We start from the raw sequence: 144,179 nt of genomic DNA on the forward strand, positions 1-144,179 counted from the left end.
TCAATTGTATGTTACTTTAAATGTATGTGCATGTATTTTATAACTTAATCAACGTCTGATCAGAATAAGAATGCTGATTATTTATTAACCGACGACCTGGTTTATTATGAGGCTAAAATTTCGGGGGTCACGAGAATTGACGGGAACTCGCGATTATACCAATCTTTGTTTATTGATAGATTATAAATTTATTGATAGATTTTAAATACATAACTCAATAACGAAATCATATTCGATCAATGAAGTAACACTCAACATACAATATTAAAATATTGTTTATTTTATTCATAATCCTAAATCGACTTTTAAACAGGTATAATTGAATGTTTTAAACTTTTTTCTTTTAAACAATAGCTTATGCATGCATAATAAGCTGGCGTTGTATCATTTTGAGTTTTAAAGCTGAAAGTATCAGATGTATTGTCTTTGATATAGTCCCAAAAATCCTTGTTCAAATCCCGGCAAACTTTTGTTTTATTCATATTTTAAAATACGATATATAATAAAAATACAATGAATTTAATAGTAAATAAATTAAACGAGATTTTAAAAATATATGTAACTTAGAAATTCTGTGAAGAAGCTCTTTATGTGACTGTAAAATATAAATAAATAAATGATCAAATAAGGGAATACAGTTCCTTATTAAGATTGTGCATGTGTAAACAGCAATTTATTGAGAAACACATCAGCAATTCGCTTTCATCGAAAAGCAATAATCAGCTTCAGTGGAAATTAGTACACATAACTACACTGAGCTGTATACTGTTGATTTTTTGTGATAATTAAGCCTGTAGAGCTTCACCCCCTAATGCGGGTCCTTATATCATCTGCCAATATACGTGATATTATGAGCTTTCCGGCTCATTACTTGACAACAACATTTTTCAAGACTTCCATTTTGATTTAACAGCAACGTTTGAGGCACATGGTGGTTGAACTGGGATTAAGCCTCCATTTTTCCGTGAGTTTTACCAATGTCTGTCTCTCACTTGTCGTGAGCTCGCTAGAGGCATGCCGGTTTTCTATGTATCGTTTTGCAAAGAACTTCTTTGCAGAAACATAATGCAACTTGCTCATAAAATCCTTTAATGACATCGTTTTCGAATTATAAGTAAATGGTTTCATTACATTATAAAGGCTGGGACAGTTTCCCTTCTACGGCGTTACAAGCTCGGAACAGTTAAATTCATTTGGGTCTAAGGTGAGCGCCTTAGGGACTTTGACATTGGTGTCTATACAATATTTAATTTACGGTACTTCAGTTTTAAGGCTATTTTTAATGACGTATATATGTGGTTTACTATTATCGCATTATGCACGTTTCAAATATTATCAATTATGGAAGTAATCTCCAATAAATTAATGGTCCTGGTGTCCAAACAATCAATTCCCGTTAATAGCTTGGGATGCGAGACGTCGTGATATATGTGTACATCAGTAGTACATTTAAGACAAACATGACATATTAAATAATTTCAACGTAAATTGTTAGTGAGTAATAAAATCATAATAAAATGTTTTCTATTGGTTATTAAATAAACAATAAACATAAATGTAGCATCGCCGATTTACAATTTGTCGTGTCAAATAGTAAAGAAAATCAAACGAAAAATATATATTTGACTCACTGAATATGGGGTCGTCATGGCTGGTGGCCCCGTTGTTGTTGACTCGACAGTTGATGTAAGAGTCCTTGTTGTCATCATACCACTGTTTGTTGTCTGGTTTTGTGCTTTACACAGCACCACCAGGCACACCGCAAGTAACACTTGCATTCTATCTGATAGAAGTAAATATACAAATTCACTTTATACCTTCAAAATATGCCTAATTTTAGTCTGATTATGAGAACAATGTTATGCGTTAGCACGGACATAGAACTTACGTAAAGCTAAATTATGTTAAATAAAAAACACAAAACTGAATATCTTTAAAACTTATTTTAGGCAATTAAAGAAAATGTGTTCAGCTTTAATATTTCATCACCTTAAATTGCAAAGTTTAGAGACAGTGGAAAATATGCACACCGCTAGGAATGAATTATTGATTAGATTTTCATCTACATTTACACGCGAAAAAAGTAAAACATTGTTTTGTTATATGAATGTTGTTGCTTTTAGACAATTCCACAAAGCATATACGTTTAGTAAAAATTGAACTTCACCCTTTTATTCGAATCTCACACACCTCTAAAGGCTCATGAAGAATTGAATTATTCTCTACTTTGTATTCTTCAAATTTATACCTTTCTCTATATATAATCACTTTGATAAATCTTCATTTACATAGCCTAAAACGATGCTAACGAATGCAAAGTGCACAATTATTGTTTTTCAATTAAGAACTGTTTTAAGCATCTTTTGAAGTTGCCGAATAGGATGAAGCCGCAATTACAGACACTATTATGTAAAATAGAGTGTTTGCAAGATAGATGTTGTGATTTCCCGTTTATTCTGAACTGTTAAAAGGCGTGCTGATTTGAATGGTAAAATATCTTAAAGATGATGACTCAATTAAATGGAAATTTAATGATGTGCAACACCCTCTGTGTTACATGTGCGAACCCAAGCAAACGTTAACGTTGTTTACAATATGAGAGTGGCAACACAGCATGCAGCTAATTGTATTCAATATTAAGAACATAACAGAGACTTTGTTTGCGACTTTAGCATACACAGCTCATCGTCCAAAAAATATACAAAAAAACAATAATCAAGCAATAATAAATACGCAATACACCTGCGTCGAAATAACAACAACAACAACATGTTAATGCATATTTTAAAAATATACCAATTGTTGTGAGAATGTATGATAACAGAGAAGGTTCTGGTTGTTTAAAAAAAATACAGTTGGGCAATTTTTCATTGAACAATGTTAAACTATTTAATTACTTGTTTATATCGACACATACATGTATACATCGGGTATTTACATACTTTGGCATAAAATGCATTTGCGTTTATAGAAGCGTTCACATTTAAAAGCAGTAAACATATTTTGCGTTGGACTTGCTCATTATTATCATTTTAAGTAAATCCCCATACCTCGCTTCCATGATTAAGAATCGAGTCAATATATGCAGATTAAACTTGATTTTCACAGGTAAATTCATAGACTCATAACATTAAATAATGAATTCAACACTCTAAGCGGTTTGGCTGATAAAAGTATTTGCGACTTGTATAAATGCGACGCTGCTTGACTTAACTATTTAACGAGATGATTGAAATTGTTCATGATTTCAATACGATTAATGTTATATACCCCTCTTTTTAATCTGCTTTTATGAAAGATAACAATTTTCTTGTCGATATTGACCGTTATCTTCCTCATAGTGCAATACTCTAACAAATTGTTCAGGGTAGATTGTAATCAATCTGCGGAATCTGAATTCCACTGCCGATTGTCTACGATATGACAGTAAAAGTGGCAAGATAGCTTTGTACACAATATGGCCGTGACAGTAGCAGCACAGCTAATTGTACGGAATACGACAGCGAGAGTCGCAACACAGCTTATTGTATATAATATCAGAGTGAGAATGGCAACATATAGAACATGACACTAAGAGTGGCGACACAACTTATTGTTTACTATATGATAGTGAGAATGTCAACACAGCTGATTGTATCAAACATGAACGTGAGAGTGACAACACAGTTTATTGTGACATTTTGAGTCCCATCATAGCCTATTGTATACAATATGTTAGTGAGAGTGGCAACACATCCAATTGTATACAATACGACAGTAAGTTTGGAAACACAGCTAATTGTATGCAGTATGACGGTGAGAGTGTTAAGAGAGTGGCAACTGTATACCATACGACAGTAATAGCGGCAACACAGCTCACTGTATACAATATGACAGCAACCGTTAAACACAGGTTATTGTATGCCATATGATAGTGAGAGTGGCAACACAGTTTATTGTTTAAAATATGACACTGAGAGTGGCAGCAAAGTTTCTTGTAAACAGTATGATAGTGAGAGTGTTAACAGGTTGTTGAATACAATATGACCGTAAGAGTGGCAACACAGCTTATTGTAAACAGTATGATAGTGAGAGTGTTAACAGGTTGTTGAATACAATATGACCGTAAGAGTGGCAACACAGCTTATTGTAAATAGTATGATAGTGAGAGTGTTAACAGGTTGTTGAATACAATATGACCGTAAGAGTGGCATCACAGCTTATTGTAAATAGTATGATAGTGAGGGTATTAACAGGTTGTTGAATACAATATGACCGTAAGAGTGGCATCACAGCTTATTGTAAACATTATGATAGTGAGAGTGTTATAACAGGTTGTTGAATACAATATGACCGTAAGAGTGGCAACACACCTTATTGTAAATAGTATGATAGTGAGAGTGTTAACAGGTTGTTGAATACAATATGACCGTAAGAGTGGCATCACAGCTTATTGTAAATAGTATGATAGTGAGAGTGTTAACAGGTTGTTGAATACAATATGACCGTAAGAGTGGCATCACAGCTTATTGTAAACAGTATGATAGTGAGAGTGTTAACAGGTTGTTGAATACAATATGACCGTAAGAGTGGCAACACAGCTTATTGTAAATAGTATGATAGTGAGAGTGTTAACAGGTTGTTGAATACAATATGACCGTAAGAGTGGCATCACAGCTTATTGTAAATAGTATGATAGTGAGAGTGTTAACAGGTTGTTGAATACAATATGACCGTAAGAGTGGCATCACAGCTTATTGTAAACATTATGATAGTGAGGGTATTAACAGGTTGTTGAGTACAATTTGACTGTAAGAGTGGCAACACAGCTTATTGTAAACAGTATGATAGTGAGAGTGTTAACAGGTTGTTGAATACAATATGACCGTAAGAGTGGCAACACAGCTTATTGTAAACAGTATGATAGTGAGAGTGTTAACAGGTTGTTGAGTACAATATGACTGTAAGAGTGGCATCACAGCTTATTGTAAACAGTATGATAGTGAGAGTGTTAACAGGTTGTTGAATACAATATGACCGTAAGAGAGGCAACACAGCTTATTGTATACAATATGACAGGGAACATTGACACACATGTAAAATACTGACATCAAGTCTGAAACAATTAACACAATATTCATGTATTGGTATATCGTAAGGTAGTGCTTTTTTATAATTTTATTATGAACTATCATATATTTTGAATTTGGACCTTTATATGCGTTTTGTGATACATAAAATTGTGTAAATGCTTTTTTGAGTATTTTGGTACAGGTCTTGCGTTAGAGTCATGGTGTAAATGTTGAGAATAATATATATTATTATGTGTATATTACTGTTCATTGAAGAACCAATAAATACCTCTTGTGCATCTTGATATCTTCATGACTTTGTGTTATCTTAATCCATCAAGTGAACACAAACGATTTTGAGTATGCAAATATTTATTTCAGACATATAAGGGCTGAGCTGAGACACAAAAGTTTCAGTTTTGAAACAATGAGGGCATACGTTGCAGTAGTAACAGAGCGCACTATGTTGGTGACTGAAAACGTCTTATGAATCTATTTGTACTAATTTTACTAGAGTATTAATTATAAAGAAGATTTTTATTAGTAATTTTGTTGGAAAAAGAAAATGTGTCCATGTATGCATACACACGCATTGTAAGTGTTATTTTCAGATGGTGTTTTGGAGATACATGTATTTCGTTACTACAAACAGTCCTAAGAAATCGCAAATCTTAATGATCTGGTTCTGGAGTTGGTCATATCAAACATCTTTTCAGTTGCCATGCAATTTTTTAAGAAGCATTATCTCTAAACAAGTTAAATAAATTAATTGATCCTCGCTCTGTAAAAACGGGGCTTAATGCATGTGCGTAAAGTGTCGTCCCAGATTAGCATGTGCTGTTATTTTTCGTTTAAAGGAAGTCAATTCTCAGTGAAAATCCAATTAAGGTGGACAGTGCTGTTCCTCATTAGCCCATGCGAACTGCACAGGCAAATCTGGGACGACACCTCACACGCATGCATTCACCCCGTTCTTCACAGAGCGAGTCTCGATTATATTCATCTCCGTTAACTCGTTCACATGCCATTTAATTATGCATAGTAAGACAAGGCCTTTGTGTAGTTCTTATCCCCAATAGTACGGGTAGAAGTATGGCCACCCGTATCCCGAGATGCTGATCCGAGTCCAGCACCATCGCCAGTTCCGCCATTGGCGGCCACAGTATCTGCAGTGATGCGTGTACGCATACAGGCAATTTGGCCGACGGCAGGGCCAGCACGGGTACCGTATCCAACGACAATACGTCGAATAGCGGGGATAGTAGTAGTAGTTTGGGAATATGCCTTAAACAAGACAAACACACGTCAAGATCATGATCTTCAAAACGCATGTTGTTTAAACGTTAAATTTGAACGTTTCTTTAAATCCATGTTCTCTGATATTTGTTCATATATACACGAATATATACTCGTTTTAGGTAAACGTTCAAACAAGACGCGATATCTCGAAACATTTATGAGTTTCGCTATCTCGCATCGTGAATTTGCGATATTTAAAGGTATGTTTGCAAGTGCGATATAACGGTGAGAGATTGTAAGGATATCATGTGCGGGAGCGAGATCACGATGCGAAAAGGAAAGATTAATTTCGCAATATTGTATTCTGTTTACGCATCAATGACATTTGTATTAACAATTGAGAGAACGCGGAAAGATCATGCAATGGCACTTTATTAACGATCCATAAATCATATATCGTGATTTTAATTTTGCGATCCTTTGTATCGTTAAATAAATTGCCGCGCTTGTAATAGATGCTGAGATTGAAAATCAACATGTCTACTTACGGAACGAGACCGCTATACATTTAACATATACCTTGATAACGTTAAAGTTTGCATCATATATACGTTCTATACCGTGATAAAAACTGTCGTGTTATTTACGGAATTATGAAAACTTCTTGTCACTAGTTGGGCACATGAACAGTATAAAACGTAAAATCATTACCTCTTTTGACTCTGGTGCCTGCCACTTCTTTATCGCATTCTTTATCGCATTCCCTTGCTTGCTGTCGCACCACATACTTCCCCCTGCACGCCACCTGCACGGCATACGGCAAGGTGCCAGTGTTTGGCATCTCATTAAAGCATTCACCTACTGCGTTCGGCTGCAAGCATTTCCAGGCACATTCTAAGGAAAGTCAAATTTGATCCCAGGGACATGAACTCAAAACACGTTTTAGAGTACAGCTATCTGATGTTAAGTAGACATTACCAAAGCAGCGCGGAACTTTTAAGCTCAAAAAGGTGTTTTATTGACAAAAATGCAAATTACTGTAAACAGTTGTACACACAGGCTTGGCTAAGGTTTACCTAATGGCATGAATTATGCATGAACTATGTTATTGGAGGACCACTAAGCAATGTTTCAAACATTATATTGCAACTGTTGGCCGCATCGTTTCAGGGAAGAAATAACATGTGAAGTCTAGGTATTACAAATTGTACCCTTGGGGCGTGGTCCGGTTTTAAAGCAACAATATGATTAGCTCCAATGTGTACAGGACCTCTATATTATTTCAAACCCCAAATATCCAACTTTTTGCGTCGTTTTAACTGTTTCTATATACATGTTTGGGTCACGTTGATAAGGGATGCTTCACTGTGACCATAGTGGGGTGCCAGTACACAGGGATATTATACATGGAATGTTTTTAAAATAAAGATATCATTATATTATAGCTAATGCGCACAGGTTAGCAGAAAAGAACAAACAAAACACCAAGACGAAAAGGTGATCCGCTTACATCTCTGATGATGCTATTCCCTCCCGGTCGGTATCTCGATCATCAGACCCTACAAAACAAAAAAACAACGATGTTGATAACATGAACAAATGTGTCCTACAAGCATACTTCTTCCACAGAAACACAACACTACTATAAATGTTCATTTATTGATAGAATAGTCAAATCCTAAAATTGAAATTTGCCGAGACGTTATCCGAAAAAAATACGACCATTAGAGGTATTATATATTTTTTTACTAGCATCAGGCTCAATTACAAATAGATAAACACATAACTTGATCTTTTACTTTCCAAAGATCAAACTGGTTTCATAAAAAGTAGACTTATTGATGAAAATACTAACTATTTTACGATTTCTTGTAATATGCTGAAGATAATAATTTACCTATAATCGATTAACAATCGATTTCGAAAAAGCATTTGATACTTTGTCTTTAAAGTTTTCAGAAAAAACTACCGGTATTAGTTTGTTATATTTTGGACTATTTCAGAATTAGAAGCATCCCTTAATTGTGCGTTAGATATGCTTCATGAATTTTCGAGATACTCTGTACTAAACACTCACTATGAAAAAAACTAAAACAAGGATTTGATTTTGATAGGATCAATGAAGTATTGTACTAGATTAATAACAACTAAATTTAAACTACTAAATACGAAAACTAAATACAAATACACTTGGAAAATGAAGTTTGGATTCATATCTTGAAAAAACAATATATTGTATATCGAAAATCTGCCTATAATAAATGTTAATGATATTGGCGATATGCTCCTATGTTAAAGTTAACAAGCGCCTTATTTATATTAAAAGTCTATGTGAAAGATTAATGTATTTCAAAAAAATCTTTGGACAAACAGGTCGGAACAAAGATACATTTTCTAATGTACAAAAGACATATAGTAAGAAAATATATAGAAGATTTATGTATATATGTGTTATGCATGTGTTATGTTACTGCCCATACTCCCAAGAATTTGTTAAAATTTGTTGTTGAGCAAATCAATAGAAGAAGACCAAACCTACCTATTCAGATTAAATGTCAGGATCTAATATTTGGAATAACGACCCCATACACGTATTTTTAAATGTTAGGAGAAAAAAGAATCCGTTCAATGTTTGGACTTGTAAATAGTATGAAACGCACCTTAAATATGTATATCTATCAAACGTTAAAACAGGTGAAGATTTAAGAGTCTGTTCCCTTGTTAACTATATAAAGATATCTCTTTTAACGAAACCTGTCATCATAAAACATTATATAAATACTTTTTATCGCAAAAGTCAATTTTTCATTATTATTGTATTTTAAGAGAAGAAATTCAGCAATTAAGTAACCTTCTTTATGTGGAATATTTGATAGATAAAATATATACATAAAACTGTAAAGTATGCTTGGGCATATTCGTTGTGTGGGTATAGCTCTAAAAATATATAACTCTATACATTGTATAGGAATGTTTGTTTTCAAATTTATATATTATGCTGAAAAATAACATAAAGGCTCTGCTAGACAAAAAATGAGATACTTTTTATTATGTGAGGGTAATGTCAGGATTATTTTCGATTCGTACACATTTTCGTCTTAAACTTTCCAGTACTTATAGTATAACCTGCATGGTTTCAAATTTATTTAAACTATTGTAGATCGCTCAAATTGCTATAACAAAGTTATGTAGTTTTAAAGGAGCACTCACGCCAGCATTGACAACAGATAGCACCAGTTCGCTGTAATTGTTGTAAATCTTTATATCTATTCCAAGACTGGTTACCATGGAGACAACCCTATACTTGTTTCCTTCGTCATCCGAAACTTCATCCGGTGGGAGCGAAGTTTCTGGCGTGGTCTGAAAATACAATCGTGATTCTATAGTTAATTATATGGTTACCCTGAGTAACAATCATTATTGTGAAATTAAAGATAAAAGGTGACCAGGATGGTGCTTATTCATTAAAAACATGTTATGAACGTTTGAATTAGTGCCGCAAAATAAAATGAACAATAAGGCTGGACAACTATCGTATATCCACAAAACTTCAGTCGGGATTCAGGTAGAATAAGTGAAGTATTAATAATATTTGTGTTTTACATAGTGATATTAATATCAAATTCATGTTCAAAAGCTATTGAATTATTGATTGTAGATTTTATTTATAGATTTTTTTTTATTCTTTGATATAATAGTATTAATATAAATTGGTAGATAAAGGAAATGCAATATTCAATAATAAAAAAAAATCGCATGTACGTTTTTTGCATAAAAGACATACTGGTCATGTACGTAATTCCGGCATGTACGTAAAAAATCGGCCACCTGTGTAAAATCATTTTCATGATCTTAACGCACATGTTTTGTTTTTATTCAGAAAAATCAACATGAAAACCATCCCTACTCTCAGTATTTTGCAAATGTAAGAACCATATCACTGTAAACTTTTGTGTTAAAATGTCACAAATATAGCAGGAAATATTTGGCTCGTGGGGAAAGTGATGTCATCATTAGTTGCAACAATTATATTCATATAAGAAACAAATATATTTGATAAAATTATTTTTATTTTATCTAATAAACTTTAATTAAAGTTTTACCAATTAATTGTACAAAAAATTATATTCAAAACATATAAATCAGGACCTAAATATAAATTTTTAATATATGAATTACCTCCCTTGATAAGAATATTACTAGGTTACATGTTTTAATATTATATATAAGCGTTTACTAATAATCAACACTGAAGTAAACTTTTTAGACAAAATGTTTTACTTTTTTTAGCTTTGTTTGAAAAAATTGATTAAACCCTTAAAAAAACAAATATTTTTTTATGAATTAGCAGTTTCCCATTGTTTATATTTATTAAAATAGGTAGGGGGAGAAACTGGTTTAATAATTTTGCATTTATTTTAAATTTCAAGTCAAAAATTTTAATATTATGAACATTGATTAATACTCTGAAATTGAGGACATTTGTTTAAAGATATTGCTTTGTAATTTTATCTGCAGATCAAACTGAAAAGTGGCCGATTTTTTAGGTGCATTTAACCTACGAAAATGGATAGTTTACATGTCATCATTTTCTGTTCATTAAGTAACATTCACCGATATAATTCTATTTAAATTTTCATGCTAGGTGAGTTTTGAACCCAGGATTGTATATGTGAAGTTTAGTTTCAACCAGTTGCCTAACACTAAAGATTTTTCTTAAATAGTCCCAAAAGTGGCCGGAATTACGTACATGACCAGTATGTTCAAAGATTATCAAAAATACAAATTTCATTAAAATTGTTACAAACCCCAAATGAATGTTAACAATATAATGGAACAAATGAAATAACACAGTAATTTAGAAGGCACTGAATATGTAATATGTGATATATACAAATTCACTTTTGAATAATAGGTATACCCAACACGCATTTTTATAACCATGCAATCATGCATACAATGAAACGTTTGTTGCAATATTTGAATATCAATAAAATATTATATAACCAACGGGTAAAGGTGAAGAAACTGATTTCTTTTCAACAGTAAACTCGAGAATTACCAACTGATATAAACGAAATTCGATGATAAGATTTCCCAAATGCATTACAAACAAACATTAACAATATGTTCATGTACATAAATGTGTAGATTTGGACTTTGATAATGAAATAAAGCGTGTCTTGCCCTCATAGGAATCAGGTAGATGACATAAACATGAACCTACAGCGTTAAGAAAGAACTATTCGATTATAAGTGTTCTTTAAGTTTACTTTCCCTTTGTATTATAATGTCACTAAAACTAATACTGTATTATGCAGTATTAATGGGAACGATCAAATGTACCAAGATACATTTACTCAATGCATGCAGACAGTACAATTATAAATATATATGTAAACAATCTATGGCAACAAATAAGTGAGTTGTTTTATAAGATCTTATTTACTGTTTGGCATATGTGTATTAACTTATCAATTAACTTTATCACTTTTGCGTTCTGCAAATGTTAAATCCATATATTTGCATTTATAACAAATAGGAAGGTAAAAAGCAAAGAAAAACCAAAAGCATTGCTTATGTACTATGTGTCTCGTCAAATGACAAGTAAAAAAAGCAACACGATTTGACTGACCGTCTAGTCGAAGAGGGGAGTCGTGGTAGGAGGCTCGGTTAACGTTGAAATCAAGGTAGTTGATGGAACCACGGTAGTTGTTGGAACATTGGTTGACGTTGAAACCACGGTTGTTGTTGGAACCACGGTAGTTGTTGGAACTTTGGTTGACGTTGAAACCAATGTTGTTGTTGGAACCACGGTAGTTGTTGGAACTTTGGTTGACGTTGAAACCACGGTTGTTGTTGGAACCACGGTAGTTGTTGGAACTTATGTTGACGTTGAAACCACGGTTGTTGGTTGAACCACGGTAGTTGTTTGAGCTTTGGTTGACGTTGAAACCACGGTTGTTGTTGGAACCACGGTAGTTGTTTGAACTTTGGTTGACGTTGAAACCACGGTTGTTGTTGGAACCACGGTAGTTGTTTGAACTTTGGTTGACGTTGAAACCAATGTTGTTGTTGGAACCACGGTAGTTGTTGGAACTTTGGTTGACGTTGAAAACACGGTTGTTGTTGGAAACACGGTAGTTATTTGAACTTTGGTTGACGTTGAAGCCAAGGTTGTTGTTGGAACCACGGTAGTTGTTGGAACTTTGGTTGACGTTGAAACCAAGGTTGTTGTTGGAACCACGGTAGTTGTTGAAAGTTTGGTTGACGTTGAAACCAATGTTGTTGTTGGAACCAAGGTAGTTGTTGGAACTTTTGCTGACGTTGAAACCACGGTTGTTGTTGGAACCACGGTAGTTGTTGGAACTTTTGTTGACGTTAAAACCAAGGTTGTTGTTGGAACCACGGTAGTTGTTGGAACTTTGGATGATGTTGAAACCACGGTGGTTGTTGGAACCACGGTAGTTGTTTGAACTTTGTTTGACGTTGAAACCAGGGTTGCTGTTGGAACCACGACAGTTGTTGGAACTTTGGTTGACGTTGAAACCACGGTTGCTGTTGGAACCACGGTAGTTGTTGGAACTTTGGATGTCGTTGAAACCAAGGTTGCTGTTGGAGACACGGTAGTTTTTGTGAACTTTGGTTGACATTGAAACCACGGTTGTTGTTGGAACCACGGTAGTCGTTGGAACCTTCGTTAACGTTGTTACTATGGTTGTTGCTAGAACCATTGTCGTTGGTGGAACCTTGATTTACGTTGGAACTACGGTTGTTGTTGAAACCTTGGAATAACTTGGAAATATGGTGGTCGTTGGAACCATGGTTGTTGTTGTAATCATGGTTGACGTTTTATCTTTGGTTGTCGTTGGAACCATGGTTGTTGTTGTAACCATGGTTGACGTTTCATCTTCGCTTGTCGTTGGAACCATGGTTGTTGTTGTAACCATGGTTGACGTTTCATCTTCGGTTGTCGTTGGAACCGTGGTTGTTGTTGTAACCATGGTTGAGGTTTCATCTTCGGTTGTCGATGGAACCATTGTTGACGTTGGAAAACTGGTTGTTATTGCATCTCTCATCGTCGAAGCAGGTGCTCGACAAATCACCACCAGGAACAACGGTAGCACGAGAGAGACTCGCATTGTTTCTGATATAAAACATCACCGTATAATTGCAATATTTTGGACTTATATTTAGCATAATAAGGGAAACACGCGTGTATTTATCACTTAAACATTTAAAAAACAGCGATATTTTTTCTTATGGTAAAGAAAAGCAATGCACAAGGAATCGATTCACGTTTTTTTAATGTTTATCATTTTGAATAAAACAGAATTATGTTCTTCAAAACGTGTGCACAAAACATATGCGTTTATCAAAATTATCAATATTAAACTGCAACTTTTAATCAGAATCTCCAACACCTCTGAAGGCACATAAAGTATTGAAATCCTCTCTTGCTTATATTCTACAGTTTTAAACCTCTATTTTATGCCTATAATAACCATGTTGACAAATCTTATATAAAATAACCTTAAACGAATATAACCAATGAAAATGGTACAATTTATATTGTTATTTAATATGACCTGTTTTTAGTATCTTTTTATGGATGCCAACCAGAATGTAGATTTAGATACACCCATTTTTTATGTTGTTTATAATATGGATAAAGTGATAACACGGTAACTCTAAACCGTTAAAATGCGCGCTGAAACACATTGGATATTTTGAAGACGAAATATTACATAAAATATACATTTAATGGAGTACCACCCTCTGTTCGACATGTTCTAAATATAGCAAATGTAAATGACAGGTGAGAGTGGCATAACAGCTTATGTTTATACATTATGCAGACAACTGTACCTTGTTATGATAAACAGTACCTTGTCGTGGTCAACTTAACCTTTTAGTTGTAAATATGACCTGTAATGGTCAACTTTACATAGGGGTGGAACAATTGTAAGCGTCAACTGTTCCTTGTTATAGTCCACAGCACGGTGTAATGGTCAACTTTAACTTGTGATGGTCAACTGTAGATTGTAAGTGTCATTTGTTCCTTGTTATAGTCCACTGCTACTTGTTATGGTCAACAGTACCTTGTTATGGCAAACAGTGCCAAGAAATGGTCGAAATTTCCTTGTGATGGTCAACTGTACATTACTTGTCAACTGTACCTTGTTATGGCCAACAGTACGGTGTAATGATCAACTGTTCCTTGTTATGGCCAACAGTGCCAAGAAATGGTCGAAATTTCCTTGTGATGGTCAACTGCACATTACTTGTCAACTGTACCTTGTTATGGCCAACAGTACCTTGTTATGACCAACAGTACGGTGTAATGGTAAACTGCTCCCTGTTATGATCAACTGTACTTTGTTATGGCCAACAGTACGGTGTAATGGTCAACTATACCTTGTTATGGTCAACAGTACCTTGTTATGGCCAACAGTACGGTGTAATGGTCAACTGTTCCTTGTTATGGTCAACAGTGCCAAGAAATGGTCGAAATTTCCTTGTGATGGTCAACTGTACATTACTTGTCAACTGTACCTTGTTATAGTCCACAGCACGGTGTAATGGTCAACTTTACCTTGTGATGGTCAACTGTAGATAGTAAGTGTCAACTGTTCCTTGTTATAGTCCACAGCACGGTGTAATGGTCAACTTTACCTTGTGATGGTCAACTGTAGATTGTAAGTGTCTACTGTTCTTTGTTATAGTCCACAGCACGGTGTAATGGTCAACTTTACCTTGTGATGGTCAACTGTAGATTGTAAGTGTCAACTGTTCCTTGTTATAGTCCACAGCACGGTGTAATGGTCAACTTTACCTTGTGATGGTCAACTGTAGATTGTGTCAACTGTTCCTTGTTATAGTTAACTGCTACTTGTTATGGTCAACAGTACCTTTTTATGGCTAACAGTACGGTGTAATGGACACCCGTACCTTGTTATGGTCACCAGCAGCAAGTAATGGTCGAAATTTCCTTGTGATGGTCAACTGTACATTACTTGTCAACTGTACCTTGTAATGGTCTACAGTACCTTGTGATGGTCAACTGTAACCTGTGCTGGTTAAATGCAGGCATTATGTGTTGTAAATATATTTTTACCGTTCCATCCTAGACAATAACTGTGTTGAATTTGCTCTTAACATTTCTTAAGGATTACTGATGGTTGCCTATACATTTAAATTCAAACAATTCCTTGTTGCTTTTGCTTTTAAGCAGATTCGTTTTCATAATGCAAATATATTTCAATATCATATTACAGCGTTATTAATCTCATATTATTTAGGATATGGTAGCGAATATTTATTTAAAAGTATATAATGTTTATCAATTTTGGGTACATAGATGTATATAACAAGTCATAATTTGTTGTATTTATTCAAACAATATGTTTTCAATAAAAAAAATTTTGCTAAAATAATATACTGCGTTTGTAGATCTATACAGTGCAGTACCACACACTGTACATCCAAGTCATCATACACATTATTTAAACTAAAAAAACGCTTATTATTTTTTAATGCATGTTATCAATTATTGTTGAATCAATTATTAAATACTTTTATTGAATGAAAATTAATATCCATCTCACAAGTAAATAACTACTTGCGTGTTTATTGAATCGTAATAATGTGTTTTCGCACGGAGTATTGAAGCATAACAGACAACTAACTGACATGTCAATGGGTTCTATATACTCTTTGCATTCAATGTTATAGAAGGCTCTCATATCAGATGCCTTAAAAAAACTTGTTAACTTCAAACTCAAATAAATACGACTTCACCAAGAAAGTCATATTTCACGTATATTTATAACTCTCTTCTTCAATACAAATTCAAATATACATGCTCTGTGAAAATGGGGTTTAATGCATGTGCGTAAAGTGTTGTCCCAGATTAGCCTGTGAAGTCCGCACAGGCTAATCAGGGACGACACTTTCCGCTTTTATGATTTTTTTTCGTTTAAAAAAAGTCTCTTTAGCAAAAATCCACTTAAGGCAGAAAGTGTCGTCCCTGATTAGCCTGCATGGACTGCACAGGCTAATCTGGGACGACACTTTACGCACATGCATTAAACCCCTTTTTCACAGAACGCGGCTCATATGTTTTATCACTGTGGTAATGATCCAAATTCACAAGTATTGTAAGATGCACAATAATGTGTTTTTTTCACTTCTGAATAATGGTTGTATTGGCGTGTTCCATATTATATCATCCTCCTCCAGATGATCTCAATACCCAGTTTTGCAGCTGCTAAAAATGAGAAACAGTGACATGTATTTTTATTGACAATAACAGAAATACAAATATTAATATCAGATCGCACAGGAAAGGAATGCGGGTCATAAAGAAGTTTCGGTATATTTACATTCTATACGGTTTTGACTGTTAAACATTTTAGAAACATAATATGCATTATTATTTTTTCTACATTTTAATGACGATGGCTTACAACATTTTAATTATTAAACACAACATAAAATACAAATCGTATATATATTTACATTATATTAAACGGTAAGTTGTATTTATATCTATTTCAGTTTGAAATTGTACATTTGATTTTAGAATTTATTTTTATACGAGCCCGAGTTTGTATCGAACACAAGTATAAAATACATTATCGTTTCGAATTATTCATGACCAAGTTAGACAATTCAAATAATCAATACATCAACTGGACGTCTGCTGTCAGAACGTTAGCATCGCATATCTCCACTTAACTGTAAATCTGGGATTATTACGCGCAAGTAATTTTTTAGTTTGCGGTCATCAATTCTCCAAACACATCGTGGTCATTTAAAGAAAAATATTTGTTTCTATTTACGTTTTATTTTAGTCTTAAAAATGTGAATTGCGTCTTAAAGATAAAATAAATATAGGTGCATGCTATGATAAAGTCTTCTCACAAAATAATGAGAATGGGATTTGTTCTTAAAACAACGTGACCTTTACGTTTAAACTTCTTTACCTGAAGACAATAGAGACCAGATAATAAGATTGCGGTAACCACCATATAAAATGCGAAAGCTATTTATATTCAACAGATACCAATGCCCGGACATAGCGAAATAATATGTCTCAACATTTAAGGGAATTACCAATACATGTATCATAATTTCCTCTTGCTACTTTATGACTATTAAGCGTTCCTTACTTAATGCATAGCAAGCACTGAAGGCAGCCAATAGGTAGACCTTCTGACCACAGGTGCAAGGCGACCAGAAACTCTCCAGTGACGATGAACGGTAACGTTGGCAGTTTCGGTTTTGCGGTGCCTTTATAGTGTGCCTATCATAATCATGCACTCAAAATGCTCAATGTAAAAGATAACGCGTGTATAAAAAAGAATACAAAACAAAATACATACTAAAATTATATAGTAATAATTTTCAGTGCGCGACGCTGAGCACACACAAATAACCAATACGAAACTGTCTTATCTTAAATGAAAATTGAAATCCTTAAAATATCAATAAATTTAAATAAACAATTTAAATTATGAAATATGATAACAAAATAACAAAACTCGTTTAGAATACTGATTACAAAAAGTAATATCGATGTTATATTTACATATTCACCTTTGGAATCGGACAGCGAAAGCCCCCCTGTGACAGCTTCTCACAAACATCCTGGACGTAGCAGCGGTCCCCCAACACATAGCAAAGCTCCGTATAGCCATCATCGGAGATCACCTGAACGTTGAGACTTGCCTGCACATTGAAGGAACACGCTATAGCAGGAGTTTTAAAATCATTCCGAATGAACAAGAGTGATAACGTCATATCTCACCTCCTACAAAAATGACCTAATCCGATTGGCTAAGAGCGGTCACGTGCCCATGGAGTATTTTCCATACACCCCGAGTAATTTCCATACCCACCGAGTAATCTAGTAGTCGGACGCTCTCGAATGGTATGAAATTACTGAGGGTGTATATCCCATACACCATCAGTTACTAACGGTGTAACAAATATTATTTTGAAAAATGTATATATCCGACACCTGTTTAAAATTTGCTAAAAGTCTAATAGCAGAATACAAACTAAAAATAAGAAAAAAGTTCATTCCAATACGGGTATAATGAAACAATCGAATAAGTATACCTATAACATTGTATATGTATGCTTGATAAAAAACGGTTATTTCACAAGGCAACTAATGCAGGGGAAACTCAGATCTTAAATGGCATATAAATGAATATAAGAAATACATTTTTGTAATATGTTCACTAATGTACACTTAAAGAAAAAATCACTTCGCGTTGGGCGTCTTGGTAAAAGCTTCACACCTCTAGGCGATTCAAGTTCGTGAGCACCTCAAAATCGTACGTTATATCGAGATGCCATGTGTCCTGATAAATCGGTATTAGCACCGGTTGCGGCAGAACAAAGTCTTTAAAAAAGACTGGAACTTCTGTATTGTTGCAGTTCCAGCATCTGTAGACTTGTTCATTGGCAATGTTGGTGTCCAGCTGAAATGTATAGACATTGTTGTGAAATTCATATAAGCATTCGTAAAGTCAGTAAAAGAGCGAGGGCGATTAAGCGTGCAACATCATCATTTTCCCGATCTTGATTGACCATCGTGGATAGATTTGATCTTTTATTCAAAAAAATAAAACATATTTGCAAATAAGTACAAAGAAGAAACGTGTTTTTAAGTCGCAATTACAACATATTACAGACGTAAAAAGTATTTATCAATCAAACCATGGAACGTACCGACCGAACTTCAATTAAGTAAAGAAAAAAAGAAACCGTTTTAAATCTAGATATATCAATTGGGCGGCTTAAAACTTGATGTATCAGATGTAGGACTTGGAACAATAATTGGTTATCCATGTACTTGATCAGCTTTATCCTTAATGAAACATTTTCAACGGAAAGCAGGAAGTAAAGTCAAGAAATGTTATTGTTTTATCAACTCGAGATAATGAGGATTGTTAATTTAATATAAGAACTTGACAACTGTTACACATGAGCACAGACATTGCGTGTTTTGATAATTTTTATTTTAATAGTGTATTTTCGTTCAACTATTATTCACCTTGAAACATAGCATTAGTTATATTGTCCAGTACGAGTAGTAAAAGCTTGTTTTACATAAAGCAATTCCGCGCAATAATTTATGAAGTGATGACACTTTGTTTTCAATTCGGTACCATGTTCTTTTTTGCGCAGTTATTATACAATGCAATTTGAAGATAACTGTGCGTTTGCACAAATCCTTCTCCTCCGGCTGTGGTTTCGTATGACTTGGTACATTTTAAAATGTTACATTTTTTAATGGTACACGATTTGTCCGTCGACAATAAAGTCGATAATATTATACTTTTTTGTAACTATCCGCGAGAATGCATTTAATTGCTTCATAAAACAATTACTTGATAAATAGGTGAACACATAATGGACTTCCAATTGATCAGTACACTTTTTATTAAAGCCAATTAACAAGGCCACTCAGTGATATGATGATGAACTGATCACGTGTTTTAAAGTTACGTTTCATTAAAATTACATAAGCATATTTTCAAAAGAAAATAAATATTGAAACAATACCTTATTTGCAAAGGCTTGACTGTTGGTGCTGAACCCATGCGATGAACACACTGACCCAGTTAAGTTAGATGAAAATGGTAGTAGCCAGAGCAGCGATAGCATATTGGTCGCCATTTTGAGTAGGAAATTATTGGTATCTTCAACGGGAAGAAAGTAATTGTGACGAGTGCTTTAATTGTTTTAATTCATTTATAGAAGTGTCATATATGGATCTTAAATCTGTTTTCAACCGTTAAAACTTTAAATTGTTATCAATGTTATATTAATGAATATATTATTTAAAATTAAACGCTTTATCGTTTATATGGCCAATTAAAAATTAACGTAAACAGAATGTTTGGACAAGGTTTCAAGCGTTGCTTGAACAATTCATTTTACAACCACTCAAATAAAAATATATAAAATCTTAAATAAACAATCCGTGTTAAATAGTTATTGAGCGCATTATGATTATAATTTAAATACTAACTAACTCTCTTATTTAACGTTTTGTTTCGAATCCTTTTTTGATTTGCCTGTTCGTTAATATTCCATGATGTTTATTTGTGTTTTACGAACCACGTTACTCTACGAGTTCAAAGAGACCTGATAATGATATAAAGAAAACCTGCTTAGTCAGATGAGATGTTTCTGTCAGTTAGAGGATGCGATTTACATTTTCGCTAAGGAATATGACTAAAAAAAACAACAAAGATGATCTAAATCAATTGTATTTCAATCATATAAACAGTACCTATACCTGTTCTGATATTCGGCTATAAAATAAAAACAAAAGATTGATAATAGTTTATATAGGATCTAAAGTAAACGTTCTGTATGAATCTTTCTGGGATTGTCACAAGTTTTTATCCGTTTAGTTGCAAATCTATGTGACTGACAATTTTCTTGCAATTTCAAAAATCGCCGTTTTCCCCCAATTAGAGTACGACATATCGTACCCGGAGATGCAGAGTATAGTTTAGTATCATCTCCAGGTTAACCAGTAGAAACCTCTCTATCCTCAGTGACACTGGTACTGAGAGAGACATAGGGCCCGGCGGCAGGGCAAACACGTGTAACGTATCCAATGTCAATATGTAAAATTGCGAGGCCTGGGAAAGATTATACCAGCCTCCACAACTTAAGATGAAATTTAATGTTATCAATCACTTTACGATTGGAACAAAGTCATAAAGTATGTTAATCTTACACATTGTATGATTTATATGTTATAACATCTATACGCCTCAATTATGGTTGTGAATTTTAACATAATTCTTATCGAAAAATGATATATCGTTATAATCAAGTGCCGCACCTTTAATATTTAAAAGCGATTTTTTTGCATTGTATGTACGCCGTATTTAATTAATTAAAATATACCCATGCAATTATATCATTAATTATTGTTGAATTAATTCATAGGCATGAATACATCCTATATCGTTTTTCCCTGGGCGCTGGTCTCGTAGCCTCACAATCAACGGGAACTTACTTGACAAACCTCTAATTGATCGCAACAGTCACTGTCTTATAAAGGCACCTCTTTGAAACAATCGCATATTGGGCGAAACGAACCCGTTTTGTACCGAGTTATTTGCAGTTTCATTGTTAACTTTATTGTTAACTAGATGCCCACTGAACATAGTTTCATTCATGTGCAGTAAGAACTTTGTTTTATAATAAAAGTATTCACCTTGGCAGCAATTAAAATAAGAACAATTAGTCTTTTAAATAAAAATTACACAAAGTCTAAATGCATATACCGTACGAAACAATTCTAATGTCGCTGTCGTCAATTATTAAAGAAAACATATTAAAAAAACACCACATTTCATATACTGTCTGACGATTACAAAATAAGACATTTCTCACATCTCTGATAATACACAATCTTCAATCGGTATCACGATCATCAAACCTGGAATGTACAAGTCACTATTTGGCCCTCGATTTGGAGAACATTATAAAAGAGATCAGGAACATGGCTTTTTAAAAAGCATACCACACATTTAAGTGATGATGAAATATTTGAAGAGGTGTATTTGTTTAGTGTCAAACACTGCGATTAATTTCTGCCAATAAGTATAGTCCTAAACTTTCAATCTTTTAAATGCCCTTTATTTGAAGTAACGTATTGCTGATAAATGTCTATTTGTTGTCAGATTATCAAACATTAAGACGTTGCTTAGATAAGTCGATAAACTCTTGATAAAAAAAATCAAATATTATTATTCTCCTCACGAATTTTCCGGCATAATGCCGCCATTGCTGCAGTCGTTGTGGAAAAGGCCTTGAGCATCTTATTCTCTTCAAAGCTCGCCTGACATAGTGCCGTTTGCACGTTTGCAGCACTGAACATCAAAGATGGTGATATCGACAACACCTGCAACATCAATGAAGTCATGCTGTCATCGACCGAGGAAGGTCTAGGGAGAGATCTAAGGAAGAATAAGCTATTGGTGAAGACCGAGATCATGGATATATGCGTCAAAAAAGAAGCTTATGCATGGGAAGTACATCAGCTTGGACTCTATGACAGAATACCAGAAATCGAACCGGGAGTGGAGGAATGAGATGAAAGAGGCTAAGTGGGCATTCTAAAGATCATTAAGAAGGCAAAGCAGCCACATGCCTGTGTTTTAGCGACGCTGACGGAAACCTCCTGACTGCAAGTGCACAGTCCTGAACAGTTGGACCGAATACTGCAGCTACCTCTTCAACCACGCGTTTCGACCGAACCGCAGTCTCGTTCAGAACGATTTCAGACTAGAAGCGGACAGCTAAAGTCCGTCCATACTAAGGCAGAGGTGGATGATGCGGTGAGCAGTCTGAAGGAAATAAAATCTCCGGGAGTGGAAAACCTCCCCTCCGAGCTTAATGAGCACATTTAAGAGGCAACGACTGCAGCAATGAAGGCACTGTGCCAGTAAGGCCGAAGAACTACTGGCAGAAGATCATACTGGGTTCAGCGCTGGTCGCTGCGCAGTGAAACAAAACATCAACTGCAGAGTCATGATTCAGGATCGCCTGCCATACCAACGTGTGCTTTTCCACAAATTCATCGAGTTTCAGAAACTGTCGAACGCGTGTGGCATTATGGCCTATGGTAAGCGCTGAGAGGATTCAATATTAACGAAGCGCTGATGCACACATTATCCAAGACCTCTAGGAAACGCCAGCAGCGAAGTCCTTCTCAACAGAGAGATGGGTAACTTCTTCAAGTCATCAGTGGGCGTCCGTCAGGGATGTCGACCTTCCCCCGTCGTTTCAAAACTTTTCCTCTAGAAGATTACACAAGAGGCCTCCAAGACCATCAGAAATCCAACTCCATCTGTTTAAGACCGATGAGCTTTCTGGTCTGTTTTACATGCAGTTGGATAAATAAATCATGGACTATGACTGAGTTTTTCCTCCCGTTAGGGTAGCGAGTCAAGTGTGTGAAACTGCTGGACTCTGTTTAAGTTCGCTGGACTCTGTTTAAGTTCGCGTGTGATTGATTGTGAGTTATGTGTTGGACGTTCGCAAGTGCAGAGTGTGATTAAACGTATGCATACAATAATGGAGCAGTATGGGTTGAATGGGAATGTGAGTTTGAAACATGTTTTAGCGTAGCGTGTTATGATGAGAGAGTTGTTAATTAGAATTAGTGTATGTGATTGAAGGTTTTTAAGCGTGAAGTTATAATTTTGAAATTGTTTTAATGCGAACAATTGTACGTGGTTTTAAGTTATTTTTGCGTGATGTGATATGCTGTTTAGATTCAGAATGATTGAATGCGGTTTTAAACATATAAATTTACGGTATTAAACAAATAACTGATTAAGATAAATTGTACTTAGCTTTTTTGTTTGTTTGAATGAACATGCTGATAGAGTAACTGCCAACAACAGCCACTTCGGCCACTGCAATTGACAGACCGCTGTTAAAAGGTTGGGCTGTACATCTTGACGAATTTGATGGGAATATATATATATATATATATATATATGGAGTTCATGTTTACGCATAAAATCTTGTTGACTGAAAAAAAACACAACTTATTTTACAATACGTTTTTCACTTTATGATAAGCAAAGGCATTAAGCCATTTATACTATTCACCTACTCATAATAATTCTCCTACAACAGTCGCACATATATGTCGTTTTATCATGGACGTGTAATATGAAGTTTTGACAATTTATGTAACACGACTTATTGAAAGCTTCGAAGAAGTTCATGAAGTGTCAAACCAATTTAACAGTACATTTTGATTAAAAAACACGATGCAATATGTCAGCATATCAACGAAGAGTTATGCAGACTCATCTTTTTATAATATGACTTGCAAATATCAGTATAGCTGTGACTATAGTCTGTTCCAAAAAATTAATCTTAACTGTTGTCATGGACGTTTAATATGAAGTTTTGACAATTTATGTAACACGACATATTGAAAGCTTCGAAGACGTTCATGAAGTGTCAAACCAATTCAACAGTACATTTTAATTACAAAACACGATGCAATATGTCAGTATATCAACGAAGAGTTATACAGACTCCTCTTATTTTAATATGGCTTGCAAATATTAGTATAGTTGTGACTAAAGTCTGTTCCAAAAAATAAATCTTAACTGTTTCTTGAAAAATCTAGCGTGTTTTTCTGTTTTCAATGCTGATTGCCATTACAACAAATTCGGCCTTCAATGGATGTATCGAAACTCAACGCTTATAACAGTAATCATGTTCTAATCTATTGTGGAAAAACGCACACAAATAATTGGCACCATGACAAATAAATTGATCCAACCTCGAACTAGAGTGAAATGATAAGGTCGTCCTTCTCGTGTATGCTTAAATCAATACAATCAATGCATCTTCTAAAAGCTTTCTACATTTCAATATCAGAACATTTCACAGGAACGTGAAAGTTATTAATTGTACATTTGCATTTTTACTTTTGCGTCTTCTTGTCGTTCATCTTCAAATGTGTTGGTAATCGACATTTCTCTTTGTAAATTAACTATGGTTTCAAGGGACCGTCAACCAGATTGACGAAAGAAAGAAAAGTTAAAAAAAACCTTATTTTTTTACAATTACGAGTTTATATTGATTACAATTTTACTTGGTACGTGTACCAGGTAACTACCGGTTCACTATTAATAACGCAAGTAGATTGATCACCATCGTCACGTGGTAAACCCAGGAATCCAAATTGTGCATGCCTAGTCAATTGTATATATTTTATATACAGTGTATAAAATGATCAATCTACTTGTTTTATAGTGTGAATATCGTTATGTCACCTATTTTCGCGATGTACTTTCGATTTCACATCGCGAAATTTTATAACCGAATATACTGAAAATATGAACTGTTTTCAAGTAATGTAATATACCAGTCGTGATATTTTAATAAATATAAACTAATAATTGTAAAAACATACGGTATTTTCGAACTTCTCTTTTTTTCGTCAATCTGGTTGCCGGTCCCTTTAAATATCACATTCGGCTTTTATGGATGTAGTATTTTGCATTAGCCGAATTCGAATACGCCCGTTATAAACTAATGTAAAAAACAGTTTATACATTTTGCCTGGATAGCTTTGAAATGATGAGAACATCCAGGTAAATTAGATCATCAAAGCTAGCAAAAATGCAAACCTTTCAAACGGCTGTCGCTGTAAGTGCTTTTAATTAAAGGGGCCTTTTCACGTTTGGGTAAATTGACAAAATTGAAAAAAAAATTGTTTCAGATTCGCAAATTTTCGTTTTAGCTATGATATTTGTGAGGATACAGTAAAACTGAACATTTACCATGCTCTAAAATAGCCATGATATGCATATTTTGACAATTAAAAAACCCGAAAATTATTAGCGTTGCAACGCGAAACCAATTAATAATTTGGAGAGTTCTGTTGTTGTCGTTATGTTTTGGGAAACTACGAGGATTGCTTATATAAAGTATAAAATACGCCTAATATTCCATACGGAAGGATGGTCGAGTGGTCTAAGTCGCAGGCTTTTTACTCCAGGACTCCAGGGTCAGTGGTTCGTGTCCCGCTGAGGGTAACCTTTTTTTCTTTTTTTTTTCAATTTTATTCCTGATTTTTTACTGGAGCTTTTTATATCCAATGTTTATATTTATCAATATAAAGTATTTGATGACAAACTTCAAAACAAGCCAAAATCTGTGAAAAGTCCCCTATTAACACTTATTTGTAACGTTTAATCTTCGATATTCACATGTATCATTTGTGTAAATGTGCAAGTCCATTTTGCAAATTGGTCTTTAAGACGCTTGCCTTTTAAATTAAAATGCCTTGTATTTACTTGAAATACAACGACATCAAAGCGAATGAAACTGCACCTGTTATTATTAAAGTTTTTTGCATTGAAACGGCGTATTTATACGTACTTAAAAACAGTTGCTTATTTATACAGACGATTTACAGTATGTACAAGAACAAACGATCGCTGTAAGCAGCAGAGATTTTTTGTAATGAGGATGAAACATATTCAATCGCATCGTATTTTATGGCATACAGGAAATCTTACATTTGCAGGATGTACTGTTATTGATTATTACATGTTTGTTGATCGACGTTTTTGGTTTTCTTTTGCATTGTTGAATTATTCCTTTTGAAACTTCATAATATTTTAATAAGGTATGTCGGCTTTTTAAGAACAGTAAATTTAAGTGTATGCCAGTAACTCGTTGCATAATATCCATTTGATCAAATCCTTCTAAAAGTGTATATGTTGTTATAGATAAATCATTTGGCATTATGCATTTGTGCAAATTGCATACAGTCATGTCAATGATTTATTACATTAAATTTCAATAATTGATAATGGGGACATATTTAGCCAACTCTCAAATCTCCCTGGACTGATAACTGGAATACAAGTCCTCCGTTTACACTCTGAGCAATATGAAGCCGCGCCCATTGTTTTATTGTCCTCACAAGAACCCATTGATACACCTGGCTTGAGAGAGGCACGCGTGGCATGTTGACAGAGGGAGGCAATCCAGAATTAGGACAATATAGTTAAGTGGGAACGAAAATAAATACCGTAACATCCCAAAGTGTTGCTGGCTAGTTCTTTGATAAAGTTTCAATTTCTTCCTGGGGTCTGCGAACACAGATTTCGGATTGAAAGCTTGTTGACAATGACTCATTCTATGATTTTTTAAACGATTTTCAAAAATAGCTGTTTAAGGGGCCTTTTTACGTTTTGGAAAATTTAAAAAAATTAAAAAAGTTGTTTCATAATCGCAAAATTTTCGTTTTAGTTACGATATGTGTGATGAAACAGTAATACCGAACATTTACCATGCTATAAAATAGCCATTATATGCATCTTTTGACGATTTTAAAACTTGAGAATTATATAGCGTTGCAACGCGAAACGATTGAATACTTTTGAGAGTTCTGTTGTTGTCGTTATATTTTGTGAAGGATTGCTTATATTAAGTTTAAAATACATCTTTCACTTTATGAGCAAGGATGGCCGATTGGTCTAAGTGGTAGATTTTTACTCCAGGACTCCAGGGGTCAGTTGTTCGAGCCCTGTTGAGGATTACTTTTTTTCTTCTTTTTTTAAACTTGTATTCTTGATTTTTTTACTGGAGCTTTTTAGATCCAATGTTTACATTTATCAATATAAAGCATTTAATGACCAACTTCAATACATGCCAAAATCTGTGAAAAAGCCGCTTTAATTGAACAACATTTTCTTCTGCCATTCTGTTTTATAGGCTTAAATTTTCGCTCGTTATAGATAAAGGACATTGAAAATAAAACGCACCATTTGAAACGTTCAACACGATATTATTTAACAAGCGGTTCTATTCCCACAAAAATAGGACCATCAAAGTACCATTCTAGCATCTTTTTACCACGATTCAAAACAGAACCAAAGATAATTATGCGTCAACGTTTAATATTTAACATGTCATACCTTGATAATTGAGAATAATACGCGTTGTAAAGTTAGTTAACGGCTGAAAATGTGTGGTTAACGTAAAATACAAACAACACAATATTCTGCCAATGGACTTTGCGTATATAATATAGTCACACATTACACGAACATTAAATCACATTTTCAAAATACGTGTACATTGGACTCGTTTCGACAAATAAACATCTTTTGACACAATCCTAATCAAAAGGTGCTGTAAATTGACTATTTTGGGCTCTTGCTTGCGAAATGAGCTTTGATATTTGTAGCGGAAACAACACTTTTAATAATACTTTTGATAATTTTGCTTCATGAAAATTCAATAAAATAAAATATTTTAGTTTAAAGTCACTGTTGTAATTTGTGAATTAACAAATTATGTTGTATATCAAACTGGAATCGATTGTAGCATTTGGTTTCGAATGAGACATTAATATTTATTGTATATAGATACTATTGAAGGCAAATAATAAAACATTTATTATATTTGTTATAGTCAAAACACAATTATATATGAAGCAAACTATGATGTGATGTTATTTAAGTATACTATTTGAAATTAGACTGATTTCAACTGAACTCAATTCAAACAATTTTATTTAAGTAAATAAATGCCACCGGCCCAATAGAATTACAGAACAACAATAACAAAACAAACACAAAACATTGTTTTTAAGGAGCACATATCCCCCTTGAAAAGTTTTGTGAGCGTTCACTATTAGTACATGTGGTTATGAAATCTTGCTAACAAAGTAACAGTTCAATTACTTAAGTGTTTCAGTTTATGGTACTTAGATTTGATTGTAAAAGCACAATTCACATATCTGTTTAACAGACTACAAAAACAGAGAGCGGACCTTTTGAGCTGTGCTTTGGGGTTAATCGGGCTTACTGCAGGCTAATCAGGAACTACACTATGATCGATGATAGCATTGTTCGTTTATAGAGGTTTCTTCTTAACGAAAATCTTTTAAAAGCTGAAAGTGTTGTCCCTGATAAGCGTCTCTGGAATGCACATGCAATAAAAACGATACTTTACTCACATGCATCAATACCCGTTTTCTCATAGGCAATTAAGTCAATGACCATCTACTGATTAGCTTATTTTAACTCAAATACATTAAAAATGAATATTCAGGCGTAATAAAAACGGATAAAAACTTAAGTCAGATTATCGTTCAACAAGTTACACCAGTAAACAGCGGGCCCATTAGTTGGTCAAAGGACGTGCGCTTACTGATTAGATAACAAAATAAAAATTGAATTAATTTTATTTATTTTCAATATCATTATAGTAAACAAAAGTATTACTAAGAAAAATCTACATTCAATTAAGTATATCGTTGTAATTCTTAACAAGCAAGTGACAAACTGTCAAAGTGATATTATGGGCATTTTTCACTGTTGAATTGAGCTGAAAAGAATTAACAGGTTAAAAGAGTTAGTTAAAATGTGGTTACTTACCAATTATCTGCACCTTTCTACCAGTTGTTTATCAAAAATATATTTTATATACGATATTTTACAAGACTCACCCAGTCCTCTAAGCAAAAATGATCCGTAAAACAAAATTGTGTCTTTGTGTCGTATGAACGAATCTGCACTAAAACTAAATTAAGGTTCACATCGTACATGCATGTTCAGTTGTCAAACGAAAGTACAGTTGATATTCAAATGCATTTTATTTTTCTTTCCGGGATATTGATTTAGATTGTTGATGCTGCATTAACAAATATAAGTGTATATGAAGTGGAATCACCAAAAATAAACAACGGTTGCGAAAGCCACCTATAAACTATTAGATGCCCATAATAACACTTTAATAAAAGGTTATAAAAGGATAAAAGCGGTGATTAAAGGAAAATGTATTCTGGATAACCAACATCAATTTCGATTTTTCATTAAAACGAACATCACTTATTATGTTTTATTGTCTTTATAAATGAAAATGTATTTATGGTTTGATGCATGTTGTTGGAACAGAAATACATATGAAAACAATACTTAGAAAAACACTATGAATCTGTGAGACCATGTATAATGTTATATGTTTATTCAACATATTAGAAAATTACACATTTGGAGTAAAGACAACCTCAGTTTTGTGATTAAAACAATTCAAATCAGAAATAAACATTATTGTTCGATAAAATCGACTTCTAAGTCCTGATAAATCTTTTCACGAACCCCTTTACATCCAGTTTTAGAGAACTTTTTTATTGGCTCGGGGAAGTAGGTCATCTTATCCGCTACCTTGGTAACCAGAGCTTCTGTCTCGCGCTCGCTTGTCGAGTACCGAGCCTCATGCAGGACTTCCCGGATACATTGCTGCACGTGGCTCTTTTCCAGGGGCAAAAAGGGCACGTGCGCGGATATCAGGGCATTCGACACAAGCTGGCGGCGCCAAACATCGCCTGATATGTATAATTTATTATATATGTATCAAAGATTTAAAAACACCTATGCCCCTCCATTGACCTTGAGGAAAATCGTCAATGTGACACCAGCTCTAAATGCACACATTGTTCTTGTGACACACATGGGACTATGTTAAAATATGTATGTGCATTACGTGTGTACACTATTGAAACTTCTTATGACAAATCCGGAGTATACAGTTTTTTTATGAGGTCTGATAAGTTACAAAGCCGATTATCTCAGTACTGTTTTTTATTTTTGGCATGCCATCTGAAAATTAATCAAAGGTCATTTGCCCCTTTAAAGGCATTTCTCGCAAACATCATTAAGATTTTGCTTTATTTTGCTTAATAGTCCAATGCTAAGAAGCAATACTTCCAACGTCTGATTGTAAAGAGGAAAATGTTATCTCATTATAAACCTAACACTGAATATGATTACCATACTGTTAATTTGATTCGTTTTTAATATTTGGCCTATTTTAGCCTCAGTGTTTTGAGTGTAAAACATGTTATGATATCAATGCAATCGATTTTCATTCACATTCAATTTTAATAACCTGACACGACATTACCTGTCACAAAGAGTTATACAAGGCAGTTTTTAGAAAACATATTATGTTGATCATAAATTTATAATGCCAATACGAAGTATCATAAACCTGTCAAACCATTCTGAAATATCCTTTTGATAGTTTGTATACAAACTTAAGAGTATGTAAGGAACTATTTCAATATCAATCCAGTTGCATTTTTATCGGAACCATTGCACGTAAAGCTAACTAGGGAAGGACAATTTCAAGTTCATGTTGAGCTATTGACATTTCATGAGTCGATTAAAGCTTATAGTTCAAACATCATAATTGGACCATAGAATAGTTTGAGGTTCGTTATCTCGCTAAACTTGAGCAAATAATGCTATCAAGTCAATGGACCGAAGCAGATAAACCAATCTCTTCTTGAAATACATAAAATCAATATGTAAATGGAGATATTATCTTGTTATTTTCTCTTTTAAAATTGATTTCAGTAACGTAAATGAGGTAAGAAACTGGATATATAAACTGTACTAGAAAATGTAAAAAGTCATGCTAGGTAAAGATTTGCACTTACTCGAATCCTCACGGCGTTCAGGTAGTGTCATTACTTCCTCGAGTTGTTCGATTGTAATCGACTCCCGTTTTTTATTCTGCAAGTTCTCTAATGTCTTACTGGCAATTTGTTCAGCCGCGTTATTACTGCGAAAGGACATATGCGTTTAAATTTATCTGCAATTGTTTATAAATACGATTCCTCAAATGTTATTATAAGGACTACATTTACCATAAAGTGATCTATTAAAAATTATCAAAAACGGACGATACTATCACTTGAGTTATTTGCGTTATTGTTATTGGATAGTATGCTTTGTGGACCACGATTATACAAGACTGGCAATTCTGACATCATAGCTATATCACAACCAATATTAAGATAATGGCCCCAAATGCTCACGTGAGCACTTACAAAGATGAAGGCATTATTGTTGTGATTGGCCTGTGCAAGTGCGGTTATGTCTAACGTCCTCAAAGTGTTGTCTAACTTACTTATTTAAATGCTTTTATTTTGCTCCTTTGATAATAATTGCTGTCAAAAGAACCCTGATAACCAACATTCTTCCATTATGACAGTTTAAAAAATTGATCGCTTTGTGTCCGTTTTCATATGAATACAGATTTAAGTTATATACATGCCTTAAGAAAATGAATACAGCCTGCCTATAGTCCACGCCGTCGACATTGTCATGGTAGTCAAGGAATGGTTTGATGGTGTCCATTACAACGTCAGACATTTGGTCAATGTCATCAATGATGAACAAGGACCTTGGACACATCCGCACAGCTTGCTTAATCCTCTCGCGAAGGTTCATCTGAAATACCACACACGCATTGTAGTTTCGATACTCAAGCATAAAATCAAACACTTATTCGAAATCAAATTTTTGCAGTAAAACAAGTCTGATATATTGCTAGATGTTTCAAATGGAGCAGAATTATTGAAGGAAATACAGTCCAAACATTCATTTTCACAAGTCTGATATATAGCGTAATTGTTTCCAAAAGGAGCAGAACTGTCGAAGGAAATACAACCCAAAAACAGATACGTATGCAACTATACATGCATTATGTAAACGTTTACCTTGTTGGTGGGTACAATGCCATCGGACAAATCTGTGATTGTTGATATGAAATGGACATATTTACTCTGCATGCCCAGCGCAAACAGTTGCTCAGCAACGATTTTGCTCACATATGTCTTTCCGGTTCCATGTCCTCCATGAAAAGAAAGTACGAGAGCCTTTCTCGGCTGGTATCGAAAGTGACCATGTAACTGCTTCACCACCGTCTCTGTGACAAGATGCTGTCCATAGATCTTGGATCGCAGAGTTAGTGACAATTCTAAAATAAAGTGTTTTATTACAGTGTGTTTTAACTGTGCTTACATATAAACCAAAAAAATGCTTACAAAGCATTTTGATATAATACCAAAATCGCCCTAGTCGCGTTATTGTATGTTTCTTTTTTAGCTTTTAAGCATTGACATAATGACGCTAAATGATCTACAGACTATAATAACATAGATAGAAAGAGCATCGCGTCATGAACTCCAACTCTGTTAAAAATGCAAGAAAAATACTCACGAGTTACGTTAGTGGAGAGCCAGTGATCATAGCAGCACTCGAAACATCGACAGTACAACCAGGTGTAACTCGCAGCAGCAACAGCTACAATACCGACAACACCGGACACAACAACGCAACTCGACACCGCGCATACTTGAAACGAAATTAGACAAATCCTAACAAGAAGTTGTGTGCGCATTTCTACAAAAAACTGTTGAATTTCATACAATTTCTAAAGATAAGTCTCGTGCACCAGTACGTTTTTAAAAAACGGTTTTCTAAAAAAATAAGCTGGTATATGAATCCACATTTACTACTTCCTTTATGATCTTATCTCGGCTTACATGCACTCATTCAACGTGAGCTATTGATTTTTAAACAGAATACACATGTTTGCAAAGAAAATTGAAAGACGAGCAGTATCTCGTTACAACAGATATATTGTCAAAATCAACGTGCAGTGTACGTCACTGAAGCATGTTAGTAATACATGTACAACTTTCTTTAATGCATAAAAAAAACATTTTAATTTACAACGTACGTAGAGTTAGTTTGTATGCAACTTACAATGTATTTAGAATGCATATCTCTTGTCTTTAAGGTTTGTTGAGCTCATGAATCGAAAGTAAGCTTTATCTAATCTAAATTGTTGACAGAGACAGTTAGGGGGGTGGGATGATTGAATCTTATTGTTTCGATAAAGTTTAAAATAAAGATGATATAAGCCCATCATTTCTGCTATTAATTGATTCCAAAATTCCTTTATGCGTGACCTTTATACGCTTTAAGCACATCATTTACATTGGCCCTGTAAAAGTGACGCATAGACTGCATGGATGCTGTGTAACACATCTTACTGGTAGGAATTAATGTCATCTGATGATTCAAACAGCCACACATATTCGAACTTAATTAACGACTTCAATCTTGATTTAAGGATACATTGTTATGCGCGACATGTCGAGATGTTTGTATTTGTTTTTGCCTGAAAATTGATATATACCGGACAAAATAATGCTCAGACGAGCGTGTAGACTTTTCTTTTACTATCGCGTAAAAATTTCTATTAGTGATTAGCATTTTCTTATGCTATCGCGGTATTGTCTAGTGATGATTAGCTTTATTCAACGTGTTGATTTCAATCTAAAACATCCTTAATAGGAGTACATACCGGGTTTACATATAACCTTAACTTTGACAAAGGACCTGTTTTGCACGTGGCACACTGTCACATTAAGCATTCAATTCTGAGATGGTATGTGAAAATCGATCCCTGCTGGGCAATGATATGCTCCGCACTTAGTGTTCTTAGATTTGTTATCTGAACTTGAATTGCGACCTTGTACATATGGCACTGTGTCCATTACTTCAATGCCATTTAATTTTAAAACCCACACATGCTTGACAAAGTTATCGTCCTTCGAGTAACTAGATTTATTTGTCTATCTTCAATTGTGCAGGTTGCCTAACTGCGCCACTCTCTAGTTTTTTCGCGAGCCTATAATTTTCTAATGCATTTGAAAATTCAGTCGAAATGGTCGAAGTTATGCCCGGTACAAAGTATGTTAAGGGCTGGATTCCAAGATATTAATCGCAGATATTGCTTTTTTAAATCATTATTTCCCACATATTTATGTCCCCCAGTCTATACTGAGGGACATATTGTTTTTGCCCTGTCTGTTTGTTGGTTTGTTTGCGTCAAACTTTAACATTGGCCATAACTTATGCAATATTGAACATAGCAACTATATATTTGGCATGCATGTGTATCTCATAGAGCTGCACATTTTGAGTGTTGAAATGTCAAGGTCTTCCTTTAAGGTCAAATATATGGGGGGACATAGTGTTTCACACACACAACTTGTTTTATTTTAAAATAAGTGCGACTATACTATACCATATCATAGCAACATTTTATCACAATTTGTTTCAGAACACATAAGCGTACAACTAAATATTAATAGTATTGTTTGCAAACATAATTTGAACGGGGTAGTGTATGTTACGTCTTTAGTAAAAAAAAAGTTCTGTTGTGTTCTCTATATTAAGTTGTTTCATGTGATTGTTTTGGTAAATTCATTATTATAAATTGACTATACTTGTCCCATACTAAATTCGATACTACTCAAACTTCTGTTACATTTGAGCTATCTCACCGTAATGATTTAAAAATATTTTGTGTATATTTCATTTACAAATTAAATAATTTAAAAGTATACTGACTAAACACATACACGTGTTTTTGTTCGCTGTTCATTGTTTAAATGCAGTTTGTTTATTTATTTAACGGGATATTTCTTAAACATGAACTTTTTGTAATCCCGTCCATGTTTCTGATGCATGCTATCATTTCGAAATCAAATTGGCGAAGACTATATATAATATTGATCAAAATCATGAAATGTATTTGTTAAATGCCATTTCAATTAATGATAATGAATCTGTAGGAACGATTCTAATAATAAACTAGCATTGAAAGTAAAACAATGTCATGCCCAAAGTTGAGCGATATGTTTCTACTATACCTTGGAAGTAATTTAAATGTGTTTCCATATTTATGTTACCTTCCTTTTTAACTGGTTGTGTGAAGTGTTGTTTTGTATTTCATATCGCATTTGACAAAGTTACCCTTTGTTAATTACTATTTATCTCTTCGTTGCTTTAATAAATTGTTTCAGTTAGAATGAGTGTTATCAATGACGTCATTGCTCTTAATTCAATTAATTATAGGTATTCAACACCCTTTTTAATGTTAATAATACATGTTTATATTATGTATAACATTGCCATAACAATTGCCTTGAAATGTTTCACTACTCGCAGTTATTGGTTTAATTGATTCATGTTCAGCGATTGTTTCGAGATATCAATATCATTTATATTAGACATCATAAAATAAGTTAACACCTTGTAGAAACAATTTTCTCTACTTATTTGCCTTACTATGTTTTTATTGAGTTAACTGTCAAAAGCAAATTTATTTGAAAAATGTTTATATTTTTTTATCACACAATATAATGAGCTTAGCGGACACGGACAAGTGCTTTACCAACTCACAAACACAGACACAAATAAGCACAGGAGTCTAAATATAAGGAAACGGTATCTTTTTAACTTTTTATTTAGAAAAAAATGTATCCCACTATGTCAGATAAAAAGAACTTTACTTAAACATAAGCAGTAATAAATGATAGGACAAATAATAATTGCAACGCAATACTTACGTAAATGGCTGCAAATTATGTTCAGGGCCAAAAATGGAAAATAAAGGCATTTATCCAACTGTAAATACTGTATTTTGGGCAAGTTTTTTTTGTCAAATATACCTTGTTTATAATAGTAAAAATAGTATATAGATTCATTTTACCAGTTGACCTTACTGTTTCATGAATTGTGTAATATGTATATTTAATTTGAATTATTTATACTACCTATACAATTATAGTTTTGAAATAAATACATCTATGCGAGTTTAAACAGATAAATTAATATATATATACATCATACTAATGTATGCATTATGCAACAAAAAAGAAACATATTTAGCAAAAAGAAACGCAACACAAATACAAATGAACATTTAAAACTCTAAACAGTTTCCATAACAAAATCAATCTTTTGGTGTATTCTCTTGCAGCCAGTCGTAGAGAAAAGCTTGACATCTTTTGGGTAGTACTCCAATTCATCTGCAATCTCCTGCACTACAGCGTCAGGGATCCCAGATTCAGACTTTAAGATTTTCTTTTCCAGTAAGCAGTCCTTAATGCACTGCTTAACATGTTTTAAACATGCTTTGTGAAGCGAAAATGGAGATTTTTGAACGACCGAACGAATCTCACAAAATTCTCGGAGATTGAACAAATATTGAAAAACATATTTAAATTGGAAAGGGAAGAAACAACAGTGGAAATAAATGATAAAACGATACCACTTTTTGAATGGGTACGGAAGATCGACTGTCTTGGTAAGGCTATTCCATGTGAAAAAAATCTTGAGCAACGGATCCCGTCGTAAATTGTCGTTAGTTGAACACTCTAAAATTGTTAACTTTTTTTTCGAATTTTAAGACATTGATCTCAAATATAAGATTGCCGACATAGTTCACAGTGATCGGAACACGCATTGATTTGATCACAATCACTACTGGTGACTGCATAATATGTTTAATGTGAACTTAAAAAGGCTTTCATAAATAAATATTGCTAATAAGTTTAAGATGGTGTTTATTTAACTGTCTGTTTGAAGGTTTGTCATTACGTTATGCACGCGATTAAGGTAGTCAAATCAGTCTGCAGAATTTTCCTATCCTTAGACTTCACCTCAATCACACCCTGATATAGACCGATCAGATATTTATTGTTTGCAGTGTTCAATTTCTTCTCACAAATATAGTAGAGTATGAAATAACACAATATTCATGTATTGGTACATCGTAAGGTAGTACTTTTTTATTATTTTATTATGAAATGTCATATACTTTGAATTTGGACCTTTTTAGGCGTTTTGTGATACATAAAATTGTAGAAATGCTTTTTTGTTGAGTATTTTGGTGGTACACGTCTTGAAATTTTGTGTTAGAGTCATTGTGCAAATGTGCAGAACGATTTATACTATTATGTGTATATTGCTGTTCATTGAAAAAACAATAAATACCACTTGTGCATCTTGATATCTTCATGCCTTTGTGGTATCTTAATCCAGCAACACCAACGATTTGAGGGCGAAACTGTTTTATTTCAGACATATAAAGATTGAGCTGAGATAGAAAAAGTTTCATTTTTCAAACAAGGCATACGTTGCAGTAGTAACGGGTCGCAGTATGCTTGTGTCTTAAAACGTCCTTTGAATCTATATTTTACCAATTTCACTAGAGATTTACAAACGCATTGTAAGTGTTATTTTCATATGGTGTTTTGGAGATACATATTTCGTTATGACAAAAAGTCCTAAAATGCAAATTTAAATGATCTGGTTCTGGAGCTGGTCATATCAAACATCTTTTCAGTTGCCATGCAATGTTTGAAAAGTAAAATACAATAATTTATCATCGCTCTGTGAAAACGGGGCTTAATGCATGTATGTAAAGTGTCGCCCCAGATTAGCATGTGCTGTCCATTTATTTTATTTTTCGTTTAAAGGAAGTCCCTTCTTAGCGAAAATCCAGTTAAGGTGGATGGTAATATCACTAATTAGCCCATGCAAACTGCACAGGCAAATCGAGGAAGACACTTAACACACATGCATGCACACCGTTTTGTATAGGGAGAGTGTCAATTATATTCATCTCCTTTAACTCTTTCACATGTTATGTAATTTAGGAATATATTGATAATTTTATATTTGCTGTGATCTAAAATGCACCGGTAAAACTTAAATTTGTCGTAAGATGTATGCATGGTAAGACAAGGCCTTGGTTTAGTCCTTATCACCAATAGTACGGGTAGAAGTATGGCCACCCGTATCCCGAGATGCTGATCCGAGTCCAGCACCATCTCCAGGTCCACCAATGGCAGCCCCAGTATCTGCAGTGCTGCGTGTACGGAAACAGGCAGTTTGGCCGGCGGCAGGGCCAGCAAGGGTACCGTATCCAACGGGAACACGTCGAATAGCGGGGATAGTAGTAGTAGTTTGGAAATATGCCTTAAACAAGACAAACACACGTCAAGATCATGGTCTTAAAAATATGTGTTGTTTTAATACTAAATTTGAACGTATTTTTTAATCCATATTCTATTATATTTGTTCTGACATATTTGAATATATACTCGTATAAGGTGAACGTGCAAACACGACGGGAAATCTCGAATTTGCGATATTCTAAGTATGCTTGCAAGTTCGGTATAACGATGCGAGGATATCGTGCGCAGAAAAGAGATCATGATGCGGAAAGCCAAGATTAATTTTGCAATATCGCAGTATTGTGTTTACGCATGGATGACCTTTGAATTTACAATTGCGAGAACGCTAAAGATGATGTATGGACACCTCAATCACGATCCATAAATCATATATCGTGATTTTATTTTTGCAATCCTTTGTATCCTTAAATAAATTGCCGCTCTTGCAATTCACGCTGAGATTGAAAATCAACATGTCTACTTACGGAACGAGACTGTTATATAAATATAACGTATACATTGTTGACGTTAAAGTGTGCGTCATATATACGTTCTATCCCATAATAAAAAGGTCGAGTTATTTACGGAATTATGCAAAATGCTTGTCACTTGTTGGGTACATTAAAGGGGCCTTTTCACAGATTTTGGCATGTTTTGAAGTTTGTCATTAAATGCTTTATATTGATAAAAGTAAACATTAAATTTTAAAAGCTCCAGTAAAAAATAAAAAAAAATAAATAGATAAAAAAGGAAAAAAAGTAGCCCGCAGCAGGGCTCAAACCAGTGACCCCCGGAATCCTGAAGTAAAAACGCATTAGCCAACTGAGCTATCCTGCAAAGCATACATAATATGCGTATTTTATACGTTATATAAGCAATCTTCGTAGTTTCACAAATTTAAACGACAACAACAGAACTCTCCAAATTATTCAATCGTTTCGCGTTGCAACGCTTTATAATTTTTAGGTTTTTAAATCGTCAACAGATGCATTTTATGGCCATATTGGACCATGGCAAATGTTCAGTAATACTGTTTCCTCACAAATATCATAACTAAATCGAAAATTTGCGAATCTGAAACAACTTTTATCAATTTTGTCAATTTACCAAACCGTGAAAAGATCCCTTTAATATTATAAAATGTATAATAATTACCTCTTTTGACTCTGGTGCCTGCCACTTCTTTATCGCTTTCTTTATCGCATTCCGTTGCTTGCTGTCGCACCACATACTTCCCCCTGCACGCCACTTGCACGGCGTACGGCAGCGTGCCAGTGTTCGGCATCTCATCAAAGCATTCACTCACAGCGTTCGGCTACAATTATTGTCAAGTACATTCAAAGGTAGGTCAAAATTGATCCAAAGGGCACGATTTAAATGCACGTTTTAGAGTATCGCTATCTGCACCCGATTGTATAAACAGTTAAACCGGCGGTTAACCACATACCGGCGGTTAAAAGTCGGTAACATGTTGGTTACTGGTCGGTAAGCGTTTGTATAAAATTTGGTTAGTTATACCGATCGGTTAAAACCCAGTTAAAACATACCCTGCTTCCCTAGGTGGGTAAGTACAAGTAACCGAGAGGTAACTTACACAAAATGGCCGCGGCGCGCGACATTATAAAAGCTAACCATCGACGACCTTCACAATTTCGACGAGTAAACAACAAATTGCAGCGACTGACATTTTATTTGACTTAATGTACAGGGCAATACGATTTCCGACTTCGGACGACGAATTTAAGGACGCACAGAACGTGTTTCTTATATTCTGTTATGGGTATCACAGGTGGTTAGCGTGTGGCTATGATATTAATTAGTGAAAACATCATTTTGAATGATAAATAATCATATTATAACGAAAAATTAACTTTTCTGAAAAAAAAAATCACTATCAATAATATATATAACAAGGTATGCAACTCAAAATCAGCCCAAAACGGTGTACATCGCTTTGAACAACCATATCTTCATCAATTGTGCAGCGATTTTCACGATCTTGGTCTTATTCAACGCAGAAATGAATTTCCTTTCTGGAAATGTATATGACTTGCAATATTTTTACAAATGCTGGGTCAACTTTTAAGAAATAACACGATACACAACGCGCATGACCCAGTTGACAGCGATCATGCAGTCTTTATGAATGAAATCTCCAGTTGTAAAGACACACCTCCGCATTGGACCAATGAAATCACTCGTATGTTTAAGATGTTAGTTAGTTGAAATGTATGTAAACAAAGGTTTCAAACGGCGCTGGACAGTTAGTCTTGATGCATAATGTAACGACAAGAACGGTAATAATGTTTTTTTATACGTTTTATTGAATTATGGTATCGAACTACATGAAATTTGTAGGGAAGTTGCCCTTTACTCCGTGAAGATTTCAGTCTTAAAGACTGCATGTCAGCATGATCACTGTCAACTGGGTCATGCGAGTTGTGTATCGTGTTATTTCTTAAAAGTTGACCCAGCATTTGTAAAAATTTGCAAGACATATACATTTCCAGAAAGGAAATTCATTTCTGCGTTGAATAAGACCAAGATCGTGAAAATCGCTGCACAATTGATGAAGATATGGCTGTTCAAAGCGATGCACCCCGTTTTGGGCAGATTTTGAGTTGCATACCTTGTTATATATATATTTGATAGTGAATTTTTTTTTTCAGAAAAGTTAATTTTTCGTTATAATATGATTATTTATCATTCAAAATGATGTTTTCACTAATTAATATCATAGCCACACGCTAACCACCTGTGATGGGTATGCCGTGTGTGATCCGATGCAGCAATGGCGCCCATGTATAAATCATGTCTCCGAGAACAGGAAACAACAAAAGTACAAACAAAAAACAAAACACGTTCACACTAGTATCTTACCTTTAATAATCCTTTAAAATCCATAAATAATCCATTTAATTCAATAATTGACGAGTTTGCATCTAGGGTCTTTGATAATTATTGTAGCATAGTTAAATAAAGACCCTTATGCCATCATATCATTATATTTAAATGAGATCTCAATAAACTTTCTTCTTCGTCACACGCTACGTCATGTACTCTATGTACTTTACTGCTGTTAAAATGAACCGGAGCAGTTGTGTCGTGTTCTAAGAAAAATGGGCATAATGCATGTGCTTAAAGTGTCGTCCCATATTAGCCTGTGCAGTTCGCACAGGATAATCAGGGACGACACTTTCCGCTTTTATGACATTTTTTGTTAAAATGAAGTCCCTTCTTAGCAAAAATCAATTTTTGGCGGAAAGCGTCGTCCCTGATTACCCTGTGCGAACTTAACAAGCTAATCTGGGACGACACTTTACGCACATGCATTATGTCCAGTTTTCTCAGAACACGACACAAATAATAGCCGTTGGTGAACTCGGTTGCATTTGCAGATTTCTGCATACAAAGATATATTTAAACTTGAACAATGTTTTATTTGTCTATGGTAAATTCCCTAATTGTACAAGGAAGTAAGTAAGTTTATTGTAAACATAAGCCAAATTCGAAGCATAGTCTAGCATGTTACGACGACCATGTATAATTTTTATGTTACATCTAGAACAACTAGAAGAATAGACGTCTTTGTAAGCACTCTCTTGCAGTTTGGAAGCACCAGGGATTCCGCTAAATGATGCAAATCCCGACATCATTATCAATTTGTCCTTGGTCATTTTGATGAACTCATAGTTAAAATTTACACTTTATTTTATTGTGAATTCATTTGTAAATGAATTTGATAAAAAAATACATGTCGCTGTTTATAAGCGTGACACTTCGCGCGAAAATTACGTCATTAAAAAAAGCATTGTGGGAATGTTTTGGTTAAAGTTACCGGTGGTTAAATTCCACCATGCGCGGTTAGGTTACTTTGCGGTATATCGTGTTTATACAATCGAGTTACCTTGAAGGTTACTATTCCTGAATAACCGCAAACTTACCAAGGTTTGAATGTTACCGAGCGGTAACTTTTACCAGCGTTTATACAATCGGGTGCTGATGTTAACTAGACATTACCAAAGCAGCAATGGGCATTGAGGCTCAGAGATGCTTTATTTCAAAAACAAAACAAATTAATGTAAACAATTTTACACCACAGGCTTAGTCAACTTTGACCCAAGGGCATGAATTTAACTCTGTTATCGGAGGATAAATAACCGATAATACAAACATAATATTGCACCTGTGTCCCGTATCTTTTAAGGGGAGAACTAACATGTGAAGTCTTGGTATTAAGAATTGTATCCCTGGCACATTGTCCGGTTTTTAAGCAGCGATATGATTAGCTCCCATTTGTACAGGACCTCTATATTATTTCAAACCCCAAATATCCAAGTTTTTTTGCGCTGTTTCCTCTGTTTCTATATACATGTTTGGGTCACGTTGATTAGGGATGCTGCACTGTGACCACAGTGGGGTGCCAGTACACAGGAATATTATACACAACATGTTTTTAAAATAAAGATATCATTATATTATTTATAATGTGCACAGGTTAGCAGAAAGGAACAAACAAAACACCAAGACGAAAAGGTTATCCCCTTACATCTCTGATGATGCACACCTCCCTCCCGGTTGGTATCTCGATCATCAGACCCTACAAAACAAAGAACGAGGTTTATAACACGAACAAATGTGTCCTACACGCATACTTCTTCCACAGAAACACAACACAAACTATAAACATTCACTTATCGATCGAATAGTCAAAGCCTTAAATTGAAATTGGCCGAGATGTTATCCGAAAAAACTACGACCATTAGAGTTAATATATATTTTGTACTAGCATCAGGCTCAAATGCAAATAGATAAACACGGAACTTGATTTTTTACCCTCAAACGATCAAACTGGTTTAATAAAAAGTCGACTTATTGATGAAAATACTAACTATTTTACGATTTCTTGTAATATGCCAAAGATAATAATTTACCTATACTCGATTAACAATCGATTTCGAAAAAGAATTTGATACTTTGCCTTTCAAGTTTTCAGAAAAAATACCGGTATTAGTTTGTTATATTTTGGACTATTTCAGAATTAGAAGCATCCCTTAATTGTGCGTTAGATATGCTTCATGAATTTTCGAGATACTCTGTACTAAACACTCACTATGAAAAAAACTAAAAAAAAAGTAATTGATTTGGATAGGATCATGAAGTATTGTACTAGATTAATAACAACTAAATACAAACTACTAAATACAAAAACTAAATACAAGTACACTTGGAAAATGATTTTTTGGTTGATATCTTGAAAAAACAATATATTGTGTCTTTCAAGTTTTCAGAAAAAAACTACCGGTATTAGTTTGTTATATTTTATTATTTTGGACAATTTCAGAATTAGAAGCATTCCGTAATTGTTCATGAATTTTCGAGATACTCTGTACTAAACACTCACTATAAAAAAAAACTAAAAAAGTAAATGATTTGGATAGGATCTAAGAAGTAAATTACTAGATTAATAACAACTTAATACAAACTAAATACACTTGGAAAATAAACTTTTGGTTGATATCTTGAAAAACAATACATTGTAAATCCAAAATCTGCCTATAATAAATGTTAATGATTATGATATTGGCGATATGCTCCTATTTAAAAATTAACAAGAGACTTATTTATATTAAAAGTCTATGTGAAAGATTAATGTATTTCAAAAGAATCTTTGGACAAAAAGGTCGGAACCAAGATACATTTTATAATGTACAAAAGATTAATTAAAATATAGTAAGAAAATATATAGAAGATTTATGTATATATGTGTTATGCATTTGATATGTTACTGTGCATACTCCGAAGAAATTGTTAAAATTTGTTGTTGAGCATATCAATTGAAGAAGACCAAGCATACCTATTCAGATTATGTCAAGATTTGATACTTGGAATAACGACCCCCAAAACATGTGTTTTATTGTTAGGAGAAAAAAGAATCCGTTCATTGTTAGGACTTGTAAATAGTTTGAAACGCACCTTAAAAAATATATCAAACGTTAAAACAGATAAAAAATTGAAGGGGCCTTCCAACAGATAAAGCGTCGTGCGACGCGAAACGATATTTTGGGAAACTACGAGGATTGCTTATATAGCTAAAACATATATCTGCTGTAAGCATGAGCGTGGATGGTTGAGTGGTCTAGGCGAGAGACTTTTTACCCCAGGACTCCAGGGGTCAGTGGTTCGAGCCCTGTTGAGGGTTACCTTTTTCCTTTTTTTTTAAATTGTATTCTTGTGGTTTTACTGGAGATTTTTAGTTCAAATGTTTAAATTTATCAATATAAAGCATTTAATGAGAAGCCTCAATACATGCCAAAATCTGTTGGACGGCCCCTTTAAGAGTCTGTTCCCTTGTAAGCTATATAAAAGACATCTCTTGTAACGACACCTGTCATCATAACATATTATATACATATTTTTCATCGCAGAAGTAATTTTTTCATTATCATTGTATTAAAGAAAAAAAATTCAGCAATTAAGTAACCTTCTTTATGTAGAATATTTGATAGATAAAATATATACATAAAACTGTATAGTATGCATGGCAATATTCGTTGTGAGGGTATAGTTCTAAAAATATATAACTCTATACATTGTAAATGAATGTTTGTTTTCAAATTTATATATTATGCGGAAAAATAACATAAAGGCTCTGATTGAAAAAAGAGAGATACTTTTTATAATGTGAGGGTAATGTCAGGATTATTTTCGATTCGTACACATTTTCGTCTTAAACTTTCCAGTACTTATAGTATAGCCTGCATGGTTTCAAATTTATTTAAACTATTGTAGATCGCTCAAATTGCTATAAGAAAGTTATGTAATTTTAAAGGAGCACTCACGCCAGCATTGACAACAGATAGCTCCAGTTCACTGTAATTGTTGTAAAGCTTCATATCTATTCCAAGACTGGTTACCATGGATACAACCCTATACTTGTTTCCTTCGTCATCCGAAACTTCATCCGGGGGGAGCGAAGTTTGGGACGTGGTCTGAAAATACAACCGTGATTCTATAGTTAATAATATGATTGCCCTAAGTAACAATCATGATTGTTCAAATAAATATAAAAGGTGACCGGGATGGTGCATATTAATTTTCAAAAAATATTATGAACGTTTGAGTACGTGCCGCAAAATAAAATGAACAATTATGCTGGACAACTATCGTATATCCACAAAGCTTCAGTCGGTTTTCAGGAAGAACAGGAAAACTATTAATAATATCTGTGTATTACAAAGCGATATTAAATGAACAGAGATATATTTACTCAATGCATGCAGACAGTACAATTATAAATAAATAAATAAATAATATATGACAACAAATAAATGGCTTGTTTTGTAAGATCTTATTTACTGTTTGTTATTTGTGTATTAAATAAGCAATAAACTGTATCACTTTTGCGTTCTGCAAATGTTGAAGCCATAGCTTTACATTTATAACAAATAGGAAGGTATAAAGCAAAGCAAAACCGAAAGAATTGCTAATGAACAATGTATCTTGTCAAATGACAAGTAAAAAAAGCAATACGATTTGACTGACCGTCCAGTCGAAGGGGGGAGTCGTAATAGGAGACTCGGTTGACATTGAAACCAAGGTTGTTGTTGGAACCACGGTAGTTGTTGAAACTTTGGTTGACGTTGAAACCACGGTTGTTGTTGGAACCACGGTAGTTGTTGGAACTTTGGTTGACGTTGAAACCACGGTTGTTGTTTGAACCACGGTAGTTGTTGGAACTTTGGTTGACGTTGAAACCACGTTTGTTGTTTCATCTTCGGTTGTTGTTGTAACCATGGTTGACGTTTAATCTTCGGTTGTCGTTGGAACCATGGTTGACGTTTCATCTTCGGTTGTTGTTGTGACCATGGTTGACGTTTCATCTTCGGTTGTCGTTGGAAAACTGGTTGTTATCGAATCACTTATCGTCGTAGCAGGTGCTCGACAAACACCACCAGGAACAATGGTAGAACGAGGGAGACTCGCATTGTTTCAGATATAAAACTTCACCGTATAATTGCAATGTTTTGGACTTATATTTAGCTTAATAAGGGAAACACACGTGCGTATGTATCGATTTAAGTCCCTATGCAGATAAAAAAGTACAAAATAATAAATTACATTACTAAATATATCTTTAAAATGTGTATACACTAAATTAAGTGACATTCTTCTGTACTTGTGATATGATAACGTTTCATAATTACAATATTTAGAAACGCCGGTAAATATTCATCATTTAAACATTTAACAAACAGCAATATTTTTTCTTATGGTAAAAAAAGCAATGCACAATGAATCGATTCACGTTTTGTTTTAATTTTATCTACATTAACACGCAAAGATGTATATCATTTTGGATCAATCAGAATTATGTCCTTTCACACATTTGCACACAACATATACGTTTATCGAAAATATCACAATTGAACTGCACCTATGAAGGCCCATAAAGTATTGAAATCCTCTCTGGCGCATTTTCTTCCGTTTTATACCTTTATTTTATACCTATAATAATCATGTTGACAAATCTTCAATAAAATAACCTAAAACGAATATAACCAATGAAAATGGTACAATTTTTTTTATATTAAATATGACATGTTTTCAGCAACTTTGTAAGGCAGCCAATTATGATGTAGATAAAGATACACCCATTTTAATGTTGTTTACAAGATGGATACAGTGAATACCCGGTAACTATTAACCGTTAAAATGCGTGTTGTAACACTTTGGATATTTTGCAGACGAAATATTACATTAAATATACATTTAATGGAGTGCCACACCCTCTGTTCGACATGTTCCAAATATAGCAAACGTTAATGACAGGTGAGAGTGGCATAACAGCTTATTTTTATACATTATGCAGACAACTGTACCTTGTTGTGATAAACAGTACTTTGCCATGGTCATCTTAACCTTTTAATTGTTAATATGACCTGTAATGGTCAACTTTACATTCTGGTGGTAAACTATAAATTGTAAGCGTCAATTTTTACTTTTTTTAGTCCACAGCACAGTGTTATGGTCAACTTTACCTTGTGATGGTCAACTGTACGTTGTAAGTGTCACTTGTTCCTTGTTATGGTCAACTGCTCCTTGTTATGGTCAACAGTACCTTGCTATGGCCAACAGTACGGTGTTATGGTCAACAGTACCTTGTTATGGCCAACAGTACGGTGTAATTGTCAACTGTACCTTGTTATGATCACCAGTATCTTGTTATGGTCACCAGTACCTTGTTATGGTCATCAGTACCTTGTTATGGTCACCAGTACCTTGCTATGGTCAACAGTACCTTGTTATGGTCACCAGCGCCATGTAATGGTCAACTGTACCTTGTTATAGTCACCAGCGCCATGTAATGATACACTTTTCCTTGTGAAGGTCAACTGTACATTTATTGTCAACTGCACCTTGTAATGGCCCACAGAACCTTGTGATGGTCAATTGAAACTTGTCATGTTGAAATGCAGGACAGTATGTGTTGTTAATATAGTTTTATCGTTCCATCTTAGGCATTCACTGTGTTGCATTTGCTCTGAACATTTTTGAAGGATTACTGATGTTTGACTATACATTTAAAATCAAACGATTAACGATCATATGTTGCTATTGCATTTAAGCAGATTCATTTTCTTAATGCAAATATATGTCAATGTCATATTTCAGCGTTATTTATCTCACAGCATTTGGTAACGATTATTTATTTAAAAGTCTATGATGTTTATCCATTATGGACACAGATGTTTATAGCAAGTCACAATGTGTTGCATTTATTAAAACAATATGTTTTTGATAAAAAACACGAATTCATTTGCTAAAATAATATACTGCGCGTTTTGTAGATCTATACAGTGTAGTACCACACACTATACATTCAAGTCATCATACACATTATTTAAACTAAAAAAACACTTATTATTTATGAACGCATGTTATCAGTTATTGTTGAATTATTTATTAAATACTATAATTAAATGTAAATTAATATCTATCTCACAAGTAAATAACTGCTTGCGTGTTTATTGAATCGTAATAATGTGTTTTCGCACGGGGTATTGAAGCATAACGCCTAACTGACATGTCAATGGGTTCTATATACGCTTTGCATTCAATGTTATAGAAGGCTCTCATATCAGATATCTTGAAAAATACAGTTTTAACTTCAAACTCTAATTAATACAACCTCAACAAGAAAGTCATATTTCACGTATATTTAAATCTCTCTACTTCAATACACATGTAAATATGAACGAGTCGTGCTCTGTGAAAAGGGGGTTAAATGCATGTGCGTAAAGTGGCGTCCCAGATTAGCCTGTGCAGTCCGCACAGGCTAATCAGAGACGACACTTTCCGCTTTATGATTTTTTTCCTTTTAAGCAGAAATCCAGTTTAGGCGGAAAGTGTCGTCCCTGATAAGCCTGCGCGGACTGCATAGGCTAATCTGGAACAACACTTTACGCACATGCATTTAACCCCTTTTTCACAGAGCGCGGCTCATATGTTTTATCACTGTGGTAGTCATCCAAATTCACTAGTATTGTAAGATGCGCAATAATGTGTTTTTCCTTCAGAATAATGGCTGTATTGGCGTGTTCCATATTATATTATCCTCCTCCAGATGTTCTCAATACCCAGTTTTGCAGCTGCTTAAAATGAGAAACAGTGACATGTATTTTATTGACAATAATAGAAATACAAATATTAATATCAGTTCGCAAAGGAAAGGAATGCGAATCATAAAGTAGATTCGGTATATTTATATTATATACGGTTTTGGCTGATAAAAATTAAAGAAACATAATATAGTTTTAGTTTCAGTTCATTGGCAATCAGCAAATGCATTTGCCATTGGCCATTTACAAACACAAACAACAAAAAACTTATGGCAAAGACCATCACAAACATCAAATAAGCATCAAATAAGCATAGACAGATATTGCAGAACATTACATAGATATACATACATATATATATATATATATTATATATATATAAGCGATCAGAAGACAGGTAAACTATCAAGCGTATTTTGTCGTATGCATAATGCTTCTTTAACATATTTTGCAAGATTATACATACATTTTTTACTTGAAGTTGACCTTAACGAATTAAATTTTTGTACTGTAGGCCATGAACATTGGCCAAGGAATTTTGATCTTATACAACTGTATCGTGAATAACATAACCTAAAGTGATATTCAGACTCTACTGCATTTTGGTTACATAATTTACACATTCTATTATTTCTGTCTGTATTGTTATACCTTCCTAGTTCGATCTCTAAACTATGAGAACATAACCTTAAACAAGTTAATTGATGTCTAAGTTTATCATTTGATATAACATCCAAATACTTTTCAAAGCAAAATTCAGTTTTATATTTACAATAACTATCTAACTTTGACATTGAATTAACATTATTACTCCACTCTTGAACAAATTGATCTCTAGTTCTCGATTTTAATGAATTATAATAATTTACACTGGGATCAAAAAACAATCTAATATCCCGTAAACCTAAATGGTCTATGATAGAATTTATTATACTACCCCAACAAGAAGTAGTTACATTGCTACAGAGGTCATTATACATTATATATATAGGTGATTCATTATTGTTCATGATTTTCAACCAAAATTTCATTGCTCTTTCCTTACAAATAACAGACAAAGGTACTCGACCGAGTTCACCTTATACACCATATGTAGAAGTTTGTTTCTCAACAAGTATATACTTACAAAACTCAACATGTTTATAATTATACACACCCCATACTTCACAACCATATGTCAGTATAGGTACAATCATAGAATCAAATAGGAATAGCTTCGTCTCAATATCTAGGCTAACTTTATCAACCACATTTAAAAGATTAGTGTACGCCCTAAGGGCTTGATCATGCAGTGCTTTTACTGCATTGACCATGTTACCAGTATAAGTAAATTCTATTCCAAGATATACAAAGTTGTTAACAATGTCAATTTTTTCATTATCTATATAGAAGTCAGGATACACAGTTTGCTTTCTTTTTTCAAATACACACATTTTAGTTTTATTCACATTTATTTTTAAACCCCATTTCATAGAATAATGATGCACAGCACCTATTTGCGACTGTACACTGTTTGGATCTGTTGTGAATAATACAATATCATCGGCAAATAAAATCATATAAATGGACACAAGTTCGTAATCTTTTTCAGTTAACTCATTAAAATTAATGTTTTCAGTGATATCATTAATGAACAATATAAAAAGAAGAGGAGATAAAGGCTCCCCTTGTTTTAATCCAATCAATACATTGAAATATACATTATTATTTTATCTTTGTTAATGGCAGTGGCTTACAGCATTTGCATTATTAAACACAACCTAAAACACAAATCGTGGCACACACACACATATTTACAAAATATCAAACGGTAAGTTGTATTATATATTAATTTCAGTTTAAAAATTGTACATTTGATTTTTGTATTTATGTTAATACGAGTTAGTATCGAACACAAGTAATAAAATACAAAATCGTTTTGTATTATTTATGAGCTAGAAAAGTCAAATCATCAATAAAACAACTGGACGTTTGCTGTCAGAACGTTAGCATCGTATATCTCCACCTAACTGTAAATCTGGGATTATTACACGCAAGGTTGCGGCCATCAATTGTTCAAAGTTATATTCAAAGCCACCTTGACCGTGGTCATACAGAGAGAAATATTTGTTTGTATTACGTTTTATTTTAGTCTTAAAAACGGCTTAAAGAAAAAATAAATATAGATGCATGCTATGATGAAAGTCTGCTTAAAAAATAATGGGATTGGGATTTGTTCTTTAAACAACGTGACCTTGGCGTGAAAACTTCTTTACCAATGGAGACCAAACAATAAGATTAAAGGGGCCTTTTCACAGATTTTGGCATTTTTTAACTTATTCATTAAATGCTTTATATTGATAAATGTAAACATTAGATCGTAAAAGCTCCAGTAAAAAATCAAGAATAAAATTAAAAAAAGGAAAAGAACATTGCCCGGAGCAGGTTTCGAACCAGTAAACCCTGGAGTCCTGCCAGAGTCCTGAAGTAAAAACGCTCTAGCCTACTGAGCTATTCCGCCGAGTACACATACGTGACGCATTTTATACCTTATATAAGCAATCTTCGTAGTAATACACAATTTAACGACAAAAACAGAACTCTCCAAATTATTCAATCGTTTCGCGTTGCAACGCTTTATAATTTTTAGGTTTTATAATCGTCAAAAGATGCATATAATGGCTATATTAGAGCATGGTAAATGTTCAGTATTACTGTTTCCTCACAAATATCATAACTTAAACGAAAATTTGCGAATCTGAAACAACTTTTTTCAATTTTGTCAATTTACCAAAGCGTGAAAAGATCCCTTTAAGGTAACCACCATGTAAAATACGAAAGCTATTTATATTAAACGGATACCAATGCCCGGAAATAGCGAAAAAATATGTCTCAACATTTTAGGGAGTTAACCAATATCATAATTTCCTCTTGCTTCTTCATGACTGTTAAGCATTCCTTACTTAATGCACAGCAAGCACTGAAGGCAGCCAATAGGTAGACCTTCTGACCACAGGTGCAAGGCGACCAGAAACTCTCCAGTGACGATGAACGGTAACGTTGGCAGTTTCGTTTTTGTGGTGCCATTATAGTGTGCCTGTCATAATCATACACTCAAAAGACTCAATGTAAACGATTACGCGTGTATAAAAAAGAATACAAAACAAAATACATAATAAAATTATATTAAAATAATTTTTAGTACGAGACGCTGAGCACTCAAAAAATAACCAATACGAAACTGTCTTATCTGAAATGAAATTGAAAACCTTAAAATATCAATTAATTTAATAAACAATTTTAATTATAAAATATGATAACAAAATAACAAAACAAACTGAGAATACTGATTATAAAAAAGTAATATCGATGTTATATTTACATATTCACGTTTGGAATCGGACAGCGGAAGCCCCCCTGTGACAGCTTCTCACATACATCCTGGACGTAGCAGCGGTCCCCCAACACATAGCACAGCTCAGTATAGCCATCATCGGAGATCACCTGAACGTTGAAACTTGCCTGCACATTGAAGGAACACGCTATAGCAGGAGTTTTAAAATCATTGCGAATAACGCGATTGATAACGTCTTATTTTGAAAAAAATGTCTATATCCGACAACTGTTTGCTAAAAGTCTATTAGAAGAACACAAACTAAATAAGAAAGTTCATTACAATACGGGTATAATGAAACGATCGAATAAGTATACCTCATACCATTGAATATGTATGCTTGATACAAAAAAACGTTTATTTCACAAGGCAATGTGTGCAGAGGAAACTTAGGTCCAAGAGGGCATATAAATGAATATAAGAAATAACACGTTCACTAATGAGCACTAAAAGAAAAAAATCACTTCGCGTTGGGCGTCTTGATAAAAAGTACCTCTTGGCGATTCAAGCTCGTGAGCACCTCAAAATCGTACGTTATATCGAGATGCCACGTGTCCTGATAAATAGGTATTAGCACCGGTTGCGGCAGACCAAAGTCTTTTTAAAAAGACTGGATTTTCTGTATTGTTGCAGTTCCAGCATCTGTATTCTTGTTCATAGGCAATGTTGGTGTCCAGCTGAAATGTATAGACATTGTTGTGAAATTCATACAAGCATTCGTAAAGTCAGTGAAAGAGCGAGGGCGATGAAGGGTGCAACATCATCATTTTCCCGATCTTGATTGACCAACGTGGAAATCTTCGATATTAAAAAAAAAACAATTAATACATACTTGCACAAAAGTACAAAAGAAGAAACGTGTTTTGAAGTCGCAATTACAAAATATTACAGACGTAAAACGTATTTAACAATCAAACAATGGAACGTACCGACCGAACTTCAATTAAGTAAAGAAAACAAGAGATGTGTTTGTCAGAAACGCAATGACCCCTAATGCGCCGCTTATTTTTACCTTTGACCTTGAAGGAATACCTTGACCTTAACCTTTCACCACTCAAAATGTACAGCTCCATGAGATACACATGCATGCCAAATATCAAGTTGCTATGTTCAATATTTCAAAAGTTATTGCAAAACTTAACTGTAAGGTTAAAGTTTTGGGACATAATGACAGAATGACAGACAGACAGGCCAAAAACAATATGCCCCCGATCATTCGATCCGGGGGCATAAAAAGTTATGAAAATTTATGCTTTTTATTTTTTTACCTTTGACCTTGAAGGTTGACCTTGACCTTTCACCACTCAAAATGTGCAGCTCCACGAGAAGTAAGAGATTGAATGGAGAAATGAATTTTTTATTTTTTATTTTTGACCTTTGACACTGAAGGATGACCTTGATCTTGATCATTCACCCTTCAAAATGTGCAGCTCCACGAGATACACATGCATGCCAAATATAAAGTTGCTGTGTTCAATATTAAAAAAGTTATACAAATTTATGTTTTTTATATTTTGACCTTTGACCTTGAAGGTTGACCTTGACCTTTCACCACTCAAAATGTTCAGCTCCACGAGAAGTAAGTAAGAGATTGAATGGAGAAATGTTTTTTTTTCAATTGTTGACCTTTCACTAGAATGATGACCTTGACCTTGACCTTGCATCACTCAAAATGTGCAGCTCCACGAGATACACATGCATGCCAAATATAAAGTTGCTGTGTTCAATATTAAAAAAGTTATGAAAAAACTTTAACGAAGATAAAGTTTCAGGAAATAAGAATACAATGATATTTTACCGTTGACCTTGAATGATGACCTTGACCTTGACTTTTCACCACTCAAAATGAGCAGCTATATGAGACAGACAGACATACAGATTTGACCTTTGACCTTGAATGATGGCCTTGACCTTGACTTTTCACCACTCAAAATGAGCAGCTATATGAGACAGACGGACAGACAGACAGACAGACAGACAGACAGACAGACAGACAGACAGACAGACAGACAGACAGACAGACAGACAGACAGACAGACAGACAGACAGACAGACAGACAGACAGACAGACAGACAGACAGACAGACAGACAGACAGACAGACAGACAGACAGACAGACAGACAGACAGACAGACAGACAGAAAAGACAAATACAATATACCCCCGATGTATCGATCCGGGAGCATAAAAAAGAAACCTTTCCAAACCTAGATATATCAATTGGACGGCTTAAAACTTGATGTATCAATAGGTCTTGGAACAATATTTGGTTATCCATGTTCTTAATCAGCTTCATCCTTAATGAAACGAAGAGCAGGAAGTAAATTAAAATAAGTTATTGTTTTATCAACTCATGATGATGAGGATTGTTAATTTAATATAAGAACATGACAACTTTTACAAATGAGAACAAAACATTGCATGTTTTAATAATCTTTATTTTTTTTATTGTGTATTTTGGTTCAACTATTCCCCTTGAAAAATAGCATTAGTTATATTGTCCAGTACGAATTGTAGAAGCTTATATTACAGAAACCAATTTCGCGCAATAATTTATGAAGTGATGACACTATGTATTCAATACGGTACCATGTTCTTTTTTGCGCAGTTATTATACCATGCAATTTGAAGATAACTGTTTTTTGCACAAATCATCCTCCTCCGGCTGTGATTTCGCATTACTTGCTACATTTAAACATGTTACCTTTTTAAATTGTACACGATTTGCCCGTAGACTATAAAGTCAATAATATACTTTATTATGAATATCCACGGGAATTCATTAAATTGCTACATATTTAAAAGCAGTTACTGTATAAATAGTTAAACGCATATTGGACTTCCAATTGATCACTACACTTATATTAACACCAATTTGCAAGACCCACACAGTGATATTAATATGAATTCACATGTTTTAAAGTTATGTTTTACTAATACAATATAAGCATATTTTAAAAAGAAAATATATATTACAACAATACCTTGTTTGCTAAGGATTGACTGTTGATGCCGAACCCATGCGATGAACACACTGACCGAGTTAAGTTAGATGCAAATGGTAGTAGCAAAAGCAGCGATATCACTTTTGTCGCCATTTTGATGAGGAAATTATTGGTATCTTCGACGGGAAGAAAGCAATTGTGACGACTGCTTGAATTGTTTTAATTAATTTATCGAAGTGTCATTTATGGATCTTAAATCTGTTTTCAACCGTTAAAACTTTAAATCGTTTTTATCCAATATAATATTAATGTACATATGATTCAAAAACTAAACGCTTTATCGTTTATACGGCGAAAAAAAAATTCACTTAAACATAATGTTTCGACAAGGTTTCAAGCGTTGCTTGAACAATAAATTTAAAAACCACTCAGACATAAAGATATACAATCTTATATATAAACAATCAGTCTTAAATAGTAAATGAGCGCATTATGATCATCATTTGTATACAAACTAATTCATAATTAACTTGTTTCGATTCGCTTGATCTTGTTTTGAATTTTCTGTTCGTTGGTATTACATGTTGTACATTTGTGTTTTGCGAACCACGCTTCTCTACCAGTTCAAAGGGACCTAATAATAAAATGAAGAAAACTTGCTTAGTCAGATGAGATGTTTCTGTCAGTTAGAAGACGCGATTTACATTTTTGCTGAGGAATAGGACTCAAAAGAAAAAAACAAACAAAGCTGATCCGTTTTAGAACGCGATATAGACAAAATTGCAAAATGGGCCGATATGTGGTTGGTAAAATTCAATCCATTGATGTCAGAATCACTTGTTATATCGCGTAAGAGGGACAAACCCTATCATACTCCTATCCATATGTACGACACTCCGATTCCCGCAGTGAATAGTCACACACATTTAGGCGTTATTCTGTCAAATGATGGAAGTTTGCATCAACACATGGAGTGTATTAAATTAAAGGCCTGGTCACGAGTCAACCTTTTAAAAAAGCTTCGTTTTCTCCTCGACCGAAGATCACTTGAAATAACTTACTTCACGTTTATTCGACCTCTTCTAGAATTTGCAGATGTTGTATGGGACAATTGATCGATGTATGAAAAAAATGAGTTAGATAAAATTCAGACTGAAGCTGCCCGCATTGTTTCCGGCTGTACCCGACTTGTGTCCTTAAGATTACTTTCTAACGAAATTGGCTGAGAAACTCTTGGCACAAGAAGGTCCAAACACAAACTCATTCTTTTCTTTAAAATGGTCAAAGGTCTTAGTCCAGCATATTTGTCCTCACTGTCCCCACAATCAGTTGGCGAGCGATCTGCAAGATCATTACGTAATTCATCCCACTTAGATGGTGCTCGGACTAGGAGTTCTCTGTACAAACATTCCTTCTTGCCCTCAATAATTGCTGCTTGGAACTCACTTCCAGACGAAGCAAAGCTTGTTGTAACATATCTGATTTTAAAAAGGCCCTAGATCTTGACAAACCTCGTAGTAATCGATTGTTCAATTATGGAGAGCGAAGACAGAAAGTGCTGCACACTCGTCTATGAACTAACTGTAGTTCTCTTAATAAACAATTATTTGATAGAAATATGGTTCCATCGCATCTTTGCCAATGCGGGAAAATAGAGAACATTACTCACTTTTTACTGATCTGTCCATTATATGCAACTTTAAGATTAACTCTAGTAAGAACTATAGAACAATATACGGATATATCACACCGCACATTACTGTATGGGGATGATAATCTTTCCATCAGAGATAATTTTGCAATGTTTGATGCAGTTCATAGTTTCATTGAAGGTTCAGGAAGGTTCAGAGTGGTATAACTATCGGTCCTCTTATGTTTTTCTATCATTTAAAAAATATTTTTTATTTGATTATAATTTCACCAGCAATATGTTTTTCTTCATACGTTGTTTCAACATTTTTAAACAACTATGATTTCAATCTTACTCACAAACTTGTTTAAACTCGAATGATTATTCAAATGTTTTGTGCTTAAAATGCAAATACCGCCACTATGTTTGTAAATATATTACTGAGGAAAGGAACCCTACTAGCCTAGCTATCGTTCAAATCCTATAAAATTTAGATGCGTGCATTTATGTTGTAAAATACTTTGTTGAATAAATATGTTTAAACCAAAGCTGATCTAAGTAAATTGTATTGCAAGCACATACACAGTACCTATACCTCCTCTGATATAAAATTAAAACGAAAGATTGATAATATTTCATATATGATCTAAAGTAAAAGTTATGTATGAATTTATATTTTGTGTTATTGAATAAATATATCGCTTGCATCTTTTGCTGTCAAAAGAATCACTCTTTGATCGTCACAAGTTTAGATCCGTTTAGTTGCATATCTTTGTGACTGAAAATTTTCTTGCGACTTCAAAAATCGCCGTTTTCCCCCAAATTACAGTACGACATATCGTATCCGGAGATGCATATTAGAGTTAAGTATTATCTCCAGGTTAACTAGTAGAAACCTCACTATCCTCAGTGACACTGGTATTGATAGAGGCATAGGATCCAGCGGCAGGGCCAACACGGGTAACGTATCGAACGTCAACATGTCAAATAGCGAGGCCTGTGTTAGATTGTACCAGTTGGTCCATCCACAGCTTTAGCTGAAATATAATGTTATTAATCAATTAACGATTGGAAAAACATAATTGCAGTGTGTTATTTTTATAAAGTGTATGCTGTTTATTCAATACCATCAATACGACAATATTATGATTTTCGTGCCTTTACAAAAAAGTTCTTATCGAAAAATAATATATCTCGATAGTAAAGTGCCACACCTGTAATATTTAAAAGCGAAATGCATCGTATGTACGCAGTATTTAAACAAGTTAAATATACCAATGCAATTATATCATTAATGATTGGTAAATAAATGCATAGGAATGAAAATATCCTTCTCGTATTTCCTTGGGCGCTGGTCCCGTAGCCTAACAATCAATGGAACATTACTTGACCATCTTCTTTCCTTCACACTTCTCATTGATCGCATCGGTCACTGAGTCTAATAAAGACACATCTTTGAAACAATCGCGGATTGGGCTAAAATGAACCCCTTTTTTTACCGAGTTATTTTCAGTTTAATTGTATACTATATTGTTAACTAGATGCCCACCGAACATTCATTTCATTCAATTACAGTAAGAACATGGTAACCCGTTATGTACCGAGTTAGTTTCAGTTTCATTGTACACTATATTGTTAACTAGATACTCACTGAACGCAGTTTCATTGAATTGCAGTTAAAAACATGGTATAATAATAAAAATATTCACAATGTACATGTAAGAAATTAAAATAAGAACAATTCGACACCTTGCCGTAAGAACTCAGTCAGTGCACATATATATATATATATATATATATATATATATATATATATATATATATATATATATATATATATATATATATATATTATATGCACTTACTGAGTTCTTGCGCCAAGGTGACAATTTTATCTTTGAAATAGCACTAAGTTAAAAAGCATATACCGTATAAAAAAACATTCTAATGTGGCTAAAGTCAATTATTCAAGAAAACATATTAAAAAACACCACATTTCATACTGGCTGATGATTTAAAAATATGACATTACGCACATCTCTGATAAAACACAATATTCAATCGGTATCACGATCACCAAACCTGAAATGCACGAGACGCTATTTGGTCCTCGATTTGGAGAACCTTATAAAATAGATCAGGAGCTTGGCTTTTAAAAAAGCATACGACGCATTAAAGTGATGATGAAATATTTGAAAAAGTGTACTTGTGTAGTGTCAAACACTGCGATTAATTTCTGTCAATAAGTATATTCCTGAATTTTCAATCTTTGAAATGTCCTTTATTTGAAGGAACATCTTGGTGATAAATGTCTATTTGTTGTCAGATTATCAAACATTTAGACGTTGCTTAAATTACTTGATAAATAAGGATCAAATAGTATTATTCTTATCTCGGATTTTCTGGCATAATTCCGCCATTGCTGCAGTCGTTGTGGTAAAAGCCTTGATCAACTTATTCTCCTCCAATCTCTTCGGACGCAAGTTTGCAGCACTGAACATTAAATATAGTGATATCGACAACACCAGCAACATCAATCAAATCATGTTGTCATAGGCTGAAGAAGGTCTTGGGAGAGATCTAAGGAAGAACAAGCTATTGGTGAAGACCGAGATCATGGACATATGCGACAAAACGAAGAAGCTTATTTGTGGGAAGTACATCAGCCTGGACTCTATGACAGAATAACAAAAATCGAACCGGGAATAGAGAAAGGAGATGAAAGAGGCAAAGTGGGAGTGGATTGAGAGGCAATTTATCAATATTGACAAAAAGGATTACCATAGGATGCAGTAAGAAGGCATTGAGCATTCTTAAGATCATAAAGAAGGCAACGCAGCCGAAGGCCTGTGTTTTAGCGACGCTGACAGGAACCTTCTGACTGCAAGTGCCGCAGCCCTGAACAATTGGACCGAATACTGCAGCGACCTCTTCAACTACGCGCTTCGAACGGACCGCAGTCTAGTTCAGAACGATTCAAGACTAGAAGCGGAAGCTAAAGCCCGTCCATGCTAAGGAAGAGGTGGATGATGCAGTGTGCAGTCTGAAGGAAAGAAAATCTCCGGGAGTGGAAAACCTCCTTTCCGAGCTTATTAAGCAGAGGCAACGACTGCAGCTATGAAAACGCTATGCCAGTAAGGCCGAAGAAATACTGGCGTAAGAACACACTGGGTTCAGAGCTAGGCGGAGGGCAGTGGAACAAAACATCAACTGCAGAGTCATGATTAAGGATCGCCTGCAAGACCAACGCGAGCTTTTCCACAAATTCATCGAATTTCAGAAACTGTCGAACGCGTGTGGCATTATGGCCTATGGTAAGCTCTGAGAGGATTCAACATTCACGAAGCGCTGATGCACAAATGATCCAAGACCTCTCCGGAAACGCCAGCAGCGATGTCCTTCTTAAGTTAACGGAGAGATGGGTAACTTCTTTAAGACATCAGTGGGCGTCCGTCGGGGATGTCGGCCTTACCCCGTCGTGTCAAACCTTTTCCCTCAGACGATTATGCAAGAGGCCTCCAAGACCACCAAAAAAAAATCAATTTCCATCGCTGGACGACCGATGAGCCTTCTAGTCATTTTAACATGCAGTCTGATTATTAAATCATGGATTATTTTTCCACCCGTTAGGGTAGCAAGTCAAGTGTGCGAAACTGCTCTAATCTGTTAATGTTTGTGTGTACTTGATTGTGAGTTATGTGTTGGACGTTTGCAAGTGCAGAGTGTGATTAAACGTAAGCATAAAATAATAGAGCAGTATGGGTTGAATGGGAATGTGAGTTTGAAGGATATTTTAGCGTAGCGTGTTATGATGGGAGTGTTGTGATTTAGTGTATGTGGTTTGAAGATTTTTAAGCGTGAAATGTTGAGATTGTTTTTAATGCAAACTATTGCACGTGGTTTAAAGTTATGTTTGCGTGATGTGATTTGCTGTTTTGATTCAGAATGATTGAATATGGTTTAAAATCTACATCGACGGTATTAAACAAATTATTAATTAAGATAGGTTGTACTAAGCTTTTGTGGTTGTTTGAATGAACATGCTGATTGTGTGATGTATGTTTGCACAAAATATTCATAAGCTTTCAGTGTCGTTGTATCTGAATAAAAATGATAATAGCATATGGTCACCTGAGTTTATCCCCCACCCGTCTACAACAACCACTTCAGCCACTGTAATGGACTGACCGCTGTAAAATGTCGGGCTGTACATCTTGATGAATTTGATGGAAATATATATATGGAGTTTATGTTTACACATAACAACTTGTTGACTGAAAAAAACTTATTTTACAATACTTGTTTCACTTTATAATGAGCAAACGCATTCAGCCATTTATACTCTTCACCTACTCATAACAATTCTCGTATTACAGTCGCGCAGATATATGTCGGTGTTTTTTATGGACGTTTACTATTAAGTTTTGACAATTTATATACACGACTCATTGAAAGCTTCAAAGAAGTTAATGAAGTGTCAAACCAATTCAACAGTACATTTTGATTACAATACACGATGCAATATGTCCTCTTATTTTAAAATTGTTTGCAAAAATTAGTATAGTTGTAACTATAGTCTGTTCCAAAAACAATACATCTAAACTGCTTCGTGAAATATATAGCGTGTTTTCTGTTTTTAATGCTGATTGTCAGTACAACAAATTTGGCCTTCAAACGAGGTATCCAAATTAAACGCTTATAACAGTTATTATGTTCTGATCTATTGTGGAAAAACGCACACAAATAATTAGCACCATGATAAATGAAATGATCCAACCTCGAACTAGAGTGAAATGATAAGGTCGTCCTTCTCGCGTATGCTTTAATCAATACAATCAATGCATCTGCTAAACATTTCGTATTATTATGAGCATCTTCATAAAAGCTTCCTACATTACAATGGAACATTTCATTGGAACGTGAAAGTCCATAATTGTATTTTTAATTTTGCGTCTTCTTGTCGTTCATCTTCAAATGTTTTTGTAACCGAAATTACTCTTTGTAATTAATTATTATTTAAATAATTCGAATACGCCCGTAATTAACTAATGTAAAAAACAGTTTATATGTTTTGCCTAGATAGCTTTGAAATGATGAGAACATCAAGCTAAATTAGATCAACAAAGATAGCACAACTGCAAACCTTTCAACGGCTGTCGCTGTAAGTGCTTAAAAACACTTATTTGTAACGTTTAATCTTTGATATTCAAATGTATCATGTGATTTGCAAGTTCATTTTGCAAATTGGTCTTTAAGACTGTTGCCTTTTAAGTTACAATTCCGTGTATTTACTTAAAATACCACGACATCAAAGCGAATGTAGACTGCCCCTGTTAATATTAAAGTTGTTTGCATGGAAACGGCGTATTTATACGTACTTAAAAACAGTTGCTTATTCATACAGACGATTTACAGAGAACAAACAAACGATCGCTGTAAGCAATAGAGCTTTTTTGTAATGAGAATGAAACATATTCATGATATTTCATGCACCTACCTTATTTGCCTATTTTCTATAGATACATTGTTAACGTGTTAGTTTAATATAAGTTAATATATTTTAGAGACAGGCCATATTTCTTTGCAAACAAAGAAACTGATTGGGTATGTGATTAATTTTAAAGTAAGGAAGGTTCGTCAAACCACTTTACCCCCCCCCCCTTTCCAACGCTAAGCGTTGACCGTTCCATTGTGGTGATCCCAATTTTAATTATGTTAGGTTTATATTGGATATTCTGTAATAAATGAAATGGATAAGAACAAAAATGTGTTTCCTGATAAAGTTGCAGTTTCCTTGTGCGCTATATTGTTAACTTGATGTCTGCTGAAAGTAATTTCATTTAAATACTGTAGGTTTATTGTAATATTATAGCATGCTTATGGCATGTAATACGTCAATATGGCGAATTAAATCTTTTAAGTAACACTAAGTGAAAAAAAATCACAAACCATATGCAAAAGAAACAACACACGCTTTATTTAATCATTAAATAAAAATATTACGAAATATAGGATTTCAAACTGTCCAATTATTAAAACGTTTCTATACTATGCAATCTCGGATGATATTCACACATCTTTTTCAGTCGAGATCTCAATCGTCGAACCCGGGAATGAAACTGGTTGGTTCTCGATTTGCAGAACACGTAAAATATATCAGGACATTCAGGAGCATGTATTTTAAACAATCGGCCGACGCATTAAATTATAAAACAATGTTTGAAGAAGTATACCTGTATAGAATCAACTTCTGCGATTTATTGCTTTAAATAATTATAATCATCATCGTTCAATCTTGTAAATTCCCTTAAATTTAAGTAGCATATTGATGATACTATCTTTTGTTGCAATATTATGAAATATTCGGTCTAATCTTTAATTAGTTGGTACACTCGTGATAGAACAGGCTGAAGGACTTCAATACAATCTATAACTAAACTTAAAAGTCCGATTTGGAAGTGTGGATTTGGATTGGATTGGTCGGATGGATTGGTATATTTCTTGTTTTCCAAAGGGCGACAACAAAACTTATCTTTTCTTTATTTCACTTATAACACATAATTAACTATTTTAAAGGATATGTAATGCATTTGCATATACCAAATAGGTCTTGATTTATCAAAATTTATGTTAATAAGTATGAATTTAGTTAAAAAAAAAGTTTTAGGAGAAAATGGGGAAAAATATTAAGGGTTGTCAACTTTGAATGTCTAAGAGTCCTTACTTGGTAGGTAAATTGTTATTTGTGTAGACAGAATACCGGAAGTTTGAAGCTTACTCATTCGTTTAATTTTAACTTGATTTGTCAGTAAGTGACTAATCAAATATCAGTAATTTCGGGCTTCTAACATCACATTGCTTTAAGGGCGGAGTACTGATTGTATCAGTCACATTTAATTAACAGGGCGTATTTATTTACTCCCTTTACTAGACAGCTGCCTACCGGTTTATTACTTCCAAAAATAATAAGTCGTTTAAAAGCAATATTTGAAGATTATATATCAACATTTGATCAGTTATTTGTTATTTCTTTTTCGTCGCGCAAATATATTTTAGCACGTTAAGTGTTAATTTGGATGGATGAATTTAGAGCTTTATTTATTTGTTTATGAATCGTACAATTATTGAGTTGAATCAATGTACAGAAACTTTCCTAAAAATTACTTGGATTTCTTCCGAATTATAGATGATGTGTTTTAATGTTCGATAATACACATGTTGTTGCAGTGTTATAGGAAACAAAATAATTATACTGATTACATTAGTTGTAAAAGTATACAATTTCTATGAGTAAAATTTCAAAATAACATACGCAAAGATATTTCTATTACATAAAACCGGACGATGTTCTAGTACCCGGCCTTACGTTTCAAAACTTTGTTGACAGAGGGAGGCAATCTAGAATAAGGACAATATAGTTAAGTGGAACGAAAATAAATACCGTAACATCCCAAAGTGTTGCTGGCTAGTTCTTTTTATAAAGTTTTAATTTCTTCCTGGGGTCTTCGAAAACAGTTTTCGGATTGAAAGCTTGTTGACAATGACTCCTTCTGTAAGAGTTGTTTTATAAACGATTTTCAAAAATAGCTGTCAATTGAACGACCTTTTCTACTGCCATTCTGTTTTATAGGTTTAAATATTCGTTCGTTACAGATAATGGACATTAAAAATAAAACGCAGAAAGTACCATTCTAGCATCTTTTTGCCACTATTCAAAAAAGAACAAAAGAAATTTATGTGTCAGCATTTAATCTTCAGCATGTTATACCTTGATACTTGATAATAATACGCGTTGTTAGTTCACGGCTGAAAATGTATGGTAAACGTTAAAAAAAACTACACAATCTTTGTTAGTAGACATTGCGTATATAATATAGTCACACATTGCACCAATATTAAATCACATTTAAAATATGTGTACATTGGACGCGTTTTGACAAATAAACAACTTTTGACACAATCCTAATAAAAAGGTGCTCTAAATTGACTACTTTTGCTCTTGCTGGCGGATACTGGAGTTGTAATTAGCATTGATATTTGTAGCGGAATCAACACTTAATTTTGATAATGTTGCTTCATGAACATTCAATTAAATGAATTATTTTAAACTCACTGTTCTAAATTGTGAATTAACAAATTATTTAGTACATTAAACTGGAATCGATTGTAGCATTTGGGTTCGAATGTATTGTATATAGATACCATTGAAGGCAAATAAAAAAACATTTATTATATTTGTTATAGCTAAAACACACACTTTTATATGAAGCAAACTATAATGTGTTGTAATTTAAGTTTACTAACTGAAATAAGACTGTTTTCAACTCAACTCAATTCAAATAATTTTATTGAAGTAAATATAGGCCAACGGCCCAAGAAAATTACAGTTACAACAATAACAAAACAAACGCAAAACATTGTTTTTATTGAGCACATATCTCCCCTTTAAAAGTTTTGTGAGCGTTCACTATGTGTACATTTGTTTATGAAATCTTACTAACAAAGTAACAGTTCAATAACTTAAGTGTTTCAGTTTGTGGTACTTAGATTTGATTGTAAAAGCACAATTCACATATCTGTTAAACAGACTACAAAAACAGAGAGCAGACCTTTTGAGCTGTGCTTTTGGGAAACCTGGCTTACTGCAGCCTTATCAGAACAACACTATGATCGATGATAGCATTGTTCGTTTAAAGAGTTTTCTTCGTCACAAAAATCCTGTTAAAGCTGAAAGTGTTGTCCCTGGTAGACCACTGTAGACTGCACAATCAAATAACAAGAGGGCCATGATGGCCCTATATTGCTCCACTGTTTTTTTATGCGCAAACAAACGTGCAATACGCATGGGTTGACATGTACTCAAGCATGTGACTTTGTATTTCTATCCCTCGTCCCACTGGGCGCTTAATGTTGGAAGGACGAGCATTTTTATATATGGAAAAAGTTACTACCGTGTTAACTAAATAGACTAAAAAGCCTGGGAATTGTTGCACAGGTCCTTTGCTTATAACGTAGGTACATTTATCTCTCTAAAAGATATTGTCGTTCTTTCTATTTCACATATTTTTAGATGCTGAAGATCAAATCCACGCATTTGATTTGAAACAGATTCACAAGACCCATATGAATCAAAATGCCTTAACCCTTCACCAAACGACACATTTTGGACATTCCCAATTTGAAAGAGGTTGCAGACGACAATTCAATTGTAATGGAATCTGAAGGAAATTATCAGGTAGGGAAGAAATAATTGTGATAAAAGGAGAAATTGCTCATCTTGAGCAATTTCTCTTTTTATCACAATTATTTATAAAGTCGTCAGCTGCAAACCTGTAAAATCCTGTTAGTGTTTGATAAAGGGTTTATAATCTCTGGTTCCTTCTTAAGAGCCTTTCACACATTTATAACAAATACAATAGTAGCATCTTTTTTGTAAAGAATCATCTCAAAATATAACAAGGGCTGTATGTAAAACATGCATGCCCCCCATATGGGCTGTCAGTTGTAGTGGCAGCCATTGTGTGAATACGTTATTTGGCACTGTGACCTTGACCTTTGACCAAGTGACCTAAAAATCAATAGGGGTCATCTGCGAGTCATGATCAATGTACCTATGAGGTTTCATGATCCTAGGCGTATTAGCTTTCTTGAGTTATCGTCCAGAAACCATTTTACTGTGTAAAGTCACCGTGACCTTGACCTTTGACCTAGTGACCTGAAAGTTAATAGGGGTCATCTGCGAGTCATGATCAATGTACCTATTTAGTTTCATGATCCTAGGTGTAAGCCTTCTTGAGTTATCATCCGGAAACCAATTTTCTAAGTTGAGTCACCGTGACCTTGACCTTTGACCTAGTGACCTGAAAATCAATAGGGGTCATCTGCGAGTCATGATCAATGCACCTATGAAGTTTCATGATCCTAGGCATAAGCATTCTTGAGTTATCATCCATAAACCATTTTACTATTTCGGGTCACCGTGACCTTGATCTTTTACCTAGTGACCTAAAAATCAATAGGGGTCATCTGCGAGATATGATCAATGTACCTATGAAAATTCATGATCCTAGGCATAAGCGTTCTTGAGTTAACATCCGGAAACCATTTTACAATTAGGGTCACCGTGACCTTGACCTTTGACCTAGTGACCTGAAACTCAAAAGGGTGTAATCTGCGAGTCATGAACAAATTTGGTAGAGGACTATTAGATATCACTACATACTAAATTTAGTAGCCCTAGGCTTTATAATTATGACCAAGAAGATTTTTAAAGTTTGCACAAAATAGGCCTTAGTTAAGCATATGTTCATTTTTGTGACCTTTAGGGCAGGGTCAAATTTGTCCCCAGGGGCATAATTTGAACAAACTAAGTAGAGACCTATAAGATGTCTCTACATACCAAATTTGGTAGAAATAGGCCAAATAGTTATGGACAAGAAGATTTTTAAAGTTTGCACAAAATGGGCCCAGTATAAGTATATGTTCAATGTTGTGACCCCTGGGGAACGGTCAAATTTGATCCCAGGGGCTTTATTTGAACAAACTTGGTAGAGGACTATTAGATGTCATTACATACCAAATTTGGTAGCCCTATGCCATACGGTTATGGACAAGAAGATTTTTAAAATTTGCACAAAACAGGCCTTATATAAGCAAATTTTCAATTTTTTGACTCCCCCGGGGCAGGGTCAAATTTGACCCCAGGGGCATAATTTGAAGAAACTTGGTCGAAGACTATAATATGTCACTACATACTAAATTTGGTAGCCCTAGGCCCAATGGTTATGGACGAGAAGATTTTTTAAAAGTTTTCACAAAATTGGCCTTATATAAGCAAATTTTCAACTTTTTGACCCCCAGGGCAGGGTCAAATTTGACCCCAGGGGCATAATTTGAAGAAACTTGGTAGAGGACTATAAGATGTCACTACATACCAGATTTGGTAGCCCTAGGCCCTATGGTTATGGACAAGAAGATTTCTAAAGTTTTCACAAAATAGGCCTTATATAAGCAAATTTTCAATTTTTTGACCCCCGGGGCAGAGTCAAATTTAACCCCAGGGGCATAATTTTAAGAAACTTAGTAGAGGACTATAAGATGTCACTACATACCATATTTGGTAGCCCTAGGCCCAATGGTGATGGACGAGAAGATTTTTAAAGTTTTCACAAAATAGGCCTTATATAAGCAAATTTTTAATTTTTTGACCCCCGGAGCAGTGTCTAATTTGACCCCAGGGGCATAATTTGAAGAAACTTGGTAGAGGACTATAAGATGTCACTACATACCAAATTTGGTAGCCCTAGGCCCAATGGTTATGGACAAGAAGATTTTTAAAGTTTTCACAAAATAGGCCTTATATAAGCAAATTTTCATTATTTTTACCCCCGGGGCAGGATCAAATTAGACCCCAGGGGCATAATTTGAAGAAACTTGGTAGAGGACTATAAGATGTCACTACATACCAAATTTGGTAGCCCTAGGCCCAATGGTTATGGACGAGAAGATTTTTAAAGTTTTCACAAAATAGGCAATATATAAGGAAATTTTCAATTTTTGACCCCCCAGGGCAGGGTCAAATTTGACCCAAGGAGCATAATTTGAATAAATCTGGAAGAAGTTCACCACAGGAACATTCCTGAGAAATTTCATCAGAATTGGACCAGTAGTTTAGGAGAAGAAGAGGTTAAAAAAAAAGTTAACGCACGGACGGACGCACGCACGCACGACGGACACAGGACCATGACATAAGCCCCGCTAGCCTCTGGCCAGTGGAGCTAGAAACGACACTTTACGCACACGCATCAATCCCCGTTTTCTCATAGACGGGCTAATTAAGTGAATGACCTAATAAAAAAGGAAAACAACAAATAAGTCAGATTATCGTTCAAAAAGTTACACCAGTAAACAGCGGGCCCATTAGTTGGTCAAAGGACGTGCGCTTACTGATTAAATAACAAAATAAAAATTGAATTAATGTTATTTATTTTCAATATCATTATAGTGAAACTAGTATTAAGACGGAGAAAAACATAATATAACCAAGTATATCGTTGCTATTGAAAAACTGTTAATAACAGGTAATAAAAAGATAAAAGCGGTGATAAAAGGAAAATGTGTTCTCGATAACCAACATCAATTTTGATTTTCCATTACAACGAACAACACTAATATTATGTTATTGTCTTTATATTAAATGAAAATGTATTTAGGATCGATGCATGTTGTTGGAACAGAAATACATATGAAAACAATACTTAGAAGAACCCTATGAATCTTTGAAACCATGTACTGTATAATGTTATATGTTTGTTCAATTTAATAAAAAATTATACATTTAGAGACTAAAGACAACCTTAGTTTTGTGATTTAAACAATTCAAATGAGAAATAAACATTATTGTTCCATAAAATCGACTTCCAATTCCTGATGAATCTTTTCACGAACCCCTTTACAGCCAGTTTTAGAGAACATTTTTATTGGCTAAGGAAAGTAGGTCATCTTATCCGCTACCTTGGTAACCAGAGCTTCCGTCTCGCGATCGCTCGTCGAATACCGAGCCTCATGCAGGACTTCCCGGATACATTGCTGCACGTGGCTCTTTTCCAGTGGCAGAAAGGGCTGGTGCGCGGGTATCAGGGCACTCGACGCAAGCTGCCGGCGCCAAACATCGCCTGATATGTATAATTTATTGTACCATATATGTATCAGATTAAAAAAACACGTTTGTCCACTACCCTGACTTTCAGGAAAATCGTCAATGTGACACAAGCTCTAAATGCATCGATTGTTAGTGTGACACACCTGGCACTCATGCATTACGTGTGTACATTATTTGAACTACTAATGACAAACCCAAAATAAAGAGTATGTTACGAGGTCTGATAAGTTACTTTATTTTTGGCATGCCATCTGAAAATTTATCAAAGGCCATTGGCCCTTTTAAAGGCATTTCTCGCAAACATCATTTAGATTTTGATTTAACTTGCTTAATATTTTCCAATGCTAAGAAGCAATTCTTCCAAAATCTAATTGCAAAGAAAGAAAATATTAACTTAATATAAACTAAAGACTGAATATGATTACCATACTGTTAATTTGATTCGTTTTTTTTTAAATAATTGGACTATTTTGCCTGAGTGTTTTGAGTGTTTTGAGTGTAAAGCATGTTTTTTAGTTGTTTATAGCTTATAGTTCAAACATTATAATTGGACCATAGAATAGTTTGAAGTTCGTTGTTTATACTAAACATTAGTAAATAATGTTATCAACTCAATGACGTTAACCAATTTCTTCTAATATCATACGTACTAGAAAGGAATATATAAATGGAGATATTATCTTGTTATTTTCCCTTTAAAAATCATTTCAGTAACGTAAATGAGGTAAGAAACACACCTTCCCAGGGGTCTCTTCAATCGATAGATGGCGTTTTATATACACAGGTGTGATGTCAATACGTAGCATAACTTGGTCATTATCATGGCACTCGTGATACATATAATTGACGTCGACTCACTTGTCAGGATTTGCAGGATCAAAATGACGCCAGGTAGAAAATTATCTCCGGCCCAAAAAAAAAACATTTTCAATTTACTTGCGTCAAAATGGAGTAATCTGACCTGGTAGCAATATAACCCTACTGTTTCCAAGTGCGCATTGATGCGAGTCAGTAATGTAAGCAATTTATGTCACTTTTAAAACCTTTTAAACTGAATATATAAATTGCACTAGAAAATGTAAAAAGTCATGCTAGGTAAAGATTTGCACTTACTCGAATCCTTACGGCGTTCAGGTAGTGTCATTACTTCCTCGAGTTGCTCGATTGTGATCAATTCCCGTTTTTATTCTGCAAGTTCTTTAATGTCTAACTGGCAATTTCTTCAGCCGCGTTATTACTGCGAAAGGACATATGCGTTAAAATTTATCTGCAATTGTTTATAAATACGATTCCTCAAAGGTTATTAAAAGGACTACATTTACCATAAAGTGATATATTAAAATTATCAAGAACGGACGATACTATCACTCGAGTTATTTGCGTTATTGTTATTGGATAGTATGCTTTGTGGACCAAGATTATACAAGACTGGCTATTCTGACTATTCTGCTCACCTGAGCACTGACAAAGATGAAGGCCTTGTGATTGTCCTGTGCAAGTGCGGTTATGTCTAACGTCCTCAAAGTGTTGTCTAACTAACTTACTTAAATACTTTTAGATGCTCCTTTAATAATAATTGCTCGCCAAAGAACCCTGAAAACCAACATATTTCCATTTTGACAGTTAAAAAAGTGATCGCCTTGCGTCCGTTTTCATATAACAGATTTGAATTATGTACATGCCTTAAGAAAATAAATACAGCCTGCCTATAGTCCACGCCGTCGACATTGTCATGGTAGTCAAGGAATGGTTTGATCGTGTCCATGACAACGGCATACATGTGGTCAATCTCGTCAATGATGAACAAGAACCTTGGACACATACGCAAGGCTTTTTCAGTCCTCTCGCGAAGTTTCATCTGAAATACCACACATGCATTGTAGTTTTGATACTGACGCATAAAATCAAACACTTATTCAAAATCAAATTGTTGCAGTAAAACAAGTCTGATACATTGCTAGATGTTTCAAAATGGAGCAGAATTATTGTAGGAAATAAATCCCAAACATTCATTTTTACAAGTCTGATATATAGCGTAGATGTTTCATAAGGAGCAGACCTGTCTAAGGAAATACAACCCAAAGCATATACGTATGCAACTATACATACATTATGAAAACGTTTACCTTGTTGGTGGATACAATGCCATCTGACAAATCTGTGGATGTTGATATGAAATGGACATATTTACTCTGCATGTCCAGCGCAAACAGGTGCTCAGCAACGATTTTGCTCACATATGTCTTTCCGGTTCCATGTCCTCCATGAAAAGAAAGTACTAAAGCCTTTCTCGGCTGGTATCGAAAGTGACCATGTAACTGCTTCACCACCATTTATGTGACAAGATGCTGTCCAGGGTCCGTATTCACCAAACCCATTCTTAGACTTAAGAATAAAGAAAAGACTAAGAACCAACAAAAATGCGTTCAGTGTTTGAATATATACAAGCTACCACTGGTGATTATGTCATTCACAAAATGTTCTACAAGAATAATGATGTAGATAGAGGTGGTTAATACGACGTTTGACTCAAAATTAAATAAATTATTGAATATTCTAATTTAAAGAATTTTCTTTATTGTTAGACTTAAGTCTAAGAATTGTTTGGTGAATACGGGCCCATAGATCTTGGATCGCAGAGTTAGTGACAATTCTAAAATAAAGTGTTTTATTACAGTGTGTTTTACTGTGCTTACATATAAACCAAAAAATGCTTACAAAGCATTTTGATATAATACCAAAATCGCCCTAGTCGCGTTATTGAATGTTTCATTTTTAGCTTTTAAGCATTGACATAAATTACGCTACAGACTATAATAACATTGATAGAAAGAGCACCGCGTCATGAACTCCAACTCTGTATAAAATGCAAGAAAAATACTCACGAGTTACGTTAGTGGAGAGCCAGTGATCATCGCAGCACTCGAAACATCGACAGTACAACCAGCACCCGATTGTATAAACAGTTAAACCGCCGGTTAACCACATACCGGCGGTTAAAAGTCGGTAACATGTTGGTTACTGGTGGGTAAGCGTTTGTATTAAAATTTGGTTAGTTATACCGATCGGTTGAAACCCAGTTAAAACATACCCTGCTTCCCTAGGTGGGTAAGTACAGGTAACCGAGAGGTAACTTACATAAAATGGCCGCGGCGCGCGACATTATAAAAGCTAACCATCGACGACCTTCACAATTTCGACGAGTAAACAACAAATTGCAGCGACTGACACTTTATTTGACTTAATTTACAGGGCAATACGATTTCCGACTTCGGACGACGAATTTAAGGACGCACAGAACGTGTTTCTTATATTCTATTATGGGTATGCCGTGTGTGATCCGATGCATCAATGGCGCCCATGTTAAAATCATTTCTCCGAGAACAGGGAACAATAAAAGTACAAACAAAAAAAACAAAACACGTTCGAACTAGAATCTAACCTTTAATAATCCTTTAAAATCAATAAATAATCCATTTAATTCAATAATTGACGAGTTTGCATCTAGGGTCTTTGATAATTATTTTAGCATAGTAAAATAAAGACCCTCATGCCATCATATCATTATATTCAAATGAGAACTCAATAAACTTTCTTCTTCGTCACACGCTACGTCATGTACTCTATGTACATTACTGCTGTTAAAATGAACCGGAGCAGTTTATCAAATGTGTCGTGTTCTAAGAAAAATGGGCATAATGCATGTGCTTAAAGTGTCGTCCCGTATTAGCATGTGCAGTTCACACAGGCTAATCAGGGACGACACTTTCCGCTTTTATGACATTTTTTGTTAAAATGAAGTCCCTTCTTAGCAAAAATCAATTTTTGGCGGAAAGTGTCGTCCCTGATTAGCCTGTGCGAACATAACAAGCTAATCTGGGACGACACTTTACGCACATGCATTATGCCCAGTTTTCTCAGAACACGACACAAATAATAGCCGTTGGTGAACTCGGTGGCATTTGCAGATTTCTGCATACAAAGATATATTTAAACTTGAACAATGTTTTATTTGTCTATGGTAAATTCCCTTATTGTACAAGAAAGTAAGTAAGTTTATTGTAAACATAAGCCAAATTAGAAGAATAGTCTTGCATGTTACGACGACCATGTATAATTTTTATGTTACATCTAGAACAACTAGAAGAATAGACTTCTTTGTAAGCACTCTCTTGCAGTTTGGAAGCACCAGGGATTCCGCTAAATGATGCAAATCCCGACATCATTATCAATTTGTCCCTGGTCATTTTGATGAACTCATAGTTAAAATTTACACTTTATTTTATTGTGAATTCATTTGTAAATGAATTTGATAAAAAATACATGACGCTGTTTATAAGCGTGACACTTCGCGCGAAAATTACGTCATTAGAAAATGCATTGTGGGAATGTTTTGGTTAAAGTTACCGGTGGTTAAATTCCACTATGCGCGGTTAGGTTACTTTGCGGTTTATCGTGTTTATACAATCGAGTTACCTTGAAGGTTACCATACCTGAATAACCGCAAACTTACCAAGATTTGAATGTTACCGAGCGGTAACTTTAACCAGCGTTTATACAATCGGGTGCAGGTGTAACTCGCAGCAGCAACAGCTACAATACCGGCAACACCGGACACAACAACGCAACTCGACACCGCGCATATTTGAAACGAAATTAGACAAATCCAAACAAGAAGTTGTGTGCGCATTTCTACAAAAAACTGTTGAATTTCATACAATGTCTAAAGATAAGTCTCGTGCACCAGTACGTTTTTAAAAAACGGTTTTCTTAAAAAATAATCTGGTATGTAAGTCTCTTTTACTTTCACTTTCGCTTTTGAACTTCCGGGTATATCAGCTATATCATTGAACTGGTGTATTGCGTTGCCATTCATTGTGTGAACAGGACTGGGGGCAATGGAGCCTGTAGTCTGTTCAGGTTCCCCATAAACCCAAAGGAGAAGAAGAAATGGGTTGATAGATGCAGGTATAGTGATTTTGTTTGCACACTCACAAACCAGTTTGTTTACCCTTGACGAGTGTGAACGCTTTCGGATATGATACGTTTCGGATTGTTAACGCCAACTTTTTTGTTTATATACATTAAACATTTATATTTGTAGAGTAAGTATCAAGTTTAAAGCATATGTTTTTAATCAAAGACGTCTAAGTTTATTTAATGTATCGATTGGTATAACATGTATCTATTAACAAGAAAACACATTTTATGACAGTATAATTTGTTTAATGATTATATGAAATGGAATGTTGCAGATATTATTTACACCAATATCATACGTAATGAATTTTTTTAAATTTATTTCCAGACGAGCGGACGGAGATGTTAACGGGAATGACCGGATATGTAGCTGTCTTTTTGTAGATGGCAAGAAAGAAAATGAACCAACTATTTTTGATTACCAGAAGAAAGATCTACATTTCCCAGAAATGAACACACCTAAAAGGAAAATTACTAAAATTATATACGGAACAAAATTTTGTTTAAGTTAACTTTCTGTTGTTTTTTTTAAATATCATAGTATTATATAGTAGTATAATATTTATTATAGCATGTTATATTTTGTTTGTTGTTTTTTAACATAAGCAAATACAATTTTCATTTAACAGTTTAAATGTGAGTACAGAATGTGTAGTAGAATGTACTAAGTATATGATGTTTCGGAATGACCATTCAATGGTGCTGATACCAGATGTCCTCATTTTATGTTTATAGTTGGTATTCTGTTATAAAAGAAGTGGATAATAACAATAATTTCTCTTCTGATAAAGTTTTTTCAGTTTCCGTTTTTGCTATATTTTTTATTTTCTTACAACAGATGCAAAAGGCCGAATGTGAAGGAAAGGGAAGATGTGAAAGAAAGCATACATGTAGTTGTTACTACAATTTCCCAGGACCATAATTATTACATGCATGACTACAGGGCTTATGATGACATTGATGCTGAACTACCAACAAAATCTAGTATGTTACAGAATTTTTTCAATTATGCTTACTTTAATACTCACACGTTACAAGTGATTTTTTTAACAAATTTTCTAATCTGAGTCCTGGGACTCAATAACTGGCAAATCTATGATCCCCAGAAATGAAAGAATGAGTCCAATTATTAAACGATATTATTTTTTGAGGAATTTCAATGCATTTTTGGGACTCACATAATTCGAAACTTTGCATACCTAGAGGTTTTTGTGAGTACAGGATGCAGGACTTGCATGTAAAAAATCACTGATTGACATTCAATATACAGCAACATTTTAATAATAAAAGTTTTCATTATTTTCCATTTGCAGTTCAAGAGTTAAAAAGGGAGATAGCCCGTCTAGAGGGTGAACTTGGCCGCATGAAAGTGCGCCCATCCAAAATGTCGGTTCAGGACATTATTGGTGACCATGATAAGGTATTTGTTTTTATACTTGTTAAATGTACTCAATGAAAAAATACATAACAAAATATATCATTCATTCTGGTTATAATACAAGTTTCTTTTTTCGTAATAGTTGTTCCATATGAAATTCGGCACGATCCATCATTTCGATACTGTGCACATGTATATAAATGACTTTTATTTTGCCCCCGGTAGGGTGGCATACAGCAGTTGAACTGTCCGTCAGTCAGTATGTCAGTCTGTCCGTCCGTCCGAAAAAAACACTTTAACGTTGGCCATAACTTTTACAATATTGAAGATAGCAACTTGATATTTGGTATGCATGTGTATCTCATGAAGCTGCACATTTTGAGTAGTGGAAGTTCAAGGTCAAGGTCATCCTTCAAGGTCAAAGGTAAAAAATAAATAAAATATTTCAAAGCGGCACAGTCGGGGCATTGTGTTTCTGACGAACACATCGCTTGAATACTTATAAGTGGCTAATTACTTTTCTTTTTAAGTTGGAATATATAGAATAATTATATCACTGAATCCGAATGATTTTTTGTTACACAAATTATGGAGTAGTCAGTGGAGTACAAATGTAATGTTGATTGTATTAAAAAGCTTTATTTTGTATATAATTTCTAATCCTTTTTATTTCCTACCGCAGTTAAAACATTGCTCACTCACAACTCAATATGTTCATGTCACACTTTTTTATTTCAGATGCTGCTCTACACATCTTTTCCTGTCGATGTCTTCCAAGTCCTGGTGTGTGTTCTGAATTGGTTAGCTCCTTTCAACTACTATGCTGGCTGGATTGTAGCCTGCTTCAGCCTAGAGGATCAACTATTAATCACCCTTATGAAATTACGTCTGAATTGTAAGGACTAAGATTTGGCAGTTAGAATCGATACAAGCAGAGGAACTGTTTCGAACATTATAAATACATATATTTCTGTGCTTCATGAAATATTGTTTGAAGGAATTTTACTTAAAGTAGGAATTCCAAGCCAACTCAAATGCAAGGGATCCATGCCCAAGTAATTTGAAGACTTTAGTTCTGCAAGAATTGCAATGGATGCTACAGAAATTGTGCAGGATGTTCCTTGTAACATGAACAATCAAACACTTTCTTATAGTAATTATAAAAGTAGACACACTGTAAAAGCTGTTACATGTGTTGCTCCAAATGGTGCATTAGTTTTTTGTTCAGATCTTTATCCAGGGTCTACATAATCTATTGTTGATCACTCGAAAATATTAGAGCAACTTAAACCAGGTGACTTGATTTTGGCTGATAAGGGCTTCAATATTTTAGATAAACTTCCTGCTGGGGTTTCTTCAAACATTCCTCCTTTTCTTTCTAGTAAAGGTCATTTCACAAAAGAGGAAGCTTTACTTTGCTTGAAAATTGGAAGGAGCCGAATTCATGTAGAAAGGGCAAATGAAAGGATAAAAAATTATGATATTTCAGATCATATTCCTGCACAATACAGACATTTAGCGACAAAAAATTTACAATTGTGTTGTTGTCTTGTTAATCTTCAGGCTCCATTGTTAAAGGAAATAGCAGATAAATATGAAATTGATTCAAACTAGAGCTTTGCCACAGACGTGACGAATACCCCCACATGCCGCATTGACACATAATATTTTGCATGTTGTCTTAACAAAAAATAGCCGACAACATGCTCAATGTTTAAAACGCACAAAGTGACCCAATGACCTAGTTTTTGACCCGACATGGCCTATGTTCGAACTTGACCTACACATCATCTAGAAAAAACTTCTGACCAAGTATGATGAAGATCGGATGAAAACTACTTGAATAAGAGAGCGGACATCATGCTTAATGTTAAATAATGCACTAAGTGACCCTGTGACCTAGTTTTTGGCTCAGCATGGCCCATATTCAAACTTGGAGATCATAAAACTTCTGACCAAGTTTGGTAAAGATATTGGATGAAAACTACTTGAATTAGAGAGCAGACAACATGCTGAATGTTTAAAACGCACTAAATGGCCCAATGACCTAGTTTTTGATCCGGCATAGCCCATATTCAAACTTGATCTAGACATCATTTAGATACAAATTCTGACCAAGTTTGGTGAAGATTGGATGAAAACTACGGTACTTTGTGTACCTGTAAGATTCTTTCAAACAATATTTCGTGTATATGATGCTGTATTCCTAAATCTTTTTGTAAAAATAATGGATTTAGTTGTGACTTGTATGTACCATAAAGAGTTGATCCTCTATGCTGAGGCAATTTTCAGTCTAGCTAGCATAGTAGTTGAAAGGAGCGAACCTCTTCAGACACTCTGAAGACAGTGCAGAGGAATGGTTATTACATTTTAGTTGGCAATTTGTATTTCTAATTTTAGCATATGCTTATGCCAATTTTATATGGAATGCTTGTATGCTTGTGAATTTGTGTGTGTATTGTTTTAAATAACAAAGCATGCACATTTGGTTGTTGTTCTGTATTTTTATTTCATAAACATCTAACAGATGGAAAGTATGATTGGTATATTCAACCCTATCGGGGGGGGGGGGGCATAAAACACAAAGAACCAAATAAAAACAATTACATTTTATTGATTATGGCAACTCTGTTGACAATGATAAAGCTGCTGTTGAAAGGCATGCATTAATTACAACATGAACAAATTTAAACTTATAAAAACAAGCGATGTGTTTGTCCCCATTTATTTGACCTTGAAGGATGACCTTGACCTTTCACCACTCAAAATGTGCAGCTCCATGAGATAAACATGCATGCCAAATATGAAGTTGCTATCTTCAATATTGCAAAAGTTATGGCAAATGTTAAAGTTTGCACAAACAAACCAACCAACCAACCAACAGACAGGGCAAAAACAATATGTCCCCCAATATAGTGGTGGGGGACATAAAAACAACATTCTGCTGAAAATGTAGAATTAAAGAATATCTGTACTGTCACAAAATGCTGCATTTATCTTTATATAAACAATATATAAATAATCAACTCATCGGTAGTACATGTATTAACATATTTCTTCGAAGGGGCCTTTTCACAGATTTTGGCACGTGTTGAAGACCACTCGGCAATTTTTTTTTTACCTTTGACCTTGAAGGATGACCATGACCTTGAAGAATGACCTTGACCTTGAACTTCCACCACTCAAAATGTGCAGCTTCGTGAGAACACTGCTTTGAAAAAAAAGAAAGACCTTTGACCTTGAAGGATGACCTTGACCTTGAACTTCCACCACTCAAAATGTGCAGCTTCATGAGAATGTAGCATTGAATTTTTATATTTTTTTTTACCTTGACCTTCACTTTTCACCACTCAAAATGTTTAGCTCCATGAGATAAACATGCATGCCAAATATCAAGTTGCTATCTTCAATATTGAAAAAGTAATGGCCAATGTTAAAGTTTTCGGACGGACAGACGCCATAAATTTGACATTTGACCTTGAAAGATGACCTTGACCTTTCACCACTCAAAATGTGCAGCTCCATGAGATAAACATGCATGCCAAATATCAAGTTGCTATCGTCAATAGTGAAAAAATTATGGCCAATGTTAAAGTTTTTTTCGGACGGACGGACAAACTGACTGACATACTGACGGACAGTTCAACTGCTATATGCCACCCTACCAGGGGAATAAAAATTATTTTTTTGGGGTGGGGGTGGGGTCGGGTATAGTGTGAGGGTGTGGTGGTCATTTGTTAGATGATCTTTTAATAAAAAAATGGGGGGGGGTGGATTGAGGGAGAGATTCGGGGGGAGTGGGCGATGGTTTGGGTGGAGTCTATTGTGGTATGTCAGGTAAGAGTTGTTTTGTCAAAGTATCAATCAAATCAAATCATAAATAAAGAAGTTATGGCAATTTTAGCAAAATTTAATATTTTGACATTGAGAGTCAAGGTCATTCAAAGGTCAAGCTTGTTATGCCCGCTAGCCCGCCGACATTCGCCAATCTAATACCCAGTTTTCTTTGAAAACCTGGTTAAAAATCTCAAATAGCTGTTCTGCTTACTCACACCAGATAGTGACTACTTAAATTAGTTTTCATTATCAAAGTTTTACACATGTAAGAAACTCAGCTTTCCGTCAATGATGGTTAAATAACATGAAACTATTAATAATACATTAAATTTTAACATTAAACATAAGCAGTGATTTTTCTTCACATTATATTTTACAGCCTATGCCTTTTTGATTCGGGAAAAAGTGCGATAAACCATAGGGAAAATTTAAACATTATAACAATTATAAATAACAGTTATAAGTATACCAATTGTTAATAAGTGCATATATTTAACTGCTTTTTAAAATTCATATTATAAAACTGCTAGGGAATTAAACTTCTGTATGACCAATTGTATTTATTTAAAAGTTTAACTTATTTTTTTGGAAATTTTGGGATTTTTTTTAACTTTTTGCCAGCCTGTAAGAGGCTGTAACTTTGGAAGAAAACAACACTGATAGGAACTATCTTGCATTTGTATTAGTTCTAAACATAGTAGGTTATGGTATTATACAATACTCGATGCATTACTTTTGTTAGTTTAGCACTGTTCAAATTAGTTATTTAATGAGAAGTTTAAGTTTTGTAAAGTAAAAAAAACAACGTAACTTGGTAATGAAAGAAAAATAAGAAATGGGTAGTAGACGTTTTGTATTTCATATAAAAAAGTCAATCAAAACCAAGTAAAGTTGTTGAGGTTCGGAAAGTTTCTTCACTTTTGCAGTTATGTTAAGTTCATGTTTTTGGGGCATAATTGTACACCTTGAACTTAGCCATCAACAGTTTGAACTAGTAGATAGGAGGCGTGTACAATTTATATTAGACGCATTCTCTTTTGTCGACTTCAACGGCGACACTCGGTTGCATGTTATCTTGGCTTTTTTAACTTAATCAATAGCAACAAGTTTATTGCAGATTTTTACCAAATATATGCATACTGGTGACATTTCACATCCTGATGTAAATGCGGCTGATATACAGTACAGCCAACATGGAACAAACATATTTCGCAATCCGCAGAGTCAAGGTGCAACGAACCGATGCCGAGTCGGCCGTTGAAGCCGCGTCAGTATGCGGCGGCACGTTGCATTTCAACGCGATGCTTCGCATCTGTCCGCCGAGGCAAGCCGCGATATGACGCCGAGTCGATGCGCATCATAAAATAAAAATCTTTAAAAAACGATTAGTTAGTCAATAAATTTTAAAGGAGCAATTATAATAATATTAAAAAATCATAATTAATTTAATGTAATCTATTACTGCATACTTACTATTTTTCCTGTCGCTACTCATTACCCGATTATCCCGTATATTCCAGTTTTATAGCAAATTCTGGTAAATATTTACAATAAAAGTGCTCCATAATTTCAAGAAAAACAACTATTTGCCTGTTGTATTAAGTATCAAATAAAAGTTGGCATTTGTTTTTATTTAAAGATGTGATGAAATAACGACCAACAGGGCGGGTTTTTTTTCCCAATGAACACGCGTCAACCTTCTGAAGTGATTTTCATGTATTTATACAACACAAAATACACCCACACTTTTCATGCAACATTCTACATGTCTGCATAATTTTCGCGCGCTTTTTTTGAGATAAAGGATAAGCACTGTTTATTTGACGCTAGAATTTAATTGTTAATGTCGCGTAAGAATTAAAACTCGGAAGCATGTTTCTGATTACATATTGAATAATGCTCATTTACGAATCGAACGAAACATTACAGTTATGCTTAATTAATTCAACAATAATTTGTTAAAGCGCATTATTTGTGGAATATATTTTAGGACGTGTCATTATATAAATTGTCTATAAAGAATCATATAAACATCAAATCCGCTTATTAAAACGTAAAAATAATAACATGAAAGTAGCGTAAATCTAGGTTTCGACGCTACACAAATGCACATATAGGTGTATATCTTTGAACTCTATCCGCGTACGTATGCGTAGGATTTATGCCGCGAAAGTACGCGAGGGAAATTCAGACTCAGCGTTGTTGCGGGGATTGATGTTGAGTGAGTGCCTGGGCGATACGCCACGTGAAAACATGACGAGGCCGTAGAGTACTAATTATTCTGGCTGTGGTGTGACCAAGGATTATGTTTGTTCCGCGTTGGCTGTAATGTAAATAAGTTACTAAAATCATCTGCTATGCAATGACTCTTTCCCATGGGGAAAAATTAACTTTTCCATTTGTGTCTTCGGCCGATGCGACAAGACAGACCAACGCCGCCATTTTTTTATAATAAACCAATCTAGTAACGCATAGCGTTATAACAGTCTATTTTGTAAGATGGCAGGGGATATATTTTTACCAAATTTTGTGTTCTGAGAGGCCGCAAACAGTCATATACATTTCATCAAAACAGAAAGTGATACAGGAAAGTCTTTTTGTGTCAGTGTCATAACATAGGAAACATACATTGAAAATACGCCCAAAGAAAAGGCTGGCTTCTTCAATTGTGAAACTATGGTCCTTGATTTTAATAAAAAATGAGAAATTTTACCCATTTCATGCCATGCACAGAACATTCAAACAGAATGCAATCCTAGTTTTGACTACACTTCTCATTTATTTCATCCCTGTCCTGTGTTTATTTACCTAGAAAAGTGTCTCCCATACGTTTAGATTGCTCACAATTTACCTTCAAAGCTGTGATCTGTTTCTGCAGCAAGAAATATTGACTTCCGCCAAAAGTTAAAATCTCCTTTTTAAAGATTCAAAATGTACTTGCTAGGGAGCTGTCAATTAGTTTCAATGGTTGTTTTTCCAAAATGTTGAGACATTATTTCTTAAACCTAACACAAGAATTAAATCTTATAAATTCCTAGTTGATTTTTAAAGACCATAAGTTATCCCTACCCTAAAGATATGTAATTTTCACCCCCTTTCACTGACATATCCCCTGCCTTAATGAATAGGTGCATTGCAAAATTGTTGCTGCTCAAAGGGCGCAAAATAAAAATATTTTTATTTCGTTTTAAGATTTATATGTGCAGCAAATCTGACTAACATTTAATCAATATGTTGTGGCCTAAAGCCAGATCCATTTTTGTATTACAATCTCTCATGCGTTGAACCAGCTCCTCATGCGTGCCACGCATGATTTTGTTATTCATTTCCTATTAGATATTGTCAAACAACTGCAATTTGGTGCAAACACGAGGTCTGAACTTTGCAGATCTTATTTGTTAGCATAAGGTTATTGGTTCTGTCCAAAAAGAATGCAAAATCTGATTTTTTATTGTTTTCCCTACATTAACTACCAACCATTAGTAAAAAAAAGTATGTAACTTTTTTTTAACCGAAAAATAGTCTCTACATTGTATTTTATATGAAAAGGGTCAAACGACTGTCTAAAATCTTTCATAACATGTCATTGAATTATAATTTACAAGTCAAATTCAGAAACGAACCTGTTTTTAAAACGAAAGCGCGTGATAATTATTCGAGCCACCTGCTGCTAGAACACTATATAGCGTTTTGTGGCGGTTTATGTATTGTTCTTATAAAACATTTGATAATATGGTCACAAAGTTCAGATATTAAGCATAATGAGTCACTTACCAAACGAGATCACATGTTGAGATGATGATGTAAATCAGTTGGTGGAGTACAGATTGTTCCCGGTATTTTCACACGAAAAAATGTTAGGGGTTCTTCTTTCACCAACAATGACGAATATAAGCAACTTTGAGCAATCCATGCTTAGTATAGAACAGATTATTTCACCATTAAGGTTCATGTTAAGTGCCAAAATGACCCCACATTGAAGAAATTAAAAAAATATAAAAATGATCAGTAATACCCAAAATAAATAAATAAAATTTACATATGGTTTAAATAATTATATATTATTTCTACATATGTATACATTTTTAGCAAAAATTATCCAATATATGGCGAATTCTCAAATCCATTAAAAAGAACACAAATGAACCAAATAAAACCACCAACAGTATTGGCCAGTTATATTTAAGGTACTACTACCATTGAATTGCGTCAATAAAGCCCCACAACGACACTATGCGAATTTCAAAATGAACATGTTTATACCATGAATTGCTATTTATAGATTTTGGAAAAAGTCCAAGTTTCCAATTGCATAGCATGCGATCAAGAGGAGTTATGATGTTATAAAATATATTTCATGAAACTATATCATTTTCCTATTATCTCCATAACAATGACGCTTACGTGAAATTCACTAATTCAATAGAATCTTGATACATTTAAGTCTCCTCCCGATTTAATTTCATCTGTCGTCCATCTTTGTCAGCAGTTTGTATTGATCCGCATTTACGAATTTATTAAATATTGCTTACATATTATATTTATTTGATTAGATAACTTGAAAATACCGCATAAACAAATTATAAAAACTTAAGAACAAATGGATAGGTAATATTTTATAAATTGTCGAAATTGAAAAGAAATATTTTTCGAATATACTTCCGGCAAATAATTGCTAGCTGAACAGGTAAACATGTTTATATAACCACAAGTAGATTTCCCTTAATGGTAAAAACTGTATGGAATTTCTGGAAGACGATATGCCAAATATAAATGCTATTGTGGCCTTTCTATGTGTAAGCAACAATATAGATTTGAAAGTGTTTAATGACCTGCTGGTTGAAAAGTTAACTGAATTTCTGTCAAAACAATGTACAAATGCTCTGTCTGCAGCTTGTGCAGCGATAACCATCAATAACTGTAGAAAAGACTCTGATAAATGCCCAGGTTGTAACCGTGCATGCAAAACAAATAGTGTGCTGTGTACCAAAGGTTCTCATTGGATCCATTATCATTGCCAAAAGCTTAAGAAAGATGAAATTTAACAATTGGCTTCGTCTCCTGACGAGTTGTTTTGCTGTAGATTTTGTAAAACTTCTGACACAAGTGCACCGTCTAAAACGTTAAATGAATGCGAACAAACTGGTGATAGCCTTTATGAACAAACGTCTTTAAAAACATACTGTGTTGCATCACATATTGACAAAAAGAAACAACCAAAACTTATGTCAAAATCAAAATCAGACTCTAATTTACGCTTACAAATTCCAAAGGTAACCAAGGTAACAGAGAGCACGGTGGCTCTCGATATCTTACACGATGAAATGGACAGTGGTCAGTTACAAGAGTCAGAGATAATCACTACTGTTATTGCTGCAAGTGTCGAGTCGCGCGAAAGTAGCAACGATACCTCCAGGCAGAAGCTAGTGCAGAGTGTTGAAGTTAGTAGTGCAGAATGTTCTTGTTTAACTAAGTTGAGTGATATACGTGAACGTAAACTGAAAGTAAAGAAAAAGGAAGAAGAGGTTAAGATACTCCAGCTTACAAACCAAAAAAAAAACTTAAAGACCTTAATAAATTAGAATCCAATTGTAAACGTTTAAAAGCCCGTAATGAAGAATTACAAATTCCACTGCAAACGGTTGCTAAGAGACTTAGACGTCTTGAGGCGGGCGAATGTGTTAATGATAAGCGGCATGATGCCGATCCAATTCCTAATGAGTCTTCGCGAGAAAATGTTCAGACTGGCTGTAATAGCACGATACAGGCTAGATTGATTAAATTACAAGATAGACTAACTAACTTTGTTTTTGACAAAATAGAAAGTGAACTTGGGCAGTTTATATTTAAAGACAATTTTTTGCATGATACTAATTGCGAGAATATCTCTGTTCCGCACAATAAGCGCCATATTGTTTCAAGCAATCGTGTACTAGAAGCCGCGAGTGATATAGGTGTACATACAGCCGGCGTCAGTGTTTGTGCTATGCCGGTCATTACGAACATTCACAGCGTTCCCCCTGTAACCCTGTCAACGACTAGTGTGGTTTCGACAGCCGCCGCCAGAGTTTGTGCTACGCCGGACCTTATGATCATTAGCAGCGTTCCCCCTGTAACTCGGTCAACGACTAGCGTGGTTTCGACAGCCGCCAGTGTTTGTGATATGCCGGACCTAACGAACATTTACAGCGTTCCCCCTGTAACTTGGTCAACGACTAGTGTGGTTTCGACAGCCGACGCCAGTGTTTGTGCTACGCCGGACCTTATGATCATTAGCAGCGTTTCCCCTGTAACTCGGTCAACGACTAGTGTGGTTTCGACAGCCGCCAGTGTTTGTGATATGGCGGACCTAGGGAACATTAACAGCGTTTCCCCTGTTACTCGGTCAACGACTAGGGTGGTTTCGACAGCCGCCGCCAGTGTTTGCACTGCGCCGGTCCTTACGAACATTAACAGCTGTCCCCCTGTTACGCTGTCAACGACAAGTGTGGTTTCTACAGCAATGCACAACAGCGACAACAGAGTAGAGAGCGTACCGAACCGCAATAGTGTAGACCGTCATAGCGAACATGTGTCAGTAGTGCCTAGACATGTCCATGGTCAACCGTTGATGTATCTACCGGCGGGCACTAGGGTAAGGAGCTTTCCTGATCAGCATCCTTTTTTGTACCACGTCAAACATCGGAACATTCCCAGATAGCGCAAGGGTCAGAACCGAGTGTTAGTTTTGAACCTAGAAGCGAGTCTTCAAAAACGTTAGGGATAGCTTCTTTAAATTGTAAGAACATTGTGACTAGTACACTCGCCATAGCGGACATTTTTAAGTGTAACGATATTATACTTGTGCAAGAACATTGGCTATTTCAGTCTCAAATTGATCTCTTAAGTGAAGCTAACGAAAACATAAATTATGTTGGAAAAGGTACAGATTATAATGACCCATTATTGCCTACACAGCTTCCGCGAGGTTTGGTGGGGGTAGGTGTGTTATGGAAGAAAGAACTTGATCCAAAACTGACAGTGCTTGACGACGGAGGAAACAAAATTCAATGCCTGCAACTTTCTAACTTCAAAGACAATAAGGGATTAGTCATAGTGTCTGTATACATGCCCTGTCGGGGGTTGAGCGGTAATGTGACTGAGTTTTGCGATTGTGTGGACCAGTTAAGGGAAATCATTTTAAAATATAACACTGACAATTATATCCTTTTGGGCGGCGACTTTAATGAAAATCTTGGAGGGGCTCATGGATCTAGAAGACTTAATTACTTGAAAGAACTGGTAAATGACTTTGATCTTAAATTTGAGAATTCCGGGGAAACATACCTTGACCCTCGAGGCAATGAGTGCACCGAGATAGACTTTTTTCTGTACAACGTGCCATCAGTGCTAATCACTTCAAGAAAGACCGTACTTAATGACCTGCGGACAAATACTTCGGATGACTATCCTATAAGGTTGAACTTTTGTGTAATTTTACTTTAAATATAAAGCCAGAAGAGAGCGTAATAAGCACTAGGGTGAAATGGAGAACTATTGATAAACACGTATATTCCATTAGGGTAAAGGACGGTCTCGCAACCTTAGAAACTGAAATTAATGATGATAATGTCGAGGAGGTTGTTAAAGATTTCTGTGAGCTTATAAGTGAATCTGCGTCAAATCTTGCCAGTAGAAGGAAACCGTTAAATTCTAAACCTAAGTTAAAGGTGTGGAACCCAGATATTAGAAACAATGTCATGAACATGAAAAGTGCATACAAAGCTTGGAAGCGGGCGGGTAGACCTCGTGGAGAGAGTAGTTTGTTTACTGAAAAGAACTTGGCTAAGAGGGCACTACGATCCAGTGTTAGGTTGGCAATTGCGAAAAAAGACTATGAACTAAAACAGAAGATAATTGAAAGCAGTAAATATGACTCTAGAACATTTCATAAGCTAGTGAATAGCCAACGTAACAAGCAGGGCAGGTTTATTACTGATTTATACGTAGGTAACCAACGGTACCAAGAAGATTGGGCAACAGGCTGCCAATGACCTTTTCGACAATGTATATGATGAAATCGTTAATATTGAATACGAACTGACTGTGAATATGAACCGCAATCAATACGTCCAACCTGTAACTAAAATTGAACTTGAAAAAGCAGTTAAAAGTCTGAATACTGGTAAAGCGCCTGATGTTTACAACATGTCAGTCGAACATATATTGAACTGTGAAGAAAGCAGCTTTGAGTATCTTTTAAAGGTTGTATCTTATGTATTTGCTAGTGGACTGTTTCCTGCGGCTTTGAAGAGAGGTGTGGTGACTCCCATATTCAAAAATAAAGGTGAACCCAATGTTTTAGGGAACTATAGGGGCATAACAATTCTACCGGTGATTGGCAAGGTCATTGAAGCAATACTGCGTGATAGAATAGCACCAAACATAAAGAACAGTCAGAATATATTCCAATGGGGCTTTACTAAGAACTGTTCACCGCTAAATTCAGCTTTTTTAATAGAAGAACTGTATCGTGAATGTCATGATAATAGATCCGAAATGCATTTGATATTTTTGGATGCGAGATCTGCGTTTGATGTGGTAGACCACAAACACCTTATTCGACGACTGGGTCACATTGGAGTATTCGACAAACATTGGTCCCTAATCGATAGCTTCCATAGGGATTCCACTAGTGCAGTTAAATGGAAGGGGCGAGTCTCGGCTTAGTTCAGTGTTCAGCATGGCGTTAGACAGGGAGGAGTACTGAGCACCGACCTTTACAAGGTCTACGTTAACCCGCTGCTTGATCGCCTACAAGAAGCCAGGGTGGGATCCACTATCGGTGACGTCAAATGTTCGGCCAGTGCTTGTGCAGACGATTTATGCTTATGTGTCGAGACGGTCAATGAAGCTCAGGAACTGTTAAACATTTCAGCAGAATTTGCCAATATGGAGCGATACCTGTTACAACCTACCAAGAGCGTGCATATCCATGTTAGTCACCAACGTAAAAAGGGCGTGTCTACTCCCCTCTTCATGAACAATGACGAAATCCCATCTGTGCAAAGAGCTATACATCTCGGTATTATACAAACTTACACTTTGCTGAACAACCAAAAAGCTAATGTGGATGAAAATTAAAAAAAAGCAAGAAGAAAAGCATATAGTGTATTCGGTAGTGGTTACAAAGGGCAAGCGGGACTAAATGTACTGTCCATTATTCATCTTTACAAATCTTATGTTCTTCCCGTGCTTTTATATGGATTGGAACTGTTATTACCTCCTGAACGCATTATAAACTGTCTCGAAGCATTCTAAAGAAAGTTTGTTAAAGAAATTCCTAGACTTCCAGACAACACAGCCAATGCGGCAGTATATCTTCTATCCGGACTTTTACCGATCGAAGCACAAATTCACATACAGGCACTGACTTTCTTACATACTGTAATATGTAATAGTTATGATATTATCAATTAAATCTACTTACATATGTTTTATTAACTCCAGATACTTGCTAACAATCCATTGTTCATCACAATTCAGTAATTCTAATCCAAATATACGCTCCATGTTTGTTTACTATGACGTTGTCAGCCAGCTGTGTAGGAATACGACCTACATTTTCAATTGCACAATATAATTTGTTTTTCCTAACTATTGTTCTCCAAAATTAATGGCTTTCACTTGTATTATTAATTTAAGGATGCATTCGTGTATTGCATTTTGGTAAAGTTATGTTCCAGTTGCAAATGCTTTGGAACTATTTTGTTACGCGTAGAAAGCCTATGCATCATATAATTTCATGTTTCCATTGTATTATTAAAATGTTTAACAGACTTTAAATGCAGAACATTTCTGCCTGATATTATGTATTAATGTAATATGTTTTAATACAAATTGCTTTTTATATGTAACAAACCATATTATTGACTTACTTTGTTGATTTAGGATTCCGAAATGCTGTTTAGGAAAATCGCTCTTTGTAAACTTGTTTAATTGGTTAAGGAATTCCTAAGTGCACGTTGATTGGTTGAGACGCCTAAGTTTCGGAATCCTAAAGCATCTTCACTATAAATAGCGCGCAGCATCACGGATTCTTCACCTCAATCAATGACTCAAAATCCACGTCATTTAAAAGTCGGAAACCTACCAGCTTAAGCTAAAGCCATCATAATGGTAGGGAATAGTTCTGTAAACTCTTAAGTATTATTTTAAGTTATTAAATATTAATCAAGTAACAGTGATGCTGCGCACCTTCATCATACTTATAGTTATTTATTCGTAAACCAAACTTTTTAAGTCGCGTTCTACGATTTGAATAGATTTGTTAAACCTTAACTCGGTCGTTTGTTCTATCCTGACAATTTAGAAGTGTCTAAGTATTACAATTGGTGTCAGAAGCGCGGTTTATTTTTAAATAATTTTCCGAGTGATACGAACCCAGCCTAACGTTAGAAAGAAAAACAAACACATTGATATTAAAGCAGTTTAAATTTATTTAATCACACAAATCAGTAAACCGAGGTCACACTCAACTATTACTACGTGCAACTACAACTACTACATTATCTACACCACATAAAAGATGGCATCCCCAGACCCTGATATCTCATTTAATCTTCGTTCAAATAATGACACTTCAGACAACATAAACACAGAAAATCAGCACCATGAGAATGACGAAAATGATACTCAAAACCATCGCCCTTCAGTTGATCGGCACATGCCCGATGACGATCGTTTTGTCAATGTGACAGGCGATGCAGAACACTATTTCTCTTCAAACAATAACAGTTCACACACGCATCGTGAAACACAACTTAGTAGACCACGATTCGAACATCGAGGTAACTTTGCACCCCCTGCAATTCCAGTAGTTCATCCTTCATTGATAAGGCCAGATAATTATGAGGGCTCCGGTTACTTTGAAGCATACATGTCACACTTTGAGGACTGTGCAGAGCTCTCTGAATGGGATGATAAATCCAAATGTCTTGTCTTGGCCAGCTGCGTACGTGGCTCTGCAAGGTCATGCTACATGAGCTTGCCCCAATCTGAAAAAAGGGATTATTTTCTGCTCTGTAGAAGACTTACGCGCTTCAGTAACAGCAAGCATCAAAACCTTTGGCTTTTAAAGTTCGACAGCCGGCGCAGGCAAAAAGGGTGAATCAATTGCAGCTCTAGCGGATGACCTACGCCAGGTGGCCCAGAGAGCCTACCAAGACCTGGACATACATTCCCAAGAGCGCCTTGCACTCAATCAACTTTATAAACAGGTTTCACCCGATATGCAGTGTCGGTACATTGATAATGGCTGTCGCACAATCACAGATGCTCTTAATGTTATTGAGCGCTACGAGGCAGTTCTTGGTACACATTCCACATTTGTAAGGGCACTCAGTGAAGAGAGCTCTACAAACTCTGACACTGATATGTGCAAGTGTTTTCAGCGTATCGAGTCACGTCTGGACAGGTTAGAAAAGGTCTGTTCCAGAGGCCCCCCATTTCAGAACTCTCGCCACAAAAAGCCCCAATCACCTGGTTGCTTTGGATGCAAAGCCAATGATCACTACTGGCGCGATTGCCCGAACAACACTGAGAGAAACAGGTTCACAAACACCAACAATATGCTACACCACAATCAACAACCGCCCAATCGCATGTTTGAGCAGAAACAATATGTTCTTGATGGCTCTTCATCTCGCCACCAGATGAACGACAATAGGTCGGAAAACTAGTTTCAACCGACTCTGAGGGTCAAGAGTCGGTGCAGATTATTAACAGACCCACACCTTGTTATGATAACGTTGTTCCAATGCATTCTGCACGAGCCGGTGCGGATACACACACTTATAACAATGGTTTCTATGTTACTGGCACGGTTGCTTCTAAGCCTGTTTGATTTCTTGTTGATTGCGGCGCGACAACTTCTTTGATTTCCACTCAAACATTTGCAAATATCCAACAATATTGCAATTCTATGACCCCAGTTACTCAATCTTTTCACACGGTGAGTGGGCAACAAATGAACATCCTTGGCAAAGTCGACCTTGTGGTTCAGCTTGGTAAGGAGTGCTACGATGTTAATTTTGTGGTTGGTGACATTGATTCAGATGGAATCCTAGGTCAGGATTTTCTTCGACAAATCGTGGACCACATCAATTACGGAAAGTCCTGTTTGGTGATGGGGTCCGATATTGTACCACTGCACACTGTGTGCGGCTCCAGTCAAATATGTCGTGTAGAGGTTCGTGACACGGTCAAGATACCTGCAGATTCTAGAATGTGGGTTCCAGTCAATATTCCCCTTGCTGAATATATAGCACCCCTTTGTTTTGTAGAACCAGATCCTGATGTTATGGCTGAAAAGGAAGTTTTTCCCATGAGCGGTATTGTTGAAACACACTAGTTAATGTTGTTAACTATGGTTCAGAACCTGTCACAATCTTCAAACGAATGCATCTTGGCACCTGCAAACCATTCTTTGAAAACACGCAACAATGTCGTGTTGCACGTGTGACTCAACAAGTTGAATGCAACACTTTGCCAGAGCACCTTACTGATCTGTATGATCGCAGTTCAGTCCATCAAAATGATCAGGAAAAATCTTATCTTCAAAACTTGCTATGCAAGTACAGTCCTGTCTTTTCCAAATCTTCAGAGGACATTTGGCGAACCTCACTAGTCAAACATGTCATCAACACTGGTAAAGCTGCACCAATGAGGCAACCGCTAAGGCGTTTACCACTTGGTAAACGTGCAATTGAACAGGAAGAAGTTACCAAAATGCTTGAACGTGCCATCATAGAGCCGTCAAGCAGTGCATGGGCTTCTCAAGTTGTTTTAGTGACCAAGAAAGATGGCACCCCGCGGTTCTGTATAGACTATCGGGGCCTAAATGACGTCACCATCAAAGATGCACACCCGCTACCAAGGGTTGACGATTGCATCGATTCACTTTCTGGGGCCAAATATTTCAGCTCGCTTGATCTTAATAGCGGCTACTGGCAGGTCGGTGTGAGTGATGCTGACAAAGAAAAGACCGCTTTTACAACAACTATGGGGCTGTACCAATTTACAGTAATGAGTTTTGGACTGGCAAATGCTCCGTCTACATTCGAAAGGCTGATGGAGAACGTTCTAAGAGGTCTACAGTGGGAGGAGTGTCTCCTATATATGGATGACATTGTTGTACCATGTGCCACTGTGTCCGAAGGTTTAGCCCGCCTTGAACATATCTTCGAAAGGCTTCTTGATGCTAACCTTAAATGTAAGCCCTCAAAATGCAGCTTGTTTCAAAATAAAATAAATTTTTTTGGCCACATTGTCTCAGAGGATGGTATCTCTACGGACCCAGCAAAGATTGAAGCAGTGCTGAGATGGCCAACGCCGAGAGATGCAAAGGAAGTAAAGAGCTTTTTGGGACTTTGCTCATATTATATGCGCTTTGTCAAGGACTTTGCGCTTAAAGCGAAACCTTTGCACAAGGTTTCGGATAAGAGCTTCAAATTTGAGTAATCACAAGAATGCGACGAGTCATTAAAATCTCTAAAGACTTCTCTAACGTCCTCACCAATTCCAATTCTAGGTTATCCGGTTCCTGGATCCAAGTTTGTCCTGGACACTGACGCCAGTGACATAGCAACTGGTGCTGTCCTCTCACAAATTCAAAACGGGACCGAAACTGTGATTGCATATTACAGTAAGGCTCTCAACTCCCATGAAAAAGCATACTGTGTTACACGAAAGGAGTTGCTTGCTGTAATAAATGCATTGAAAGCACTTAACTCCTATTTGTACGGACAGCCAGTTCTTGTCCGGACAGATAATGCTGCGGTAAGCTGGATGAAAAACCTGAAGCACCCTACTGGGCAAGTTGAACGCTGGCTACAGGAGCTTGGTATGTATAACCTTGAGGTTACGCACCGTAGTGGGTCACAGCACAGGAATGCTGATGCCCTTTCACGCAATCCGTGCTGTAATCCAAAGCAAAAAGTCCCAATGCAAACCTTCAATGGCTTCTCTTAGTAACTGGTCACCCACAGAAATCATAACCGAGCAGCTGAGAGATCCTTGCATTGCATACCTCATTCAAGCTCTTGAAGGTTCTGAGACAAGGCCACAATGGCAGGCCGTCAGCGACAAAGCATCTGCTGTCAAAATCCTTTGGCGCATGTGGGACCGATTGAACGTTAGTAGAGGTTTCCTAGTACGTACATGGCATGAGGATGAGCTTCACAAATTGGATCAGATTGTCGTGCCGTCTCACAGACGAAAAGATGTACTTTATTACTTCCATGACATTCCGTCTGGTGCTCACTTGGGTGTCGAGAAGACACTAGGAAAGATTCGGCAAACTTTCTTCTGGCCAAGTATGCGAGAAGACGTTGAGAGGTACTGCGTGATGTGTACACATTGCGTATCACGCAAGGAATATAAGCCGCCTATGTCACCCCTAGGTCAGAATCACACCTTCGCCCCATAAGAGCGGTGTGCTGTGGACATATATGGGCCGTTTCCCAGGTCTGAATCTGGTAATGCATTTGTCCTTGTGATATGCGACTGCTTTACACGGTGGACTGAAGCCATTGCGATACCAAATCAAGAAGCCAAAACTATTGCAAAAGCATTTGTCGACAATTATGTTTCGCGATTTGGAGTCCCTCTATCAATACATTCGGATCAGGGTAGTTGTTTTACCTGATCTCTTTTTAAAAACATGTGCGACTTGTTGGGAATAAGGCATCTCTGTCCACTCCATTGCATCCGCAGTCCAACGGAATGGTTGAGCGCTTTAACCGCACTCTAGGTACTATGCTCTCCATGTACTATGCCTCAAACCAACGAACTTGGGACCAGTTTCTGCCACAAGTGCTCATGGCTTACCGGTATTCCATCAATACTAGCACCGGACAGTCTCCCAACAAAATGATTTTTGGTAGGGAAATCACACTGCCCTTGCAGGCCTGCATTGGACTGCCACCTAGGTCTGGTACAAACGAAAAACCTATTCCTGACGATTATTTGTCAGACCTACGTGTAAATTTGGAACACATCCATGATGTTGCTCGTAAAGTTCTTGCGAAAAAGGTGGTCTACCTCAAGCGACATTATGACCTTCTCGCAAAAATAGGCAATTCAAGGTTGGTGACCCTGTCTGGTTACTGGATTCAACACGCAAACCAAGTGTATGTAGTAAACTACGTCCACAATGGCAAGGGCCATATCGTGTATTAGGAAAGATAGACGATCTTGTCTATCTTATAAAGAAGTCCCAGAAACACAAAGCTAAACCAATCCATGTTGACAGGTTGATGCGATTCAACGGTAGCGAAATCCCTAAGTGGATTCTTAACGCGAAGTAGATATGTATCAGTACAATTTACACAGCTCACAAATTGTTATCTTCACACAGATCACTTCCTACAACATTACAATCTGCACTTTATTATATATATATATTTTAATCTTCGCTGTGGTTGCAATCACTCGATGGCAAACTTCTGAAATTTGCATGAATCCTGCAATATGATAATTTGATACCGATACAAATGATGATGCTTAAATGAAGATTGAAGTCTATGATTAATGGTGCGCACCATACGCTGAGTAATGAAGTTGGCTTGATCACCCGATTGCGATTTACCCCAGAGAATGATTAGATTCTACGTTAAAGTATATCAGCTCATCAGTAAGGTAGTTCCCTTGTGTACTTGCAGGATACAAGCCAATTTGGATATCAACTCATCTGCTCCTTCTGTGTTGATCATCGACCCAAACTCTTCAGCCGTTCTGGTGATTTACGCTACCACGCGAAGTCAAAGCACCCCATTGAGCTCCGAGTAGCACCAAATGACCTTTTCAGCAATAAGGTGGCCTTCTACTTTTCTACGGAGCCAGCTTCATTCATCAAGTGCCATGAAGTTGAAAACCCCAACAGCGCCACTGCGTCCTATGAAAATATCTTGTAACAAAGTGGGCTGCAGGTAGATCTCCTGGGATTTCTTCATGGATTAAGGGTTGGGAGTTGGGATGTAAATCGTCTGCAAAATCCACGAAACGAAAATCTTCTGGCAGTGTTTCATACATCCGACATGAATTCGGTGCTGTGGCCTATTTGGAAGATGGACCTTCTGTCTATAAGGCGACCATTAAGAAGGAGATCTTCCAAAATCAAAAGTCTTTGAGCGCATTGAAGCGGCGACAGGATTGTATCGCTCATTCGCAGACTCCACCTCAAGGTCCCTGGGCTGAAGAGGACTATCCAGATCTTCATATGGATATCGCTCAATTGCTTGGGATTGAGGACCGGTTGGTTGCAAGCGTGCAGAAGAGGAGCGACATTGTATTCCAGGCAATACGATAATCCGAAATCGACATTATACCGTCTCCAAAGTCTATTCACCTGTCTAATCCATCATCACCGGTCCAGCTACCCCTCCAATCCATGCCATCATTTGATTTGTCTCCTCTCCCCGTAGTGCCTGCATCTTCGTTGATCATCCCTGTACCAACTTCAACCACCGCAATTGCCCCTCTCCAGAGCAACAATGCTGTCACTACCATTATCACATCCACAGCCACCAGTTTTCTCTCCAGCCAGACTCCATCATCAACTACCGCAATCGCCCCTCTCCGAAGAACCAATGAGGTAACTGCCATCATCCCCTCCACAGCAACAAGTTCAATCTCCAGCCCGACTCCATCTCTAACTACCATAATCGCCCCTCTCCAAAGAACCAATGAGGTAATTGCCGTCATCGCTTCCACAGCCAACACTTTACTCTCCAGCCAGACGCCATCTTCAACCAATCTGTCACCTATTAACACATCTTCCGTCCGTCCTGTTCCAGCCATGATGTCGACGCCTGCAGCAACACTCCAAGCACCCATCACTGTCAACCTGCCTTCCCTGCCAACAGCATCTGTTTTCAAGCCACCATCAACTATTAGGAGTCCCATCACCACTTCATCAATGTTACCCACAACAACAGTCCCTTTTTCTGTCAGATGCCTTCTATCACCTATCAGAGGTTCAACACCTGTATATCATCCAACATCCCCAACCACCGAGGCTCAAAGCGAGGTCGCGAGGTACTTCCCTTCTCCATTGTCTGCGGTGGAACACTACGTGCCGACCCCTGCCAACACACTCCTACAAACACATGCAAAGGCCCTACTGGTCAGTGGGGCAATGCCTCTGCTACCCCCTTCCAAACGTGATTGGTCTTCTGTTCCGGATGAGGCAAATACGCTCGTACAAGGTTTACGCTGGCCACCAAAAGGATGGAGGAACCTATCTCCTGACTGCCGATTACTTGCACTGGAGTATGCTGCAACATCCATCCTCCAGTCCACTGCTGTATCATGGAGCATCACCAACCGATGTCTGTTGGTCCATCAATTTCAGCACCTGATGCTCCCTGGTACAGCAGGTATTCTCCTAGACAGCAGTGGAAAGGCCCGCCACTACTTACACGAAACAGTCCGAGAGATTGCCAGCGGCGTCAGCTCTCTCCCAACTGAAGTCAAATCGACGATACTAAGGACCCTCCCAGAACATCAAGACGATCCTCTCCTGTCCATCATCAAGGACATTCGAGTCAGGCCCTGAAGGAAGATGTCATGTTAACTTTGAATGTTTAAAGTTGTTTAGTATAAATAATTAAATTTTATTAAATCATATGTTTTAAATGACTGTTTAAATTTAATGACATAAAAAGAGTACTTGTGCTTGTACATTTCAAACTCCAGGAGGAGTTTATTTCTTTAAGGTAGGGGAATGTAATATGTAATAGTTATGATATTATCAATTAAATCTACTTACATATGTTTTATTAACTCCAGATACTTGCTAACAATCCATTGTTTACCACAATTTAGTAATTCCAATCCAAAAATACGCTCCATGTTTGTTTACTATGACGTTGTCAGCCAGCTGTGTAGGAATACGACCTACATTTTCAATTGCACAATATAATTTGTTTTTCCTAACTATTGTTCTCCAAAATTAATGGCTTTTACTTGTATTATTAATCTAAGGATGCATTTGTGTATTGCATTTTGGTAAAGTTATGTTCCAGTTGCAAATGCTTTGGAACTATTTTGTTACGCGTAGAAAGACTATGCATCATATAGTTTCATGTTTCCATTGTATTATTAAAATGTGTAACAGACTTTAAATGCAGAACATTTCTGCCTGATATTATGTATTCATGTAATGTGTTTTAATACAAATTGCTTTTTATAATGAAACAAAACATATTATTGACTTACTTTGTTGATTTAGGATTCCGAAATGCTGTTTAGAAAAATCGCTCTTTGTAAACTTGTTTTATTGGTTAAGGAATTCCTAAGTGCACGTTGATTGGTTGAGACGCCTAAGTTTCGGAATCCTAAAGCATCTTCACTATAAATAGCGCGCAGCATCACGGATTCTTCACCTCAATCAATGACTCAAAATCCACGTCATTTAAAAGTCGGAAACCTACCAGCTTAAGCTAAAGCCATCATAATGGTAGGGAAAAGTTCTGTAAACTCTTAAGTATTCTTTTAAGTTATTAAATATTAATCAAGTAACAGTGATGCTGCGCACCTTCATCATACTTATATTTATTTATTCGTAAACCAAACTTCTTAAGTCGCGTTCTACGATTTGAATAGATTTGTTAAACCTTTACTCGGTCGTTTGTTCTATCCTGACAATTTAGAAGTGTCTAAGTATTACAATACTATATGCTCGCAAGATAAAAACAGTATTGAGTGGGCGCTACTTGTACGTCAGATTAGCTTTAAATCAGTTGACAGCTCATCCTGGTTCATACAAGTGCAGCATATAATGTGGAAGTACGAGTTGGGGACTGTTGCTGACTTAGCTGACAACACACCCACGAAGGGAAAATGGAAGACACGTGTACTCAAGGCGGTTCATAGCTACTGGAGTGATCAAATAGACAGTTTAACACCCTTATATTCCACATTGTTTTTCTTGAGACAAAATAAGTATGGCCTTGGTAAGATTCTCCCTTTGCTCTCATTGGAATATACGGCCAGAGAGTCAGAACGGTTAAAAACAAAGGTACGGTTACTCACAGGGACTTACATGCTCAAAACAAAACGTAAGAGCTTTAACCAGTATGATATCAACCCAACATGTCAGATGTGTGGTGAAGAAAATGAAACCGCAGAACATTTTGTGCTCAAGTGTAGTGCCCTACATAGTGTTAGACAGTCAATTATGGTACACATAGAACGTTAGTGGGAGGCAATAACAGAGACTTCCTTTAATACTTTATCCGTAGACGAATAGCTCTACATACTCATCAACAGTTAGCCAACTTTAAAGACTTTCATGAAAACCCATTTGTCTACAGAATTTCACGAGTTTGAGAAGCATTGTGGACGGTTGTTGTACGGTCTGGACAGGACACATCAGTTGCTCTTAGTGACCAATGCAAGCCAGCGACCACCCCGTACCAAACACAAAAAAAACTAAAGAAGGGCATAATTATTAATTAAACTGGCAATAGTGTTTATTGGGTATTTTTATTCAAGGCAATACAATTCTAATGTATGTACAGAAGCACTCTCCGACCTTCCGTAAATGAACTTTCACTTAATGTTTTATTTTTATCTCATTTAATATTTTAACAACTAATTAAAAATCGCGCGTACAGTTCTAAGTCGCATATATTCGCGATTAGTGGATAGACTTATATTCTAGTGAAAGGTGTGTGATTTAAGGAGTGAATAGTGTGAACGTGTAATATAGAGTGTTTATATTCGGTGGAGGATTATTCACTGTCTACAAACGATTGTTTGGTTTCTCTACAAAGGGGGTTCAAGAAGAACACAGAACAGAACACGACAGGACAATAACAAATGCATTTTTTGATCGATGACAAGGTTTTATAGAAAGGTAAATGTTCACTTGGTTTAATATGTACGTGTGACAAATATTTTATAATTAATTTTTCCGATCCCATAAATATTATGCCTAGATCGTTAATTAAAATATTGGTATGTCGACTTCCTTTAAACCGGATGTTTTATGCCCCACGTGTTTGACGGACGGGTATGGTGTTCGAGCAGTGACATAAACATGTTGTAATTTGTTTTAAGGTAGCAATTAGTCGTCTTTTCGAGTCTTATATATTTCAAATTAACAATTCACGTTTATGTCTTTTGGTAATATAGTTTATTTTTTGTATTTGTGACATTTCGTGACTATAATGAGTACTGTATTGCGAGTAAATAAGTAAATTTGACAATAAAGGTTCACTGGACAGTCCACCATACTAAAAGTAGTTCCCAATTATTTTGTTAACTTTTGACATTCTTTGATGTTTTTCTTTTGGATATTTTAGGATTGTGTGTTGTGTGGACTTTTCATTTGTAGTACCTAACATTAAGTGTATAAAATATTTTGAACAAAGGAATATGTTCAATTTAACTCCGTTTACAAAACCTCTGTGCCTTGCAGTTTCAGAGATTTTTTAAATAAGTTTTCAGTAATAAATATCAGGAAAACAAGTAACCCCCAGGGCGGGCCAGTTTTGACAGTTGCATGATTTAAACAAACTTAATAGAGAACCACAATATGATATTTAATGCCAAATACAAAACCTCTGGGCCTTACCATGTCAGAGATTTTGGAAATTTTCACTACATACATAAAAGGGAATTAAGATAGCTTCCGGGTGGGCCAATTTTTACCCAAGGGGTATGTTTTGAACAAACTTGGTAGAAGACCACTGTACGATGTTACATGGAAATTAACCAAGTCTGGTCCTTGTCCTTTTAGAGATTTTTTAAGTTTTCACTATATGCATACAAGGGAAATAAGATAGCCTCAGGACAGGGCGAACTTAAACCTCAGGGGTATTCTTCGACCAAACTTGGTAAAGAACCACAATATGATGTAACATGCTAATTATTACACTTTTATGCCTTGTTGTGTCAGAGAAGATTTTTAAGTCATATAGCTATAGACTAGTACATAAATCACATGTCCCAGGGGTGAATGGTCATTTTTGACCCCAGGGGCATGGCTTGAACAAACTTATTAGAGGACTAGTTGGGGCATTTTACACACCAAATATTAAAGCCCTCACCATTGCGGTTCAAGAGAAGAATTTTGAGGTTTTTATTTTTAATATCTATTTCAACTATGGTGACCCACAAAATGGTCATCCAAGGATCATTCCCGTGAAGTTGCATTAAAATCTGCTAAGCGGTTTAGGAGGAAGAGACGTTAGAAGAAAACGTTAATGGACGCACTGACCTACGGACTGATGGACGACAGACAAGTGGGATCATAAAAGCCCCTATGAGCACTATGAGCTTAGGTGAGCTAAAATGACAGCCACTAAAGTTTAAAAAATTGAACAACAACTTACATTGTTTTTATAATTGCTTCCAGTGAGCGTCTCTTAACTTATGATATTTAAACTTACATAACTTGGCTCCCCTAGTACTAAGTTAATGAAAAGCTAATTTTAATACATACAAATATGTGTTAACAACATAGGGGTCAAATAATTTATATTAAAATAGCAAACTGGTAATAGGATTAAAGAACATGTAATTATTTGTTTATTTGATGATTTAAGTTCTTAATATATGGTTAGTCAATCCCTGAAATGTTGCAGATGACAGAAATAGTGAAATAATTTAGGTTTAAAACAATTATTTTTACGGATAAACTACCTTAAATAACTGTGTAATTCTATTGAAGAAAGGAAGTACATTAACATGAAATATTTCAGCATACAACAACACAGACGAAATTATACACAATAACGCCAGGCTTCTGTTAAGTGTCACACTGTATGAGCAGTTTCTTTTGACATAATGTTTTTTAATATAAAATATTTCATCTGTTGGCATGGCACTTTTTGTATAAGATTTTACCCTCAATAATCTCATAATTTCCAGGTAACAGTTCGATGTGCAGATGCTTCCTTAGTGTTTTAAACACTGCCGATTTATCTCCTTCGTAGATTTCCTGTTTAATTCATTACTTGATAGTGCATGCTTTAACAGATGGGGATCAGAACATTCTAAAGGACGGTCCTCTGTGTCCTCTTCTCCCTCTTGGAACTCCTATCGTTTCTACAACAAAAACAATTAAGGCTATAATTAACAAAAACAAGACGAACATATTAAGCAAGAAATGTATTTGAAATCCTCACATGCACAATAAACGGAACTGTGTGTTGATTCCTTATTTCGTTTGTAACTATTGAACAAACACAGAGAACAATTAAATATGAGCACCAAAGATTTTCGCACAACATGCAGTACCTTGAGTTTGTGATAGTTCTCTGTGATCTCGATCTTGCGGGTGCACACGTTGATCTTCTTGATCTCGTGGGTGCACGCGTTGATTTTTTTAGGCATCATCATGGCCATCATCTCCTGCATCACAATAAAGCTATATATGCTTTATCACAATTTCCATTATCATATCTGCCTATCTGATGCAGTTATAAAGAAAACAAGAGCACTGCCTTGCGGGTGCAGACCGCTCATCTATTTTTCATTTTAAAGGTGTAGGGACCTATCTTAATTTAAATCACAAACGAGGGACGGGTGGAGTGGAGAGGGGTGTATAGTGTGGGGGTGTGGTCATTTATTACATTATCTTCCAAAAATGCAAAAAAATGCAAAAAAATTAATTCTTTTTTTTTTGGGGGGGGGGATTCTTGGGTGGGGTGGTTAGACGGTATTTCAAAAATAAATAATAAAAATAAATATTTTTATTTTTAACCATGTTTGAAAAAAAAACAAGAGATGTGTTCGTCAGAAACACAATGCCCCCTATTGCGCCGCTTTGAATTTTTTTTTACCTTTGACCTTGAAGGATGACCTTGACCTTGAACTTCCACCACTCAAAATGCGCAGCTTTATGAGAACGCCGCTTTGAAATATTTTTTGGACCTTTGACCTTGAAGGATGACCTTAACCTTGAAGGATGACCTTGACCTTGAACTTCCACCACTAAAAATGTGCAGCTTTATGAGAACGCCGCTTTGAAATTTTGTAATTTCTTTTACCTTTGACCTTGAAGGATGACCTTGACCTTGAAGGAAGACCTTGACCTTGAACTTCCACCACTCAAAATGTGCAGCTGCATGAAAACGCCACTTTGAATTTTTTTTTACTTTGAAGGATGACCTTGACCTTGAACTTCCACCACTCAAAATGTGCAGCTTCGTGAGAACTCTGCTTTGAAAAAAAAACACCTTTGACCTTGAAGGATGACCTTGACCTTGAAGGATGACCTTGACCTTGAACTTCCACCACTCAAAATGTGCAGCTTCATGAGAATGCCGCATAAAATTTATATATTTTTTTTTACCTTGAAGGATGACCTTGACCTTGAACTTCCACCACTCAAAAATGTGCAGCTTAATGAGATACACATGCATGCCAAATATCAAGTTGCTATCTTCAATATTAAAAAAGTTACGGCCAATGTTAAAGTTTTCGGACGGACAGACGCCATATATTTGACATTTGACCTTGAAGGATGACCTTGACCTTCAATTTTCACCACTCAAAATGTTCAGCTCCATGAGATACACATGCATGTCAAATATCAAGTTGCTATCTTCAATATGGAAAAAGAAATGGCCAATGTTAAAGTTTTCGGACGGACAGATGCCATAAATTTGACATTTGACCTTGAAGGATGACCTTGACCTTTCACCACTCAAAATGTGCAGCTCCATGAGATACACATGCATGCAAAATATCAAATTGCTATCTTCAATAGTGAAAAAATTATGGCCAATGTTAAAGTTTTTTTCGGACGGACGGACAGACTGACTGACATACTGACGGACAATTCAACTGTTACATACCACCCTACCAGGGAATAAAAAATTTTTTTTTGGGGTGGGGGTGGGGGGTATAGTGTGAGGGTGTGGTGGTCATTTATTAGATGATCTTTAAAAAACTAAAAAATTGGGGGGGGGGCGGGGTAGATTAAGGGAGAGATTCGGGAACGGGGGTGGGCGTGGCGGATAGTTTGGGTGGAGTCTATTGTGGTATGTCAGGTAAGAGTTATTTTGTCAAAGCATCAATCAAATCTAATCATAAATAAAGAAGTTATGGCAATTTCAGCAAAATTTAATAATTTGACATTGAGAGTCAAGGTCATTCAAAGGTCAAGGTAAAATTCAACTTGCCAGGTACAGTACCCTCATGATAGCGTGAAAGTATTTGACGTCTGAAAGCAATAGCCTTGATACTTTAGAAGTAAAGTGGATCTAAACACAAAATGTTACCATATATTCAAAGTTACTAAGTCAAAAAAGGGCCATAATTCCGTAAAAATGACAACCAGAGTTATGCAACTTGTCCTTTACTGTCACCTTGTGATAATTTGCGAGTTTTCCAAGTATGAAAGCAATGTCTATGAAACTTTAGGGGGAAAGTTGAACAAAACACAAAACTGAACCAAATTTTTAAGTATAAAGGGCCCATAATTTCGTCAAAATGCCAGTCAGAGTTACATTACTTTGCCTGCACAGTCCCCTTACGATAGTTAGTAAGTGTTGCAAGTATGAAAGCAATAGCTCTGATAGTTTAGGAAAAAGTTGACCTAAACACAAAACTTAACCAAATTTTCAATTTTCTAAGTTCAATTTTCTAAGAACATGTTTATACATGTTGGTTAAGAAGTTTGCAATATATAAATAGCAATATATCAAGGAACATTGAAAATGTTTGAGGTGGTACGCAAACTTTAACATAGAGTGATCAATAATATGCATATTCTAAGTGGAAAAATGGCCATAATTCTTACAAAATGCTTGATACAGTTGTCTGCTCTTGCTTATAGGTTGGGGTCATATTGGTAAAAAAGTATGCAAAATATCAAAGCAATATGTCTAGGGAAATAGGAAATATTTGGGGTGGCACGCAAACTTTAACATAGAGTTATTAATAATATGCATATTCTAAGTGGAAAAAAGGCCATAATTCTTACAAAATGCTTGATACAGTTGTCTGCCCTTGTTTGTAGGTTGGGGTCATGTTGGTAAAGAGGATTGCAAAATATTAAAGCAATATGTCAAGGGCATAGGAAAAATATTTCGGGTGGTACGCAAACTTAAACATAGAGTTATCAATAATATGCATATTCTAAGTGGAAAAAGGGCCATAGTTCTTACAAAATGCTTGATACAGTTGTCTGCTCTTGTTTATAGGTTGGGTTATGTTGGTAAAAAAGTATGCAAAATATTAAAGCAATATGTCAAGGGACATAGGAAATATTTGGGGTGGTATGCAAACTTTAACATAGAGTTATCAATAATATGCATATTCTAAGTGGAAAAAGGGCCATAATTCTTACAAAATACTAGATACTGTTGTCTGCTCTTGTTTATAGGTTGGTGTCATGTTGGTTAAGAAGTATGCACAATATTAAAGCAATATGCCAAGGGACATAGGGAATATTTGGGGTGGTACGCAAACTTTAACATAGAGTTATCAATTTCATGCATATTCTAAGTGGAAAAAGGGCCATAATTCTTACAAAATGCTTGATACAGTTGTCTGCTCTTTTTTATAGGTTGGGGTTATGTTGGTAAAGAAGTATGCAAATATTAAGGCAAAATGTCAATGGACATAGGAAATATTTGGAGTGGTACGCAAACTTTAACATAGAGTTATTAATAATATGCATATTCTAAGTGGAAAAAAGGCCATTATTCTTACAAAATGCTTGATACAGTTGTCTGTTCTTGTTTGTAAGTTGGGGTCAAGTTGGTAAAGAAGTATGCAAAATATTTAAGAAATATGTCAAGGGACATAGGAAATATTTGTGGTAGTACGCAAACTTTAAAATTTGCACGCTAACGCTTACGCTTACGGGAAGCCGATGCCAGGGTGAGTAGGATAGCTCCACTATACATATTTCATATACAATAGTCAAGCTAAAAATAATGTCTTCTAGTGCATCTGGGGCATCACCAGCCTTACAAGCTGTTTCACAAGAAAGAGAGCAATCCTTTGTCACAACTTCCATAAACTTACATGTCCGCGTTGAAGTTTTACAAGAATGGTTGAATATGAGCACCAAATATTTTCTCTTCCAAGTACATGTACCTTGTTTGTTTTGTTGGTTGTGTGCATGTCGGAATGTTGGTGGAACTCTGGTTGAGCCAAGTTCTGGGCCACCATTACAGTCATGTCTTCTTATGGTGAATCATTGGCATCACAAAATCGAAAGCCATGTTTAATCACAACATCAATATACATAACTGTCCAGTGTCCATCTAATTATTGTATTCAGGAAATGATTCATAAGACATGCTTGCCAAGAATTGTATGTCAAGTCCTCATTTTGATTGATAAAGAGTTTTTGGAGGTTAATTCTTATTTTCAAAAAACCTAATTGAAGGGCAAGCATCATTTTGATAAAATGAATTGTGTAAAGTCCTCAGTTTTATGATAAATCAATTGTATGTCAAGTCCTCACTTTTATAATAAAATAAGTTTTGTGTAAAGTCCTCATTTTGATTGATAAGAATTTTTTTGAGAAAGTTCTTATTTTCAAAAACTGGAGTCATCATTTTGATAAAATGAAGTGTGTATCAAGTCCTCAATTTTATGATAAATCAATTGTATGTCAAGTCCTCACTGTTATAATAAAATAAGTTTTGTGTAAAAAAAACCTCATTTTGATTGCAAATAATTTTTGTGAGAAAGTTCTTATTTTCAAAAAACCTAATTGAAGGGCAAGTCATCATTTTGATAAAATGAATTGTATGTCAAGTCCTCACTTTTATGATAAATCAATTGTATGTCAAGTCCTCACTTTTATAATAAAACAAGTTTTGTGTAAAGTCCTCATTTTGATTGCAAATAATTTTTTTGAGAAAGTTCTTATTTTCAAAAAAAATAAATGAAGGGCAATTCATCATTTTGATAAAATGAATTGTGTATCAAGTCCTCACTTTTATGATAAATCAATTGTATGTCAAGTCCTCACTTTTATAATAAAACAAGTTTTGTGTAAAGTCCTCATTTTGATTGCAAATAATTTTTTTGAGAAAGATCTTATTTTGAAAACAACTTATTAAAGGAAAATCATCATTTTGATAAAATGAAGTGTGTTTTAAGTCCTCATTTTTATGAAAAATCTATATATGTGTCAAGTCCTCACTTTCATAATAAAATAAGTTCTTTGTAAAGTCCTCATTTTGATTGATAAGAATTTTTTTGCGAAAAATCTTATTTAAAAAAAACTACATTGTAATTGAAGGAAAAGTATTATTATGATCAAATGAATTGTGTATCAAATTCTCACATTTATTTGAGAAAATTATTAATTTCAAAAAAAATAATTGTAGGACAAGTCTTTATTTTCATCAAATGAATTGTGTGTCTTAAGTCCTCACTTTAAATTATATAAAGATTTTTGGGGGAAATTCTTATTTGCAAACAACTAATATAGGGCAAGTCTTCATTTTGATAAATACATTTTGTATGAAGTCCTCACTTTTATAATAAAATCAACAAGAAAATTCGTTTAATTGATATCCCCCACCAAATAAATTTTGTTTATTGATGGGTGAATAATTAAAAGAAAGCTTATTTGTAGGGTTGTGCCTTTTCTTACTTTTTTGTAGTTACATCATACAAAAAGAAATGTGTTTGTCAGAAACACTATGTCCCCTTCCGCGCCGCTTTGACTTAGTATTTTTGACCTTTGACCTTGGAGGATGACCTTGACTTTGACCTTTCACCACTCAAAATGTGCAGCCCCATGAGATACACATGCATGCAAAATATGAAGTAGCTATCTTCAATAAAGCAAAAGTTATTGCAAAATGTTAAAGTTGGCGTAAACCAACAGACCAACCAACAGACACGGCAAAAACAATATGTCCCCCACTATAGTGGTGGGGGACATAAAAACAACAAAAGGGCAATAACTCTTATTTAAGAAAGTGTAGGGGTATGGTTCTTGTGCATGGAGCTTCTTCTTATTAATATATATATGCCCCTGAAGTTTCATGTTGAAATCTTGTATTATATCTGATATATAGCCCTGAAAAGTAACATCATACAAAAACAACAAAGGGCAATAACTCTCATTTAAGAAAGTGAAGGGTTATGGTTCTTGTGAATGGCACTTTTTCTCATTAATATATATACATCCATGAAGTTTCATGTTGAAATCTTGTAAAGTGTCTGAGATATAGCCCTGAAAAGTTACATCATACAAAAACAACAAAGAGCAATAACCCTTATTTAAGAAAGTGTATGGTTATGGTTCTTCTGCACGGCACTTCTTCTCATTGATATCTATAAATTCATTACATTTCATGATGAAATCTTATAATTATAGTTTCTGAGATATAGCCCTGAAAAGTTTGTGACGGACAGACTGACAGATGATGGACTGACGGACTGACGGACAACACCAAAACTATATCCCTCCGCCTTTGGCAGGGGATAAAAATGTGTCAAGTCCTTGTTTACTTGACTTTGTGTTATTCTGTGATACATATATCAATTGCATTTAACGTTACAAGAAAACATTTCTTCTAAACAAACATTAATTTAACGAAACAATTAATACTGTGTGTAAGAACTGTGTTATCTAAAGATAATTGTTATTATTGCTGTTAATTATGTACTTTATGAAAATAAACACTAAAATAATCAACACTTTGTGAGTTGCTTTTGCGCGTCTTCCAAACTAAGAACTGCGTTTCAAACACCAATCATCCACTGTGGCATAATGTATGTTCTATTATTTGTGTGACACACATATTTTGACATTTTCTAAATTGTATTATATAAAATTTCATTAAATATAAATAATTGTTTTGCTATACATGTATTGCAAAATGTCAAATGTTTGTTGAAGACTTAATTAGACTAATACCAATTGAAGTCTGTGTTGTTTTCACACATGGAAAAATTATCAATTTTACAGATTTTTGTAAATAGTAGCTATTTAACATAACAAGCGGGCCATGATGGCCCTTAAGAGCTCATCCGAGTTCACGGACACAAATTTACCTGATAGAAGGCATGAACTTAGTAAAAGAAAAATATGATAGACCTAAAAAACAGGACGTGTTCATAAGGCACAGATGCCCCCACATTCCACTTTTGTCTCAAAACTCCGCTTATGTCAAACACAACCAGTAAATGGCCAAATTTGACTATTGACCTGTAAGTGCAACCTTGACCTTTGAGTTCAGCCTCCTCATGTTAGCCATTTGTAAGCATTAAATTTTGGAAATCCCAGGCATATCTGGAAGTCCCACTTTTATTTCAGTATTTTACTGTGGAGGTTAAATACAACAAAACAAAGGGTTTATATTGCACTTCAATGCTAAAAGTATAATTAAACCATTACAATGTATCACATTTTAATAAATATTAAGTTTTAATTTACTGTGTTTTAAAAGAGAACAAATGTGCGTAGGCCTTTCAAAAGTTGTTGTCTGGTAACCTTTTTTTGATTTAGTTATTCCAGGGAATAATCTACATGTGCGTCCCGCGTTTATGACGCACAAATATTGAAATAGACGCATCGTTTTCAAATATGTGCGTCCACTCGGACGCATTGCTGAACTGTATCCGTTAACGCATACGCGAATCACGATAAGTACGAACCATCTTTTGTACGAGTCAAAAGTGTAGCAATGAACGCTGAGTTTAACCCATTGAGGCTTGTAGACTCCAGCAAGTCTTTCGATTGGCTCTAGTCGAGCCGCTGATGTATAATACGAACCAATTAGAAACGACCTTTAAAATAGAATGTGTTATGATATTTTCTCGAGTCCCCGGATGTAAACCTGCTTTAACTTTGTGTAACTTAGTCATAAATAATACAGAAAAAAAGTCCTCCGAAATAAGGTGTTGAAGCTTAATCCAAAACAAACAAATCTAAACTTTAATAATGGTAGGTCAACGGCTCGTAATTTGGACGTAAACAATAATATTATCAAGCTCGCAATTCGGATGTTAACAATAATATTATCATCGATTTGAATCAAGTTGAAATGTTATAACAGGTTACATTCATGTAACAGATAATGTTATAGCCTATGTGAAGGTAAACAAGATAGTGATAACTCTGAATTGGTTGTTTTTTTTTGGTTTCAACAAGTTTTTGAGATTATTAAAAGTTTTATGCAAGTACAGTTGTTGAGCTAGTGTGCTTTAAACATATTTTCTTCACTACTTGGTATCTTTCAAAATGTGGGACCCATTCTTTTTCAAGGTGGACTAGTTAATTTTGGCCTGGGACTCATTGGTCTAAAATCTGCATGTTCAGGGACCCATAGATAGTAAATGCTAGATTATCCCCTGTTATTCTACTAGTATTAAATTTAACTGTACCTCAAAAAATGAAATCCTAATTATAAAAAGTTTTCCTATTAAAAAAATACAAAGATTCTCAAATACATACCTAGCTAAAATATATTTATTGACCCTCTGGTCGACCACTGAATGCATATATTTTCTGACTCTATTCATGGAGTAATAATCGAATATAATCACTATTTCTATGTTCAAAAGCAAAATATGGCCTTTCTTAACGATAAATGTGTTTAAGAATTTCATACAAATGTAAATACAAACGTTTGCCATTTTAAGGAAGAACATGTATAAAAAGAATTTTGGACACGTGTAAATCAAGTACCGTGATGTGCCCGCATTGGGCACTTTTCATATTCATAATTAAGGACCAATCAACAAGTAAGCCTAAATTCCACTCCCGGAGCCATTATGAGACAGTAGCTCGTGAGCGGAGTTGACTTATTTTGGCACAGTATTACGAATGACCAGACTGGATTTCCTGTCAAGACTTGTACGTCATGTGTATTAAATAACAGCGTATATGGGGATTATCATACGTCCAAGGGACTCCAACAGCTTGTAAAATAGACGTACAACTGAAATTTGCTGGCTTAATTTACGACCGGGCATCTATTAACGGAAGCCCTGACCAACTGTGTAAAAATTCAATTGATTGATACAAACATACCAAAATAAATTTTAAATATTAACAGAAAGACTTATAGAACAGTCTTTTTATAAATACTATAATAAGCAATTAGATTTCAGGCAGCTTATCCACAAATGGCACATTCCGCGCCGCAAAATTCAACGATTATTATACTCTGCCAGTTACGTTATTGACATTGTGAAAATGAAAGCAGCGTATTTTGATCTTTTGGCAACTTGTTTACACTTTCTTTTGGCATGGCAGGAATTAAGGCATTGGATTACTATTTCCGAAAAACCTAACTCGACCGACGTTCAAATTCACAAGTTTGCAAATTCAAGCCGACGAGTGGATTTTTCAAGGCCTGCATTATAAATATTTAATAATAGTTTTATTCTATATTATTTTCTTAAATCTATTAAACAAATTCTTTGTCACAATATAATAACAAATCCAGATTCAGTTCTTTACTTACATATTATAAATAAACATCCAACTGATTATGAAATTCATGTCACATGACTAGTGACGGACTTTCTTGAAACAAATTTGTTTAAGCTGCCTTTTCTAGATTCTATTGGGACAACAATCAAGAAGTGGTTGCAGTTTTTCAGTAAAATAATAAGCATCAAATATCCTGGATTGCGTTTTCGTCATGGATGGATCTACATAATAGATGAATTTTACATTCCCAATTTTAGCGATTACAATGACACAATAATTTATCAATGAATCTAAAACGAGGCCGCAAACTACTCATTAACTGGTGAAAATTCTAGGGAATTTCCTTTATATCACACATACTATGCGGAACTTAAACGCGATTTAAACATTATGTAGCAATTTGAAAAAACACCTCTTCAATATGTGTTTGTACCACACATAGTTCGATAGACAATGCCATCAATGTGATGCTTAAAGTTATGCTTATTGCCAAAACATTCTAGACCCATGGGTACCAAAGTACCCTATTTATTGCCTTTGTTGGGTAGTTATTTAAACTTTAATGAAATAAGCCATGATGGATTAACTTTGACAATCATACAATTATTAATAAGTGAAAATGGCTATGTGCAAACAGCATAAAACCAGAACAGCTTGCCAGTAATGTGCAGTCTGTTCAGGTTTTATGCTGTTTGCTGCTCATCAGTATCTAAGGGTTGGAAATTAAGCCTTTAACACACTGATATGGGAAGTTGGTATAAGCCACCAATCTTGGAATTAACTGTTTTTTTTAGTAATTCATTAGTTGCAATTTTACCTGTTGTATTTATTCATTTTGACAAATTTTTATTAAAATAGACACTTGCATAATACCCGGTATAAATGCATCATTTCAACAGATTTTACTACAAAACTGGATGTTAAATTATATTTTTTTTAATCCTAAAAAAATGAAACCGTGTCAATGCGAGCAGGAACACAGTTTAAAAATACAGTTAAAATACAAAAAAAATCACTGTGAATGAAAATCATGGAAAAGTGGTACTGTGCTTTTTATACTAAACATATAGACAGATTATTACAAAATGACATTCAGAACACGAAATGAACAGTTTTGTTCGAGAAAATCACCAAAATGATGTCCATTCCAAGTTAGGTCTTATTAATTCCCATAATACAGTGTTCTTTGTATTATAAATGTATTATAAACTAAGAATTGGAAACAAATCAACAACATTAAGTATCTTCAACTGAGTAACGACAAATTAAACAATGCTTCATTATTTTTTAAACAATTTATCCTCTGAACATTATAATGCCTGTATAGGCTATCACAGTTTCCACATCGCCAGCCTCGTTCTCAGGGAGGCAACTCCTGCAGAACTATATATTGGGAATGTGAAAAGGGTCTTTTGGAGAATTACATGTAAAAAGGAATACAAGCAATCGTTATGACCAGTCGTTCGATTTTTTAAATTTATATTGTTTTTCTGATCAGAATTGTACACATGAAAAAAATATTACGGTGGTTTAAATAGAAAATGAAGATTAATGGATATGAGAAAAGAAATTACCGTCTTAGCCCATGGAAGTGTTGAATTTTTATTGTAAGAAGCATGTGAAACAACATCTTTTTCATTTGGACACTTGTTCTTGGTAACGTCTATTATGGTTATAAAACAAATACTTAGTACACATGTATTAAACGGTCCAATATGTTTAATATACCGATATTTTAGAGCCAATACAATATTATCTTAGTCAGTGAAGCAATAGAAAGCACTGTTGGGTGAGTTTTCATGGTAACTGTCGATCAACTGCCAAATTCTGGTAGACTTTTCTATAAAGGTTTTCCGATTATGACCCAAAAAGTGAGAAAATATACAGAGCGAAATTTAATGTTATGGTAGCAAGAACTAGTTGATTTCATTTCTTAAAAATAAATTAGTAATATAATTTTATGCACTGTTTTATTACATAAAATATATAAATGAAATTATCACAATTGTTGGCCTACATAAACTAGAACATAAATGAATGGTAAACATTTTATATAAATATGTATGTTTTTAATATGTGTTATTTTACAAATAATAAGCAAAACAGGTTCAGAAAAAAAGCTTCATACAATTAAATTTTCCACTAATGTTGTAGAGCGTTGTCGGGTATTTTTGTACTGTCTGGTATTTTCGAACAACCTTTTTATACTGTTTTTTTTTATCAATTAAATAAGCTGTACAACATCAAAAATCAGTCGTTTACCAATATCAATTGTCTAAGGAAGCGTCTGCTACATCTAGTAAGTACTGAATTTTATCTGTCTAAAATTAGACTTTTAAAAATAGCCAAAGATTAGCTTGACATTCCGCAAGCAGAAAATATGGTAAAGGAAACAACTTTCGTATGCAAGCGTCTACTAAATAAAAAAAAATAAAAATTGATTAATTCAAGATTTATTGTTCGTAATTTAACGACAACATTTTTAATGTGTCCGGTAATTTCGAACCGTATTATCTTTATCCAGACGTAAAAACTCACTGGAAATGTACTTAATATGAAGTCCCATTCAAACGTGAAATAAAACAAATCAGTTTATTTTTGTAATCTACAGTACTTTATTATAAATGTATAAAAATGTATGGATAAAAATAAGAATGTCATGTTAGCTGCTAAATCAATATTCAGATGCCAGTTTATATAATAATTATACTTTATTTGTTTTGTACATTTTGATTTTCGCTGTATTCAACTGTATTTCAGTCACATATAAATGACCGGTCAGTTAACCTACTCACATGTTTACCTGGGTAGGGTGGTTTACCCAGGGGTTTTCAGCCTTTAAAATTATATATAACAGGGGCCTATTAAAGGCCCCTTCCCAATTGAAAATTTCTTTAAAATCATGCAGTTTTCCCAAAAATCCTAACTTACACCAGCTAGTTCATTTCCCAAAGCAGTAATTTTAGCGAGAATTCTTCCCAAAAAGAGCAATTTCTTCCCCAAATCCATGGGCTAGGGCCTCTTCCCAATGAAGCGAGGAAAACTCCTGTTACCTGTATTATTAATACTCATATCAGTTACAGATAACTGCCCTTCCCTTCTCAAAAAAGTGTGTGAAACGTGCGTTTTAAGTACGTTTTGCGTGTGTTAAACGTGGCGGTATTGGCACTGCGTTTTATGTGCGCTTTTTCTTACCGAGTGAGTTTTTAACAATAACAAACAAACAAAAAACTGTGCGCTTTTTGTGGGTAAATGCGCGCTTTATGTGCGTTAAACGTGCGCTTTTTATAAGTGCGTTTTTGACTGCCATTTATGTGTGTAAAATGTGCGCTTTTAAGTGGGTTAAATGTGCGCTTTTCGTGAGTTAAATGTGCGCTTTTTTATTTAAAAAGTGCACATTTAACTCACTTTAAGCGCAGTTATAACCCACATAAAAGCGCATATGTGTGTTAAATGTGCGCTTTTATGTGCGCTTTTATGTGCGTTAAATGTGCGCTTTTTATAAGTGCGTTTTTTACTGCCATTTATGTTTGTAAAGTGTGCGCTTTTAAGTGGGTTAAATGTGCGCTTTTCGTGAGTTAAATGTGCGCCTTTTTATTTAAAAAGTGCACATTTAACTCACTTTAAGCGCAGTTATAACCCACATAAAAGCGCACATGTGTGTTAAATGTGCGCTTTTATGTGCGTTAAATGTGTGCTATTTATAAGTGCGTTTTTTACTGCCATTTATGTTTGTTAAATGTACTCTTTTAAGTGGGTTAAATGTGCGCTTTTCGTGAGTTAAATGTGCGCTTTTTTATTTAAAAAGCGCACATTTAACTCACGTTAAGCGCAGTTATAACCCACATAAAACGCACAATTTACGCACATGAATGGCAGTAAAAAACGCACTCACAAAAAGCACACATGTGCGTTAAAGGTGCATCTTTTGCCTTAACAGTTGATTCAATTATATGCTGTTAAAAGTTTTTTTTAAATTCAGATATGCAATAAAAACCAATAATTATATAAACATATATTTGTGTATTTAAATAATTACAAGATAATTCAATTTTATACTTTAATGTACACCAACATTTTTTAACAAACATGAGTAATTAAATATCAATGGCAATTTGATAAAATAAATATAAACATAATTTGATTATAAATAATAAAAATAATAATAGCATACTATAATAACATGTACAGTATATACACATGAACAACTATATACATAAGAAAGATGCATATCAATCAAGGCCTGTCAGAATTTCTTTGAGGCGACGGAGTGCAGCTCTCATCTTCCTCTCCACGTCTGCCACCGGCCGGTCAAACTTCTTTGCAACTATCTCTGTATATATATTCTGCTTTGTTATCTTTTTTATTTCTCTTAAAAAAATGTTTGATATTCTGCATTCACAAATACCTATTTAATGATTTAAGGTTATTTTTATGTTAATACAATCAGCATATTATAATAATAATCACATTTTGATAGCCATTAACATACCAATTATGGCCTGACACTCGGCTTTTGGGAGGCCTGGACGAGGAGTCCCATGGCGGCTGGTAGCAGCTCCCCTCATGGAGCACTCTACAAGTTGAGTCCGTGTAAAGATCGCATTCATGGCCCTCATTAAGGCTTTGGCCTCCCTGTTCTCGTAATGTATCGAGGCCTTAATTGCGTCCTGAAATCAATCATAAACTCAATCATAAAAACATTATAAGTTATGCTCTACAATCAAACTGTGCTGTTCATGTTCAAGTACATTAGCATTTATAATGAATAAAATAGTACTTTCCAGAAATAAAATAAGAACACCAACTTGTCACAAAATATGCTCCTATGTGGGACATTCATCAAGTTAAATGACTTTTTAGTTAGACAGTGGACACCATTCTCATACTTGCCAACAACCTAGTGCAAGTATTCCCATAATACTGGTATGACTTGTTTATTAAAGGCATATACTAAAAATGAATTTTGAATCATAATTGGTTTATTAAATTAATGTTTTAATTTGTAATGTATTATATTTTTTTTTTGAAACTCACAATAGTTGACAGGTTAACTGGCACTTGTGGTAAGGGGGATGACAGGGTCTTGTTGTATGGTGTAACCCCGTGTTGTTGACTCCCTGTTTCCTGTCCTCTTTTCAAGGTTCTCTACCTGCAATAACATAAATACTTTTTGGGATAAAAGAAAACTTTAGAAAAATGCTGACTAAGACATAATTTTGCATGCCAACTGTGCAGGTTTACTAATCTTAAGCCAACCATATCTAATTCACAATAAAGAGCTGTAGAACAGAAACATTGGCAAACACTTGCAATGTGTGGTAACATTTTTGTTAATTTTATTAAATATAAAAAACCATTTGCTTGGTTGTAAATGTTTTTAATTTACAAATGGTAAAAGTACATAATTGGTGTCATAAATATACAGAAAGGCCATTAAGTGTAAAACTTCCGGTGTCTTTAGAGCCATCGTAATTTTAACAAATGAAGCATACAAGAGTTGAAGTAAATAATCAAAATAACATCTTTAATCTATGGATATATCACCTTTAAAGCAATGTTCACTGAACAATAGAAATAATGTGTTCGAGCAAAGCAAACATTTATACCATTACAACATAGCTCAATATTCATCATCAAAATCTTTAATATCGGTATATTTTACATACCTGAAAATTGTCCTCTTCCATGATGCTCAGCATTTCCAGGTAGCCTACATGTTGTGGCATCCCTGTAAAACCCGTCTTGATTGGAGTCGAAGAGTGGACTGGCTGAATCTTGGTTTGAGGCAGTAGAAACTGGGTCAGGGCTGCTGGCAGTTGAACCTGGGTCTGGACTGCTGGCAGTTTAACCTGGGTCTGGGCTGGAGGCAGTTGAACTTGTGTCTGGGCTGGAGGCAGTTGAACTTGGGTCTGGGCTGGAGGCAGTTGAACCTGGGTCTGGGCTGAGGGCAGAAGAACCTGGGTCTGGGCTGGAGGCAGATGAACTTGGGTCTGGGCTGGAGGCAGTTGAACTTGGGTCTGGGCTGGAGGCAGTTGAACCTGGTTCTGGGCTGCTGGTAATTGAATTATGGTCTGGGCTGGAGGCAGTTGAACCTGGATCTGGGCTGGAGGCAGATGAACCTGGGTCTGATCTGAAGGCACTTGAACGTGGGTCTGATCTGAAGGCAGTTGAACCTGGGTCTGGGCTGGAGGCAGAGGAACCAAAGTCTGCGTTAGCTGTGTTGCAACTGACCAAGCTGACTTCCTTCTTTCTATAATTTGCCTTGCCTGCTCATCTGAAACAATTTATAAGTTTGTAAAGAAATAAGTGTACTAAATTTTAATGAAATGCTACAACTCCTAACCGAGGGTAAATTAACTTGTATCTGACACACTTGCTAATAAGCATTAACAACTAGGAATGTAAAGATACCAGAGTTAGCAAAACAAATAATGTGCAGTGACTATTTTTTAACATAATTCAACGCTTATGCAATTTTAGGAAAAGCTGTTTCAATAAGTTTGCTGTCCTTAAAATAATAGCATGTTGCCCAAAATACCAAATTAAACTTACTACAAACATTTCAAGTTTAAAATAAGGTCAAATATTAAATTGTGTATATAATGTTAGATCAAAGTATGCAAATTGTATTATTTATACTTAGTCTGGAAATTTTAAAAATCATAAGCTATATACCAAGCCATTCTGGGTGATCTGGCTTCTTTTGTCCATCCAACGGTTTACGACCAGACTTGGTCCGCCTTTTCTTCGGTTGCTCAGCAGCTACAGCAGCATCTGTAGAAAACAGTTGCATATATATGTTCCATAGGAATCCATGTTTTTTTTATAGATAAAAGAAATCTGATTTTTTTTAAACAACTAACATCAATTCTGTGGATTTTGGTCTTTTGAATACAAAGCGCGCAGCAAATAAAAAGTAATGTGAGTAACAAGAAATGTTGCAGACCTGCTAAGAGAAATTCTCTTGACATTTGTGGTTGTTTGATTTGCTCAAGTGGTGCTCGATTGGTCATTGTCGTCTCTGGTACTACTTACATGTACCACGGGTACGGTTAATATACTTAATCGTACCCGGTCGATATTAGACTACCCTATTTGTATTTCCGACCGAAATCCAATGTCGTAAAACGCGCTACCGATTATCTTAAACAAACTTGTCTTTAACAAAAATGCATCAACATGCTTTTTGAGTATGAGTTTAGATGTAATAGAGGCCACAGAAAATTGATATAAATGTGAATAAAATTGAATTAAAAAATAATCTGACAACGACCGATTTAGCGTTTAATTTCCCAGGTACATTTTAGTATATTTACCCTACCCGGGGTACATGTAAGTATACTCAAAAGTACCCGGGGTACATGTTAGTAGTACCCGAGGCGACAATGACCAATCGAGCTGAAGTGTTATCTATAAGTGGTCTTATTGACCAATAATGTGACGACTTGGAATCGTGGTACAAAAATAAATAAAACAAACCTTCTGCTGATTTGTGTCTTTCCTTCTCGTTCATACTGCACTCTGCTGCGGGGTGGTTCGGCATTCCTATAAATTGTTACAGATTTTTTTACAGGATGATGAGAAGTAATCTATGTCTAATACTCAGTCAAATATGTAACATTTAATATACATATATTGTATGCGCATGGTCTTCTTTACACAAATATATCGCAAAAATTGGGTGATAAAGTCCCACTAAATTGAAAAAACATAAAGATAAGAAACTTGTTACAAATAAAGTCTTTGTCAGAATGCCTCAAAGTGTTAATTGTATGAACATGTGCATGATCAGGGTGTGATTCAAGAACCACCTCAGGGGAGGATAGTGCCCTACCCCCTTACAAGGTTCGACTAAACTCTTCATTTGCACATATATCCAGCAAAATTATGAACTATTTGTAAAATCATTGACATTGAAAGGGAGGAAATCGGCTAGAAAAAAAGGGAAAATCATCTCCGGGCATCTAGAATGATAAAACATTTAAACAAAACTGACTAGTTTAATTTCAACTAAAACTGGACATTATAGCCTGGGAAGAATATCCTGTCATAAACGAATACCTAGTAGTTGTTTATAAAAAATTAAGTTGGTACTTAATTCCGCCATTCAAAGCAGAACCGTTCCATTCACAAATGGTAAACTTACTTGAAAAGTCGACCTTGAATCCGCTGTCCAAAGTCTTGTTTAGGGACTTCCTGTCATCTAAAAAAATAACATAACCACTGTTAACTTAGTTAAATTGTCTTTGCCACATTGTCAACTCAGTTCGAAGAGCTCCGTGCAAATGTTCTAGTGGTGATTGGTTCGAGCCTTTCGTAGGTTTAATTTGTAGCCTATGATAACACATTATAACACCAGGAAATATGTCAATTGAAATAATAAAATATAATATTATTTGAAATCGAACAAACAGATTTGAAGAGGCCTTATGTCGATTATAAATGGTTGTTTTACCACACAGTCCTTAGTAGTCAAACTAAAAGTAGTCATACTAAAAGTTAAAACAAGTTAGGAACTAAAACACATCCCTCAGAATGGAATCATATTTTAATCATTGGTCTTTAAAATAAATATCGTGTTCAAGTTTAATTAAAACGTATAATCAATTTGAATCTGTATATGATCTTTTGAGATGTTAAAACCATAAAAAAACTCACCGCCAATCTGGTAGATTGTCGCTGCATATTCTTGAAAAGGAGCCGTAACTTCTTCACCGACGACATATTCGTGCAACGCCTTTCGTGGAAACACAATGGCTGACAACGCAACCACAGATAGTTTTGAATCTTCTCAATAAAGAATGGCATACATGATTCGCGTGTTTGTTTGTTAAGAAACATTTAATTTGACATGGTTAAATCCGCGCGCGAATCGACGGAAATCGTCTATTATCCAATGAAATCCCTCGGTAGTCGGCGTGGGTTATGAGTCGACCAATTGAAATCATTCGTAAGTTATCGCGGAAAACAATGCGGGTTTTCCACGCATGCGCAATCACAAAATCGAACCGGTTACAAACCAGTAAACAGTGCAACCGTTTGGGTATTTAAAACTGGAAGCACACCGTAATAAGTCAAATTATGTGTCAATCTATAGTTACAAGTGCATTCTTATGCATAACAAAAAAAAAACTGCATTAAAATTTATAATGTTTTGACAAAATACTGGCTAAACTTTCACAAATAATTAAAAGCGGCTAATTAACAATTTTGCAAACCTACTAATAAACCATAGACAAACTACACAATTATGTCTTACGCAATTTAGAAATCATAGCATGACTTACTTTCCAATTAAACATGAAATAGGAAAATGATCGTCGTAATTGTCATTACTAATCAGTAAATATTTAAACTTTTAAAAATTTAAAAACATTAAATTTCGTTACTATGCAAAAAGGAATAATACTCTTACTGCAATAATATCACAATGACGTCAAACACGCGTGCATTGAGTAATTGCGTATATTATCTTTATTAAAATCACTCGAAGATAAAATAGGTTGAAACAAACAGCTAGGTTGTACTTTGATTGACATATATTTACAACGTTGTTTTGCCGAAGATAGAATTTAAAATGTAACCCGTGTAAATTATACCTTTAACACGACAATATATAATCCTTTAACAGGACAAGGCTATGTGTACTAAACATATACAATATAGTTCGGTTTAAGTTAAAAAGTAAGGTATATTTAGTTTAAAATGATGTTTATACTGGTCGGAGTATAGTATGTTGTGTTTAGTTGGGCATCTAATTGAACTGGAATTTGCAAACAAGATTCCATACACATGCAGTATACTTTTCTAATGGCACATATTCCTAACTATATAACATGGGAACAATTGCCCGGTGTGTCATTCAAATGTAGGAAACAAAGTCCGCGGTGGGAAAATAACGTAGGGACCATCATCGGGGCTGTCTAAATAACGTATCAACCATTATCCACGTTGTAAAAAGAACGTAGTAATCAATGCCCGTCTGTGTCAACGTAGCTAAATACTACTAGTTTTATTTCAATTTCTTGATTCTTTGTGGGTTCTTACAACAGGAAAACATAATATCAACTTATGACAAGAGCACCGCCTTGCGGGTGCAGATCGCTCATCTATTTTTTTTTAAAGGTGTAGGGACCTATCTCAATTTCAATCACAAAGGATGGAGGGGTGGAGTGGAGAGGGGTGTATAGTGAAAGGGTGTGGTCATTTATTACATTATCTTCCAAAAATGCAAAAAAAATGCAAAAAAAATAATTATTTTTTTTTGGCGGGGGGTGGGGGGATTCTTGGGTGGGATGGTTGGACGGTATTTCAAAAATAAAATTATAAAAATAAAAAATTGTGTTTTATAACCATGTTTGAAAAAAAAAACAAGAGATGTGTTTGTCAGAAACACAATGCCCCATATTGCGCCGCTTTGAAATTATTATTTTTTTACCTTTGACCTTGAAGGATGACCTAGACCTTGAACTTCCACCACTCAAAATGTGCAGCTTTATGAAAACGCCGCTTTGAAATATATTTTTTTGACCTTTGACCTTGAAGGATGACCTTGACCTTGAATGATGACCTTGAACTTCCACCACTCAAAATGTGCAGCTTCATGATAACGCTGCTTTGAATAAAAAAAAATGACCTTTGACCTTGAAGGATGACCTTGACCTTGAAGAATGACCTTGACCTTGAACTTCCACCACTCAAAATGTGCAGCTTCATGAGAACACCGCTTTGAAATTGTTTAATATTTTTTTGACCTTTGACCTTGAAGGATGACCTTGACCTTGAAGGATGACCTTGAACTTGAACTTCCACCACTCAAAATTTGCAGCTTCATGAGAACGCCGCTTTGAATGTTTTTTTTTTACCTTGAAAGATGACCTTAAGCTTGAACGTCCACCACTCAAAATGTGCAGCTTCATGATAACGCCACTTTAATTTTTTTTACCTTTGACCTTGAAGGATGACCTTGACCTTGAAGGATGACCTTGACCTTGAAGGATGACCTTGACCTTGAACTTCCACCACTCAAAAAGTGCAGCTTAATGATAACGCTGCTTTGAAAATTATTTTTTTGACCTTTGACCTTGAAGGATGACCTTGACCTTGAAGGATGACCTTGACCTTGAACTTCCACCACTCAAAATGTGCAGCTTCATGATAACGCCGCTTTGAAAAAAATGACCTTTGACCTTGAAGGATGACCTTGACCTTGAAGGATGACCTTGACCTTGAACTTCCACCACAAAATGTGCAGCTTTATGAGATACACATGAATGCCAAATATCAAGTTGCTATCTTCAATACTAAAAAAGTTATGGCCAATGTTAGAGTTTTCGGACGGACAGACGCCATATATTTGACATTTGACCTTGAAGGATGACCTTCACCTTCACTTTTCACCACTCAAAATGTTCAGCTCTATGAGATACACATGCATGCCAAATATCAAGTTGCTATCTTCAATATTGAAAAAGTTATGGCCAATGTTTAAGTTTTCGGACGGACAGACACCATAAATTTGACATTTGACCTTGAAGGATGACGTTGACCTTGACGTTTCACCACTCAAAATGTGCAGCTCCATGAGATACACATGCATGCCAAATATCTATCTTCAAAAGTGAAAAAGTTATGGCCAATGTTAAAGTTTTTTTCGGACGGACGGACAGACTGACTGACATACTGACGGACAGTTCAACTGCTATATGCCACCCTACCGGGGGCATAAAAATTATTTTTTTTTGGTGGGGGGTGGGGGGTATAGTGTGAGGGTGTGGTGGTCATTTATTAGATGATCTTTCATTAAAAAAAAATAATAATGGGGAGATTGAGGGGGGGGGGGGGTCGTGGGGGGGGGGGGATTCGCGGGGGGGGGGGGGGGGGGGGGCTGGGGAATGGTTTGGGTGGAGTCTATTGTGGTATGTCAGGTAAGAGTTGTTTTGTCGAATCTAATCATAAATAAAGAAGTTATGGCAATTTAAGCAAAATTTAATAACTTGACCATGAGAGTCACGGTCATTCAAAGATCAAGGTAAAATTAAACTTGCCAGGTACAGTACCCTCATGATAGCATGAAAGTATTTGAAGTTTAAAAGCAATAGCCTTGATACTTTAGAAGTAAAGTGGATCTAAACACAAAATGTAACCATATATTCAAAGTTACTATGTCAAAAAAGGGCCATAATTCCGTAAAAATGACAACCAGAGTTATGCAACTTGTCCTTTACTGTCCCCTTATGATAGTTTGCGAGTGTTCCAAGTATGAAAGCAATATCTAAGATACTTTAGGGGTAAAGTGGACCAAAACACAAAACTTAACCAAATTTTCAAGTATAAAGGGCAAATAATTCCGTCAAAATGCCGGTCAGAGTTACATTACTTTGCCTGCACAGTCCCCTTACGATAGTTAGTAAGTGTTGCAAGTATGAAAGCAATAGCTTTGATACTTAAGGAATAAAATGGACCTAAACACAAAACTTAACCAAATTTTCAATTTTCTAAGTATAAAAAGGGCACATAATTCTGTCAAAATGCAAGCCAGAGTTATCTAACTTTGCCTGCCCAGTCCCCTCATGATAGTAAGTAAGTGTACCAAGTTTGAATGCAATAGCATTGATACTTTATGAGAAAAGTGGACCTAAACGCAAAACTTAACCGGACGCCGACGCCGACGCAGACGCCGACGCCAAGGTGATGACAATAGCTCATAATTTTTTTCAAAAAATAGATGAGCTAAAAATATGGCTCGCATGAATATTTAGGAACGCAACCGCGTAATCGGCATGTTGCACACTTGTCAGTAATATCGTGTTTCACCATTTCCACGTGCAAAAATATGAAACCATAGTACCGCACATGCTTACGCGTCCGATCGTTATGGATGAATTATTATATCGTGAGCACAGAATGCTCACATGTTCAATTTTAAATCATCTTTTAATCATAATTAAAATATTTAATTTTGAAAAGTGCTGCATTATATAAGTCTAGTAGTGTACTTAATTGTAAATCGTTATAAAATATTCATGTTGAAACAGCCCGGCATCCTTGGTATTTCGCAAAATCATAACCAAAGGATTTCATTATTCCTAAGCCTTTACGCGAGTATGATAGTTTTTGATTGATTAGTTTGAAATACATGTACAGCAAATTAAAAAGCCTTAGCATGTATCTGGACCATAAATTTACGCTGACAAAAGATAGTCAGCTTTGTACAATAGAGGTTCGCACACATATATTTTCTTGATACAATATTAATGTATAAAAAAGTTTATGTGAACACTGTAAGGTCTATTTCCCAAGCCTTAGACAGGGATGAACACGTGTTCCCATAATAGGCAGATGATTATCTGCCGGACGGATGGGGCCATAAAAGTTCCTAAAACCAGACGGGTGGGGCCATAAAAGTTCCTAAAAACTACAAATGGATCTAATTAACATTATTATAGAACAATACCGCTTAAGCGGTTGTGAATTACGTTAATCTGATAAAAATTACGCAATGCATTAAACGATAATGATCGGCGTAAAGTGACAACTAACAAGTCATTTGCTTGCCGTGCTAATGTCTCCAAGTCAACGTTTAAGTGTATCATAAATCCGTAGTCTGTATATTTGTTTTATTATTCGTGACATATTGAAATCCAGAAACTCTGTTTTTGAAATACTTGTATAATATTCCTAAAAAGTATGTTGCTGAAATCATTAATATTTTTTCATTCATTCATTCTTCCATAATTTCTTTGTTGTCGTTGTATTTGGAGATAATTTTTAACTCCTCGAAAATTGGGAAGTTTTAAGTAAATTAAATTATTCAGTATGTTTATTCCATTGCAGTCTCCGTGCAGTGATACAATATTTCCTTAAATAATCATGCGATGCGCGTTATTTAAATTAGTGTACTGATCTATGACACACATATTGTATATTCCCGAAATTCAGTGACATCGCTCGTGAAAAAATAATAGATAAACGAACCAAACGGAAAAAACGACAATAAAAATCAAACCACCTCCGAAAAATAACGAACGAAATAAGCATATTTTACCAGTATCTATCTTTCACCACATTATTCCATACACCAATTGGTTATTTTTACAATATATCCTATTTCAGCTACGTTTTGTTGCACTCTTTTTATATATACTATATGTATTGGCATCAATATCTAGAAAGGCTTGCTGTTAATAGTCACATATTAAAATAATAATAATTATTATAAATTGCATTCGTTAATGTAGGGTATAAGATGTTTATTCTGTTGCTAAATTATATTAACACAGCATCCTTTTGGGTAGACAAAATAGCTGTGGAAAAAGGGTCTTGTTTTTATCATGATTTATCACTCCATCCTATACTTAAGTGGCCATATTTGAATTAGTGAAAGTGAAAAACAAAAAAAAGTATTAATGGCCCCGATTCCTAGCTGGTCTATAATGTTCAGCGTCATCATGTTACATGTAGCTCTATAATCCTGAATACATGACATACTTGCCTGATCATCTTAAACTATAATTAACTTGTACCCCAGTCAACCCATCCGGGTTTTGGTTTGGTATTTAATGTTTCATATTATTTATGAGGATGATTAAATTAGAGTACGAATCAATTAGTGTATGATTCGTCGAATGGCAATCAAATTAAATACGTTTTAGTTACAATTCAACACTTTTAACATGTAAAAATACGTATAATAAACGTTGGAAAAGATTAATGGGAACATGTTTGACTTATAAATATTTTTTACATTAAACAAGTAGACTCGAATTTATACGAAGTATTGGCAAATAACGTCCTTCCTTATATGGAAGTAATCTTGCAAAAGACGTCAAATGCGCATCCTAGAGGGAGGGGCATACGGACGAATCAACTGAAATGTCAGCCATCAAGGCATCAGTTAAATGGGTCAACTTTGGCGCGATTTTTTTTACACATCTCGAAGCGTGACGTTACTCAACGTTGACTATGCCAAGATGATACAATAACTTCATTTTTGTTATCAAGTTTACATTTACCCATGAAAATTTGAATTAAGTAAAAAGCGTATAATTAGTTTCGATAACATAATAGTACAAATAAATAAACTATTTTTATTTGTCACGTGATCGCGACAACTTCCGGTATCACTTTCCGGTTGCGTGTTTTCAATTTACAACCCGAAACAGACCGATGTGTGGCCTATCAAAACTGTCAGATTCAGAAGAACGTAAGTAGCGTTTTCTGTAACATTATTAGTGATTTAAATTCAAGGTGAGGTTATTTAAAAAAATGGTGTATATGCAAAAGCAATGCTAGCTAAGTACTTTAATCCGGACAGAACTTAGATTCGTACACCCGAACAAACAACGTACTTTTTTACGTAGATCTGAAAGACTTATACTAGAGTGAAATACTGGGAAGCTACATCCTTTTGCTCCCGTTTTTATCCAGTGTTGCTGGAATTCCGAACACAAAAATTAGGACCATATTTACTAATTGTTTGCAATTGTTATTGACAAATTTATTGGGAAACATTACAACATAAGTAAGAGTTTCCACCATTACCTTTTTTAAATTCAGGACCCTAAACCTTTTGTAATTCTATATATTTTCTTAGGCCAAGGCCATAATACTGAGGTATTCATTGATCATTATGCACATGATTGTATGAGCGGAATACGGACAAAACCCCTCCCGGATAAAAACCCTCCCGTCATTTTCATAGGAGGCGGACGAAAACCTTCCCATGAATAAACATGGGCGAACAAAAACCCATCCATGAAAAAAACGGGGGAGGACAAAAACCCTCCCATGAAAAAACGGAGGCGGACAAAAACCCTCCCGTAAAAGAAATTTAACACTTAGTGTTGCATTCATTAATCCGACAAAATTACCCATTGTGTGCATTGTGTATTCATGTGTGTAAAATTGAAAGAAAATGTGTATCTATTAACTGTAAACATACCGCTTTCTTATGTGCATATATAGCCGATAATCAAATATATTTTTGTCCGGTCCCGTTTTTTCATGGGAGGGTTTTTGTCCTCCCCCGTTTTTTTTCATGGGAGGGTTTTTGTTCGTCCCCGTTCATTCATGGGAGGGTTTTCGTCCGGCCCCTATAAAACTGACGGGAGGGTTTTTATCCGGGAGGGTTTTTGTCCGGCATTCTGTGTGAGCAACATATGTCTTCACGGAATGCATTGATTATTTTTGTCACTTACATTTTAAATGTCTTGGTAATAGGGTTTAGGTAAACAATTGAAATTTCTGCCACTAAACATCTAATGTCAGACGTATGCAATTATTATATATCAGCAGACGTTGAACGTATATACCCTCGTAGACTTTCTCTTTTTTCAATTAATATAAATAACATTCAGACATCCGCGTCGAGAATCCTCTGCGTTATGCGTAACGTTAAGTACAGACTCTCAAGAAATGTTTAAATCAAATATATTTCACTCATTTGCGGCCATTATAAGAAATAAGCCTTCATTAAATAATGAAAATAACTCCAGGGATAGAATAAATTTTTTTTTTTTTTTTCAAAGCGGCGCAGTAGGGGCATTGTGTTTCTGACAAACACATCTCTTGTGTTTTTTTTAATTATTACTATTAGTATTACTATTCTTGGTAACTACTGTTATTATAAGTAATACTGTTGTCACCATATAAAATATAATTACCGGTATTGTGATTTATGTTCTCAATTGTATACTGTGTAAATGACATTAATATTTTATGTAAGTCTGTCACCATTACAACATGTTAAAACTATCTCAAGAGAAAGACCCCGATTATGTTGAAGAACTTCAGCTCTAACGCTTTTTCCATCATGTATGCATGGACCAATATATATATTTGTTCAATGTCATTATTTAGAAATAAAATATGTTTAGAGTAACAAAAAAGCCCACACAAGTTATATAATGTTCTTCTTTTTTCAGGCACCTTCAGTATCAGGAAGGTTGCGTTTTACCTCTGCTCTATCCATGGAACAAAAAGAAGATGGTAAGAATCCAAACATTTGTTTCAAAAACATATCTTATAAGAACAAAAGGCATAGACTATTAGCATTCCAAAGAAATTAGGATAGTCTTTTAAAGCTATATTTTTTAACATTGTCCATTTTAAGAAATTTAGTTTTCAAGTCTTGGGCTGTCAAGATTCAAATCCTAGGAAAGCTTTAAGTGAAGTGTACTCAGGTGTATGCGTGCATTAGAGTCCTTCTGTATGGAAATACAATGTTTTGATGTCGCTTACTTGTTTTCACAAATGTATTATCACAACAAGAATTGTTTTCCTTTTATTTGTGTCCATATTTATGAGACCTTAATAGGTAATACTCATAACTGTGGTGTATTTTTTTTCAGACAGATCATGGGTGTGTGGTGTATGTGGACTAAGACTTTCTCGCAAACAGCGTCTTCAAACCCATCTCGAAAGCAAACATCCTGAAATAGTTACAGGTTTGATATGTTTATAGATACAATTTTGTGAGTGACCTGAGCATGTTATTAATTTTCTAAAGCTTCCACTGTACACACTTTAGCTATGCATATAGCATTATGAATACAATACACACTCAAGAGTTATGTATAACATATGTTTCAAGTGTCAACAATATTTGTTGTATAAAAAATACATTTACATGATCGCCACCACATGATGGTTTACAATGTTAAGTGGGAATACCCCCAGCTTATGGCACGTAGACGCTAAACGGATGTTACATTTGTATGGTGTCCCCCTAGTGATCTTAAGATCCGAGATTCTATGACCATAGTTATTGATACAGTATAGTTTTTACATATTGGGAAATCGGTCAGGTTGACACACAAGAAATGTGGATCAAAATACCAGGTTATAGGGCTTTTTTTTCAATCTTAGATAATGGCCAATGGCAAGTTCGCAACTAAAATTTGCATGATTAAAAGTGTAAAGTTACTGACTCAAACTTTCATGTGTTTCAAATTTTGTAAGTTTGTGACGCAATTTTGTTCACAATTTTGAACCGTTAGTGTCTCATGTGTTCACAAAATGAGGGGGCCAAGTAAGTGTCTCATTTGTTCACAAAAAGAGGGGGCCAAGGCTGCTTTACACAGATTGGCAAAATAGCCCTGGTAAACTTAATAATAACCTAAGGCAAATCACCAATTGTCCATACAAAAAAGGTGCACTTCAAAATTAGTTGTCCCAGAAAATTAACAAACAAGGCACAGTATGACATAATTTATCCAAGGACAAGTTCCAAATTGCCTTTTATAACTGGAAAAACTACAGCCAGAATGCCGATTGTATATCTTTGCTTTGAATAAGACAATAAAGGCTGCTTTTAACTAAAGTTTTCATATGGAAATTCCAAGGAATACATATTTTCATTTGCAGAGAAACAGATGACTATTTCAGCCTGAATAAAAGTTATAAAACTTTTAAATATGCATTTTCCTTCAATGGTTTCAGATCAATTAGGGCAGAAACGAGGGGCGTATATGTTATACAATGTCGATGACACTGCTCCAGTCCCTAAACGAACTAAAGCAAGACAGAATAAGAATGAGGAAGAACATCAGCACTCTCTATCTTGGCTGCAACCCTCCTCCCCCACATCTGAGTTTCCCATCGCTTCACAAGGAAGTAATGCAAGTCAGCCGCAGTCCCCTCATGAAGTCATCAGAGACAGACAAGCTACTTTAGAACGAGAGAAACAAATGGCAGTTTTGTCATACATAAATCGTATAAAACTCTCAGAGACTGCATCAGAACATCTCATTCAATTACTGAAACTGTTCAGTGATGAAGAAGTCCTTAAAAACCTTAAAAGCAGAAATTTGAAGGACTGTTTCATTAACACCAAAGTGACATATCATGATTATTGTTCTAAATGTGACAGGAAATTTCCTTTAGACACTGATACAATAAAGTGCTTATCTGAAGGTTGCAATGAATTTCGTTTCTGTGGTACTCTTAATGAGCAACATTTGAAAAACCGCAAAACATACTTTGCGACTGTCTCACTTTCTGACCAAGTTCAGGAGATTGTTGAAAGATGTGAAGTGACAATTGATTCAGGGGTTACACTAACACTTAATACAGATGGTGTGCCACTTTATAATTCTTCCTCAGTGAGCTTGTGGCCAGTGTTCTGTGTTGTAAATGAACTGCCTCCTGGAGAGAGATTTCTTACCCAGAACATGATTGTATGGGGCCTCTGGCAGGGAAAAGGAAAGCCCAACTTTAGAACATTCCTTCAGCCACTTGTAGATGAGCTGAACGCATTGCAGGAGGGTGAAATAAAAGCAACCCTGACATGCTTTACTATGGATTTGCAAGCAAAGGCTCAGGTTATGGACATGTCCCCACACAATGGCCAGTATCCCTGTGTTTTATGTGAAATTCAAGGTGAAATTTTACAACAAGGGAAAGGTCACTGCAGAGTCTTTTCCATAGACCCAGAGGTACCAGCTAGAAGGGCATAATCAATTTTGGACAATGCAGAGACTGCAAAGAATTCTGCAGCCCCACATGCTAAGGGCATCAAAGGTGTTTCTATACTTTTTGGACTTGATAAATTTAATCCAATGACCGCTTTGGTACCTGAGTACATGCATGGCGTGTTGCTTGGCACAACAAAGAAATTGTTATCTCTGTGGTTCCAGAAGTCTTTTTCCAAAGAAATTTTCTATCTGGGGAAACATGTTGCAGAGATAGACAGAAGACTACTTGGCATGAAACCAACAGACCAAATGTCTCGTCTACCTAGGAAGATAGAAAAAACATAAGTCATTGGAAGGCGTCTGAGCTCCAGCATTGGCTTTTGTTTTATAGTGTACCATGCCTGGAAGGCTTCTTGGCACAAGATTACATGGACAACTTGTGTTTCATGGTAAAAGGTATATTCCTTCTGTTAGGAGAACAACCAACATCGGAAGATTTTGATGTCGCCGAAGTATCACTTCTGAAATTTTTCTTGTTCTTTGAAAAGTTATATGGAAAGAAAAATTGTGGATTAAATGTCCACAACATAGGGTGCCACCTAGCAGACTATGCCCGTACACATGGACCATTATGGGCATGGTCATGTTTCCCATTTGAGGACATGAATGGGGTTCTCATAAAATCTGCCCATGGTACTGGGAATGTATCCATCTAGCTATTGACAACAATGCTGGCACACAGACAATTATTCAAAGAGGTTGATTCAATGGAAAATCCAGTTCTGAAAGACTTCACCAGACAGATGTTATCAAAGGGTCAATACATGAAGGAATTCCTAGTCACACCGTCTTGTGCCATGTCAAACCCGAAAAAAATGACAGATGAATCACTGTTAAAAAAGGCTGCTCACTTTTTGGAAAGTGACCATATTGACTTCCAAAAAGTGGACAGGATACGATTAAAGAATGGCCAATTAATAACCTCCACCAACTATGTCAGGATGAAAAAACGAATTTGTTATGCAATTTATACAAACTCAGGAAATTGTTATTGTATTAGGCACTTTTTGTATGAAAAAACCCTGAATGTTGTGCTGGCTTGTGGTCAAAAATTAAATGTTAATGGCCTTCTGCATCCCACCATAGATCATTTGAAAAAGGTAGTCTTATCTGAGGAGACTGACATTTTTAATGTTGAAAGCATAAAAGAAAAAGTTAATTTGCTGGATGGAAACACAAATTCAATCTGCATCAGCAGACTACCCAACTTCCTTAAAGTCTGTATGTAGAGTACTATGTTGATTAATGTAGAGTAACATTTCAAATTATTGTAAATTATTATTTAATTTTTTGAATGTAAATAAGTTTTCAAAGAACAAGGATGAGAATAAACTTTTTGCCATTGTTTCCCACCCTTGGTCTGTCAGTGATCTTTGTACAATGTACATGTGTTATTTTGTCAGAAAATGTAACACTTTAGGGCTAATTTCCACACCTGAAAGTAATTTTTTATTTGCTTCAAAGCTACATTTTTCACGATCACGTTGACTGTACACAGTCAGCCTTGTTTTTTTTTTATCCTATTAAAAGTAACTTAAATTTCAATTCTGATAATCCCTCCATTGCCACCAGCACCATCCCCGGTGTACGCTTTTTAACAAAGTAACCATAATGACTACATTATTGACTTTGTTAACATTTTACCATCAATTATTATCAACTTAGATTTCATTTCATGTTGAAACGGCACTTTGCGTTGTTTTCCTCACTCAGTTTGTGAAGCATGACAAAGGCAGCCTTTGTAATGTTTATGTATTGCAGTAGTGTATATGTATTTTCCTCAATTTTAAACAACTTGAAGGGGCATCTGCCTTACTTTATTTATAATCCTTTTATCAAAGTATTTCTCTTAAAAAGAAGTTTCATGACAAGAAGTTAAAAAATCTAAAAAATCAAGTGAAATGCTATGGTGTTATGTTCATATGCTCATATGTTTTGCAAATGTTCATATGATTGTGGATTCTTACGTTTAACTGTATTCATCTTACAAAGAAAATAATGATTTGCTTATATGTGAACACTGTGTGTATTGTTATCTCTTTTGCTGTGTAATTTGCTTACATCATCTTTGTTCCAATTACCGAATAAGTTCTGTATTTTGTTTCAACAGGGCTTACTAATCGGTAACTATATGTTGATCGCCTGTTTTTATTGTATTTGTTCATATGAGGAATTATTCTATTATTGTTATTTAAGAATTTTTTAATCATTATTGCTCACTCATAATGAGCTTCTTCGCTTTTTTCATGATTTAAAAAAGTTTTGTTCATGTATGTTTATGTATGTTTTGTTTACTTGTAAGTGTGCGTATGTGGGAGTGCGTGTGGGCATTGTGTTTCTTGCATTTTCTTGTTGTTTTTTCTCTGTATTTATTTCTTGTCAAAATATGTTGACGATGTTAAAAAAACCCAACTTTTGTTGATTGTGTAACATAAATATTGTTCTTTATAAAACACTTCTTGGAAATGTCAACTCCAATATTTGGTAGCGAATCTTAGAAATGTTTGAGATTAAAAAGTATGCAATAGGGTATGCATTGAAATGGTATGATAAAGTATGTAAACATTAAACAGGTTAATATGGACAACCAGTAACTATTCAAACTGCCCCTTATATTATTACAGGTTACTAAGATTTATGTCTATGTTTATTCATTTGATGTAAATAAATTGTTAGAGCCTGCAACAATTTTGTTTCTTGTTCAATTTCTGTACACATTTGCTAAACGGTTGTTAAAGACGCACTTTTTAAGAAGTGTGTTAAACATGTGTCTTTTTAGATACATCAGTTTAAAACAGATCATATGATAAAAACGCACTTATGAAATTAAACTTATGCTTAAAAAAGACGCACATCAAAAAAGAAAAACGCACTTTTGTGAGAAAAAACCCACATCTGTAAATCTTAAAACACACTTCTTAGATAAAAGACTCACTTCCTAAATAAAAGACGCACTTCCTAGATAAAAAACACACATTTTGCTCACATCTACACTCAAAAGCGCACTTACAGATGAAGAAAACACACAAAAACGCACTTCCTAAATAAAAGACGCACTTTTTAGATAAAAAAACACACATTTTGCTCACATCTAGACTCAAAATCGCACTTACAGATGAAGAAAAGACACAAAAAACGCACCTTTTCACTAAAATAACGCACTTGAAAAGAAAAAAGCACAAAATGCGCACTTAAATGCACTTTTGAACACTGAAAATGCACATATTAACAAAAAAGACACAATTAACGCAATTTTAAGTGCGCTTAATGTGTGTTTTGGTAAAAAGTGCGTTTTTAATTGACAAGGGTAATTGACTAAATGAAAGGGGCGAGTGGCCTTAGAAGAAATAATTTCATTACCAAACCTCACATACATGTACATGTATGGTGATGAGCCTTAAGAATTGAACCCGCGATCCTCCAATTTGAAGGCTTAGCAGGGATATGTTGAAATTATGTTTAGAAGACACTGCACAGAAACAGAATATTAAATAACACAGAAAATGTCATCCCTGATTAGCATGTGTCAACTGCACAAACCAACTTTGGACAATCATCATTTACGGGCATGCATTAAGCCCGGGTTTGGAAAAACGCACCTAGTAATATATTACATGTGTATTTATAAAATGAGTTATCGATCAACAAATTAACATTTACCATACAGTAACAGTACAAACATATTTATTAAGTTTTTAATTTTATTTCTAAAATCTCATAATTAGTCGACAATATGGCGTTAAGTCATTAAACAATTACAGATATGAGCCGTTTAGCCATGCTGTGGTCACCAACAAGGCTGTATCCTTGCTACAGGCTTTCAATGCGTTAATTTTTTTATATTTTGACATTTTTTAACATTTAAATTAGTTGAATACATAACGTTGGTCATGACTATTGACCTTGATAGCATGTACATGTATTGCATATATATTATTCAAATGCACAATTAATTCTCAATACACTGCCGCAGTAGTAATTATTGAATCAACTATATAAAAATATCAAATTATTATAGATACCTGAATGTGTTGTTTATATTTTTAAGGTTAATTAAATTCCCATCATTGATATTACATGTTATTCACAATGTTGCTTGACGTCCCAAAATTACCGATGAACGGTTCAGACTACCCGACACCAGGGCAACAGATAAGATTTCATGTCAATTAGGTTTGAATTTCACTGCAAGCTTTTTTGAAACAATTAGTTTTTTCCCTAGAATAAATTTGTCAATTTTTTTTACAGTTGATAAAAAACTTACCTTTATTTCTGGATGAGATGAGCTCTTTAATTTTCGGTGGTGACAAAATGTAGAAATTCTTATTGCAATACATTAACTAGTCATTATGTATTCATATTGTCAATGTTTGCTTGTTTATATGAATACATTCATTTAATTGTCTATTGACAAAGCATGTATGATAATGAGTTCTGTTTTTTAACATTCCTGTATTTCAGTCCACAGGTGGTTAGCGTGTGGCTATGATATTACACTGTAACTCCAATATAACGGGGATGACGGGGTCCAAGCCACGCAAAAGCCTTATAAACGGATCCACGTTATAAGTTTTGAGCTCATTTATTGCAGGGGCTATAACAACATCAATAGTGCCTTTAATATAGGTCCTGTAAAGTGTAAGCTGTGTTGTCATCCGAAAATGCATGCATATAAACCGCATCGTATCGATAGCATTATACATACCGCTTTTATTAAGTGCACGTTAATCAGATAATCCAATACAATTACAACATCACTTACAAGAATAATAATCTTCAACATTTATGACGGTAAATATGTTTACGAATTTTGTAAACACCGCAATATGCATGCGCCATTTTTCAGAAGTGTAAAGAGAACAGTGCATTATGGGGCAGAGCTTTCATTGGAAACAGCGAATCTAAATTTATATGGAATGCAATACGCTACATGTACAAATTGCGTCATACGACGTCATGCAAAAACGTGATTTTCGGGCACTTTCTGATACTGGGCAAAAGTAAATCTCTGTAAGTCTGTTAACAATTACAGTGCGTTAGCATGTAAATAAATCGTCTGGGTTATTTAATTAATTTCTCGTACACGAAATGAATTCAATGACTAAATATTAGAATGATAATGAAATGACAGAAAAACTTGTTTTATACTGTGCGCAGTATATTTTACAGCCGCTCCTTTTTTATAGAGTCAAACTGCAATCATATCAATGTAAAAATGTTTTTTATCGTTTTGAATAACTTTAATTTTATAAAAATCCCGCTTGCACGTTCCTTATCGGAACTAGCGCAACGAACCGCGTATAGGGAATACATGTAATAAACACTGACTGACGAGTTTTCACACCTTTATTGACATTACACAACAGATTAACACCAATAAGCTGTCGAGTGTCGTTTAACCTATAATCGATATAATCAATATAATTGTCAACTGGGTTATGCGAGTTGTGTATCGTGTTATTTCTTAAAAGTTGACTCGGCATTTGTAAAAATATTGCAAGACATATACATTTCCAGAAAGGAAATTCATTTTTGCGTTGAATAAGACCGAGATCGTGAAAATCGCTGCACAATTGATGACGATATGGCTGTTCAAAGCGATGCACCCCATTTTGGGGTGATTTTGAGTTGCATACCTTGTTATATATATATTGGAAAGTGAATTTTTTTTTCAGAAAAGTTAATTTTTTGTTATATCCTCGAAGGACCAAATTCCGTGGGGGTAAGAATCGATCTTTAAAAAAAGTGAAAGTAAACAAACACAACACAAAATTATGTACATACCTTGATTGAAAAATCCTCTATTTACATTTACCAAACCGAATTTTGCAAATATGTGCTTAAATAAATAAGATTCGGCTTCGTAATGTAGCCCTGGTAGAAGCTGTCTCATTTTTTAAAGAGTACCTAATTCCGGTGACGTCATTCAAAGGGAAATTACTCAAACCTAGTGGTGTATTTAGGCCAAGCAACTGCTATTCGCTAGTTTTTCTGTATATTTTTTTAACTTTGAAATATTCTTTAATTTTTTTTTATAATAGTCAAAATATATAAACTTATTTACAATTACTTTATGCATTTGTATTTTCATTCGTTTTTTCTTCCTTATCACAACACAAGAAACAGAGTAAAGTGTCTCCTTAGAGCTCCAACTTATAAATATCCTTTTAAAATAACTCTTTTAACAGTCAAACACATAAATAGGTTAACTTATTTACAATTCATATGTGCCAGCAGTTTATTCTTCATGATCACAACACGGACAGAGAAAACTGTCACCCCTTTTCAGCACTCTTACTGGTGAGCAGAATGCTAAATGGGCCCAGTGGTTGCAAACCTTGTCTTATGATTTTATCACATTGGCCCCATTTGACAAATATCAAAGACGTGCTCCTGGATACCTCTTCGGGGGTAAACTTTCCACAATGACAGCATAGTTCAGAATCATCGCAGTCACTGTCACTCAGACTTTCAGAGTCAGATCTCAGGTTAACATGGGATGGACCAGGCTTGGGAGATGCACTTTGTGCTGATTTTACTTTTTTTTGCTTGTGTTTTCATCATCTTTCCTTTGACCGAAACTTGTTTTGTAGAACAGGGTTTCTGCTTTTGATTTGTATTATGTTCATTCATTTTACCAATGATTTCACATGTAATTTTTTTCCCAGCAACAATTTTACTCATAGTCTTTCTTGTTTTTGAAGTGTTTTCACTTTTAATTTTGATTATGTTTTTTTCCCTTTTTTTCAAACATGTTAAGTACCGGTACTGAATCCTCAACAGCCTGAATACTAGGAATTTTATCTTCAACAGCCGTCTGATTATCAGGAGATGTGTCACAACAAAAAACTTAAGCTTGAATTGTTTTTTCACTTGGCACTGCTTTGTAATTCAAGGGATAGATACCTGACCTGTGAAAAGCAGATTGTAGGTTATCTGCAGACAATGCCCTCATATAAACATAACAAGCTATCTGGCAGACATTTTATCTTGTTATGGCTCCTGAAATTTAGCTTGTGGCATTCAGCATTATACAACCTCTGAAAAGGCCCATAACAGCCTACATCCATAGGTTGTAGAATACGACTGCAATGTGGCGGGAGAATGAAAATAATGATCCCTTGCTGGAATGCCCACTCGTACAACCCAACAGAGATATGGGATTTGTGCCCATCCAAAATCAAAAGAATCTTCTGGCAGGTTCGACCAGGCACATATTTAAGAAAATGATTCTCTAGGTACTCCCTGAAAATGAGACCATTTGACCAGCCTGTTTCGCTCACAGTTCCATTTGCACCAGCTGTTGCCCCTTCCATCAGGTCCTGCCTCATACGCTTGCCTGGAAAAACAAAATAAGGTGAAATAGCTTGACCAGCTGCGCTGCCACATCCTAGTATTGTTATTGTTTTGCCTTTCCCTGATGTAACTGCAGAGGTACTGTGGCTTGCTGCAGCAACAACAAACGGTGCCTTATGCTCTACAGTTATTCCCTTCTCATCCACATTGAAGATAAGGTGGGGCTTATCAAGTAAATCGTAATTTGAAAGTGTAACTTTCAAACTCTCAAAGAATTTCTCAACAACAGCTGCAGAAGCCATCTTAGCCCTGGCATGTTCTAAATTCTGTGGTTTAATAACCTTGAGTTCAGGCCAGCGCTTGATAACCCCACGGAACCATTTGATCATCAACGGCTTATCTTTCGACCTTTTCCCTATCTGGATGGCGTAGTCACTGGCAATGTCTACACACTCTTGCCTTGTGTATCCATAGCCGAAGTCTGCCATCTTCTTGAAGTGGTTAAATAATAAAAATTCCTCGTCAATCACAATACGTGGTGTCATACCTGCAGCTACGGTATCAATATTAACATGTCCTAATGTTCTGTCCCTAAGAGTTGATTCTGGAACATTACAGCAGGCAGCTGCTTTTATAACAGAAAATCCCGCATCATTAACAAGCATGTAGGCATTTATCAGGGCAGTAGGTGAGTAGAGCCTGTTTTTCTGGACCCTCCTGTTCAAATGTTTTGGCTTTGCCTGAATTAGAAATTGAAAAAGCAGAGAAAGTGATAGGAACCATTTAGCAAGTAATTGCATATAATTGAAAACTATGAAAAAGTAGTCTAAGGGATATGACCAGAAACCTAATAGAAAAAAATAGGTTGGCCTAATTGAAAAAAACGAAAACTTCCGGTCTACTTCTATCATGGACGAACCATCTTTCGAACCTCTTAATTTTTGACACGTCAAATATAGTGACGATTAAGATTGAAAATAGTGAAACATGTTCATAGGAACTCTTTTTGATAAATAAGTTGTTTCTACATGGCTGTCAACTTTAATTGTTAGTTTTATACAAAAAACGGTGAAGAAGTGCGTGTGCGCGAATGCGTATGAAATGTAAACAAATGAAGGGTTAAAAAGAGGTGAGGTTCGAGAAAAGGTACTTTAACGATACGAGTCAACTCTAGCCGACAATGCAAACGGACTGTCACATGTTTAAAAGCGAGTTTGGGACCAAATAAAGGGGTTTAAAGCAGGGTTGGCACGAAAAACCCGCCCCCGGGAAAACCCGGTTTTTCCCGCCCCGGGCAATACTGGGCAATACTATTTTTTCTTCATTAAACATGCACTTGTAATTGTTTTTTATCATCCTTACTTCTCTGCTAGCCTCTATTGTAAAGAAAAAAGAGTTAGCAAATGCTGTAGATTGATGGCATTAATATTGAAATAGAAGTAACATATTGTCACTGTATGATATATACAATTTTACTGCAGATTTCAAAGTGACTGTTGTCTTACTAATTACAATATCTAGTCACAGATTCTTAACAGGAATCTGTCACTTACTGTAGCAATCAAAGCATGTTTTCACAGTTTATGGCAGGGCCCTAATTGGCACTTATCTGTGTATCTTTTATGGCCCCTAATAAACAGTTAGAGGCCTTTGTCTGGCCCTAATAGGACCCTTATGTGGCACAAATAGGTCCAATGTTTATCTAAGTGGCCCAGTGTTTTTGTTAGTTGTACAAACTGTCTAATTGTCATAAATGATGACACAAAACTGTGTTAATAATTTAAAACACTAAATTGGGGCATGAGTATTAATGCAACATGAGATCAATTTAATTATTTGAATGATAACAAAAAGATATATTACATGTATAATCCATGTCTCTACCCATTTCCCTTTTCCTTCACAAATACCATTCTGTTACATATCATATCATATCATATTTGTAGAAAAATTATGTGAGTTAATTAAATGTAAATCAGATAAAACACAGATACCAAGTTATACCCAGTATTGTCCATAAAGACCATTAAATTGAATTTCATTTATATAAAAAAGTATTATTAGGATTCCAAACTTTCCACATGATGTAGTTGGTTAAAATGTAACAAACAGTTTCTAATTATTAATAATTAATGAATATGTTTTTATAGAGACTAATAATTATATAATTTATATTATTGTGTTACATATTTATTACCCAGTAAAGCCCATCCAAACCATCCAAAACAAACACAAAATGAATTGCCCGTTTTTGCAGAAGAAAAGTAATCATTAATATGCATCCACATGAAGTAGAAGTTAACAGTGTAAATGTGTAAATAATAGAATAGAATTGCTAAAATAAATAGTTATTTTCTGTTATGTATTAAATCATTAGTATCATTATGCAAGTTGTGCTGTTGTATAATTGTGTAATATCTTCAATACCCAAGTAATGCCCATCCAAACAGACAAAGAAAAAGATTTTCCATTTTCATGAAAATGAGAAGAAATAATGAATATGTTTTCACATGAATTAGAAGTTGACAATGTAACTTATAGTTAAAAATTGTTAATAGATATATTTTAATATGTACAAACTCATTAGTATCGTATAAGTTATACAATATTGCAATATCTTTATTACCCAGTATTACCCAGTATTGCCCAATAAAACCCAGTAAAACCCGGATTTTCCCAGGATTACCCGCCCAGGCCGGTCAATACTATTAAACCCGGGTTTTATGCCAACCCTGGTTTAAAGGGGGCCATGAATTAGGAATAGTAGAAAAAATACAAATTAAGGTGTGAGAAACATTATACACGAGTGTTACCTGTTTTAGTCTCATTTCGAGCGTCTTTTCGTAGGTGACAGTTGCGTTGGCATCTGTCAATATTTACCGAACTGCGCGTGCGTGACGTCATCTTAACTCTCGCGATAGGAGACAAAAACAAATGTCACTGGAATTCGGACCCCCACGGAATTCGGGCCTTCGAGAATAATATGATTATTTATCATTCAAAACGATGTTTGCACTAATTAATATCATAGCTACACGCTAAACACCTGTGTTTCAGTCTCAGATCACACCCTTTTAGCTTTAAAGCACTCTTTACAACGCCTTTACCCGACGGTTTGTTTCGCGTTGCAAATTGAAACATATTAGGCGCGCACGCCGCTAATGGCATTTTCTAAGCACGTCCGCGTTTAGAACAAGATGTCGACATGTTCGCATTCTTTTTTCGAAGGAATAATTTTTTATGTAGACACCATTCTGAACCGGTGTTTATATAAACTTGTCACTAATATTACCAATCGTGATACATCGGCTATCTCGGATTCCTCCGTAAGATAGGCCTCGTGGCTAACGGTCGCCATATTGCCTTGTATTACTACTTTACTACCCAAAAGGTTGTCAGTCTATTGTTATGAGGCTGTATACGATGCGCGTTGAACTAGCGCCAAACTTTTTACCGAAACTTTGATATTAATAGCACTATAAACGTTCATTTGTGTTGCATTTTGACCTATTATCCAAGTGATTTACTTTTCCATTATTATTTAATCACCCTATCATCCAATTTTTAAGATGAAATTACGGTGTTTACAAAACCAACCAAACTGAAAGTGAAACTGGATGCATTACGTTTCGCGATTTAAACATTAAATATTTGTTCAGTTTGAGGAAGCGAATCGATAATAGACGTTGGAATATGTATGCCATACAGACTATCATTGCCGATTGTAGTACTGGCTAAAAAATACCTTTTATGACAGGTCATGTATAGAACGTTAATAAAATAGTGACCATAAATCACTACAAATGTCTGGGTTGTTTATTAATATACTTAATTCACGTTTCTGATCTAATTGCCTGTATCTAGTTGTTATTACCATGATATTGATAAAATTAAAACGTTTTTTTTTTTCATAAATTAACATTACATGTTTTATTTTTATCATTTAGGGAATATATAATTGTATCATTATCATCATTAAATATTCTGAAAATGATCTAAATTATCATGATTACTTTAAAGTAGAATTTTTAAATTTTACTCATTATTTTTAATGAATTTGCACATTTGCTTGATTCAAAATAAAATGTATTAATAAGGGTTTCAGTTGTTAGTTTTAACCCATTTTTAGTTCGATTAAATTTAAAGTACTAACTACGTACATGTATGTGAAATGCTCTTGAGTTTGTTTCCTGGGCCTAGAACCAGTACTTGGGTGTCTCTTGGAGATTTCTTAAGAATGCTCCCACACTGGGGATCAAACCAGTGACCTCCAGATCATTAGGTGGACACCACATCCATTACACATTAGCGACCTTTAATTAGTAAATTACTTTAGTATTGCAGCATTATATAATGTAATGTTGCTACATATTTTTGGAAAATGATTAATGTGCAGTACTTAATAAATCTAAATGCATACAATTTTAATTGTGTATATTGTGTGATTATTAGTTACAAATTCCCTTTTTACAGGTATACTGGATTATGAAAGACTGATACACATAAAATTGACAACTCATCTCCCCAAAGATTCTTTGTGTGGCTCATTCTCAGAACAAACCCATAGTCAGTGAGAAAACTACAGTGTAAAAAGACCACTTGATTGTGACAACTATGGCTGACCAAGCAAATGTTATCATTTAAAATAAAGAATACTTCCAGTTCAATATACATTTTATACCAATTATGACATTGGCCAACACAGAAAATAATTATAAGGTTGATTTTCCCAAAATTGACTGTTACAATTGGATACTGTTTTAAGCTTCACTCTACTTTGTCTGAAAATAAAAGTCCTAAATGATGTAATAGAAACATACATATTTAATTTTTAGTTTTACAAGGATATATATATATATATATCAGGCTTTTTCCGCCCTATGCCACGGGTCCGAAATTCGGCCCCATTCCCAATGCAAATCTGGTTGTTTTTTTCCCAATTGAAAAAAAAATTCCCAATTAAAAAAAAAAAAAAAAAAAATTTTTTTTTTTTTTTTTTTTTTTTTTTTAATATATAAGTTGACCTGATCTGGTGTAGAAAATAGAAAGTATTGCATAATTAAATTATCTGTTGCCTTGAATTTGTTTTTAGAACTGTAAAATATGTTAATGATTATTTAAGACTTTCCTTTTTTTCCTCAAAATCCGGCGCTTCCCGCGATTTTTTTCACCTCAAAAAGGCCAAGCCTTTTTCCCAAATTCAGATTAAAAAACCTGCACTAATCACACATGTTCATAATATTTTGTAAAATTTTAATAATAAGTTATCAAAATAGTCGTTATTTACCAGTTAACGGCTTCTTTGAAATATAAGAAACACTGTTTTAAATAATTTACATGCGATAATTTTTCCCAATTGAGCCAATTTTGCGATTAATTTTTTTCCCAAAATGGGGGTTTTCACGACGCGAAATTCCCAAAATTCCAGTGTGGCGTTTTCCCAAAATGGAGCGGAAAAAGCCTGTATATATATATATATATATATATATATACATATAGTATAATGTCTTTTTATCGATTGTCAATCAATTTAAGTTTAACTAATATATACATACACATTTTATACATGTGTATGCTTTGATTTTTTTCTATTGAAGCCAAATTAATATCCCATTAGATAGATAGATAATATCACAGCAGTATTCCTAGTTTGTCTGCAAGTACTGCAGAAATCATGGATTATTATTTTACTGAGTCAGCCTTAATCTTTATATTATAATTGTTAAAACAGATTAAGATGTGCTTTATACAAGTGAGGATGCATCAAGATTAAAAAATGGTACATGTATAAATTAATAAAGAATAAATAACAATCAGAAACTGTGCATTTTTTTCAGTATTGTGTGAAAGGATTTGAAGTAATTATGTGTTTTTGAAATATGATTTATGTGAATTTGAATAAATATATAAAATTTAGTGATTTTCTCAGACAAAACTGTTAATTACATACTCAAGTATTCAGAATGCATTATTGTAATATTCATTCGAATTTTTTAGTAAAAAAAAGCACTTTTCCCTGGCATTTGTATTTATAGTAATTGCATATTTTATAATTCTGACAGCATTTAT

The 144,179-nt window shown here is 35.0% G+C and overlaps 2 protein-coding genes across 2 annotated transcripts; both read right to left on the reverse strand.

Moving 5' to 3' along the window:
- Positions 1-15,668: 15,668 nt before the first annotated feature.
- LOC127861004 (uncharacterized) lies at positions 15,669-20,003 on the reverse strand. The gene is made up of 5 exons (XM_052399341.1): positions 19,872-20,003; positions 18,602-18,784; positions 17,892-18,023; positions 17,465-17,598; positions 15,669-16,560 (listed from the first exon to the last, which is right to left on the reverse strand). Exons 1-5 carry the CDS (start codon positions 19,983-19,985, stop codon positions 16,539-16,541), a joined length of 585 nt encoding a protein of 194 aa, XP_052255301.1. The 5' UTR covers positions 19,986-20,003; the 3' UTR covers positions 15,669-16,538.
- Positions 20,004-28,425: 8,422 nt separating this feature from the next.
- LOC127861172 (torsin-1A-like) lies at positions 28,426-72,663 on the reverse strand. The gene is made up of 5 exons (XM_052399557.1): positions 72,613-72,663; positions 32,395-32,654; positions 31,950-32,125; positions 31,330-31,454; positions 28,426-30,213 (listed from the first exon to the last, which is right to left on the reverse strand). Exons 2-5 carry the CDS (start codon positions 32,464-32,466, stop codon positions 29,936-29,938), a joined length of 651 nt encoding a protein of 216 aa, XP_052255517.1. The 5' UTR covers positions 32,467-32,654; positions 72,613-72,663; the 3' UTR covers positions 28,426-29,935.
- Between the last annotated feature and the right edge of the window lie 71,516 nt (positions 72,664-144,179).

The sequence above is a fragment of the Dreissena polymorpha genome, chromosome 15 (assembly GCF_020536995.1).
Source record: "Dreissena polymorpha isolate Duluth1 chromosome 15, UMN_Dpol_1.0, whole genome shotgun sequence".
In the NCBI taxonomy this organism is placed as follows: domain Eukaryota; kingdom Metazoa; phylum Mollusca; class Bivalvia; order Myida; family Dreissenidae; genus Dreissena; species Dreissena polymorpha.

What these genes read in the sequence shown, in the direction of transcription:
- LOC127861004 (XM_052399341.1), bottom strand. Translation starts at nt 19,985, where the DNA reads ATGGCGACCAATATGCTATCGCTGCTCTGGCTACTACCATTTTCATCT. An exon ending in CGAACTTGAATCGCCTAGAG is followed by an intron (nt 18,024 to 18,601) that starts GTGTGAAGCTTT and finishes TTCAATGTGCAG; the next exon opens with GCAAGTCTCAACGTTCAGGT. An exon ending in CAGTGCTTGCTATGCATTAA is followed by an intron (nt 16,561 to 17,464) that starts GTAAGGAACGCT and finishes TCTCATTTTTAG; the next exon opens with CAGCTGCAAAACTGGGTATT.
- LOC127861172 (XM_052399557.1), bottom strand. Translation starts at nt 32,466, where the DNA reads ATGCAGAGTAAATATGTCCATTTCATATCAACAATCACAGATTTGTCC. An exon ending in GCATTGTACCCACCAACAAG is followed by an intron (nt 32,126 to 32,394) that starts GTAAACGTTTAC and finishes GTGGTATTTCAG; the next exon opens with ATGAACCTTCGCGAGAGGAT. An exon ending in TGAACGCCGTGAGGATTCGA is followed by an intron (nt 30,214 to 31,329) that starts GTAAGTGCAAAT and finishes TATACATATCAG; the next exon opens with GCGATGTTTGGCGCCGCCAG.